The sequence below is a fragment of the Labeo rohita genome, chromosome 2 (genome assembly GCF_022985175.1).
Source record: "Labeo rohita strain BAU-BD-2019 chromosome 2, IGBB_LRoh.1.0, whole genome shotgun sequence".
NCBI lineage: Eukaryota > Metazoa > Chordata > Actinopteri > Cypriniformes > Cyprinidae > Labeo > Labeo rohita.
In genome coordinates, this window is record NC_066870.1 from 7,276,536 (window position 1) to 7,390,771 (window position 114,236).

General features: G+C 38.0%; 2 protein-coding genes across 2 annotated transcripts; one reads left to right on the forward strand and one right to left on the reverse strand.

Annotated features, from left to right (window-relative positions):
- Positions 1-2,271: 2,271 nt before the first annotated feature.
- Positions 2,272-15,176, forward strand: mfsd8l2 (major facilitator superfamily domain containing 8-like 2). Its single transcript, XM_051094646.1, has 12 exons — positions 2,272-2,383; positions 2,635-2,820; positions 2,941-3,003; positions 5,563-5,682; positions 5,765-5,844; positions 7,100-7,397; positions 7,708-7,781; positions 10,039-10,252; positions 11,942-12,064; positions 12,243-12,373; positions 13,233-13,341; positions 15,130-15,176. The coding sequence occupies exons 1-11, from the start codon at positions 2,308-2,310 to the stop codon at positions 13,311-13,313; spliced, it is 1,446 nt and encodes a 481-aa protein (XP_050950603.1). The 5' UTR covers positions 2,272-2,307; the 3' UTR covers positions 13,314-13,341; positions 15,130-15,176.
- Positions 15,177-54,103: 38,927 nt separating this feature from the next.
- ephb3a (eph receptor B3a) lies at positions 54,104-100,068 on the reverse strand. Its single transcript, XM_051138062.1, has 16 exons — positions 99,653-100,068; positions 95,336-95,400; positions 90,868-91,152; positions 88,984-89,371; positions 82,183-82,338; positions 81,026-81,361; positions 79,428-79,552; positions 78,884-79,040; positions 78,387-78,495; positions 74,201-74,253; positions 72,676-72,798; positions 70,841-71,088; positions 64,827-65,042; positions 62,312-62,461; positions 59,880-60,073; positions 54,104-54,759 (listed from the first exon to the last, which is right to left on the reverse strand). The coding sequence occupies exons 1-16, from the start codon at positions 99,714-99,716 to the stop codon at positions 54,651-54,653; spliced, it is 2,778 nt and encodes a 925-aa protein (XP_050994019.1). The 5' UTR covers positions 99,717-100,068; the 3' UTR covers positions 54,104-54,650.
- Positions 100,069-114,236: the final 14,168 nt, after the last annotated feature.

Sequence of the window (114,236 nt, forward strand, 5' to 3'; positions counted from 1 at the left end):
TTGAATCTTATGCACTATGTAATGTATTTACATTAGGGCTGTCAGTTTAACGCATTAAAGGAGAAGACCACTTCCAATAATATAATATACTTACCCCCTTGTCATCCAAGATGTTCATGTCTTTCTTCAGTCGAAAAGAAATTTTGTTTTTTTGTGGAAAAAATTTCAGCATTTTTCTCCATATAATGGACTGATTTAGTGCCCCAATTTTGAACTTAAAAAATGCAGTTTAAATGTGGCTTCAAATGATCCCAAATGCGGTTGTGAACAACCCCAGTTTTTATTTTCATAAAAATAATACAATTTATATACTTTTTAATGTCAAACGCTCGTCTTGTCTTACTCTGCCTGGACTGTTTTTTCCGGTTTATGACAGTTAGGGTATGTCGAAAAACTCCCAACTCATCTTATATTTCATGTAGTTGACTTGACAAATATGATGCAGGGCAACAACAACCAAAATTCAAGATATTGGTGAAAAAAAAACCCTGCATGTGTTTTGTTTTGTATTATATAGCCTATAGCAGGAGCAATATGACATGAGTGCTGATTTTTTCTGGATCTATTACAAGCTTAAATGTGATTTCATACAACAGTTCAGTTCAGTTGATATTATGTTATATTTTAAACACATTATGTTTTTGCTCAATTTTGCAGAGAACATATAACATTTGAAGCCATGGCAGAATTGTTGCTTGTCTTTGTTGCAAATAGTGTGAACCAATGATTCAAAGGCCCATTCATAAAGTGAGCCGTTAACTGAATTCCTGAATAAATCAGCCATTTGAATGAATCAAATGAATGAGTTATAAAGACATTTACTGCCACCTGCTTTTTTTAAATGATAATATAGTTCACAAAAAAAAAAAAAAAAAAATCATTCTGTCATTTACTCACCCTCATGTTGTTTAAAACCTTTCTTTTGTGGAACATAAAAGAAAGTGTTTTGAAGACTTTTGGTAACCAGTTACTTTTATCGTATGAACAAAAAATTTGATGTTTCTTAAATTATCTTCTTTTATGTTCCATAGTTTATATTAGACCGTTGCAGCCTAAATGTTAATGTGTAATAAATTCTATGTTGAATCAAATAAAATATTTCTTTCTAAAGCTACAGTTTATAATGTCAACTTGATACTATCTCAGGTAACACAAATATAGCACTAAATAATCTTTTGTGGGTATTTTCACAGTCAGATTTATTCTGTAATTAATTAGATTTATTAATCGAAACATCATATTTTTTTGACTTGTCAATTGACTTACTTTAATATGTCAACACATAAAAAACAGTCATAAAAGCATTTTAAGTAGCCTTTTATTTCATGAATATTATATTGTTTGTAAGTACAGTTTTTTTTTAAATAAACTTGTAAGAATTGATGTACATTATAAGTGCACATTTAATGCAAGTACACTGCTTTTTCACAAGGGAAGGTACATTAAAATACTAATATATGCATTAAATATATTAATCAAACTATCATTATATTTTAATGTCCTTTGGAAAGATTTACATATGTACATGATATCAGATGGTAAACCCATGGTACTTTGTTATATCACGGTACAGAATAATTACCATATTCCATGGATAATTACACAAAACTCCAAGATCTGTGAAAAAATCATTGTAATGCCATAGTATGTTTTGATAGTCGTACTATAATAAAAACCAGTTATGTTTGTTAATGACTAATTAATGAAGTTATCATGAAGTATCACCCCATGTATGCATAAACATATATCATTGTCAGTTAGGAATTAGCTGAATTTTTGTAATAAACAGCCAAAGAAGTGAAGATACAGCTTTAAGGGAGTAGAATTACAGTCCACTTCACCTGAACCCAATAAATAATAGATACAAGCCCACAGGTAATACTAGATCTCTGGTGCTTGTTCTGTGTACAAAGACTCCTGGAAGTGTCCGAGCCCCGTTTATCTTCAATGCTGCATCAGTGAGGAGGTATATTATGTGGCATTTATTTTCGGCTCATGAGGGCGACCTGAATGATCATATTCAAGGAAAAGGGATCCAATGAACAACAACAGCGTGTTTGTTTAAAATCATCAGATCTGAATTTTCCCTAGCTTTTGCTAAACTTCCCGGAACCACATGGTTTATAGTTTTTCTTTTGCTGAATAATAAATTTACCGTGACCAACAAAGAAGAGATATAGCCTACAGTAAGACGAGGTTACATACCAGAGTCAGTAATGGAGAACATCATCCCTCTCATTACAATAATTGAAGCATGAGGAAGAGGAATGATCAAGTGCAGAGAAAATAACCTACAGAAACACTACGATGGATTACAGACAAAAAAGAAAACTGTCTTTTCTGACTATTGGATTGATATTTCTTTTGAGCGGCGTGGAATATGGTAAGCATATTTGACAAGTTTTCTTTTCTTTTCTTTTCTTTTCTTTTCTTTTCTTTTCTTTTCTTTTCTTTTCTTTTCTTTTCTGTTCTTGTCTTCCTAATACCAGAAAATCCATGCGGCAAGATTGCTTGTTTCAATCGATAGTGCTTAATATCCTCAAGAAAGCCTTAAACTGTATTAATGTGTAAACGGTGAATGTATTGATTCTGTTTTGCACATCCACTGTTTAAATGGTCTTCTCTTTCTCTCAGCTGTCATTCTGCCCACTATATGGAGATATCTGCAGTTATTAGAGGCACCACCTTATTTTCTCGGCTTGGGTCTATCTGCGTTCAGCTTCAGTGGGCTGGTATCTGGTCCAATGTTTGGCCACTGGTCAGACAAGACCAGAACTACGAAGACCATCATCCTCTTCTCCAATGTGTTTGAAATTGTGGGTCAGTACTGACGAATGAAGATGTATAATGCGATGTGGTTTTGAAATAGATCAGATATCCCTTGTTCTTGTGCAGTTATGATCTCTTTAACTTGCTCAGTGCAACACATTTGTCTTATAGGAAACTTCATGTATTTCATGGGATATTCAAAATGGCTTCTTCTGTCTAGCCGTCTTGTTGCAGGTGAGGATATTTTGAAGCTGTATTGTTCTATTAGCCTCAGCAAGTTTTTTGTTTGTTTGTGAACTTCCCTGCTCCTGTGGTGTAAACCATCAACATTAATGTAATTTGAGACATCAAACAGATACTAACAGAGAGATCTGTTGTTTGATTGATGATTCTCATTAGATCGTAATTACTGCAATGCAGTGCTGAATTATCCTGACCAGACAAAAGAACTTGTTTAGATGTATGAATCTATTATGTATAATAAAATATACAACATGTATACTATAAAATATATATAGGCTACGCACACAATTGCAATCAAAAGTATTCAACCCCCAAGAGACTGTAATCATTTACAAATGTAAGAGTATTTTCAGAAATTGCATCTGTAACAGTTTGGTATCTTATTAAAAGTAGTAATGTCAATATACAATGTAATATGTTTGAGTTATAAGATTGTTTTGTAATATTCAACCCACAATCAACACTGGTGTTTCAAGTCACGTATTCGTATGGTAAGGAACAAAATTGTGTTAAAACAAAATAATACCATTGGAAACTCTATAACAAAATTTAATTAGTTTAATTTGTTGCACATACATAAATCTAGCCCATGCATGTGCTGAAGATGAGTAACAGATGTATTCAAGTCAAAAATGCTTTAAAGGGGTCATCGGATGCCCATTTTCCACAAGTTAATATGATTCTTTAGGGTCTTAATGAAAAGTCTATAATATACTTTGGTTAAAAATTCTCAATGGTAGTGTAAAACAACACCCTTTTTACCTTGCCTGAATCAGCTCTGCAAAGATCATCTCATTCTGGTCGAGGCTGCTTTAAATGCAAATGAGCTCTGCTCGCCTCGCCCCTATCTTCTCTCTGTGATGTGACGAGCCTGTTTACTTTAGCCGCGTTTAGCCACTAAACTTACTAACTAGCACATTATTAGGAAAGACGATCGCAAAGATTTCAAAAAAAAAAAAAAAAAACCCTTATACTCACTTCTGCTGTAAATGAAGATGGATCATGAATGATTCACGCGAACATAGACGGATATATGTAGATCGGGAGGTGCATTCCCTTCACAAACAAATGTATTCCACTGCATCTTCAGTGGCTCAGATGTCAATAACGACCACTACGTTCATTATTACATCCAGCGACACAACACCTCAATCGTTCAATCTGAGATATTCTTGTCTAACTTACAAATGCTGCTCCCACGATAGTTGATTGACATGAGCGTCTTACCTCAGATCAGCTGTAACTGTCCAACCTCCATATTTTGATGCCGAAGCAAGGATGTAAGTTAGACAAGAATTGAGGTGTTGTGTTGCTGGATGTAATAATGAACGTAGTGGTCGTCATTTACTCCCGACATCTGAGCTGTTGAAGATGCAGTGGATTACATTTGTTTGTGAAGGGAATGCACCTCCCGATCTACATATATCCGTCTATGTTCGCGCAAATCATTCGTGATCCAGCTTCACTTATAGCAGAAGTGAGTATAAGGGTTTTTTTTTATGAATCGTTGCGATCGCCTTTCCTAATAATGTGCTAGTTAGCAAGTTTAGTGGCTAAACGCGGCTATACGCGGCTAAAGTAAACAGGCTCGTCACTCCACAGAGAGAAGAGAGGGGCGAGGCGATCAAAGCTCATTTGCATTTAAAGCAGCCTCGACCAGAATGGGATGATTTTTGCAGAGCTGATTTTGACATGGTAAAAAGGGTGTTGTTTTACACTACCATTGAGAATTTTTAATTTTAAGTTTATTATAGACTTTCCATTAAGACCCTAAAGAATCATATCAACTTGTGGAAAATGGGCATCTGATGACCCCTTTAAGTAAACGATTAAACAATTTAATTATGCAGTTGAAAACATAAGGTCATTGGTATGACAACTAAAAACAACAATAATGAAATTAATGCCGCGATTTCAATATTCATAAGGATTCATTTTTAGGTGTCGTCAATAGGTCAGTATTGTACGTTTAAATGCTGAAAATACGTAAGTATTTGTACGTTTAGATGCTGTAAATACCTAAGTATTTTACATTTTAGTGTCTGGAAAAACTTAAGTAAATGTATGTTTTGTAGAACCACATTTTACATAAAATACATCAGAATTATCATGAGATCATGTTGGATTGAAAAACCTAAATTCAGCAATTCAGAGGTGTGTCACAATATAATATGCAGATGCTGCATGAATAGTTATACATAATTCCAGTAGCAGAGACAGGTGAAACTGGGGGAGGTTTCACTACACAGGACAGGCTAACATCAAACACTGAACCAGACTATCATTGGCTGTAGGCCTTTCAGCTTTTATATAAATTTATATAACGAATACATTATATAATTTAATATATATGTACATATGCAAAAATAATATGCAATTATGTATTTTCATTTAGTATCAGAATTGGGAGAAAAATGAAATGCAAAATAAATTAATGAATTAAAAAAAGATAAATAAAAAGATACAAAATAAACTAAAAATCTATAAAAAAAATCTATATTTCCAGGAATGCTGAGTACACCTATATAAACTACTATATCCTTCCATCAGGTATTGGAGCAGGAGCTGGTTCTTCCATTTTTGGGTTCCTCACCCGCACTACTCTCCCTGATGAGCGGGCTAGAGTCTTTGCTGCTGTCATGGCATGCCGTCAGGCTGGACTTCTAATCGGTAAGTCAGTGTTCTGCCACATATTAAGTGGCAAAAGTACTTTCTATTTAATATTTAAAACAATGTGCATTTTTGCTTTCAGGTCCTGCTTTCAATATCTTTTTAAGGTTGTGTGATTTTAAACTGGGTCCATTTGTGGTAAATAAGTACACCTCACCTGGGGTAAGTCTGTTTTGGCTAATTTCTTACGATCTCAGAAAAAAGGCAGAACCTTTTCAAAAGGTGCAAATATGTACACTTTAGGTGCTAATATGGACCTTCAAGGTACCTTGAAATGCACCTTTTTAGGGTAAATAAAGCACAAAGGTGTACATTTTAAAAAGGTACTGACCCAGTGACAGCATTTGTACAAATTCTTTTCTTAAAGTTTTGAATCCTTAAACACATTCCCCCGGTTTCACAGACAGGGCTTAAGCCAAGTCTCAGACTAAAATGTAAGTCTAAGCTGCTTCAACTGGAAGAAACTTGCACTGACTGATATGTCAGATTCATTGTTTTTTCTCAAGATGCACACCAGTAATGTTTTTATCTAAGGCATATTTATAAAAACTACTTAAATGTACTAATTGAACTGTGGCCTAATCCTGGCTTTACCTAAACCCTGTCTGTGAAACCAGGCCTTAAAATTGCACATTATGACTGACAAAGCTAAATATCAACTAAAGATCATAAGTAGAGTTAGTATTATTAGATCAAATAACAGAGACATCCAAAATGTAAAGAACATATCTGGCACTCTGGCTGATATTTCACTCCAAAAAGCAACTTTATTTTTTAAAAAAGTGACTTTATTTTTCTGACAATTATACATTCTTATTACTGTGATGCATATAATAAAAAAAAAAATCCTCATTCTAATTTATGCACTGCACAAGAAACACTGATATATAATTTAAGCCGATTACTTTGCTGATTACAAAAATAATTAAATGAAATAAAGTAAAAATATTAATTAAATAAAATGGTAACACATTACAATCAGATTCCATTTAAAATCGAAATTCCATAAAAATACTTTTAAAGCATTTAGTAATCTTAGTTATAATGTTAAATTCAACATTTATTAATACATTATTAAAATCAAAATGTAATATGATTTAATGGACCTTTGCAAACATGACCTAGCAATCAAAAGTTTTTTTGAAATGAAAGTATTTTATTAACTAAGAATGGTAACAAAGATTAATAAATACTGTAACAATGTATTACAATTATTGTGAGTTAAAGCATTGACTAATGTTAATTAATGAGACTTTATAGTAGTGCTACAAATTAAATTAATTAAATTAAATTAAATTTTACATTTATTCGTTTAGAAGAAACTTTTATCCATTTTTGGTTTGCAATTTTTAAGCCCTTTTATGTAAGTTGGCCTGTTTATTTCAAGCTTGCTGGCCTTGTGCTCTTTTTGACCCAGCTCTTCATGTGCGGGATGTGGGTGCTTATGCAGTTTGCAGTAATGACCCTGTACTGGGACATCCCACCACTGGACTCCTTCTCTGAGCAGCACATGCCCCTCAGAGAGTTCAGAGGTGAAGAAGATGAGCCCCTCATGAGTCTGGAAGATGAACACGGGCCTGCCGCAGAGGACTCTTACGGCTCGCTCAGCCCAGAACAGACAGAGACCCAGCTCTCATCCGAACTCCCACCTTCTCCTCCAGATTCCCCCTCTTTAGACACTTCTGACCCCTTTGAAAACTTCAGTGCCAGTCAAGGTGACGCCCAGAGTTTGTTGTCAAATGACAAGTGCTGTGTTTTTTTTTTTTTTGGCAGAGAATTTTGAGTTGGTGTGCCATTGATTCCTTCTTTGTTGTATCTGAGGTGCTAATCTGAGAGAGTAGTGGCCTGAAAAAGCTTTATCGATCAACTCATTCTGTCTTTGCTCTACGATTGCAGTGTGTGTGTGTGTGTGTGTGTGTGTGTGTGTGTGTGTGTGTGTGTGGTAGATATCTCCATTATATTCAATCCTGTCTTGGCAGCTTTGAAATGCCTGAGATCTATAGTGTTTTATCTCTCCCTCTATAGAGTTTCTGAGGGAGGAGGTGGTGGTTCTCCTCACCGCTCAGTTCATCACTCTCTTCAATCAGACAGCACTCGAGGTAAAAGTTGTCAAGAATGTTATGAATCCAGCTTTTTCAAGGTGGCACCAGTCGCAGTGCTAGATCACTTGTTGACCAAACAAAGGCTTAATAAAGCCAACCTGCATTAAAGCATTAAAGCTTTCAAGCCATGACCACCAAACTCAGCACAGACTAACAGAATATTCTGAATGGGTATGCTGTAATGGATCCCACGTATGGAACCAATTAGCAAAGCCTAGCAGCTAGCTTAGGACATGCTAGCAACATACAACATGTTAAAACATGCTAGCAATGTGCAAGCAACCTGCTAACAACATTTTAAAAACATGCTAGCAGTATGTTAGAAATGTGCTAGAAACATCCCTGGTGAAAAACTAGGTCATCAAAATTTTGTGCTTTTGTGAAAATAAAGAAAACAAACAAGATGCGCTTTCTGATGTCTCTGTGTTGAACAGGAGTGCTGCACAAAAATGAAACGAAACTCAGCGAATACTTGCCTTACAGTCAGGATAAATATATCTATAGAAAGCTTTAAATTATTACTTTACTACTTTAAAACTAAAAAATTCAAATTGAAAACAAAAACTCTTTCATTATAAAATCCGTAGAGATGCATTTCGCTCTAAAGGCATGTCCAATGAGCAGATGGCGAGTCAGGGTCGTCATATTTCTGACACTGGCTCAGAAAACACTAGTTTATTAATAATTCATTCAAGTATCTCCTTATTTCCTCCTGACACATTCATGGTAATTACTTTTCCTGGAGCTTTACGAGCTTTATTGTATGCGTTTGAACGCGGATCTCTGCCAGCAGCTACGAAGGCACTTGCACTCGCTGCTGCTGCCGGCGGGGACACTAAACACGGCCACGGCAGAATAATTGTTGCAGAAACACTGTATTTTATGCTTGTTATAGATTGTGTGACGTCACGTGCAGTACTGCCAGTGGAAACCATAGACTTTAAAAAATATGGACGTGTAGTGTCCGTGACGTCACCCGTAGGTTTATAAAAAGCATTTTTGAAGCTCTTAGTGGGCGGGAGTTGGCATCGCCATCTTGGAATCACGTCACTTCACATCACTCCCGGATAATCGAAAATGGGCAGAGAGGCGGGACATGGGTGGAGCTGGTTGCTGAAACCACGCTCGCCTAGCAGTTGTCAGCATCGGCAATCCACCTGTCACTCAAGTGGCCAAGCCCTAAATTATGCAGAACTTTAAGGCTTAATATAAATGAAACGGATGAGTTATAAAAAAATTCACCACCCTCACAGTTGACATGAAGGGCAAAATTAGTTATATAGACCAAAACCACTTTTTGTACCAGGCTGTAAACATTTTTTTTTTCTGCTGTAAAATTGGGCATTTTAACATGGGGAGTCTAGGGGATTGACTCCCTTTTGGAGCCAGTCTCTAGCAGCCAGTCGATGAATTGCAGGGTTGTCATTGCGACCATCACAGCCATAGTGCTTATCAGCACCAGTATGCTAAAAATATGCTAGCAACAAGTCAAAACATTCTACCAGAGTGTTAACTTCATACACAATTTAAAAACATGCAATTTAAAATATGTTAGCTAAAACATGGTAACAGTATGCTGCAATGTGCTAAACACATACGTGCTATGCGCTAAAATATGCTAGCAGCTTGCTAAAATGTGTAAAATATGCAGTTTTATATATGAAGAAAATAATGTTGGTTAATAAGGTTAAAAAATATGTATAATGTATAATGTATAATGTATAATATGTATATATTGGATCCAAACTTGCATTCAAAATGTGCTTTGAATGGGCAAAATGCTTCTGAAAGCTAGTCACCAGACCTCCCACACTGTCCTAAATTCATCTGAGCTACTAAATAATGTCTGTCCAATTATGATTGATTAAGGCTCACAGTAGTAGGAACATCTAAATTTAATTTAATGTAATCTAATCTAAGTTTTGACTTAATAAAATCAGGTATTTGAAATTGACACACATTTGCCTTCCTGGTTGCCTGACCTAGATACATGACAAACTGGTTATAGAGTTCATAATGTTCCTTTTCATTATCTTTTATCCGATATATCATGCCTAGGATTGTTCTTTCTCACTAAATCAAATTTCTATATGAAAAATCACATGCTAGATACATTATAATCTTGCATTTACTTTACACTGCTAGAAGAAAATGTGAGTGACGCTTACTGTTCTGAGTTGTTTTAAGCTTGTTGCTATATATGTGGTTGCTAGGGTGCTCTGAATGGATGATGTCTGTGTTCTCTCATCTGCAGACCATGGTGACCCCTCTGACGCAGAAGTACTTTGGCTTCGGTGAGCTGGGGAACAGTGTGATGTACAGCCTGTGTGGGGTGGAGGTAATTGCAGGTTTCTTCCTGGTGCGCTGGCTGAGCCGTGTGCTGGAGGACCGGGTGGTGCTGGCGGTGGGGCTGCTCATCTGCAGCGGGGCTTGTGTCTGGTGCCTCATCTTCCTGGCCAATCCACAGGGTGTGTGTATGTGTGTGTGTGGCAGACATCCAGAGAAACTGGCATACACCTGGGCATGGACAGACACAATATGCCTGCTCAGTTTGGTGCCAACTCAATGATATGCATTATTAGTTTGGAACTGCTTTAAATACGTCTATCTATCTATCTATCTATCTATCTATCTATCTATCTATCTATCTATCTATCTATCTATCTATCTATCGGTCTATCTATGGTCTCTCTGTCTGTCTTCCCTTCTGTCTCTATCTATCGTATATCCATCCATCCATCCGTCTGTGCATCCGTCCGTCCATCCGATAGTCTCTATATCCATCCATCCATCCGTCCGTCCATCTGATAGTCTTTATTTATCATATATCCTTTCATCCATATGTCTGTCCGATAGTCTCTATCCATCTATCTATCTATCTATCTATCTATCTATCTGTCTCTCTGTCTGTCCTCCCTTCCACCTCTATCGTATATCCATCCATCTGTCCTTCCGTGCATCTGATAGTCTTTATCTATCATATATTCTCTCATCCATATGTCTGTCCGATAGTCTCTATGCATCATATATTCATCCATCCATACGTCCGTCGATCTATTCATCCATCCATCCATCCATCCGTCCATCCAATAGTCTTTATCTTATATCTACCTGTCTGTCCATCTGATAGTCTCTATCTATCGTATATCCATGTGTCTATTTGTCTATCTATCTCTCTAGTTGGGGTACTCGGACTCGTACTCGGACTCGAGTCCGGTCTCGAGTACAATTTTTAGGCGACTCGGACTTGTCACGGACTCGGATGCATTTATACTCGGACTCGACTCGGACTCGACTTAGGTGGACTCGAACCCAACACTATCTGATAGTCTCTATCTATCATATATCCTTTCATCCATATGTCTGTCCGATAGTATCTATCTATCTGTCTGTCTGTCTATATGTCCATCTGTCCGTCCGATAGTGTCTATGCATCGTATGTCCGTCCGTCTGTCCGTCTGTCCGTCTGTCCGTCTGTCCAATAGTCTCTATCTTATATCCGTTCGTCCGTCCATCCATCTGATAGTCTCTATCTATCATATGTCCTTTCATCCATATGTCTGTCCGATAGTATCTATCTATCTGTCTGTCTGTCTGTCAGTCCATCTGTCCGTCCGATAGTCTCTATCTTATATCTATCTGTCCGTCTCTATCTATCGTATATCCGTGCATCTATCTATCTATCTATCTCTCTGTCTGTCCTCCCTTCCTTCTATCAATATTTATCATATATCCATCCATCCGTCCGTCCATCTGATAGTCTCTATCTATCATATATCCTTTCATCCATATGTCTGTCCGATAGTATCTGTCTATCTGTCTGTCTGTCTATCGGTCCATCTGTATCGGTCTCTATCCATCTGTCCTATCGTATCCGATCTAGTCTCTATCTTATATCTATCTATCTCTATCTATCTATCTATCTATCTATCTATCTATCTGCATCTATCTATCTATCTATCTATCTATCTATCTATCTATCTATCTATCTATCTATCTGTCTATCTGTCTATCTATCTATCTAGATAGGTCCATCTCTCCATCTGTCTGCCCATCCCTCTATATATAATTATCTATCATCTACCTGTCTGTCCATCTATTTCTTTGTCCAGAAAGATATTCCTGCTTTCATTCTTGATTTAATGTCTTTTCATCAGGTGGTTTTGCATTTGAGTTGATAGAGTTCATCATCGGCGTGTTCCTGCAGTTACTGGGACTTCCTTTTGTTGCCGTGTCTCAGGTGTCCCTCTTTTCTAAGGTTACAGCTGAGAAAACACAAGGTAAGAAACAAAGAGAAGTCCATTGAGAATACAAAGACACAGAAGAAAAAGATAAATGAGATCTTGCGAAAACATGTAACACTCATGTTTGTATAAGCGTCACATATTGTCACTGTTAAAATATTCAAAACTACATGCTGATTCTAACGACTGTGTGTGTGTGTGTGTGTGTCTGCAGGCTTTAGTCAGGGTGTGCGGCGTTCAGTTGGTGGTCTTGCCACCATTCTCGGTCCCCTGTGGGCTGGAGGTCTAATAGGAAATCTATATGTGATGCTGGGTATGATGATGCTCCTACTGACCCTCATCATGGTGTGTAAACAGACTCATTATGACTGATTCTCTAACATTATCAGAGATTTCCATTAGTATGTCATCATAACCACATTTACTAGCTAAATTATAGTTACATTTATTGCTTTGTGCAAACAGTGACTATTATAGATCCAGTCAACTGAGAAAAGCTCTATTAAAAGAGAGTGTAGAGTCATTAGAGTCCGTAGCCTGTTTCTTTCAAAAAGGTTTTTTTGCAGTAAAAATGTTACATTGTAAACATTTTATCAGACGGGGAATACTTTCAAATGTTAAGGAATTGTATCTCAAGCTACAGTATAATAATATATGTTGGAAAAAAACAAAAACAAAACGAAAACAAACAAAAAGATAGATAGAAAAAAGTAACAAGTTTGGGAGCTATTAATTATACTAGCCTTGTGCTCAAGGTCCTGACACTTCAAGAAATTTAGTATAAAAATTTAATGTTGAAAGTCCCATGAATGTCCATATTGGATTAGTGATTATTTACTATACAAAACCATAGTAACAGGTTTTTTTAAATTGACAATTTTAGATAAGCCTAACAAATACAAAAATTAAGTCAATAAATAAGAAAAAAAGAGGAAATTAACTTGTCAGAGTTAATTTTTGTAGATTTTTTTCATTTTTAAATATATTTTTATAAAAGATTGTTATGATGGCAACAGAGTTAACAACTTAAAGTCATTTTAATAATTTGTAATATGAAAAAAAAATCCATATGTGTACAGTTTATATATTAAGGAAATTAAAAATAAATAAAAGAAAATTACAGAATTTTTAAATAAGTGAAAAATGTCTGTTATTTGTGAAATGGCCATTTAACACCAAGTCTAATAGTGAATGTCCTGCCCAGATCATGATGGTGTTGTCGTATGAGAAGTTGGTGGAGCCGCCCAGAGTGGAGCACGCACAGGACTCAGAGAATGGAGGATAGACACCACCCTTCACTACACAGGATACAGGTCAGGCAGTGCACTTACATTGTTAATAGGGTAATTGTGCAATTTCAGTCAGCAGCATGACTTAATGGAATTGAAAAAAATAACATAGTTGTGCACCGAACTCGCCATTGATTCACCCTTGCAAATCACAGCTTTTTTCTTAAAAACATGAAATGGATTTATATTTTTAACTGCCACCTGCCTTTTATATAATAGTTTAGGATAAGTTTGTGATACAGTCAGCATCATCATGATGATGTAATTTTCCTTTGTCTACAGTGTCATTTATGGCTCATATTATTGCCTCACAAAAACTAGCAGCCAAAGTGTATAAGACTGCAGATTTCTGTGGGTCCTTGCGGATGTTAATAATCTATTATTGAGATTGTATTGTAATGCTAACATTAATGCTAAAAGATCTTTCTCCAGATCATAGAGCTCCTTGATTGAGCTAATGTTGCTGTGTCTTGCTAGTAAGAATGTTTAAATATTCAGAGCAATTAATGTTTTGACAGCATTTACCATCAATGTCTTACTTCTAGTTGTCTCTGCATAGTAATCTTAGAGAACCCTTATGAAAAAGAAGAGCACATAACTGTACTGAATGTGCAGTTGTAGTGCACTTCAAATCTTAAAAGTATACGTATTTCTGAAAACTGTACTTACTGATACTTATATGTGACTCTGGACCACAGAACCAATCATAAGGGTAAATTTTTCCAAATTGAGATTTATAGCTGATAAATAAGCTAATAAATAAGCTTTCCATTAATGTATGGTTTGTTAGGATAGGACAACATTTGGCCAAAATTTGCAATGTGAAGGTGCAAAAATATCTAAATATTGAGAAAATTGCCTTTAAAGTTGTCCAAAAGAAGTTTTTAGCAATGCATATTAGCAATATGAAATAAACTAAGTTCTGATATATTGACGGTAGGAAATGTACAAAATATCTTCATGGAACATGATCTTTACTTAATATCCTAATGATTTTTGGCATCATTTTGACCCATACAATGTTTTGGCTACTGCTACAAATAAACCAGTGCTACTTAAGACTGGTTTTGTGGTCCAGGGTCTCGTATTTCAATTTAATATATTTTGAATGTACTCAAGTGCAACTTCACAATTATAAATGTGTAATTACAAATATTTAAATACATGACATACAAGTTTGACTAGAAATGACATTGCTCATTAGTACGTTCAACAGTACAGTTTAACTATATCATAAAGACAGTAGAAGTAATTATGAAATTACAGTATAAAGATCAAAATTGCATTTATTATACATTTAGACTGTAATACATTTTAATTCTAAATAACATGCAATTAAGTATTGAGTCTCTGTTCACACTGAAGTATATTTTTTCAAAGTATTATTTCCATTTTCCAAGTATGCTGAAGTGTAGTTCTTTGTCACAAGTAAGGAAATTATTTTGACATGGAAACAATACACATTTCATCTTTAAAGAAAAAAAGTGTTTATCTGCAGTTTCACTGTGTACAATTTGTATTAGGGTGGCATCTTGTCGTTTGAGCATGGACGGAAATTCCACTCAGAACTTGTATTTTGTCTAAGGAAACTGAGTTAAACTGACACAGACTCCATCCATTTACACCACAATACAGATACATCTCAGAATGGAAAACAGGACAAAATATGGTGCTAAAAGCAAAGAAGTGGGCTGTTGAATAACAAATGCTATAATCCACTAGCGACAGTCAACATTATAACACAAAATTACACTCTGCAGTATGACAAAAGCTGTCATTGCTAAATGAATCTATGTGATTTTCATATTTCAGCACAGAGCAAGAGCCCCTCTCTCTGCGGTCTGTCTGCCAAAGTTTAGCGCTCGTGTGGGGCTGTACAGAGCAGATGCTGAAACAGTGGGAGATAAGAGGCCCTGCCAGAGCTAGCAGACCGCGAACAGCGAGAAGGGCGCACACACACACACACACACACGCACACACACATACACAAACACAAATATTACATTTGGTATAACATCCTAAATTCTGACATGTTTCCGTTTTATGCTGGATTTTTTATATTCTGTGTTTTGAAGATTTATAATTTACCCCTTATCATTTCTGATTTCATTTTGCATAGATATTGTATATACTGAGTGACTCTTCTAATGTAAAAGTCTTTTATGGTTTGAGGATCTCCTGATATGGAGGAGTGTGGCTATTTGTTTTGAATGAACACATGATGGCGCTATTGTCCCTTAAAGAGACTGACATTGAACAGAACTGCAGGACTCCATGCATGAGTGTGTGTGTGTGTGTGTGTGTGTGTGTGTGTGTGAGAGAGAGTGAGAGGAAAGAAACTGAGTTTCTCAAAAACAAATGATTCATGCAATTATTCTGCACAGATCATTGGTCATTTCTTTGGATATTTACTCATCTTAAGAGGGAAATTGAATATTCATGTGTCCTCTGGTGCGTACGATCTGCCTTTTGTAAATTTTGAAATATTATTACTGTAAACTCATTAAAATCTGTGTTCAACAAATACAGAAGCCTTAAACGAATGAATCAACACTAGCATTATTGTCTCATCCTGTCATTCAATAGTTCTGCTTTTGCTGAGGCGCCCTTATATCTTCCGTTTTCCTCCTTTACATAAATGTTATAAATATACATTATCACTGATATTTTATTTATGTTGTGTAAATATTTCACTACCGTTTTGGATTGTGGAGCATTTCACAGAATTCAGTAATGTATTTCATCTTTAATTTAGCAGAGTAAAGCAAAAATCTTTTTTCTGGCTTAATGGACATTATTATATGTATAGCTATCACTACTTTGTGTCATATTACACTGGCATTAATCTAGTAAACAAGTCAACACTACTGCGATGGAGTTCATGCAAACTGGTTATAGTGTTGCAGGGTTATTGAACGGCTACTAATTTATTTTTTTGACTGATATCTCTTCAGTTATGAGGGTGAATGCACTGTAAAATTTTTCACCAGTTTCAGCTTAAAAACTTTTGCAGCTGCCTTAAAATTTTAAGTTGAATCAAACAAAAAAAGTCATTTCAACTCACAAGTTAATTAAACTTAAAAGTACAAATAATTTTAACTCATTTTATTGTGATGAGTTAAAATTACTTGTACACTGTAAAAAATAAAAAAAAACAATTTGTTAAGTCAGCTTAAAATAATTTGTTACCCTGCTGCTTAAAATTTTAAGTTCAGTCAACTAAAATAAGTTTAGTCAACTTGAAATGTTAAGTTGTACTAAGTAACAACTTAGATATTTGTGTTTGCTAAACTTAACAGATGGGTAAGTTATCCAGCTGCCTTAAAATTTTAAGTTGATTCAACTCAAATATCTAAGTTGTCACTTAGTATAATTTAACATTTCAAGTTGAACAAACTTTTTTTGAGTTGACTAAACTTAAAATTTTAAGGCAGCCAGGTTACAAATTATTTTAAGTTGACTCAACAAATTGTTTTTTACAGTGTAGTTTTAAGTTGATTTAACTTAAAATTTTAAGGCAGCTGCTGAACATAAGATTTGAAGTTGAAGCTGGTGAAAACATTTTACAGTGTGTGTGAGTAGTGTAAATTTAAAGAGATAGCGTACCTCAAAAATGAAAGTTCACCCTTAGGTTGTTCCAAACCTGTATGCGTTTTTTGACTTGACCATCGTGTAAATATAATAGAACTAAGTGGGAACTGAAACTGTTTGGTTACCAGCATCCTTCAGAATATCTTCACAGGAATGAAACAACATGAGGGTGAGTAAATCATTTTTGGGTCTCTTTAATTTTTCATTTGGCTATGGAAACAGAAGCTGCAATATATTTCCTATGCTCTTCCATTTTTATCAAACCCAGGAATATGGAAAAATGGCCAATTCCACTCAATGTATTGCAGGGCATCAGAGAATTAGCATTTAACCGTTCACCCCTCAAATCCACATGATCTCATAATCCTGCAACAGCTCTGTGTGAAAGAAGATTATAATCCCAATCCAACATACGTGTTCTCATCCGTAGAAGTGATGGGCAGAAAGAGCGTGAACACACCGTGAGAAGGCGGCACAGTAATCACTGTAATTGAGAGCAATTGTGACAGCTATAATCATGACACTGTCATAAATCTGTCAGACATCAGACGTCCGTCTCGTTCTGAGTGATGTCCTCTGATAGCCGCCCAGCTCCGTCGACGATATTAAAAAGAAAATTTATTTTCTGATAGCTTTACTGTGTATAAATTGTTTATGAGTGACTTTCCGTCACAATACCGGTCACGCCATCCAGAAAGCATCACATTTTTATGTTAATAAGAAGCATTCCTTGGACATCAGAGTATAATGACATAAATGACAGAGAGAAGCAAAAAAGAGCATTTTTTAGTAAATTAATGCCAGCTTTTTATCCTGCGGGATGTTCGGCATCAGAATAATGGGTTGCCAGTGGGTTGGCATTTGCGTTCAAGAGGCTTACGTGCCATCTCAGCACAGCTCCTCTCTCTTCATTTGAAAATGTCATTTGGAACCAGCAGGTTGTGGCCACGGCAACATCAGAGAATAACATTTCTCAAATCCTATTTGACAAATATGTGTCAGACGTCATAAGCAGCTCGGGATTAAACATGTCGGCCAAACGTGTTTAGCGTAAAGCAGAGGGTAACCCGAAAGAGTTCAGGCCAGCGCTGCAAGAGAATGGGGCCTGGAGAGAAGAGTTGAATTTGTTGCCAAAACCTTAAAGTGAAAAGACAGGAGAAAAGAAGCATTCAGCATATATTGTGCACAGTTTGTCGTACTGAGTGAAGAGCGGTATTTGTGCAAGAGGAAAATCAGGTAAATAATGGTAAGTAATTGGTTTATGATTGGTTTATGAACCACATTTGGAGCAATTATCAGAAATGAAATCACATTTATGCAGCGGGTGGTGGAGCAATTAGCTCTGCGCTAGTGCTGTGCTGTGTACGATACATAAATGTAATGCCAAACACTCTTAACCCCCCATCCAAAACAAGATTGTCCTCCCTTCTCATCTCAAAACAAACACAATCTTTATTCTCCATCCTAAAAGCACAAAAAGATGCTAGCTGTGCAAGAAAATGCAAAAAAACGGTGTGAAAATGGAAGGATTAACTGCTAAACCCATAAAACCAACATATTTTTATGAATAACCAAATGAGGGAGTAACAATAGAATGTGAATAAACTCTTTTTACAGTAACAGATGCTTGCTGTAAAAACAGACTACTGCAGCAGTTTTAGTGTAGTCTGGTTTAGGCTAGATAAAAATTCCAACATGGTTGTAACTGTTTAGATAGGCAGCTTATCATTGCTGAAGACCAGTGTATCAGTGCTAAAACCTGCAGGAAAGTGCTCTAACATACTGGTGGTAGTTTAGTTTCCATGGTAAGAATTCTTGAACTTAGATAAACTTTCCTTGAAACTCATAAAAAAAAGAAAAGAAATATTTCTCCCCAAATGAATCACTGTAAATGCTGGGTAAAAAAACAACAACCCAGTGCTGTGTAAAAAATGGACAAACCCAGCAACTGGGTTGAATGTTTAACCTAACCCTCTGGGTAGTTTTATTAAACTCAGCTATTGTTTAAAATAACTATATTTCTTGATTAACATGAACCCAAAATTACAATTTATTAATACGTTGATACAGATAATCATTTGATTATTGCTGATGCCTCTAGTAATTACGGGTCTTTTTTTAAATTTACAGCCTCTTTTGTGTTTTTTAAGCAAGAAACATAGTCATTTTTAAACAAGAGTTGAGTTAAATAAAACTACCCATTAAGGTTGGGTGAAACATTTAACCCAAACGCTGGGTCAAAACAACCCAAAGCTGCGCTGTATTTACCCCAACATATATTTTTCCAATAAATATTTTACCCTAAATTAAGATAATCTAGCTAGTTTGGGACATATATTGGTTTATATATATAACCTGTATATATATCTATATAGAATTTGTATTTCCCATAAACTGAAGAAAAATAGTTGTTTGGTCTTTTTTTATTTTGTTACAATAAGTTAGGTAACAGGCTTGAACTGTTAAGTTTGACAAATGCATTCAACTTTATTAACTGTGTAAATATTGAATAAATAATGCATGTGCTATTAAATGAAAACGTATTAGTGTATACATTTTTGCTAAATGCAATTAGCTGAACTTAAGTTTTTGGACCCTCTTTAACCCTTTTTTTGGTTAAGTGTACTGATAATTGTACTAACAATGATTCATGGTAAACTAATATATAGTTGATCTATATCTACCTGTCTATCTATCTATAGATATAGTTATAGATATATATGTAATTACACATTTGTAACAAAGTTGCTTTTAAGTTTATTAACTTTAAATATTTTAAATAACTCACTACAGTTGAAATTATAATCAAGTACTTTACTAAAGCAATAAACCCCCAAAAGCCATGGTTTACAGTGAATTTATAACAGTTAAAGTGCGTTGTTTTGGCACGACACCGAGCGGCTGTTATAAATTCACTGTAAACCACGGCTTCATGGGTCTTATCACTTTTTTATAATATGGATAGCTCCAGTCCTCGATTCTGATTGGTTGAGCAGAGTTCGAAGCTGTTGTAAAATATTCTACAAACACACACTTTTGTTTACATCTGTGTGTTGCTCGGCAACCACTTTGTTGCAACCACAACCGTTTTTGAGGAACTACATTGCTTAGCGGAAGAATAATGTTTTTTATCAGTATCATTACACTTTATTTGTTCTATTTTATTTTGTGAAACCTTACTATGTATATATAATAAGCCCCAAGAAGCCGTGGTTTACAGTAAATTTATAATAGTTAAGGGGCGACGTAAACAAAGGTGTATGTTTGTAGAGTTTTTGTAAAGTCATTTTACAACAGCTTCAAATGCGGCTCAACCAATCAGAATCAAGGAACTGAACTATCCGTTTTATAAATGTGCTTTAGTGTCAGTACATCAAAATAAGTGCACTTTATTTCAAATACTTTTAAATGACTTTACATTTAAAGTTTAAGTGCACATTCAGTACAATTAAGTGCACTTCTTTTCCACAAGGGATACCTTAAACCTTCAATGCCTTATACTTTATACTAACAATTTTAGCATGACTTTAACTGGTCATTAAAAATCAACAGTTGGCTTTGCTGTTCTAGGGTGTCTTCTAAGCAAGCATCCTTAATTTTCACGTCCAACTCTGTGGTGTCCTCTCGTTCCTCCAACGGATGAGTCAGCTGGAGTGAAAACCAAGATTTTTGTGTCTAAATTGTCATCAGCATTGTTTTTCTTACTGATTAGCTGTGATTGGTTTCTGTGGGAACTCAGATGGACGTTCCTCTGCTGTGCGTTTCACAGTCAGCCTCTTGATTGCATTAGAAGTGCACATGGAAGTTATTACAAATTGATAAGGACTCCATGGGAGGTCAACAAGAGATCGATGACTAATTGCGTTATGGTCGTCGTCTTGAAGGGCACAGAAGACGTGCATACACACAAGCACCCATAGCTTGAAAAACAAAGGCTGTCCTTCACGAGATTCTAAACCGCATTACCTGTGCTCACATGTGAGAAAAATACCTTTCATTAGCCCACCGATAACAGCAGGGCAAAAGCTATGCAGCGTCAGTTGAAAAACGGTGCAAAAAAAATCAACCTTGAAGTGATGCAGCCGCCTCCATTTGTCTTCATTCTGTTTGGCAGGTAATCTATTAGTTTTAATAATCCCCGCTGCCATATCACGAGCCAAGCAGCCATGTTGCCGGGGCTTGTGCCCAGGACTTCATCCACCCTAGATAAGTCATTATGACAATACGAGCCAGTCATCCAGTAAGATGGTTCCCTTCATCGAATGTTATCATGAAAATAAATCCAGTGGGATGATATTAAAAAGACTGACCAACAGATCCTCCTTGTAACAAACGTTGCCAAACACATTTTACAATATTCAAAAGCCACCAGTTGATGATTTTTTTCATTGCACTGAAACTGCAAAACATTCTTTTTTCTTTTCTTTACTTTTTTTTTTTTCTGAAATAGAAACTTGTTCTACCACTATATTAATTTTGACTCGTCCCTCATTTTCTTTAAAAAAGAAGTGCAAATCAAGGTTACAGTGAGGCACTCACAATGAAAGTAAATGAGGCAAATTTGTGTGGAATTTAAAGGCAGAAATGTGAGGCCTAAAATTTGATACAAATGTATTTTGGTAAACTTAACTTAACAGCTACCTTAGTAACTATTAATAAGCAGACAATTAGGAGTTTATTGAGGCAAAAGTCATAGTTAATGGTTTGTTAATGGTGAGAATTGGACCTTAAAATAAAATAAAGACTAAAATTTGATTCTTCTGTTCTTCTGTATTACTTCCCTGTAAGATGGTTTACGTCTGCATTTGCAGAACCTGATTTTACCAAGTACAACATGTTCCTGGATCAACATCTTTGTTGACCCTGGAACAACTCAGTTTATAGTTTTTGTGAAGTTTAGGCTTACAATCAGTGTTTGGTGCTTGTACATCAGTGTCATTCATCTATCATTTCCTCTGATTTCAGGGATTACTCATAGGTAAGGTTAGGTTTAGGTTTAAGGATGTGGTCAAGATTAAATTTTTGGATTAAAATGTTGTTCCAGGGTCAACAAAATATGTTGACCCAGGAACACATTTAACTCAGCAAAATCAGGACGTGCGTCTGCATTTTTATGGTAATTTTAGGGGTTTAGTGTTTACAGCATCTTGTTGTCATGGCAAGTTTTGAATTGAAAATAAGATTGAATATAATTTCACACCGATGGTTATGATTTTTTCCTCACTAAAATCATGTCAAAATCTGGTGGCCATGCTATTAAATCAGTATTTTAATGTTAATTGATTGGCCCATTTACTTCTATTATACACTGAAAGCATATTTAGAATATTTAATATTTACACAGTTTTAATATGAACTAATAAACTTAATGTGATGCATATTTGTGAATGAAATAAATGAAACAGATTTTTGATTTCTGCACTCAAAAAAAGGCTTAATTTGCGTCTTTTTTTTTTTTTTTTTACTTGATTACTTCTAAATTTTGTAAAAAAACTTGATTACTTTTTTTTTAAACTTCTTAGAATCATACTTAAAATGTAAATGTAAAATGTTAAAATGTATGAGATTGAAAGAATTTGAATTTATTATTTGATTTATTTAATATATAAACCTGGTTATTGTGTTTTAAAAACACATTCAGGTTTATGGTAGTATTATAGAAATCTTGCATTAGAAATATCCATCAGATAAAGTTTAATAGTTTATGTTAAAACTGCTCAATCCAAATGGATGAAAAATACAGAAATCTTAAAGTTGAGTCTATTTTTTTAGTATAATGCCATTCATTGATTCATTGATTCATTGATTTATTCAACTACTACTACTACTACTAGGAAAAGGAGGGACAAGTGCAAACAAATCTTTGTGATTACCAACATTATGCGACAAATGAATAATGATGATCGCGTACTGAACCCAGAATATTCACTTAAAGCAATCCATTTTGTTCCTGTGCATTTGCAAGAGTCCAACTTTGCATAATTCCTCCTCTGCCTTCATCTTAAGTAATACTTCACATGACAAATCCACTTGTTACTTTTAGTTAATGGCTGCGCTGACACCTTCACTAATCACCTCGGCCCCATACAGATAGCAGCACAGCATAAAATATCTCACCGCTGTGTATCAATGTATTATTTAAAAGTCATTTATATTTAATGCCGCAGGTCACTGTGAGGTGTGCAAGCAATAGCTGCACTCACGCAAATTCGCACCTACCCACCAGGAGACTCGGTCAAACCAATCCTGTCGCCTCTAAAAGGACATATATACGGACCGTGTACGTGCTAACCGCAGACGTGAAATCAAATGGATTATGCAGGAGGTTGAACGTTCAGCTTCGTTGTCCTGTGGTGGGGGATTAAAATGCAGTTGATATGTATATCACCCACCAGGGATTAATGGATTAGTCCTGTCCTGCCTGCAACAACACGAATCAACAAGTCTGCCGAAATGAGGTTGTTGGATTGGGTGCAAATCTCGGTGGTGTTTTAGACTTAAACTTGTTGTTTTTGAGGCTGTTTCCCTCTTTGGTTTAATATATGTCTACAATGGGAGCTGGAGGCGCCCACTGATGGTTGGTTGACGAGGTCCAGGTTCCCAACCCAGACTCTGGAGTGTGTAATCCTGTCTAACATGCATGCAAATCCTATCTTTTGCCTTACACAATAGCCAGTCTGTGTGCTACTCGGCAATAACAAAGATAGCAGTTAGCGACTGGCTACGTCTCAGCCCGAAGGGGGTAAACTTCAAAAAAATGTACATAATCTGCTTTTGTCAGCTGTCCAGAAGCTGTTTAAAACAAAGATTCCATTTGTCCACTTCTGAAGTATACAATTGCACCCGATTGAAACAATCAAATGAATGTATCATAGTGTCTTGATGATATTTCTCAATTAACCATACAGTGAAACACTTGGGTTCAGGAAGTAAAAACTCCATTCATTTTCTCAATAGAGAAATAGACATTTTTTTAAACAATGACTTATAAACCTTTTAAGACAGCTCTATTATGAACTCTAAGGTTGTTCATCAATGGTATGCTTTTGTTAAAGTCAGCTACTATTTTAGCTGTCTCTTGTGATGTCTCTTACTGAAATACGTAGTAGAAAACCGATTAAAGATTTACATTATTAAAAAAAAATCCATTTTTTATACATATTTTTATGCATTAATTCGATGATGTGAAATGGTTGCACTTGGTGAGATACTGGTGCTGTCTGTTGCTATTTTTACCACAACACAACTTGGAATACACAACTAAATAAATTACTGATATGTTGCCACATTGTGCAGCTTTTGGTTGTAATTTTCAGTCAAAGGGCAACAAGAGAAGCACAGTAAGTCTTCATTACTTTCCTAGTGATAAGGATAGGAGAAAAGAATGGGAAGATAAAAGATTTATGTTATTTGCAAAATCCACATTTTATACATATTTTGGACTATGGTGGGTACCATCATTTCGATGATGTGAAATGGTTGCACTCCGTGAGCTACTGGCGCTACCTGTTGCTATTTTTACTGCAACACAACTCGGACAATAAAAGACTATTACGATGCCACATTGTGCAGCTTTTGGTTGTAATTTTCAAGAGAAGTGAGAGTATTTTATTGTCCGAGTTGTAAGTCTTAACTGCTTTCCTAGCGATAAGAAGAGGAGAAAAGAATGGGAAGATGCCCTTGGACAAATAAAACTTCCTAAATACCTGCATCTTTGTTCTCTTCACTTTAGCTCTGAGGCCTTTGAGGCTTTAAGTAAACCACAGCTACTGAAAGAGCTTATAAACGGCAGAGACAAGAAACGCTAGATGCCAGTGTATGTCATGACGCTGCAGCCACTGAAGGAGATTCTAAGCGTGTATTTCACTTGATATCCGGGGACGTTTAGACTCCTTGTGGGGAAAAATCAATAGTGTGGCATTTGGTTTATGCTTGTGCTGATATTCATTGGCAACTATATTAAGCCATAAAAGTCTTAATACCTGGGGGTTCCCTTTAAAATACTTGTGTTTAAAGGCAGAATTCTTTGTGAAAAGCGGAATTACCCATGATGCTTTACAGAAAATTCCACCAAAAAGAAAGTTGTGGAAGGTGAAAGAGATTTCAGATGAAACACCATCAATGACAGAATCGAGTTGGCCTCATTGCACTCTCAAAATATTTAGTTCAAGCATGTAGAGCTGAAACCCTATTGTAATTGGGTGAAAGTAATTTTACCAAGTACATGTTCCTGAATCAAAATCCTTGTTGATCCTGGAACAACATTCCAATCAACCATCAGAATTGAGGAAAAACTTTTCAGAAAAAGTGCTTCTACACCCTTGGTAATTAGCTATCATTCCTTGTGATTTTAGAAATAATTTATGGGTGGGGTTAGGTTTATGGGTAGGGATTGGGTTAAGTCTATATTTTTGGACAGTAATGTTGATCCTGGTTCAACAAAACTCCACGTAAAATTGATTGTGCAGACCAAACTGTAAGTCGTAGAGATTTGAAACTTGGAGGGATGGTAGTACTCACACCACCAACAACATCACCAAGACTCGCCCCAATCGGCCTGACGGGGGCGCTACAGTGAACAAAAGTATGGAATCACTCATAACCCATAAACCGTCAGTTGCAGGGTCAAGTTTTGTTGGAATGCTTGGTTCACAATAGACAAAATGCATTCCTCAGATTTAATCGTGAGGCAGGCGAAATTTTCAGGCATTTTGGATTTTTTGAAAAACCTACTTTTGCAAACTAGTCCTAGAATTTTCACCCGATCGGAACCAAACAAGTGCAGAAAGATTCTCTGGACAGTGAATATCAATAATTATCAAAAAAAGTTTGAACTTTCGACTCACTGTCGCAAAGGAACACCAAAATGTTTGAAAGGGACGGGGCCACTTTTAGTAAAATGCCTATAACTTCTGAACAGAATGAGATATCTGAACACAATCTGAGGTCACAGGACAAAAATCACAGAGCTTAAACGATTGTACACTGCGCACTTTTTTGCGCATACATGTGATATTCATATCATCTGACAGAACTCCTCACTCTGGACAACTTTGCCTCTGGAACCACTGCTGTCAATCAAATAGTTTGTTAAATGATTGAGAAGATGAAAAAAAAAAAAAAAAAACTATTTTTGAGAATTAGTCCTGTGTTTTTCCTCATTCTAGAAAAAAACACTGCAGTACAATTCTCTGGTCTCTCTAGGTCAATAATTATCAAAAAAACTTTGAAATTTACTCTTTGGGAAGCTATAACAGGGTCATTTAGAAAAGAAATTTAGAATGTTAAGCAGTGAGCTCATTGGCTACTGATACAGGAGAGAACCAATCAGCTGTGCCATGTGATAAAGATGTCATTAGGTCAGACTGAGTTAGACCTATCAGGATTGTGCCATCTAGAGTTTCATGCCAGAACTCTGTATCTGTCTATGGTAAATTACCTGGTTTTGGCAAAAATGCTTTTTTAAATCATTGATGTAAGTGGTTACAGGCTTGCTAAATAATGTCTTTTTCATATCTGCTTATATGTCTTAAAGAGCTTGAACCCAGGGTATCGCTGCTTGCAGCTATATTAAAAAGATGTGTTTGTAAATGCATATTTTGAAATGAACTTAAAATATTGTTTCTATATAACCAACAACTTTACATTTGACAGCTTTATATTTCACCATTGTTTTTATTCAGTTATGTCATTCGCGCTGCTTTATAGGATCGTACTTCTTTCCCCTCACTAAAGCTATTAGATACACAGTCTTGTACCTTTGTCTTTTTGTGCGTTTTCTAATACATTTTTGCTTTAAATAACAGTTTGTATGTTGTCATTCGCCTGAAGACTGGTTGGTTCTTTTCAAAAACCCATATGGGAAAAATGAATGAAAATATTGAGATGAATACCACTGAAAAAGTGGTCAGGCGCTAATGCACTCTACTGCGGTTATGTAGCTCTTTTTTCAATAGAGAACAGGTTTAGGTTATGGCGCTGAGATGAGGCGGGGTGGATCTGCATGTCTAAGCCTCTGCACGTCTGGTTTTGTGTTGGACTTATTATACGCACACCTCGTTGATCCTCTTTCCGCACGAGCGTGTGCGTACGTTTGTGTGCGCGGGCCATTTTCTCAGGAATCTCTTCCATTCTGCACTCAGTGGGAGACACAATGGCTCAGCTGGGGGGCTTCAGTCCAATTTGCCATTGTGTATCACCATTTTTCCCTTAACACAAACATGGCGGCCCTCCAGCTGTCCTCTTGGCACTAAGACTGAACCTGAAGTGCAGGCGGCTTTGTCGTCCCAGCCACACCGCGCATCAACAATTTAGACATCTATTTGTTTCGGATCCACAAAGATTTTAAGCTTCTCCTTCCTTTTCTTTCTTCACTCCGGTGAGTCGTTTAAATATGCAAGTGTGGAAATTACATTTCTTTAGGGTTGGCGTCTCCGAGACGCTCACACACCTCGAAAATCGAATTTGATGAAAATCTTTCATATCCGTTTTTTTGAAAGCCTTTTATTTTGTTCAAAGGCCTGTATTTTGGCGGTAGACGTTCCAGGTATTGTTGAGAAAACTCATTTATGCGTCGCCGGGATTTTGCACGCATTCCCTCGGAGCTGGGAAACATCTGCGTACGATAGATGTGTCCAGACCTCATCATTAAAGAAACATTACATGCTGATATTAATATCTGGAAAATTTCTCAACTTATTCCAAAATGAACTCATAATAATCCGAATCTCATGCATCCAGCGACGGTTTGTTTGGCGCAGGAACTGTAGAATGTTCTTTCGCTGGGCTACAGATCATCTGATATCACTTACAGTAGGTTAAGGATATTTCCCACTCAATTCAACCCAACTGGAATACATTGTAGAAGAAACAGGCCAGTGGAAGGTCACTGTTGTCCAGGGCTTTGTCTCTAATTGAATCTGCTGTCCCTGTAATGGTAACTTCATTTCCAAAGCCTTGTGTGATTTTTCTCTGTGAAAGGCCAGCTTGTGTGCGCCCTGCCACCACGCATAATACCATGACAGAGACAGCGACCCAAGTATAAGCAATGAATTCAGACTTCCTGAATTGGATTAAAGTCCCCATGGTGCTGAATACTAGTCCTCAGCTGATCCGGAATATAATGTGAGACACGCTGTTTACGCTGGAAACCGGCAAATGCGATCTTTTCCGCACTTGAATCCCGAGCACGTAGGTGAACTTGTAGTTAATGAGCCTCTCCATAAACATCCTGTATATGACAGCAGATTGAGTTCGAAACAGTTCATTATAGCACAAATGCATTTTACTAATACTAATTTACTTAAGCAAACCCAAGCAGTAATTATGCATGTAATAATTACATAAAGGGTAACACAAATGGTAAAGTTCAGTAGTTAACATTAGTTAGCAACATTAGTTAACATGAAGTAAGAATGAACAATACTTCTACAGCATTTATTAATCTTAGTTAATTTCAGCATTTACTAATGCATTATTAAAATCACAAATTGTGTTTGTTAACATTAGTTAATGCACTATGAACTAACATAAACAATGAGTGACTGTATTTTTACTAACTAACATTAAGAAAAATTAAGAAATGTATTCATTGTTCGTTCATGTTAGTTTATACATTGACTAATGTTAACAAATCACACCTTATTTATTGTAAAAATCAATTTTCACAAATTACACAGTACAAAGAAATGGCAAGTAACACGTTGTATTAAATATGAAATTCTGAAGTAGAAAGACTGAAATATTTAAACTCTCTTAAACTCTCTTTGTTTTATTCACAAATTTATGTTTTTTTAGTTCATTCATTTATTCTTTTACTTTAAAATGTGTTTTTAGTATAGTGTAGCTTTTGTGAAGTAATTGTAAAATTATTTATTTATTTATTTATTTATTTTAACTAGTGTTTTTCAGTATAGTGCAGCTTAACTGGAAAGGAAAGTAAATAGTGCATGAATTTCAATTACAATTTCAATATTAAAAACTAAAAATGTTTTCATGTCTACATAACATATATATATTTGTTTAAATTCAGTTTTAATAAACAGGTTAACTCAATCATCTAAATTAATGTCATAATGTATTCATATTAGAAAAAAAGGCATATAAAGAATCTTTACTCAAAAACTGCTAGTAAATTTTACAATGACAAAGAAAGAGCAATAACACATTGAATTAAACATAGTTTTGAAGTAGAAATACTGAAATACAGTATTATTTTTTGTAAAGCATACTACAATAATCATTTTTAGCTTTTAAAGGAAAGTTAATTTAGTGAATGAATTTTATTAACCGCACATAATGTCACAATTTCAGTTATAAAAACTAAAATTGTATTTTACCTAACATCTGCATTTCATTTTAATAAACGGGTGAACTGAATCCTCTAAATGAATTGGAAAAAATGGTATTCATTTAGAAATTGCTAGCAAATTTCACAATTACAAAGAAACAACAAGTAACACATTGACTTAAATGTGTAATTGTGAAGTAGCAATATGTAAATGTCATACAAAATGTACTTCTGTAATCATTTTTTATTTTCAACTTTTGTATTGTACTTACAGTGTATATTTGCTGTAATGACAGCAGCATTTGACCTGTGTGAACTCTACAGGTTTGTGTAAAATCTGATGATCATGTTCTCTATGGTAACTTGAAAACAATCTGAAAAGCATCTTGAGCTTCAGTGGAAGAACATCTGTACTGTCTGTACAAACAATTTACATGATGCTTAGAAATATTATGTAATGTTAAATATTTATTCTGAATTATGCATCATAACCTAAAATGCCGTAAAAGTCTATTCCTCTCTGTTTATTTAAATGCAAAAATGTTAGGACCCTACTGTAAGTCCACATTCTCAAAAACAACTGTCCTTCAGAGGTCTCATGTGAAGTTCTTAGCACCATGTAACTTCTGCATTATGTTTTTAAGCAGTTTTAGATACTGCTGACATGTAGATTCGGTGCTTGAGTGACAGTTGTGCTCCTCAGCAGTCCTCCGGCAGATTCGTCTGGCCCATACAAATGTTAACTTTACAATGAGATGCACCCATTCATTCGTTCCCTCCCCCCCATCCGAATCCAGTCTTTTCTCCAGCTACCCCCCCGCTCCTCTTGTCGAAGCTCTTCCTTTGTTGACACCCACCACGTATCAATGGTGCCTTTGTGCGCAGGAGAGTTTTCACTTTAGCAAATCTGATTAAAGGGACCTCAGTCTTGTCTACATGCCAGAGCTTTGATGACAGTGTCACTGCAGGAGCAAAGGAAAATTCCAGCTAACCTCCGTGTCACCATTAATCATATAATCAATCCAATTTAGCCCCGCCGCAGTGTCACTTTCACAGTCTGTTTTTGCTAACTGTAAGTAAGAGGGCCTCCTTTCTTGGGAAAAACTCTTCAAGGACATGTTTTTATGAAGTCGAGGGGGTTACAACTCCACAGTTGGTCCACAGTAGGTCGCTCTAAATGGTTTGTAATATAATGCTGTTAAACGATAGTACTGACGTTTGAAGGGCGTCAAAGTCCCCCCCGAGGGCCTGCTGACTTCACGCTGTCCCCTCTGATTTGTTTAAAAGAATATGCTGGGTTAAATACATCTCAGTATCTGTGGTATGCTGTCAATTACCATTGAAAATAACTTTGACTCGTTCCTTTATAAAACAAACAAAAAAAATCTTGTTAAAAGTAATGCACTTACAATGGCCAGAGGGTTTAAAAGCAGAAATGCGAAGCCAGTATTTTGATTTAACACACTTACATGAATAATTCAGCAAAATTGCCTAGTATTTGATCTATAACTCGTCCAAATTGTCCTTTTTGTGCTGGAAGTACTTTTCTTGGTGGATAAACATCTGGTTATGCATTACCAAAGAATGCACTGATATTAACATTCTTGCTGATAGAGCTGATGATTATTTCACATTATGGACATTATTAAAAGTCTACTATCTACTATCTAATATACTATTTTGCTAAATAAAACAAAATTAGATTAGGGAACACATATTTGTTTTTGAGTTTTCCCTCAATAAACTCTCCAGCTTATTAATTGTTAGTAAGGTAGTTGTTAAGTAATCTAAATATGGTCATGCAGCATAAGACATTAATATGTGCTAGTTAAGTACTAGTAAATACCCAACATGCTAGTAATATGCATGCTAATAAGCAACTAGTTAATAGTGAGAATTGGTCCTTAAAGGGCATCTCTTATACAAAATTCATTTTTACATGTTGTTTGAACAAAAATGTGTGTATACAACCACCCTATAATGATAAAAATCCATAAGCACTGTCTCAGAACAAGCCATTCGCAGAATCTGTAAAATGTGACATCACATTTTACAGGCCCCGCCCACGACTTTTGATGGACACTGCCGTATTAGCTGAGAGCCCACCCCGAAGTGAGCTGCACACAATCCGCCTTGCTTATCTTCAAGCTAGAGCATTTAAAAGCAATGTTCAAGTAAGAAATGTCTTCTTATTAAAGCTATAGACTTGTCCAGAGCAATCAGTGATTTTCTGCTTTTATTTTATAGTTTTGGGAAATACTAGTAGCATAGGCAGCATATAGTATAGGTACTATAAGTTACATTGCTGTCACTTTATACATAGATCTAATACAAACATGTGAATATATTTCCCAGCTGTTTACCTTCACAGACATAACCGACTGTTTTTGTAACTTATGTTTTTAACATAAACTTGTGTGTATTTGACAGTTTAAGCACAATAAGACATGAAAGAGAACTTCGATTAGTACTCACATGCTGTGTGAAAGATGCTTTCTGTGTGCATGCTCAGAAAACCCTATATCAGAAGTTTAAACTAATATGGCTTTAAAACGCATAATTTCAGCGCAATATACATGGTAATCAAAACCAAACAGATGTTTATTGGCAGAGTATCTGAGTTAGGAGTTGTAAAGTCTCAGCCCTATTCTGGAGTAGGCGGGGAGCAGCGGCTCATTTGCATTTAAAGAGACATACACGAAAACAGCGTGTTTCTGCATCCACTCAAAATAGGCATTTTCAAAATTATACAATGTATGATCTGTGGGGTATGTTGAGCTGAAACTTCACAGACACATTCTGGGGACACCTGAGACTATATTACATCTTGTAAAAAGGGGCATAATAGGTCGCCTTTAAAATAAGATTTATATAATGTACAGTATGTGTATGTTAATACAGAGATTTGCTAAAAAACTTTTAATTTCGAAAGATTCACTGAAAGTGAGTGCTAGAAGACATAAGAGGTAATCAACATGTAAAAATTCTTGAAATTAGCATGTACAATTTGATAATCAATATTGACTGATGATTAAAAAAATCTCCAGTATTGTGCATCTGTACTGTAATTCTGAAACAACTACTGATTGTAATATCCCTCAATAATATTCCAGTGCAAGTGCATAACAGTACACATGATTCATGTTTGCTTTCCAAGCTACAGAATGAATTATTATCATTTTTGAAAATTACTCTGACATTTTGTCAGTTGAATTTAACCTTAACCTGAAATATTTCTTTAAGTGAGTTCTAGGAGGCTGAGACAAACATCTATATCTTCCACTGTCATAACTCCATAAATTTTTCCCTCTGGTGGCGTCTGAGGTTTACCACAATACCGCTACAATAGATGCCACTAAATCCAGCATTTCAAACATCACATGTGTCTTCCCCATCTGATGATTTTTCCCCCTCACACTTTTCTGTTTTGACATTCCTCTTGGCTGTGGTCAGAATAGTATGCTAGCGTAGTTCTATTTCTGTGGTATGCAGTTTATACATGGTATGCAAATTTTCTGTATGAATAACCAAATGACCTATTACATTTAGCAAAATGTGCAGTATGCACAGAAGCACATTGCAGTAGGTTCTGTATCCCACAATGCAATGCACTGGATGAAGCAACAACACAATTATGTAAACAAAAATCCAGTTTCTTTATTCATGGCCATTTAATAGCTCTAATGAATGGGAAATTTACTTTTGTGCTCATGTGATAACAATGCAACATATATTTATTAATTCACAATGCACACTGTCTCACACACTATTTTAATAGTAGACAGTAGAGTGTACATCCTGTGCAGTACAAGGCAGGCTAATATTCCATTCTGATCATATCTCCCTCTCCTTCGCTCTCTCTCCTTTGTTCTCGGCGACACACACAGTTCATGTAATTGGGTGTTATAGCCAGACACAGCTTGTGGACAATAGGAATTCATTTGCAGTCAGTTTATTTGTTGCAATCACGCACCTGGTCCTCGAAAGCAAGTTCATATCTGAATACGTGTACTCAACCTTGTGTGATCAGCCGCCCGAACAGACGCACTTCGTCTGCCAAAAACTAATCTCGGGGCACATCTGTCCCATCGCTTTGAAGACGGCGTTGGCAGTTTCGGGGTGGTAGAAAGCACAGCTGCTGTTTGGGTGGTCGTCCCTGATGGGATTGAAGTACACTTCCCCGCACGCCTTAAAAGCAAGCAAACAAACAAACAGGCAGATACTCTGAATTTACTCGTCCAATTAAGAACAAATAAGGCCAAGTGCTAAAGTGATCGTTCCCACAGTGTTCTTTAAATGCTACGGTACAATTCAAATAATTGGTTTTGATTAGTTCAAGAAAAATATTAGGTAATATGTACACTGACATCTCTGGAGATTTGAGTGCCCTCGTTCCCTGTCATTTTTTTAAAGGTTAACAGCGTCTATAATTGTTTTAAATCTACATACCGCCGTCTGCTTCCGTGTCAGAGCGGTAGACACGTTAATTGACTTTAATGTACTTAGAAGCATGTCAGGGCCGTCATCATTGCATCAACTCAAACATTTTAATTCGTGACTTCAGGTGCGCTGCTATTTTCAGCCCGCGTGAACGCACGTCACTTCCCTGAGAGGTCGATCCGCATTAAACAGACTCGCAAACGGCATGTAAATCCATCTCCGAGAGCTCAGGCGTCTTGCACGATGCATATATCATTCACCACTCACATATGAAAGTTCATTTGTCTTATGAAAACCGTGACTCAGCAGTTGCTGGGGCCGCTTCATGAATCCCATTTTAAAGCGGGTGATTAAAATGCAGTATTCCGCGCAACGGCCTCAAATGGAAGACAAGTTGAAAAGAACAGAGGGTCAATACTCTCCAAAACTGATCTGTCATCCTCTCCCGCTCCTGAAGTCCACCTCCTTCTTTCTGTTGCTATAGCAACCATTCGGCAAGGACAGGGGCATTGTAAAACACGGCCCTCGGAGAACAATCAATCATCGCATTCCTCTCGCATGCTTCTTAATTGCTTTTTGGATCATCCTCAAAAACATTTAACCCTGGGTTAGGGTCGACTCTACTAATTTGTGCCACTGATTCATTTTAACACGTCTTTGCTGTATACCAGAGCCCTCTAAAATATCCAACGGTCTTGATTATATTTTAGTGGAATTTCACTGCAATTTTATAATGACCCGATCTACGTTGCGTGCATGAATCTAGAGAGCATGAGTGCATAATGCTGCCATTAAAGGTGGCCTATTCGGGCCTCATCATAAGATACACATGATAAAACCTAGTGAGCTGCCTATGCACGCAGCATTTTAAAACCCAGAGTATCCACTCTTTCCTGAATGTGAAAGTCTCACCTTATTCTTATCGGAGAATTCTTATCCGGTCTCTGGTGTTTCTCGTCAAAGTGTATTTCCCTAGCTGGTAACGTAAAACCTATGAAAGTGGCTAAAAAAAGCTTATGTTTCATAGCGCCGACACTTTACAATTTTCGCAATGGTCGTCTTTTGGCCTCGCCTGTCAAAGTTTAATGAGTGGGTAGAGGACATAAAGCCTGAGGTTAACTACATAGATAACAGGTGGGCGTTCATATCCTACATACAGCTCTGGATCGCTGTGAAGTTTGGAGGGCTTTTTGTCCACAAAATGATAAGAGCACTTATATACATTCTTTGGGGAGTATTTTAACAAGCGCTACAAGCAATGCTCATTTTCTCTCGACAGTCTTAGAATGGAACAGAATGCAATGCATACAACATGAACATTCTTTTTGGAATTGCTAGGAATTTCTTCAGTTCTTCCGTTTGGTCAGAACGGTCTCTAAGAAAGATCATCTAATCCGTGAAAAGAGGTGCCAAGCTACAGAAAATGATGCAGTGCCACTGAAGCAGTGCACAGAATTGTAATTAGCAATACTTGCTAGAGCAAAATCATTACTGTTATTATTGCTTATAAGTGTATAGATGTTTGTTGTGGAATTCATTCTACACTATTTGCATTAAAGCCATGAATTATACCTCAGTTTGTGTGGTTTTTAAGGGAAGGAGTTACTTTTCTAAGCAATTTTTTTTGGTATTATTGATTATTTTCACCTGATGATAAAATGTGTGAAAAAAAATCCCTTTGACTTTCTTTGAAGGAAGGATCCAAACGATAAGGGAGCAGAATATCCAACGCAATCTCATGGCAATTCATACATTTTTGACAAGGTGGCTAATTCCAAATCGTACATATTTTACAAGGTGGAAAATTAGTAGGAATTCATCCCCTAAAATATAACCATCACAAAAACCATACAAAATCGTACTAGTGAGGACGTACAAATTAGCCACCTCATAACATATGTACAAATTGGCTGTGAGATGGTGTTGGAATATCATGGACACCACCTAGTAACCACCCAAACAAGCCCTTTGCAACAAATTCTCAACACTAAATGTCAACTAAATGTTAGTCGACAAGAAGAGGCTTAGTTAACTAAAATTTTATTAGTCTGAGTTTGAAAGCTGAAAAATATTGCCTTCAGAGGATGCGTTCCAAGGTAGGAAGGCATCAAGGCACGTCCGAATCCAGTGTCAGCTTTTCTTCCTTCATCTGATCGATTTTAAGGCAGCATACATGGATCCTTGGCTGCCTTAGACAGCCCACAATCCTGTCCCAGGATTTAGTTGGGCTAAAAAATCAAGATGGTGTCTGAAAGTTGCGATTGGTTCCTGTGGAGACAAGAATGAAACAACAGTTATCTGAAGTTAGAATCCATCATGGTGAAGTTCACCGGTCGAATACTTTAATTCAGTTTTTATGTGTACACTAGGACATGGGTACTGTGCACGTGACTTGAATTTCGTAATCAGCACAGTACATGAAAAAGACATGAATGTAAATATCATGGCCACAAATTAAGAAATTGTTCCCACAAATATTTATACGCTTATTAGTAGGGGTGCAACGATAAATCGATTCGATTTGATTTTCCAAATGCATCGCAGTTTCTCTGGAATCGATTCTGTGCTTAGTTTTTAACTGCAGATGGTGCTCTAGGCTAACTTCTTAACCGTATTCTCAAATGCTTACGAAGAAGAGTGCTTGTGCTTGTGAGAAATGTAAGTGGTTAAATGTACTTGCATCTTGGTTTTTATGCTGTATGACGCAAGATTCATGTAAACAGCCCACTGTGAACACTCTTTTATTCACTTCAACTTTTTCAAACTTTATGAATGATTATTTTAGGTTCAAGTGGTGTGTGTGTGTGTTTGTGTGTGTGTGTAAGGAACTGGAAGCAAGCCAAGTGCAGCTGTTTTTAAAGGACACAGTGCCATCTGCTGTTAAAAACTAAGCTGAGAATCACGATGCATTCTGAAAATTGCAGATTCAATGTATGAATCGTTTTATCCATTGAAATCAATAGAAGACAGTCCCAGAATACACTTCACTGTTTTACGATTTTACAATTTCGTAAAATTTACGGTAAAAAAAGCAGCTGTGGTTGCCAGAATTTTACTGTAAAAAGTACGGTAGCAACATTTTGGGTTTTATGGTTTAACTTAAATTTATATTTAAATACCATAATTTCATTAATTGATATAATGTTAATGTACCGACCTATTGAAGTACTGAAATCTGTTTTTTGTCTTTGTAATACACTGATAACCACCAAACGCAGGTGGTGATGAGAAAGTCACATGATGAACTAAAGCCCATCACAAGCAGCTTTTAAATATTAACATATATAGAAGGTGCTCAGTGTCATTCACAGAAACACTAAACACCATCATAGTAACACACATGAAACTGAAATAATGCAGTAAAAAATAATTTAACAACATTAGATGCAACATGCAACCCTAATGTACAAAATTGATAAGAAAAAACTAAGAAGAAACAGTTATTTCAACAAAAAAACAAACAAAAAACATCAAATTTAAAAAAGGTAACGCAGGGAATTCTGGGAATGTCAATTTATGGTTATTCACTGTAGATTTTACATTCTTTTTCCACTTCCGAAAACGGTGTACTACCGTAAAATTACATGCAATGTCCAATACAGTTTTTCACTGGATATAGTAGGGGAACTTACTGTTAACCATTTAACAGGTTTTTACTGTAGCATTTTTACAGTCTTTAACTGTTAAATTCATTGTCATTTTTTTTACAGTGTTCAAAAAAACGAGAATAAATAGATGTATATTCTGAAAAGTGTCAATTGAAAGTTACAATTCAATTTTTACTCAATGTTGTATGTATTTTAGCGTCAGCATTAGCTTAGCAACATATGAATGTCAAATTCTATTTAAATCAGTAATCAAATCTTCAGTGTTGACTGCTATTTGTGTGAGTGCCTATAAAATGTTTTCTAAAGGAGTCAGCTATGAGGTTTATGATATTTAGGATGCTGCCTATAAGGGCAGCCCATAGGTTTTGGAATAGAGCCTATGTGCAGCATTCATATATCACAGTGTACTCTATTATAGACCATTCTTGCAACTGCCGGAAAACAAACTAAGGCAGGAGCGGATGCTATTTATATCTCTGCTGAAGGCGAGGATAGGAGCACAAATGGAAGGTGGGGGAGGGACAAGGGTCATTGGCATGACTTCATCGAAAGGGAGTATCTGGTCCATCTCTGTCTGGATGACTCAGGTGGCAAATGTCAGTCGCAATTCGAATGGAAAGAATAAGGAACATGAGAAATGAGGAAGAAAAATGCAGCGGGCGGAGGAGGGAAAACTCGAAGGGATGTGGTGCAGATTTTCTCAGGGTTTTCCACCGACGTCCTAAGGGCCACTTCACTTCCTCAAAGTCGATAGGAATTAAGCAGGGTGGTCTCCTCAGCAGGTCCCTGAGACCTGGTGTGCCTATTAGGCCACTGAAAAGAACCCTCTGTGCTTTCCACAGGCCTATATCCTTACTGTATGTTGACGTCAAGGATAATGTATGAGCTTCCAGCTGGTTCTTTATTCCTGGTTCTCTTTGCCTCACTCCTCTGATTTACAATCTGGCTTTGCTGGCAGGAACACCGTTGGGGGGTCCCGAACCTCCGCAATCCCATTGGCAAACAGAGGGACTCTAATCTGTGCTTTGTGCTTTCCAAAATTCGACTGAGCTGTAGTGTGCTAAGAAAGTCTTTATCTGGCCCCTGGAAGCCCCTTTGCTAGCACTTAAAAGTCCATACTGAGGGATGTCGCCCTTCTAAGGTGAAAGTCACTCAGTCATTCAGGCGGGCAGTGAAAGGCTGCAGAGCTTCACTAGGTGTTTAAGTCAAAGTGCCCTATAAATATAAATGACAGGCATTAAATGTGCCTTTAAAGGCTGGTCTCAGGTCAGCTCCCCCTGTGCCCCGAAGACTCAAACATTGCAGGTTTAGGTGAGCTTGACGTTCACACTAATAGTCAGAGGAGTGTTTGACGAAAGGTTGAGACCTCACGTGAGGCACACACAGGCTGTGCTTCATAAAGACTGTTTATTCTGTCATGAGAAATGTTTTAGAATCATGTGGAATCAAAAAGTATGTGCTGTGCACACATTCCTCGTCTTTTCGTTATGATTCTTTGGTGCATTCCTTTACAGCTGATGTCATCTAGGCAATCTGGCTAAGAAGAAAATAATGTTAACCAGCGGCCAAATTGCTATTGCCAAAAAAGCTATTTAGGAAGTATTTGTGGCTAGTGTTGTAGTTTATGTTGAAATCTTGCATGGTAATTTAATGACTGTTAATGTTAATGCAATTAGGGTAACTGTGATAATATCAAATAATGATTTTAGAAACAATAGTTCTTGATGTTCTCGAGGGCGAATTTGAATAAAAACCAACAAAAACCTTCCTCAAATGTGGCAGCCACTCAATAGGGTTGTCGTCCAGCACAATCAACTATAAACTCACACACTGGTCTGACTGTACATGAGTTTCTACATTTTACGATCCAATAAATTTCTGATGGATAAAAGTTAGTCCCATCCTACATTTTTTTCCCGTTTAGTATCACATTATGGAAATAAATGGGTTGAAAAAGCCATTTCATATTGTCCTAAACTTTGTAAACATTTTTCCAGAGGCTTGGTGGCTAGCTATAAACATGCCAACTTTAAAAAGTCCACAGGTTTTATTGCCATCACTAGGTCCCTGTTTACCCTGGGTATTATAATGTGTTTTCATTAATCCAATGTTTGAGGATGCTTTCAGCTTGTCAAATTTCAATCACCTCCAGAGGTAGTTGAAAACATATTCAAATGGATTGCCTTTATAGTGTGGACGTTCATGTGGTCAAATGTGTTCAAGCCGCAAAAGACTTCAGACTTGCTGGCATTATGAAATGGAACTTTTTTTATTATTCAGATTATCAGTCATCAAAGCTCTGTAAATATTGGCCACAGACATTTTTACTTTAAATTTCACGAAGCTGATTACTCACTAAAAACTCCCACGGATCATGTTTTTGGCCTTTTTAAGTATTATTTTGACGTAATAGTGGTTAAATCTAAAGGCCAAAGTACACTTTGTTTTGGTACGCCGACGCTAGTGTATGCATACTATCGAATGCGTAGCATTTTTGTAATATAGCCTATAATTGTGCAAGAGCTACTAGACCGTTCCCGAATGAACAGCAATTGTCGAATTGAAGGTGTCCACCTTGTTTTTTTTTTTTTTTTATGAATGGGAATTTTAGCTTAGCAGTAGGATTTAAAAACAACTAAAACAAAAGTTGCTAGGCAACAAAGACACGCATTTTCAACTGCGAGAAAAAGTCGAAAAAGTCACTGTCTGTAATGTGAATGGTTAATTTGACCACTTTGGCCATTCAAGGTAGAAATGCTAAGAACTCTTTTATATTTTGTAATTTTAATAAAATAAAAATGTTACTAAAAAAATATACACACATTTAAGAAAAGTCAATGAATTATAGTTATGTGGGTGTTATTTCTTTAAGTTATTACATTGCAAAATTTAAAAACGGTTAAAATGATTGCTGTGGTAGTTCTAGTCTTAAACCAAAGCTGAACATCTATTGTTGTTGTAGTCTCCACTATTTTGTTGTTGTTCCGTCTCTACTGTGAAACAATGACCCAGGACAGTGTTGCCACCTGGAACAATTGATTACAGCAAAATAACTTTAATGCGCATGTGCGATTTGCACGTACAAAGTATACGTTGGGTGGTTAGCTGGGTGGTGTGCGAGAAGTACGTGTACGCGTAAAAAGTGAAGTATACCTTGGCTTTAAGTGTGTGAGTTGTTTACTTACTTTTTAAATTAGTCTTTGAATTAATGCCATTATATTGTTGATTCAGACTGATTCTCGAATGCGGAGTGCACACAAACACAAGAGGTGGGATTTATCGCATGAACCAATCTCATATGACTTTACCCCATTCATTCTCAATTACCCCCCCACCGGTATTTGAGAATGAATGGGTTGAATTGGGTTAAACGGATTGAAGCGACCCCAATAATGTTATATTTAGCCCCAGGAATTCGAACTGTACTAGGGGAACACTGCCAAAAAAATGTGTATTTTACCCCCCAGAATGCAATTTTCACTAGGGCAACCCCTTCTAAATGTGGCTGGGCTAGTTTTGATTAGCAGTTGGGCGGGTTTTGTTGTTAAAACCTGGCAACCCTGCAGCGCATGCTTTAGGGTGTCTGGTAAAATTCAGTGGGCTCAGGAGAGGCAAGAGAGGCGTGGACTCCCACTGTAACTTTACCTGCTGGTGTTGCTGTTGGACAATGTTTCTTTAGAAAAACAAGCGACTTTTTAACAGTGTTGGGGGTAACACATTACAAGTAACACAAGTTACGTAATATTATTACTTTTTCCAAGTAATAAGGGAGTGTGATGTTAGTTCTAGAATAAATATGAACATGCATTAATTCATCTCACTCACAATAAACAGATTCAGTATTCCTCAAAATGAACAAAAACAGTGAAATTTAACGCAAACCTGCAATAATGAAATACGTTAAATAATACAAATATCCTTAATGCATTTAATCCTATTTTATTAACCAATTGTCAGGATTGTGTTCTGTTTTGTCTTGTTTTTCCTAGTGTTTTTCCCTCCTGTTTCTAGTGTTTTTTGCTTTCTTCCTTTTGTTCCCCCTTTTGCCTTTTGAGATTTGGTTTAGTCCGTGTTTCCCCCCCTTAGGTTTTGTTTCTTTTGGTTTAGTCTTGCCTATATTTGTACTTCCCCTCGTTATCTCGTTTGTGACCACTCCCCTGTTTCTGTGTATATAAGGTTTGTTTGTTCCACACGGTCTTGTCGGTGATTAGTTTGTCTTCAGTTTGTTTTGCTCGTCGTTGGTTGCTGGTTCCCGTTGTTTCCCTGAGTCTGTTCCTTTGGATTGTTTATTAAAAGTGCATTGTTTGGATCTCCGCTCTCCTGCGTATCTGTTCCCGCACACGACGTCAAGCGTGACAGAATCACCGACCACATTACAACATGGATGCCGAGAGGAGGATTATGAGTATTCGGCGGGGGATGAGGCCGGTGGAACGTTATGTGGAGGAATTCTTGGATGTTTGTCATCTGGTGAGTTGGAGCGATGCCATGGTTAATACGTGTTTTCTAATGGGGCTAAATGATTCCCAGTTGCTCAGTTCCATACCCTATGAGGATCGCTATAAACCGGTTGCTGAATTTATCAACCAGGTCCTCACCCTCTGTCATTCCGATTTTTACGTGGATGTGAAAGATTCCAATCTTTCCCCCATTTAGAGAACACGTTGCCGCTCCAGCCCACCATCAACCGGCTTCCTCCACATGCCGTCCCAACCGGTCCGCTCCCTCTGGTCTTCCTGCGCTTCCTCCTGTTCATACTCCCTCCTCTCTCATCGTCAGTCCGGAGATCGCGGCCAGCCCTCCAAGGTCATGGCCAACCGTGGTGGCCAGTGTGCTGGACCCCCCGCTAATGTCAGCATGGGCAGCGACGATCCGAGTGTCCACCCCTGCTTGCACCATGGAACCCGCGGCGAGCACTCGGACACCGCCCATGGCACGCAAGATGGCTGCCGCCACGCCAGAGTCTGCAAGATGGCGCCGCCAAGATGGCTGCCGCCACGCCAGAGTCTGCACGCAAGATGGCTGCCGCCACGCCAGAGTCTGCACGTAAGATGGCTGCCACGCCAGAGTCTCCGGCCAAGATGGCTGCCAAGCCTGAATCCCCGGCCAAGATGGCCTCCGTTCCTGAGTTCCCGGCCAAAATGGTCACCAAGCCTGAATCCCGCCAAGATGGCAGCCACGCCAGAGTCTCCGGCCAAGAGCCAAGCCTGCCCCCCGGCCAAGAGGGCCAAGCCGGCCCGGCCAAGATGGCCGCCAAGCCTGCGCCCCGGCCAAGATGGCCGCCAAGCCTGCGCCCCCCAAGATGGCCAAGATGGCCCCGGCCAAGAGCCTGAGCCCCGGCCAAGATGGCCCAAGCCTGAGCCTGCCCCCCGGCCAAGATGGCCGCCAAGCCTGAGCCCCCGGCCAAGATGGCTGCCGCACCCGAGCTCACGGACCCGCCAGAGCGCCCTCAAGCGACCGCTCGTACAGAGCCTGCTCATCCAGTGTCTCCGCTGGAGACGCCCAGCCCTCCAGAGTCTCCGTTGGGGGTCGTCCAGCCGTCCAGAGCCCGCTCCTCAAGAGCGCCGTCCAGAGCCCGCTCCTCAAGAGCTCCCTCCAGAGCCCACGTCTCCTTCGGCACTTCCTGAGTCAAACCAAATCACAGCTGTTCCCCACGAGCCAAGCCAAGACACCGCTCCACTTCCTGAGTCAAGTCACGCCACAGCGGGTCTTCACGAGCCTAATACAGAGATCCTGCCATCCGCAGTTGCTCTTCCCCTAATGGCGGTGGCTATTTGGTGTGTGTGGGCGGCACACTGTGCTCCCGAGGTCACGTCGGCTCACAAGTTCGCCACTGAGAGCCCGTCTGGGCCCAAGGCCCCTTCCGCCAGAGAAGCCGCGCCCATGCCCCCAGAGGTGTCAGCCACGGCTGTAGATCCTCCAAGGGAGGCGGCGTCCCTCAACAACCTTTCTGCTTCTCCCCCTATTCAGTCTTCCTCCTCTATCACTGCTTTCCCCAGGTCCCAGGCCAGAACGCGGTTTCCTGCTCCGCTCCAGCTCCCGCCTGGTCTCAGGCCTGCTCCAGAGTTCCTGTCTGGTCTCAAGTCTGCTCCAGAGGTCCCGTCAGGTCTCAAGTCAGCTCCAGAGCTCCTGTCAGTTAGAGAAGCCGTGCCAATGCCTCCTGACGTGGCTGCTGTGGCTGTGGATCCTCCCTCGGAGTCGGCGCTCCCCCACAGACTCTCTGCTTCTCCCTTCCTTCTGTCCACCTTCTCTATCCCTGCTCTCCCCAGGTCCCAGGCCTTGTCGCAGTTGCCCTGGAACCCTCCAGAGCCTGCGCGCCCTCCTGAGTCGGCTCCTCCGTCAGCGCGCCCTCCTGCGCGCCCTCCTGAGTCGGCTCCTCCGTCAGCGCGCCCCCTCCTGCGCGCCCTCCTGAGTCGGCGCCCTCCGTCTGCGCGCCCTCCTCCTGCGCGTCGGCCCTCCTGAGTGCGCGCCCTCCTCCTCCTGCGCGCCCTCCTGAGTCGCGCGCCCTCCTGAGTCTGCGCGCCCTCCTGAGTCTGCGCGCCCTCCTGAGTCTGCGCGCTCCTCCTGCGCGCCCTCCTGAGTCGGCTCCTCCTGAGTCTGCGCGCCCTCCTGAGTCTGCGCGCCCTCCTGAGTCTGCGCGCCCTCCTGAGTCTGCGCGCCCTCCTGAGTCTGCGCCCTCCTGAGTCTGCGCGCCCTCCCCTCCTCCTGAGCGCGCCCTCCTGAGTCGGCAGCGCGCCCTCCTCGGCTCCTCCGCCCTCCTGAGTCTGCGCTCCTCCTGAGTCGCGCCCTCCTGAGTCGCGCGCCCTCCTCGGCTCCTCTGCGCGCCCTCCTGAGTCGGCTCCTCCTCCAGCCGCCCTCCTGAGTCGGCTCCTCCTCAGCGCGCCCTCCTGAGTCGGCGCCCTCCTCCGTCAGCGCGCCCTCCTGAGTCGCGCCCTCCTCAGCGCGCCCTCCTGAGCGCCCTCCTGCTCCTCCTCAGCGCGCCCTCCTGCGCGCCCTCCTGAGTCGGCTCCTCCGTCAGCGCGCCCTCCTGAGTCGGCTCCTCCGTCGCGCGCGCCCTCCTGCGCGCCCTCCTGAGTCGGCTCCTCCTTTAGCTCGCCCTCCTGAGTCAGCACCTCATCCAGCGCTCCCTATAAATTCCCCCAAGAAAATTTTGGGGGGCTACTCCCCTGTTCAGCCTTGGCCTCCTGAACTGTTTACCCGGCCATGGCTTCCCGAACCTCCGGACCCGCCATGGCCACAAGGACTGTGTGCTCGGCCATGGCTCTCTGAATCCCCAGACCCGCCATGGCCAAATGAACTGTGTGCTCGGCCATGGCTCCCGGAACTCCCAGACCCGCCATGGCCGCCTGGACTATACCCTTGGCCATGGCTCCCGGAACTCCCAGACCCACCATGGCCGCCTGGACTATACCCTTGGCCATGGCTCCCTGAACTCCCAGACCCGCCATGGTCCCTGGACCCACCCTGGAGGCACCACCCTGCTTCCCCCGTGTCCGCCTGGCACAGCCTCCAGGGCGCCCACCCTCCCACCCATTTGTGTATAGTTACGGCGCGAGTCGCCTTAGGGGGGAGGGGGGTAATGTCAGGATTGTGTTCTGTTTTGTCTTGTTTTTCCTAGTGTTTTTCCCTCCTGTTTCTAGTGTTTTTTGCTTTCTTCCTTTTGTTCCCCCTTTTGCCTTTTGAGATTTGGTTTAGTCCGTGTTTCCCCCCTTAGGTTTTGTTTCTTTTGGTTTAGTCTTGCCTATATTTGTACTTCCCCTCGTTATCTCGTTTGTGACCACTCCCCTGTTTCTGTGTATATAAGGTTTGTTTGTTCCACACGGTCTTGTCGGTGATTAGTTTGTCTTCAGTTTGTTTTGCTCGTCGTTGGTTGCTGGTTCCCGTTGTTTCCCTGAGTCTGTTCCTTTGGATTGTTTATTAAAAGTGCATTGTTTGGATCTCCGCTCTCCTGCAATGACTTTATCTGTTCCATACTAATAAGCAAAAATTACTTAAGATAATCTAAGGGGGAGTAACTCAATATTGTAATGCATTATTTTTAAAAGTAACTTTCCCCAACACTGCTTTTTAATGTTATATTTTGTAATACTGGCATTGTTATATTTTCATACTATGAATTTTTTCTCCTTCTCTGAGGAAATACCCCTGTTAATGCCAGATGGAAACAGGGCTTAGGTTGTCATACTTGTCAACCACAGAAAAAGATATAATTGCTTCACTGTTGGTTTTAGGTTTTACAAGAAACACTAAATAGCAATTCTACACAGTGTTCCTGTACATAGTCACCTTTACATTGGCAACAGGTAACAACCATGTAATTCTTGCGTCTGGTTATTAAATAAACAAGTACAAACCAGCAGTGCATTCATATCTACACCTCCGCCTGTTTCTGCACTCTCTTGTCATGTAGACGCTGGATAAACACTTGTGAAGGAGCATGAATGTCAGTAGATGCTGTGATGGTGTCACAGTGTTGCTCCCGTGTGTATGTGGGAGGAAATCAATGGGGCAGAACGGTCTGTAAGAAAGATCATCTAATCCATGAAGAGAGGTGCGATGCTACAGAAAATTACGCAGCGCCACTGCAGCAGTGCAAAGAATTGTAATTAGCAGTGCTGGCTAGGGTAAAATCATTACTTACTTGTTATTATTGCTCATACGTATAGGCATGTTCAAAACGTTCCACACTATTTGTGTTAAAGACATGAATTATATCTCAATTCACATGATGACTCAGAACACCTTACAAAACTGCACAGCAACATTCACACAATCACCCAGAATGCTTTAGAATCATGGCAGCTTGTTTTTTGCACTGGAAGCACCAATCACATTTTCTTCAGAAAATCTAAACATTGTCATCAGTATAAAATCCATGGAAATTGAAAGAGGTCAGCACATCCTCCTACATCTGTAGCGATAACCGTACTACGAGCTGTTTCCCATCCCGTATACATGCCGAATCTGCCATGTCCGTCTAATTGGAATTTCGAGTCTGAGCCGACAGTCAACAAGCACGTCTTGACAGCTTCCACTTACAGACGCACCAAGAGAACGTTAGTTATACGTTCGACGCAACTTCTGCAGCATGCCGTGATGTGTCTCTGACAACCCCCTGAGTCTTCAGCGTGCAGTTACACTCCACCATTCACTCTCGTTTGCTATCTTTCTCTTATACAGCACAGATGCTAACACACTCTCGGGCCGTCTGTCTGCGTCTTCCTTGTCCTCGCACAAACTCGCACGCTGTGTTCCAAAACTATGGAGGCAGCATTCTAAGGCACGCTCCCGACGTGAAGGCTGTTCCAAACCTTAATTCCAATCTTAATTATGCTGCCTCATTAGATATCTAATTCTGGCCAAATTCTAAAGCAGTGTCACATGTATTCTCCACAGAGATACCAATCCCAGAATGCACTTTAACAAGCATAGTGGAATATAAGTCCAATAATATGGATAGAATGAGAAAAAAAATTACTTGTTTTAGTAAATACTGAAAAGCATTTAATAATATTTCAGAGTAATTAAATATTACACACAACATGCAGAAGGTTATGATGAAAAAAAGAGGTGAGGATACGACTTTTAGGGTGTTTAGCTTAGCAACATGCAAACATAAAAACACTAAAATCCTTTGTGGAATACTATTTGTTGCTGCCTTTGTAGAGAATATTGTAGTGGTCAGTTGTGAGGTTATGACTTTTACCCCCTGGTTTCAAAGACAAGGCTTAAGCCTAGTCCCAGAAAATGTAAAGTCTGAGCTGTTTCAACTGAAAGAAACTTGCACTGACTAATCTTAAAATATGCCATATTTAGTGTTTTGTCTCATGATGCACACCAGTTTTTTTTTTTGTTTTTTTTTTTTTCTAAGGCATATTTATAAAAACTACTTAAATGTGACCCTGGACCATAAAACCATTCATAAGGGTCATTTTGAGATTTATACATCATCTGAAAGCTGAATAAATACATTTCCATTGATGTATAGTTTGTTAGAATAGGACAATATTTGTCCAAGATACAACTATTTAAAAATTTGGAATCTGAGTGAAAATAAATAAATAAATTAAAAAATATATATATAAAATAGCATTTAAAGTTGTCCAAACTAAGTTCTTAGCAAGACATATTACTAATCAAAAATTAAGTTTTGATATGTTTATGGTAGAAAATTTACAAAATATCTTCATGAAACATGACCTAACTTAATATCCTACTTTCATAAAAAAGCCTAAGCTGGTTCGCTGATCATAGCTGGTTTACAGGCATTTTGACTAGTTCTTTAGCTGGTCAGACTGGGATTAGCTGTTTACTAGTTCTTTAGCTGGTCAGACTGGGATTACCAACCAGCTAAATACCAGTCTGACCAACTCAGCCAGGCTGGGAGATCAGCTAAAACCTTAGCTTAAACTAAGACTAGCCAACCAGCTTAGGCTACATGTTAGCAGCATGTTAACATGTAACAGAATACTCAGCAACATGCTAACATAAAACCACTAAAATAAGAGAAAAACTGATACTCCTTTGTGGAATGCTATTTATTGCTGCCTATGTGGAGGATATTGGGTGGTAATTTGTGAGGTTACAACATTTTCAGGGTGTTTAGCTTAGCAACATTACAGGCATTTTGACCAGTTCTTTAGCTGGTCAGGCTGGTATTAGCTGACCAACCAGCTAAAACCAGTTGAATACCAGACTGACCAGCTCTGCTAGGCTGGGAGACCAGCTAAAACCAGCTACTTCTATCTTAAACCAGCTAAGACTAGCCAACCAGCTTAGGCTACATGTTAGCAACATGTAAACATGTAATTGAATATCAGCTTAGCAACATGCCCTGGTGAAAAAACCAGCATATGCTGGTAGGTATGTTTTGATGCTGGGATGCTGGTTAGGTAGGTTTTGATGCTGGTTTAAGCTGGTCCTTTGCTGGTTTATGCTGGTCCTTAGCTGGTTTATGCTGGTCCTTTGCTGGTTCATGGTGCTAACATAACACCACTAAAAGCAAAGAAAAACTGATACTCCTTTGTGGAATGCTATTTGTTGCTGGCTGCCTATGTAGAGGATATGTAGTGTTTATTTGTGAGGTCATGACATTTTAAGGGTGTTTAGCTTAGTAACATGCTAACATAAAACTACTAAAATTGAGAAAAACTGATACTCCTTTGTGGAATACTATGTGTTGCTGCTTATGTAGATGACGTAGTGGTCATTTGTGAGGTTATGACATTTTAAGTGTGTTTTACAGGCATATTGACGACTTCTTTAGCTGGTTTGACTGGTGTTAGCTGACCAACCAGCTAAATACCAGTCTGACCAACCCAGCCACACTGGGAGAGCTAATAGAACCTCTTATAGCTTAAACCAGCTAAGACTAGCCAACCAGCTTAGGCTACATGTTATTATGCAACTGAATACTTGGCAACATGCTGACATTAAACCATTAAAATAAGAGACATTGAGACTCCTTATGTGGAATGCTATTTATTTGCACCATATCTGAAGTTGCAACATATGTACAGTGTATTGTAATGTTCACTTGGGAGGTTATGACTTTCAAGGTGTTTAACTTAGCAACTTGCTAACATGTCACCATTAAAATCTGAAGAAGAAAAAAAAAATAAGGCTCTTGTGTGAAATGCTGTTTGCTTGCAGCATAGTTAGATTTTCTGCATATGTAGAATGCACTGTAGTGGTCACTTGTGAGGTTATGACTTTCACTGTATTTGGCTAAACAATATGCTAACATGTAACCATTAAAATCTGAGGTTCCTATGTTTGTTTTGCAGCATATACAGAGTTGCTGCCTAGACATTAATATAAAAATCTCTTGTGAGGTTATGACTTTCAGGGTGTTTAGCTTAGCAACATGCTAACATACAACCATTAAAATCAGAGGAAAACTGAGATTATTGTGTGGAATATGCTATTTGTTTGCAGCATGTCTAGAGCTGCTGCCTATATAGAGTGTATCATAACCGTCACTTGTGAGGCTATGCTTTTCAGGGTTTTTAGCTAAGCAACATGCTAACATACATTTTAAATACCATACCATTAAAATTAGAGGAAAATTGAGGCTTCTGCAAGGTGGGCTATTTGTTTGGAGCAAATATAGACCAGTTTGGAGTTCACAGTTAAGTCACTTGCAGATGCGCGTGCATTTTGGTTGCATAAAAACACTGGTTGCAAGTAGAGGTAAATGGGTAAATTCCATGGAATGAGAGAAAAAAATATTTTTGTGCCTTTTGATGACAAAATGAGAATGCAAATAATTTTCATAGAATACTGTCGTCAAATACGCTATTTGAAGCTTAACGCATACACTTAAACATACATACTATGGATGAAAACTGCTGTACTCTACTACTGTACTCTACTTTTAAAGGATAAATTTTATTTAAACCATAGGTCTACATAATATTCACATATGTTGTTCATAGAGGATGTGTTGTATTAGCCCTACAGTTACAGCATTAAATATTATTCAAACCTATTACTATTAACATTTGTACATAACATATATTTATTTTATCTCCTAATTGGAAATGGATGTAAGACTATCCCACTAATGTCAATTTCGTTAAATAACAGTGCTTATCGCTGGGTGACAAGCTTTTGTAATATGTGGAGAACATTTTGAAAATGACATCTAATCAATATAATCTATAATCTTTTTAAATGTAACTATTTTGTACCGTATCTGTGTAATTCTCCAGCTGCAAAGGCTATCTCTCTGGGGTTTTCTGCAACCATGATGCGCGCGCATCCCGAATGTTTATAAGCCTATAATTGGTCTAAAGAGTTGTTATCTATGTAGCAGCAGCTACTTCTAAGGCTGACTTTCACTGTATTTAACTTAGCAACGTACTAACATGTAACCATTAAAATATGAGAAAAAAATCTAGGCTACTGTGGAATGCTATTTGTTTTTCAGCATATATGGAGTTGCTGTCTATTTAAGAGAGTGTCTTAATCTCTTGTGTGGTTATGACTTTCAAGGTATATAGCTTAGCAACATGCTAACATACAATCATGAAGATCAGGAAAATTGAGGCTCTTGCATGGAAGGTTGTATGTTTGTAGCATAGGCTATAGAGATGCTGCCTTTGTAGAGAGTACTATAAAAATCTCTTGGGAGGTTATGCATTTTTACAGTGTGTAGCTTAGCGACATGCTAACATGCAACCATTAAAACTGGAAAAGGAAAACTGAGATTCTTGTGTGAACTTTTGTTTGTGTACAGCACATCTAGAGTTGCTGTCTATATAGAATGTATTGTAACAGTAAGGCTATGCCTTTCAATGTTTTTAGCTTAGCAACATGCTAACATACAACCCTTATAATCTGAGAAAAATCGAGGCTCCTTTGTGGAATACTGTTTGTTTTTCAGCATATAGAGTTGCTGCCTATGTAGAAAGTATTATAATCTCTTGTGAGGCTATATGCCTTTCAAGGCATTTAGCTTTGCTACAATCTAACATAACCATTAAAATCAAGAAAATTGAGGGTCCTGCATGGAAGGCTATTTTTTGTAGCATATGTAGAGATGCTGCCTATGTAGAGTGTTTTGCAGTAGTCACTTAACAGGTTTCATTAACGTCAGAATGCTTATGTAGGCAGTAGACAGTAAGGCAGCTCACTAGGTTTTGGAACAAAGCTACTGTATTTCCACCACCCACACTAACACTCTCCCTTCCTCTTTCACAGATACACACACATAAACACAAACACACAACCTCCCACACGCACAACCCTCCACCATCTTAATGAGAGTTCACGCGTTGTGATTATTACTGCACTTTTGGCCCAAACAGTCCCTTTCTCTTGATGAGGCAGCAGCAAAGGCAGATCCGTGGATCTGAACCTCTGGGCGAATAACTCCGCCAGTAAAAGAGCCTGATGTGCAACCAATTCTGCTGCCAAGCTGTTCTCTCCGATCTGCAGGCTTGCACAGAGCGGCCAGCGTAATTGGAAAGATCAAACGTGCTTTTGTGCAGCGTGGGGAATGCGGAGCTTCGGCGCAGAGGGAGATCTGACTTGGGAAATCAGGGAGATACACAAGAGATAGAGAAGCTCTGATCAGACTGACAAACCGCCTTCCAAGTCTGCTGGTGAAGAAATAAGCGCTGGCGATTCGGGGGGATTATACTTTATTATATATCAGGCAAACTTGTGGATAATTGGATGTTGGACTTTGAGGCGCACATGAAATTGTGTCATGTTGGCAGTCTTGACGAATCTTGAAATGAACTTGTCAAACTACAAGTGACTCATAATTTAACAGTTAAACCACAGTCAAGCTACTCTTTTAAAAGGACCACTAACAAAAAGTAGGCTTCAGCCAATTTAAGATATTAGTATTGAACATTTCAGTAGTTGAATTTAAAAATATAATTATATATAATTAAATAAAGAAGGAAAATAGAATAAAATCGTAAGGGCTAGTCATACTAGCAACCCTGGTGAAAAAAAACAGCATATGCTGGTAGGTATGTTTTGATGCTGGTTTAAGCTGGTCCTTAGCTGGTTTATGCTGGTCCTTTGCTGGTTTATGCTGGTCTTAGCTGGTCATGTTGCTGGTCAAAGACCAGCATAAACCAGCAAAGGACCAGCATAAACCAGCTAAGGACCAGCATAAACCAGCAAAGGACCAGCTTAAACCAGCATCAAAACATACCCACCAGCATATGCTGTTTTTTTTTTTTTCACCAGGAAACATACAAAAGCATGTTAACAATGTGCTAATCCTGCTAACAGCATGCTAACAATGCTAACAACATGTTAATCATGTTAAAAAAATGATAGCTACATGTTAGTCATGTTAAAAAATGATAGCAACATGCTAATCACGTTAAAACATGATAGCAACATGCTATTAACATGCTAAAACATACTAGTATCATGCTAATAATGCTGGAAACATGCTAACAACATGCTTATAATGTTAGCAACATGTTATAATGCTAAAACATGTTAGCAACATTATAATTATATTAGAAACATGCTAACAACATGCTAATCATGCTCAAAACCTGCTAGCACATGTTAATCATGCTGGAAATATGCTAGCAACATAATCATGTTAAAAACATGCTAATCATGCTAAAACATGATGGCAACATGCTACCAATACTGGAAACATGCTAGCAGCATGCTTATAATGTTAACAAGATACTAACATGCTATTAACATGCTAAAACATACTAGTATCATGCTAATAATGCTGGAAACATGCTAACAACATGCTTATAATGTTAGCAACATGTTAATAATGCTAAAATATGTTAGCAACATACTAATTATGCTAGAAACACACTAGCAACATGGTAAACATGCTGGAAACCTGCTAGCATTGCATTAATAATGCTGGAAACATGCTAGCAACATGCTAATCATACTAGAAACATGCTAGCAACATGTTAACAACATGTTAATCCTGCTAAAAACATGTCAGCAACATGTTAACAAAATATTAATAACACTAAAACATGTTAACAACATGCTACTTATTCCATAAACATGCTATCAACACGTTAATCATGCTGTAAACATGCTAGCAACATAATCACATTAAAAACATGTTAGCAACATGCTAATAATGCTGGAAACATGCTAGCAACATGCTAACAACATGTTAATAATGCTAACAACATTCTAATTATGATAAAAACATGTTAACAACATACTAATAGTAGTAACATGCAAGTCATGTTAGAAACGTACTAACAGCATGGTATATCATGTTAGCAATGTGTTAAATCATGCCAGCAACATGTTATCAACATCTAAACTTTTAAACTTCAGGCTTTTGCAGCTGCTTCAAACGTTCAGACAAGGCTTTTTCAAGCCAACTTCATATTAGCTCATCTAGTTTAATTAAGCATGATTTGAAGTATCAGCATCATTTTATAGAGCTAAAAACATCTGTGCAAGGAGTCATATGATTTGATAAATCATTTTTTGAGTCATATAAATCGCCTGAACAAATGGATTCACTAAAATGAACTTGATTTCCTAATGCTTCATATGAGAGAGGAAATATTTGAAGGAAATTGTAATTTGATTACTGCCTTTTGCTGCATGTGCAATAGAGTGTAAAACAAAAAAGCGATGTAGCGTTTTGTTGAAGTACACACCGAGTAAAGTAGTTTGGAACATTTCATGTGGGTGTCACGGACCTCGTAAATCAGCCATTATAATCATGTCGATGACTCTTCAGTTCTTATGAGGCATTTATTTACACAGTTATGCATATTTGAACAGACTGAATTAAAATAAGTGGAATATTCATCAAACAACAGCTTTTGAGTCAAACTGTCGTCATCTCACCTCTCGGATAGGTTTGAGTTTTGAATATGGCATGCATGTAAAGCTGTAGAGCTCGACTGGCTCTCTCAAGCACACATGAGCATACTGTACACACACACACGCACACGCATACACACACAGAACACAATTCCCCCTTGCTCACAGGCAGGGGAAACAGGAGTTTTTAAATCACAGTCCGAAGTCCTCCAAGTGGAGAAATCTCTCAAGAGCGTTTCATGGAAGACAAAATACAACAGAGGTAAATAAAACACCTTTTGTGAATCGTAACAGTCCGCTTTTTTAAAGTCAGCTCGCCCTTAAAGGACTTTCCATTCTTTGAAAATGTTCCTCTTCTCTTTCTGAAAGTTACAGTTTGAGTCCATCCTGGCTAGTTTGAAACATTCATGTGTTCCACTCTTCTTTTCTTCAATATGAAGAAAAGATCAGAAGAAACAAGTCTTTGAGGGAAAAAGAGCGGCAAAATATCCTCAAGCCAACATCAAATAGTCCGGTCTTACGTTTAATACATTTTTTAAACATTATTACAGTTAGCTTATAATTCTCGAGTCCGTCTCATCGTTTGTGGCCCCGGCAAATGAGAGGAAGAATGGAAGGGATTGGAGTTTTTTGGAAGAGAGTGATCGCTTTTTGCCATTAGAGAAACACATGCACACATGCAAACTGAACCTGAGAAGTAGAAAGGTTGTCAATTAAATCCATGTAATGAAAATTCAGTGTAAACACGAGAAAGTCATGACAAAAGGGAGGGAAAGAACAAAGACGATTGCCTGAGGCGCCATCATACAGAATTCCAATTAACATGTGCTGTGTTTTCCCCAGCACTCCCCAGGTGCCCCATACACAGGCTGCCCGTCAGGCCCATAGAGTTTTCCATTGGACACGCCGTAGTTTTCCACAGGCTCCTTGGGAGGGGTGCGACACTGTCCCAAATTGTATACAGGTTTTCCATTGGCTCTTCAAGCAATAGTCGGCTCCAGTAATTTTCCATTGGCTTTGTATGGATTGTCCCAGTCAGGTTTACTCTTCAAATGGGAATTTGTTGCTAGCCTGGAGGCTCAGCAGGTGTTTTTTTTAATCAGTCAAACCCGTATGGGCAGAGTTTGGCTCATTTGTTGTTTCATGTCTTGTGCATCTCCTATACTCTTCCTCTGATGGCCCGGCAGGGTCCCGCCAACTCGACAGAGATCACTACAGAGAGGAAAATACAAAAATCAGCTTTTGCAGAAAAACTGGCATATGACAGCACTGGCGGTTTTCATTTCAAGGCATAGTTATAGTTAATGTCAAAAAGGCTATCTATTCCTCCGTCTGTCTCCCCATCCCTCTATATATTTATCTCTTCATCCATCTATCCATCCATCCATATATTTATCTCTCCATCCATCCAAATATTTATCTCACCATCCATCAATCTATCCATCCATCATCATCCATCTATACATGTCCATCTGTCCATCCGTCCATCCATCCATCCGACCATGCGTCCATCTATCCATTTGTCTGTCTATCTATCTATCTATCTATCTATCTATCTATCTATCTATCTATCTATCTATCCCTCCGCCCATCTCCCCATACCTCTGTATATTTATCTCTTCATCCACCCATCCATCCACCCATCCATATTTTTATCCACCCATCCATATATTTATCTGTCCATCCATCCATCCATCCATCCATCCATCCATCCATCCAGCCATCATCCATCCATCCCTCCATACATTTATCTCTCCATCCATCCATCCATCCATCCATCTATATGTGTCCATCCATCCATCCATCCATATATTTATCTGTCCATCCATCCATCCATCCATATATTTATCTGTCCATCCATCCATCCATCCATCCATCCATCCATCCAAATATTTATCTCACCATCCATCAATCTATCTATCCATCATCATCCATCTATACATGTCCATCTGTCCATCCATCCATACGACCATGCGTCCATCTATCCATTTGTCTATCTATCTATCTATCTATCTATCTATCTATCTATCTATCTATCTATCTATCTATCTATCTATCTATCTATCTATCCCTCTGCCCATCTCCCCATACCTCTGTATATTTATCTCTTCATCCACCCATCCATATTTTTATCCATCCATCCATATATTTATCTGTCCATCCATCCATCCATCCAGCCATCATCCATCCATCCCTCCATACATTTATCTCTCCATCCATCCATCCATCCATCCATCCATCTATATGTGCCCATCCATCCATCCATCCATATATTTATCTGTCCATCCATCCATCCATCCATCCATCCATCTATATGCGTCCATCCATCTATCCATCCATCCATATATTTATCTGTCCATCCATCCATCCATCCATCCATCCATCCATCCATCCATCCATCCATCCATATATTTATCTCTCCATCCATCCATCCATCCATCCATCCATCCATCCATCTATATGCATCCATCCATCCATCCATCCATATATTTATCTCTCCATCCATCCATCCATCTATATGCGTCCATCCATCTATCCATCCATCCATCCATCCATCCATCATCCATCTATATGCATCCATCCATCCATCCATCCATCCATATATTTATCTGTCCCTCCATCCATCCATCCATCCATCCATCCATCCATCCATCCATCTATATGTGTCCATCCATCCATCCATCTATAAGCGTCCATCCATCCATCCATATATTTTTCTCTCCATCCATCCATAAATCCATCCATATATTTATCTCACCATCCATCCATCTATATGCATCTATCCATCCATCCATTCATCCAACCATCCATCCATCCATCCATCTATCTCAGCATCCATCCATCTATATGCGTCTATCCATCCATCCATCTATCCATCCATCCATCCATCTATATGCGTCCATCCATCCATCCATCCATCCATCCATCCATCCATCCATCCATCTATTTATCTCACCATCCATCCATCTGCCTGTCCCTCCATCCTTCTGTCCATCCCTCTATATATTTATTTCTCTATCCTCCATCCATCCATCCGAGTTGGTCTTGCCTGTACTTTTAAATCAATTTTATTTTAAATAAAATTCAAATGCTATCAAATTCAAATTTCAATTCTGTTTCCTACTTCATTTTAATTTAGAAGCTGAATTGGAGCCATTCTCAGTTCAATTCTGGATGGAATACAACTCAGAAAGAGCTGAGTAAAGATTCTTGAAAAATTCCTCATTTTGATTTACAGTGAAAAAGTAACAGCATATAGATTTGGAACAACATGAGAGGAAATGATGACAGTATTTTCATTTCGGGGTAAACTGTTCCTTCAGTTTTCAATAAAAAAAGGCCAAATGTGTAGACTCTCATTCAAATGAGCACAGTGATCACGCACGTAGACACACAGCTGTCTCTGGAGATTGGATCATGGCATGTCAACAGCCTGGCCAGGGCTGCTCGTGCATACAGATGCAAACATAAATGAATCATACACAGGCCATCAGCATGCAGCGTCACGCGGAGGCATGACGCACCCACATGCGTATCCATACACACTCGACCGTTAGGCATGGGGCTTCACTGCCGGCACATTAAAAAGCTCATTAGCCGACTAATTAAAGTCATTGCTCTCTTTTAGCATCTCCTCCATCTCCCTTATTAAGCTCTCTCGGCCACCTCCACTAGCCCTAGTCTGAACCGAACCAGCTTCCCCAGCGAGCAGACACAGCAGCCAGTGAAGAGGAAAGGGCACTGCACTGTGTGTAAGTCAGCCGTTACACCGTTCCCAAGACTGTGTGGTTCAAAGCACTTGAGGCGAGAGCAACGCGTTTACAAACGCAAGTGAAATGAGCGTGCTTATTTTGACTAAGTCCGACTCAGCAGTGTTATGGATTGCATTTATTTGCTGGATAATTTATGTGGTTCAAACTGCTTATCGTGAGGAGCTGGGTGGGGGAAAAAGCCCTACACGGTAAACAATGATTTACATAGTGAGGAGTGGGGAGGGCTAAGCTTATCGTGATAGGTATTTTGCTGCACGTTCAGTTTAAAAATTCAGCTTGTGCTTTACCCGTAGGAAAGATAGATCTCTTTTTAATATCTCCATTGTTTCTCCTAGACTGCATAAAGAGCAAAGTCTCTTGTTTCTCAGACGTTTCTCCCTAGTAATCTCACATCCCCTTACGCAGAGATCTCAGTAATGTCACAAACTGTTTTTAACAACATCAATCAAATGTCAAACGCACAATATGAACTCGAACATTTCTCATCAAAAATTTCCTCCAAGACTAAATCTGAGTTGTGCTTTCCATGTTCATTTTAAAATAGCCTCACTGCATGCCACTGTTTCTATTCTGTTTCTGCTAGTAAAAACTAAGGTAATTGTGACTTTGTACCACGCTACTGTGACCTTATTTAGAGTAGTTATATTTTAAATCTTTCTTGTAAATTTAATAACACTTTAGAATAGGGAACACATATTCACTATTAACTATGAGTTTTCCCTCCATAAACTCCTAAATTGCTTGCTAATTAATAGTTAGTAAGTTAGTTGTTAAATGTAGGTATGGGTAGGATTAAAGAAGTCATCTGATGCCCATTTTCCACAAGCTGATATGATTCTTTAGGGTCTTAATGAGAAGTATATAACATACTTTGGTTAAAACTTCTCAGTGGTAGTATAAATCACCCTTTTTACCAAGTCAAAATCAGCCCCTCAGAGCGAGCCATTCTGTTGCATGTTCCTTTAAATGCTAATGAGCTCTGCTCACCCCGCCCCTCTCTTCTGTGGCGTGACAAGCCGTAATGTTCACTTCAGCCACATTTAGCCGCATTTAACTGTGAAACTTGCTAACTAGCACATTATTAAGAAAGCCGATTTACAAGATGAATAAAAACCTTTATTCGCACTTTTGCTGTAGGTGAACATAGACACATTTATGTAGACTGCCGGGCGCATTTACTTCAAAAATGAAAGTATCATTAATCCTCTGCATCTTCAGTGGCTCAGATGTTGGAAGTAAATGATGACTGCTATGTTCATTACTACATATAACAACAGAACACCTCAATCGCTCAGTCTGAGACATTCATGTTTTCCCCTTTCACTGGAGTCAACACAATGGCGGTCTGACTGTTCTGAGCTCATTTAGGGCGGGTCTAAGGTAAGTCATGTCAATCAACTATCTTGGGAGCATCCCTGGTCTGTGTGCCGTCACACTAACAAGAAGCTGAGAATGGCCTGATTTGAAAAAAGATGGGTGGATTTTTGTCATTATAAGGTGGTTGTGTACACACACTGCCAACACACATTTATGTTCATACTTGTGAAAGTGAGTTTTGCATCCGATGGCCCCTTCAAGTGATCTAAGCTAATTCATAGTGAGAATTGGTCCTTAAAATAGTGTTACTCGAAATTTAAACCTTATATTGCACAAATATATCTTGCAACTGAGACTTATAATTGCATTTTAAATCTCACAGTGTGACTTTTTTGTGACAATGTGACTTGCGAAATTATTTCTCACATTGTTACATCGCAGTTGCGTTTTTGATTCTCGTAACTGCCATTTGAAATCTTACAATGTGACTTTGTCTTGCCTTTTTTCATAATTGTGACTTTAAATCCCAAAACGTGACCTTACATATCAGTCCCATTGCATCTTTGATTCTTGTAACTGTCATTTTGAATCTTACAATGTGACTTTGTCTAGCAATTTGTCTTGTGATTTTAATTTCAACTTTATACAGTGCAAAGTGACTATAACTCACAATTGTAACCTGTAATTGCCATTTTAAATCCCACAATCTTAAAATCTTCTTGTAACTGACTTTACGTCCCACAATGTGATCACAATTGCGACTTTATTATTGTAATTTAATATTGTTAGCTGCATCTTCTTGAGATTGCAACTTTATGTCTCATAATGTGACTTGCAATGCCACTTTCTGACAAATTATTAATTTCTGACAAATTAGGTTTGTATCTCACAGTGTGGCTTTTTTACGTGACAATTAGAAACAGGCTTTCATACTTCTGAGATGAGTTAGTAATTAGATGACATAAAATTATGTTTCCTGAGTCATCAAAAAAGCAGCCTCTGAGCAGAACTATCTTCTTCTCCGCTGAAGATTTTTATAATAGGGTCTACATTTCAAATTTCAAAATGTCAATATGACATATTTTCATGCTTAACAGTAGAAGAAGCAGTAACGGCGCACTATTTGCCGCATGCTCTGCCAGTTGTGATTTGCCAAACTATATTTCAGTAGGAAGATCCGTCTTCTCCTGTAAGTCAAAGCCATAATTGACCCGTGTCTAATCTGGCCTGTTTTCTGCTCACCCTGAGTGTGTGCTGGTAAGCACTTTGAGGCTCGCGGCGTTGCGGAGGAGCTTGTCAAGTGTGCTGACGATCTGTCCGAAGCGAGGCCTCATGTTCCGCTCCTTCACCCAGCACTCCAGCATGAGCTGGTGCAGCACTGCGGGGCAGTCCATGGGAGGAGGCAGCCTGTAGTCCTGCTCCACTGCGTTCATTACCTACAGCATCAACAGACAGAGCAATTACACTGTCCTTTTGCATTAGGACAAGATAGGCAGTACGAGTTTTATTAGGCATACAGTATACGACTGAAATGTAACAATCGTTAAACCATAATAAAGACTAATAGAGTCGAAAAAAGAGCATCTCAGAATAAAACATATAGCACTGTACTTGCAATATAGACAAAACAGCAGAAGCAATAGCACTGAATAGAGATCATATACATTATGATAAAAGAGATATTCACACTATTAAGTGTGAAAGGATGGATCTCATGAAACCTGCCAAGAATGTCTGGGTCATATTTCACCAAAATAAAAGAATATAATAAATATCATACTGCCAAAGAATGGCTTATTAATAACAGAGCTCATACAGACACTGTAAAGTGAAATTGCACGACTTTCAAGGACTTTTTAAGCACTACTTTTTTGACTTTCAAGGACTTCAATCAGAGAACTCACTGGTCACAATGTTTTCTCTTTCCAGTTAAAACCACGGTTAGTTTTCACAAGGGCTTTGTAACTGTACTGCCTTAATTGTATGATATTTTCTACTGTTTAATAAAAAAAAATTTGAAAAAAATATTTGCGAAACCACTCTGAAATTCTGATCTAAAACAAATGATACGCGCTCTGAAGTCCCAAAATGATTCGCAAACCCGCTCCAAAGTCTTGATCTGAATCAAATGATTTGTGCACCTGCTCCGAAGTTCTGATCTGAATTAAAAGATTTGCGATATGCAAAGTCCCGATCTAAATTAAATGATTTGTGATATGCGATCTTAATTGCCTATTTGAATCAAATTATTTGTGATACGCGATCCAGTTGGAGCGCTTTGAAACAGTGAATCGTTTTGTGACACAGTGGTTTAACTGATTCAGAGTTTCGAAAAACTCAGTTTCACCTATCAATATGTAAATTGTTACAAGCAATGTTGACATTCAAAAATTATTGGCTCTTTTAATTTGATCTTTTTTTTTGCTAGTGGAATATCTTGAAGGGTTTTCCAGGCCTTAAATTTCAAAATCAATTACTTCAAGCACTTTAAGCACCTTGTACGAACCCTGTAATAAATTACCATTAATATTTATTCTTTTTACACACACCCATTTTTATTACCCAAGTTATTCAAAAAAGTCATTATTATATTATATTATATTATTCAAAATTATTCAAAGTATTTAGTGTTTAGTATAGTTGTAGTATAAGCTGTACTACCATTTATTTAATAATTTTTTTTTTTTTTTAAACAGTGATTTTTATTAAAATGCTGTTTGATTAAAATCAGCATATATATGAGAATCACCACTGAAAATAATAGGAATAATGGTAAAAAAATAATAATAATAATAAGATTTCACTGAAAAAAATGTAAAAAAAACAAAAAAACAAAAAACAAAAAGAAAGAAAGGTATTTGTGAGTTTACATCTTGCAATTCTGACTTTTTTCTCAGAACTGTGAGATATAAAGTCAGAATTGTGTTATATATAGTCGCAATTTTACCGAATTAAATTTTTTTTTAAAAATAATCCCTTTTTAAAAGAACTTTAGAACTCAGTTACAAGTTTATGTCACGCAATTCTGATTTAATTTTATTACAATTTCTTGTAATTATGACTTTTTAACTCACAATTGCCAGTTTATATCTCAAATCTAAGAAAAAAAGTTAGAATTTTTAGATAAAATGTCGCGATTACTTTTAAAATATTTTATTGAGTGGAGGAAATGGGATTCCATATATTTCCCTCCTTTTTATTCAATCAAATGTACCTGGCCCTATGGCTAAAGTTGTGCTTTTTACTGGTAATAAATTAAATAGATTAACTGATATTAAGATTAAAGCATTCATTATATTGATATACAATAAATAAAATTATATATTAATATAATTATTTTTAATATATAATGCCATTTTTATTCCTGTAATGCAAACAAATAATATATAATTTAAATAATTAATTTTAAATAATTTGAATAAAAAAATGCTATTACAGTATTTTTGCTAATACTGTAACACATTGATTTTTTTTTTATTTAGTTCTGCATAAATATGAAAACACCATTAAGAATTATGGGAATTATAAAAATGAAAAAGTAAAACATTCAGATACATTACAGCAATCAAAATTTGGGGAGAAATCCAATTTCTTACTTGTCATTGTTTGTTAGAAATGTGACCTAAACATGAGATGTCATGAGATTACTCAAAATATAACATAAGTTGACATACATCTTGATTGCTCATGTCCCAGTACGGCCTCTCCCCGAATGACATAACCTCCCACATGACGATGCCGTAGCTCCACACATCGCTGGCCGAGGTGAACTTTCTGAAGGCGATGGCCTCGGGGGCGGTCCAGCGGATGGGGATCTTCCCCCCCTACATAATTACACACATACACACAGAGAAGCCATTAAATTCAAACACTGACTTTAAAACCGACGACATGGCTTGAGTCTTCAGCTGCCTAATTAGCGCAAAGACTCTGCCCCAACTCACGGCTTCCTCCCCACGGGGTATCTGCGCCGGGTTCATTAATCTGAGATGAAAACCAGTAAAAATAAAATGGCAGGAATCTAACTATAAACACAAGGGTTTGATCTATCCCTCAAACAGACAACGTGAACGGGAAGACTAATCAATACGCTAATCCAAGCAAAGTACGAGCTAAACGAGCATGCTAGTGCTAAATCTTCACTGACTACTTAGCTGGTAATGACACAAATGTTTACTCAACATTTTTGGCCAAACAAGTTGATGTAGATGCTAAAAATAAAATGAAAGGATTTATACGGGATTCTAGTCATTCAATTCCCTTATCCGTAGCTTATCATGTCGGACACACCGAACAAGCCATCATGTACTGTACTGACTACATCCATATGTTTCCAACAGACAGAGATAGAGACAGGCTTCTTCCACATATCAAGTATGCCATCTGTACTCCCGATTCTGATGGTCAAGGCTGTTCTTATCAATTCTTAATGCACACTGTATCTGTAAAGCACAGATATTGCTACATTTCTCTCTGGCACCTGGATTTCGATAAGATGCTCTCTGAAAAATTCCCTCAAAGCTAATGGACATGGACTAAAATCCACAAAAATGATTTCATGGGCTCTTTCAGCTTAATATACTAACAAAAAATACTAAACAGCACCATACTAACTTGGTTTTGGAGATATATCAAGCCCATGAACACCACAGCATATGTAAAGCATCACAGTATTCTTTGAAATACCTTGTACTGTAAATACCATGGTATTTTAATATGGTAATCATGGTGTAAATCAAAGAACCATGGTATTGCCATGGCATAGATTGACATTGTCTATGCCAGCATAAACAGCTAACACAGTTGTAATATAGTAGTAATAACATAGTAATAATAGTACTTAATAAAATGGGCCATGAATATTTCACATTTTTTAATTGCATCCAAAATTAAATTAAAATGAATTCAATTAAATTAAAATGATTTTTTTTTTAATATAATATATATATATATATATATATAATTTTATTATTTACAATTTGTTTTTTTAATTATTCATAAAGGAAAGTCTGTACTAAGTGTACCATCTAAATTGGTTATAAGTGACAGTAAACTAAATATTACAAAAGATTTCTATTTCAAATAAAATAGAAACTTACTATGGTATTGCCAACTGATGTTATGATTGCTTATTAAAATACAAATGATATAGCACATCATCTATGCCAACATAAACAGCTAACACAGTTGTCATATAGTGGTAATAATGTAGTTAAAATAGTAGTTAATAAAATAGACCATGAAAATGTAACATTTTTAATTGCATCCTTTGCATCCTAAATTAAATTAAATTAAATTATTATTATTATTATTTTTTATAATTTATACAATTTATTTTTATATAATATATATTTTATTATTTATAAAGGAAAGAACTGACTGTACTAAGTGTACTGGCTACTAATTTGTACAGACAAAGTACTTAAAGATAAGCTACAATAATGATACAATAAAGCTACAATAATAGTATAATAATATATTAATAATAATAATTGCATCCTTTCATACTTTATAATTTACATGGCCTGCAGTGGCCACAGTTATGTCCTTTTTATTGTTTCAATTAAATTAAATTAAAAATTTAAATTAAATCATTTTTTATATAATTTTATTTTTTGTATAATATATATTTTATAATTTATATATTATTTTGTTTATTATTTATAAAGGAAAAACTTGTCTGTACTAAGTGTACCATCTAAATTGGTCATAAGTGACAGTAAACAAAATATTACAGAAGATTTCTATTTCAAATAAAATAGAAATTTACCATGGTATTGCCAACTGATATTATGATTACTCATTAAATACAAATGATATAGCACATCATATATGCCAACATAAACAGTTAACACAGTTGTAATATAGTAGTAATAATATAGTAATAATAGTAGTTGTAACATTTAATTGCATCCTTTGCATCCTAAATTAAATTAGTATTATTATTATTTTTTTTATGATTTATACAATTATTTTTTTTTATATAATATATATATGTTATTATTTATAAAGGAAAGAACTGACTGTATAAGTGTACTGGCTACTAATTTGTACAGACAAAGTACTTAAAGATAAGCTACAATAATGGCTTAGTGGGGATTGCAGGATTTGTTGGAACAAGGATATTTCATTATTGCTTTTGTATTATTATATAAAAAAGCAAACAAGCATGGCCTTAACCAAACTCACCAATGAGCTGGTGTAGGTGGGGTCCGATGAGTTATCATCCAAGAAGCGAGAGAGGCCAAAATCGGACACTTTGCACACCAGGTTGCTGTTGACGAGCACGTTGCGGGCAGCCAGGTCACGGTGGACGTAGTTCATGTCGGACAGATACTTCATGCCAGCTGCGATCCCCCTCAACATGCCAACCAGCTGCGTTACGGTAAACCTGCCATCGTTCAGCTGAGCGGGAACAGTACAATAGAAGAGGGAGAGTGACATTAACAGATGTAAACACGACACTACAGCAGTTCTACTTGTTCTAATCAGCCTGACTCTGACAGAGCCGGTGGACTAATTCTACTCGCGGCAGCCCGTAATCTTCTTCAGAGTATCAGAATGCCAATGCTATGAAGAAGTGTCTCCACAAAACTCCACAAAAGCTTATCCTTATGGAGGAATTTCCTTTGCAATAGCACTGAATATCTGAACCCGTAATTCAATTACACACTTCACATAGAATATCAAAGCCACATGTTTTCATGTTCATTTTCTGAATAGAGAAACTTTGAAGAAGCGGTGGTTCTCTGCTGGGCTGCAAGTCTGTTCTGATAGGATCACAAACAGCGGGAATAAAACAATACTAAATTCTAATAATAAAATGCAAATGGCCATATTATCGTACATAGTTGGGACAGGAAAATAAATAGGCTTATCAACCACACCATTTCCTCTCATGTCAATGGCCGTGCATGAAATAAAACTCCACTGCATTTTGGCTCCAATTAAAAAATATGATCCAGACAACATTAAACACAGGTTCACATGCAGCAAGGACAGTTTGTGCAGTATAAATAATAATAATAATAATTATTATTATTAGTATTATTATTAAAAAATTGCATAATTTAATATTTTATAATTTACATGGCCTGAGTGACCAAAGTTATGTCTTTTTATTGTTTCAATTAAATTACATTAAATTAAATCATTATTTCTTATATAATTTATAATTTATTTTTTTATATAATATATATTTTATTATTTATAAAGGAAAGACTTGTCTGTACTAAGTGTACCGTCTAAATTGGTCATAAGTGACAGTAAACAACATATTATGAATGATTTCTATTTCAAAAAAATATTTTTTTTTATCAATCAAACAATCCTGAACACACACACACACACACACACACACACACACACACACATAAAATCCACAAAAATGATTTCATGGGGACTTTTAGGTTAACATACTAACAAAAAATACCAAACATTACCATACTAACAAAAAAAAAAAAAAAAAAAAAAAAAAAAAAATATATATATATATATATATCATTTTAAGTAGTAATTAGAACATATTCCAAAAAACATTAATTAGAACTTTTTTCAACACTGATAATAAGAATTTAAGTTTCATACAGTATTAGCCCATTAGAATGATTTCTAAAGGATGACACTGAAGACTGAATTTAATTAAATTTAAATTATTACATTTAATTAAATTACATTTTAAAATATATTCAGATAGAAAATGTTATTGTTATCATTTTGTAATATTACCGTTTTGCCGTTTTCTGGTCAAATAAATGCATCCTTGGAGAGCATAATTGCTTTCCTGTGCAAAAAAACATCTTTTATCAAGGCTTTATGTTCAATATAAAAATGCTAAAGCCCAAGTTCTTGTGTTAAAGAAACCTCTAAGAGGAAATTCACAAGTCTACTGTTCACAAATAGCACATGGTTCATGCTAAGCCTCCAAGCAAAAGGACATCATCACGTCTGCAGCCATTCTCACTTGGTTTGGCTCCAGTGACGATAAACATTCTGGTACGAGATTTTGATGTTGATGCTTTTTTTTTTTCTTCTAAAGTTGAAGATGAATCATGCCAAAGCTTGTTCTTATAGATATTTTTAGAAGCGCGTTTGTGTGTATGCGTGGAAATGAGCGCGCTTGTGTCCCTGGCTGGACTTTGTGTGAGTGCAAGCTGTGCTGTAGGAAGATGTCGGGGGATGAGGGACTTTAAGTTGTGTCATCTTCTTGGAGGTCAGACAGAGCAAGAATATCCCACCTCTGGATGTCTAAGCTCTCAGTTTTCTGCAATGACTGTCTGCAACAATTCTGGAGTGTAAACTGTTTATAAAGAGTTACTGTAGAAACTGGGACTATGCAAGGTCACACAAGAATTTACAGAGATTATTTATGGTATTTTTAAGGTTTTGAAATGCCAGATGTTGACACAAGTTAAAGGTGAAGCAAGGTTCTGCCTAAAGCACCATGAATAACTGTTCAATGCTGAGGGGTTATCAAATTCCCCTGTCAGCGCAAAAGAAGTTCTGGCCGAGGGAAGTTTATGTAAAATAATGTGACGTGCTCAAACTGAAACAGAATATTCATCGAAACTTGATTTTCTCCATCGGGAATTGATTGAACAAGTTTTTACAGTTTGATGAAAGATTCTAAAGCCAAACAGTTTTTTTTTTTTCTTAGCACCAGGCTAAGGAAAGGCGTAACCCTGAATATTTTTCAAAAGCTGCATATGTTATTTTCAAAAATGCTGGGGCTTTTTCTTTCATTCTTTTTAATGTATGCACTGCAGCAATTTTTATTGCAATGGCACTTGATTTAATATGCGATTGATGTATTTTAACACCCCATCTAGACCACAAGCCAGCAATGCAATACGACTCAACAGTTTCTTTCATTATAATGGGAGTGTTCTAGTTCGTCACATTGCGTTGCTGGCAGTATAAATTGGGTGCCATTTTAAACACTCTGAATTCGTGTAGAACAGAGTCTCAAAAACAGATTGTGGAAAGGTTTGAGATAAAAAAAAGAGACAAAGTGCCTCACACAGCTCCAGGGGGTCAATAAAGGCCTCCTGTAGCGAATCGATACGTTTTTGTAAGAAAAATATCCATATTTAAAATGTAAGAGTCACTTTAATCTAACTTTCGCTAACAGGTGTACACGGAACTCGCATGGGACGTGGGGGCGTGGCAGTATTGAAACACCGTCTAAGCTGTTCGCCAATCGCAATACAGTAGGAGAGCTAACCAATCACCACACATTTAGTTTTTCGGAAGGTGGGCCTTCATTTAACCCGGAACTAATCGAGCCATTTGTGCCAGGTTGGGAGAAATGTATTGTAATAATGTAAATTATTACAATAAAAACAAAACAAAGAGCAAAATAGGACCCCTTTAATAAACAGGGGAAATTAGCATTAGAGCGCAATTCCATAAAAGCGAAAATTCTGCATGTGATTTACTGACAACACACACATTAAAAAACATAAATGACCAGTGTAATCTACCAAGAGCAGCGCAAATTACCACCTGCTTTTTGGGTGTTAAATAATTGTGCAAATATCAGTAATTTGACGAGCGCAAGTGTTAGTAAATCACGTTGTGTGATTAATTTGAATACTCTCCTCCCTTAAATTTTGCATCTGAAAGGGACTCCAACAACAGCACATTCAATAATTTCAGTGCTAATTCTTCACTGTACGTCTTTAGTAAATCTGACAGTACTATTTTAACGCCAAAAGATGGTTTGTGCTGGTGCAAGTTGTTAGTTAATCTGGCTCTTAATTTGTAACTGAATGTCATAACTAAAGTGACATGTTTAATACACAGCACTGGACACTTGTGCTTTTCATCTGAAACTGACAAAACTGAGATGCAGGTGTGTATTTAACCTTATATGTGATCCTGGACCACAAAACCAGTCTTAAGTTGCTGGGGTATATTTATAGCCCATAAATATGGGACAAAATGATTGATTTTTGTTTTATGCCAAAAATCATTAGGAAATTAAGTAAAGATCATGTTCCATGAAGATATTTTGTAAAATTCCTACTGTAAATATATCAAAACCTAATTTTGGATTAGTAATATGTATTTTTAAGAACTTCATTTGGACAACTTTAAAGGCGATTTTTTCAATATTTTTATTTTTTTGCACCCTCGGATTCCATATATTGAAATAGTTGTATCTCGGCCAAATATCCTAACAAACCATACTTCAATGGAAAGCTTATTTATTTAGCTTTTAGATGATGTATAAATCTCAATTTAAAAAATTGACACTTATGACATGGTCCAGGGTCACATATTATGTCTCGGGTCAGTTTGACCTGTAACACTTTTTTGAGTTGTCAGAAACACTTGTAAACCTAGGATTTTTTTTTCTTCTTGAAATTGTATATTTCTCATGAATATGCCTGCAAAGTTTCAACACTTTGAGGTGTTGTGGAACATCACCTCAAAAATTTTTTTGGAAAATTTCTATTACATTTGTCATGTTAATGGGTTAGATGGTCCACAAATTTCAGTTAAATTTCATGCACAGACAAAACAAAACAAAACAAAACAGTTTTTTATTACATTTCTTAACTACTAGATCTCAACTATAAAGTTCATGCATGCAAATCTTATACGGTTTTAGCTTCAGGAAACCCACAAATAAATCAAATAAAACACTTAAAATACTTTTAATAAAATTCTTTTTTTTTTAAACAGAGTTGTTAAATGCAGTTTTAAAAATCATGTTTACTTGTGTGAGAACTGTTAATGTTAAAGAGTTTTTGTTTTTATCTGATGATTTTTTCATAGTGTGTTAATTGTACTGAACATAATGATCACACCCAGAATTTTCACATAAGACATGGCTTAAAATGAGCTTTAAAATGTCTTTTTTATGCTCGACTTGAATGTTTTTTTAAAGGTGACATATCACGCAAATGTGTTTAAGTGTTTAAGTGCTATAAACAGGTCCCCGGTGCATCTACAAACCCAGAAAACTCGAAAAAGGACAACCCAGTTTTTGTAGGCTAACCCTTTTTCTGCAGGCATGTGAAAGGCGGCTCAGATTTCGTGACGTTGAAAGGGGTTCTTATTACAATATTTACTCTGAATCTGCACGCTTCCACCCACAGCATCGCCATTCTGTTTCTTCAAGTGACAGCGGTGTACCAGTTCTAACGCCATGGCAAAACTTTGACCAAAGCATGCAGACCGTTTTGTTGTTGGCTGCACAGACCACCACAGACCATTATTTAGAGTCCCAACCTCAGAGGAGACAAGAGAGCAGCGAATTTATTGCTTTATTTACTGAATATTACGCTGCTGTCACACAGATCTAATTTAAACATGCAATTTCTTTCCCAGCTGTTTACTTTCACAGACTGACTGTTTTTGTAACTCATGTGTGTTTTTAACATAAACTTGTGTGTATTTGACAGTTTAAGCGCAATAAGACATGAAAAAGAACTTCAGAAACTCAGAACCTCGCTCAGAAAACCCTATATCAGAAGTTTAAAATAATATAGCTTTAAAACGCATAATTTGAGTGGGATAGGCATGATGATCAAAACCAAAAAGATGTCTTTTGGCAGAGTATCTGAGTTATGAGTTGTAAAGGCACAGCCCTTTTTTGAAAAAGGGGTGGAGAGCAGCAGCTCATTTGCATTTAAAGAGACATGCATGAAAACAGCGTGTTTCTGCTTCCACTCAAAATAACCTTTTTTAAAATGATATAATAAATGATCTGTGAGGTATTTTGAGCTGAAACTTCACAGACACATTCTGGGGACACCTGAGACTATTATAATGTCTTATTTATTTGATTTACTTTTCTTGTTACTATTACCAGTTTAGTATACATGTGCTGGTAAGGCCTCTGGTGAATGAAATCTATATATTCCATACATTTACTTGTGTTTTATCCCATTTTTAGGTATTAGAGCAGTAGTTTTAGATATTAATGCAGCTCCAGAAGAGTGTGTGATATGAATTATATAATAACTGGACAATAATGATATCCTTTTATAAATATTAGGTAATATTTTTGTCAAGTGTACCAGTGGGCAAATTTAACAGCGTTAGAAACATGTTAACCTGGATAACTTATTCGGTTCACAGGAATGATGTCTAAAACGCCCATGGGCTCAGCTCCTGATGCTGTTACTGAGAAAGCAAATATAAAAGGGTAATGCAATAAAGCAGCTCTGCATTCAATATGATCTCAGTCTTACTCTAAGGAATGAGTCGAGCGCTCCGTTCTCCATGAACTCCGTGACAATAAGCACCGGGCAACTTCTGGTCAGAACGCCCTCCAAGTGGATGACATTGGGATGGTCAAACTGGCCCATGATGCTGGCCTCGCTAAGGAAGTCCCGTCTTTGGCGCTCAGTGTAGCCCGCCTTCAGCGTCTTGATGGCCACGGTTGTTTCTTTTCGGCCAGGCTGCTTAAGCCGGCCTCGACACACCTCCCCGAATTCTCCTGAATGAGTGAAACAGAGGAAGAAGGAGAGAGGGAGTGGGGTGGGGGGTGTGAGGGAGAGGGAGGATTATTGGTTTGAGCTCAGGATCAAAAAATCATTCGAGGGAAGAAATGATGTACTGCAGAAAAACCAAGAAAAGAGAGAAAAGAACGGATGGCAGCAGTTTAGAGTTTGAATAGGCAGGGGACAGATGGAGAGAGAGGGTGAGAGAGGAGTTTAGGGACAGGCTGTGGAGAGGGACAAGACAGGAATTTAAGGGTTGTGGGAGTTTTGGGTCTGGACTCTGGATGTGAGAGTTTGAAATGAGGTGGAGGGAAGTGAGTCAGGTCATAAAACATGGGAGTGGCCAAACACAAGCACAGGGATAAATAAATAAGAATAAAAAATAGGTAAAGGCAGCAAGCAGCATGCATACGGTTAGTTATAGAATAAACTCTCTACGTTGTCTCCCATGAATATGGTTTATTGAATTAAAAATTGTTATAATTGAATATTTTTAAATATTTCCTCCAATGCAGTGGTTTTTAACTGGTAGGTTGCAGATCTGCTCTTACAGCCATTATGGACAAAAGGGAAAAACACTGAATGTAAATTATATAATGAAACTAATTATACAATCATCTATAGTTATGACAACAAATAAACCTATTAAAAGGGAGGAGAAAAGGCTTATCAAATTATACAGTATTTTCTTGCAAATTAACTGGTGTATGGATAATAATAATATGATGTTTGGTCCAGTGTTTGTTTCATAAATCTGGCTGGTAAATATCAAATCTGTTGCTAGTTATGCCTTTGTAATATTGTCAGTCTAATGTATAAATTATGTACACCGCTGTTCAAAAACTATGTAAAAAATTGATACTTTTTTTATCAGCAATGATGCCTTAAATTGATCAAATAATGTTACAATGTTATTTATAATGTTACAAGACTTCTAAATAAATTCTTAAATATGTGAACTTTCTATTTATCAAAAAATGCTGGAAAATTCATCACAGTTTCCACAAAAATATTTAGCAGCTGCTTTCAACATTGATAAATATAAAAAAATGTTTTTGAGCACCAAATCAGCATATTAAAACAATCCTTCAGAAATCATCTGATACTGAAAGCTGCTGAAAATTTAGCTTTGTCATCACAGGAATAAATTAAATTTTAAAATATATTAAAACAGAAAACAGTCATTCAAAATTGTAACAGTCTTTCACAATATTACTATTTTTACTTTATTTTTTGATTAAACAAATTCAGTCTTCTTTCAAAAACATTAACAATTGTTATCAACCCCAAAGCTTTGAACATTAGTATATGATTTTTCATATAGTTAGACCTAATATTCATAAATAGCAACATTTTAGTAATTTTGTACGATAAATAATTTAGTACTCTGTCATGTAAGCAAAACCAGCAAAACCAGTTTAAAACCACTGCTCCAAGGCAAGCTGGAAAACACAGTCAGAGAATTCCACCAAATTTTAATATGTTATATGTTTATGCAAAATTAAATATCAAGTGTTAGTATATTCTTCATAATGACCATTAATCAGAAAGGTCTGGTTTTAATACAAAGAAATATGGTTTACCTGCTCCAATGACTTCCTCTATCTTCACACACGAGATGTCAATCTCTCGGGCAAACTCATGAACGGCCTCATTTGGGTCTTCATATGTAAAAGGGTCAATGTAAACTTTTACACCAGGGGATACTAAAACAAAAAGATGAAGAATATTTTTAATTCATTAATTTTATTAATATAGAATCCCAATGTGTAAGGAACACTCCACTTTTTTTTGAAAATAGACTCATTGTCCAACTCCCCTAGAGTTAAACAGTTGAGTTTTACCATTTTCAAACCCATTCAGCCGATCTCCGGGTCTGGCGGTAGCACTTTTAGCATGGATTAGCATAGATCATTGAATCCGATTAGACCAATAGCATCTCTCTCAAAAATGACCATATATAATGATGATATTTTTCCTATTTAAAACTTGACTCTTCTGTAGTTACACTGTGTACTAAGACTGACAGAAAATGAAAAGTTGTGATTTTCTAGGCTGAAATGGCTAGGAAATATACTCTCATTCCGGTGTAATAATCAAGGAACTTTGCTGCCATACCGTGGGTGCAGCAGGCGCAATGATATTACCGGCACTAAGTCTGAAAGTAACCGGCACTAAGTTTGTGTAGATGGAGAGTTGCAGCCGGCAGAGTATCATATCATTGCGCCTGGCTGCACCATGCTATAGCAGCAAAGTTCCTTGATTATTACGCCGGAATGAGAGAACAGTTCCTAGCCATATCGACCTAGAAAATTGCAACTGTTTTTCTTTTGGTGGAGTTGGAAAATTAGCCTATCTTCAGAAAAAGTGGAGTGTTCCTTTAAATCGATATAAGAAATCCTTTGTACCTGTATCAGTGTGTTTATTGAACAAGAGTTTATATTGATTTTATTTTGAGGTTATCTTGTTTTTATGTATTCATTGTATTACTAATTGTTCACTGTATGTTTTCAGCAACATTTAGTCCACAACAAATTTCCTTTTGAGGACAATACAGTATACTACTACTACTAATATTTATTACTTTAAATAGGATAGAATTTTTTCAAACATAATACAGCCCAATGTTCCAATCACAAAAACAGAAAAAATAGAGACTTGCTACTGTTTTTCATTATACATTATAAAGTAACTGTTTTTTTTAACTACCAGAACCTCTATAATTTTCACTGTAAAAATACATATGTTGTTCTTGTCCTGTTGAATACAGACAGACATTAAATTATGCGGTAAAACATGCTTTTTGCGTCTTAAACCATACATTTTTACAGTACAAAAAACATTAAATCCCATTAAATCTCATATTTTATCCAATATATATGATTACATTTAACACATTTACAGGTTTTAATTGTAGCATTTTTGCATTATTTTATTTCTGTATTAAATGTATGAATATTTTTACAGTGTGAAAACTGATCTTTATACTATAGGTTTGCTGCACATATGTTATATCATGTGTGAGCATTTATTTTTTATAAATATGTTATATAACTGCATAATTTTCACAACAATAAATATGCATTGCAAGAATGCAGTTATACTCACCGTACTGCTGCAGTTTTTCAGTATACTCCAGCTCAGAGCCAGTACGCTGCCGCCTGTAACCAGATTATACACACACTGAGAGGCTGGCTTAAGACTGGATTTCCACACTACAGGCACAAAAAAATTTAACTGGGGCATTTTGTGAAAGAGAACATTTGAGTGCTTTAGGTATTTCATATGCTTCAATCATCAATTACGTCCCTCAAATTGCACAAAACGCTAGTTTTATCAACCTAAGCTTTTGCACATGATTCATTTTCGAAATGCCTACGATCGAGGCCGATCTGAGCGATATCTCATCATTCTGCCTAATTGCAATACGGTACATGCAGGATTCAAAGGCCGGGTCACCACAACAAGCAGCACGAAAGATCAACCGTCAAGACTGTCTTGTCGTTGCTTCAAACCAGAACCGCTCCATTACACGGTTCAGAAGAGCCAAAATGTAGGCTACACTCCAAAAACAGTAAGTCAATTAACACCAAATCATAGGTTGAGCCTTAAGCGAGGAACAAATAACCAGGCCCAGAACATACATGCTAATCTGTGCTCGGTTCATGCCTGTATCAAGCATCTGAAGACAGCGAACAGTGTATTTAAATCTCGGCCTTCTCATTAAGATCTCTTTGTTTCGCTAACTCTGCATAAGTAGCGTGTTTGAAAGAGAACGGGAGCAAAGGGGCCTATTGGAATTCACCATCTGTGGGATTCCTTTTGTCTCTTGACCTGTGCTAACAATGACGCCTGCTGCTAATTAGCATCTCATCTCCAATTTAAATGTCAGAAGGAAAAGAATGACGCTTCAGCGCACACACACATACAAAGAACACATTAGGATACTAGCGCAGAGGGCATGAATGAGAGAGAAGAAAGAGCTTGAAGCGGAGAGGAGGAGACGCTTTGGCACAACAAGGCGGTCACAGTCAAGAAGAATGTGTCAAATAGACACAGTGGCAGTCTGCCGTCTCTGGAGTGATTGGCAACGTCCCAGTCTGCGCTCGGATCTGGGCGAAGTGGCCTCAAATGAGCATCTTGTGAGAGTCTCATAAATATCCGAAGTCAGACGCACTTTGAAGTCTGTTTTGCAGTCCCTATCTGATCTCATTTTGCTGTTGGCCTATTGAGTTTGTTTGACACCAAGTACTAAGGCATTCAAATGATAAACAATACAAATAGCTCTTTGCTAAATCAACATGAAATCTAAATGGACCCTGTTTACTTTCTTGCTACAAGTTTCTGGTCTGAAGGCACGGTCACATTAGAGAAATTTTGCAAGCCAAAAAATTCTATTGTTTTTTGTCAATAGTGTAGCAATGTGTGCTCACTTTCAAATCAAGCAGCTTATGTTTGGTAAGTCTGGCGAATTTGTGCGATCAACTTGGATATGTTGCAAAATCACTCCCATGCTAAATTCCTGATCGCATGGATTCCTACTGGTATAAACACTTTTCACACAAGGTTCTCAGAAGGGTGTTTTTGCAGTGATACCATAGATGAACGATTTTTGGTTCTCCAAAGAACGTTTCAGTGAATAGTTCTTAAAAGAAACATTTTGAAGATCATTTAGAACCTTTTCTGCATTTGAAAAGTTCCATGGATGTTTAAGGTTCTTAATGAAACCACCAATGCCAATAAAGAACCATTATTTTTAGGAGTGTTGGGTAAACTTCTATAGAGGTAAACGGAAATTAAGAAATATCATTGTTGCATTCCCATTTGCTCCAACTGCAAACAAACAAACAAACAAAAACTATTTTAACAGTAACTGATAAACATTTAAAGACACCTGTTGTGAGCTCTGAGGCTGTTTAGCGATTATATATATGCTTCTGATGAGGCCATCTGTTTGCATAAATTCAACCTAAATAACTTAAAAAATCTTGTTTAATAGCAGAATTCTTGGTGAAAAAATACATCATCATCAAATAAAAGTTTGTAATGTTGTGATTCACCTCGTTGGCCTGGTTCTTGGCTTATAGCGCTTTAAAGTTTTTAAAAATCCCTGTGGAAAAGATGAATGGGAAAAAAAAGTCTTCTGGAACCAGCACAGCTAAAATGTGGGCAGGCACTAAGGCACTCTTTAGCATTTCTATGGTTTCACAAAAGAGACACAAAATACCAGTAGATTGACTACACTGGGCAGATGAGAGAAAGATGTAAAATTTGCCATCTTTCGCTTATCTATTGTATTAGAAACATTTTTGCAGCAGCATTAACTAATTTTCTGTAATTTAATGCCAAAGTAATATGACACAAAGTAAAGTGTTATAAATGTCATAATTAAAAAAAGTATATGTGACAGCACCTAATTTATACATTTTACATAATTCATTAGTGTACGCAACACCAAAAATAAATGAATAAATAAATCATTGACTTTTTACTTACATACACCTTTTTCTACATGTTCCTAATTTGTTTTTCAGAAATAAGCCACATTATGAAAATAAAATGGATTCATGTTGCCTTAAAGATATTTTGAAGAATTTTTAAACCATAATGGCAAGTCAATGGCCAAAACAACACTGCAAGGACTAAGTAACTAACAAACTAACTAAATAAATTCCAAAAAATAAAATGAAATGTAAAAATCCAAAATATCTTATTTGTGATCCACAAAAGATATTAATTCATACAGTTTTAGACAATGAGTAACATGTTTGCAGTCCCAGCTTGTCACATATTGTCCCTTGGCATCGCTTTTTGACGCTCAAGGTACCCCTTAGCATAATTTTTCGATGCACAGGGATATCCTCTTAGCGTCACTTTTTGACGTGCAAGGTCCTCCACTGTTTTCAGTTATTTGTCTTAATTCTATGGTTTGCATACATTTGTAAAAAATAGAAATAATTTTATATAAATTGATACTTTAATTGGAGCACCTAACCCTAAACCTACCCACTTCTGAACAATCTAAAACACGTAACAGGCAAATATAAGTACAGTCACAGCTATTTATTGCAAAAACTGACCATAAACAAGCAGTATAAAAGCATTACAAACAAGCTGCATTTCAAGTGTTCTGAAGCTATACGATATCTTTATGCGAAGAAGAGAGTGAAACATTTTAATCTTAAAATGCTCCATTAACGCATTCACATCTCATTCAAAAAGATACTCCCGAACATTAACATGATGCAATCTGTCACAAGACACAAGAGCCAATAGCATTTCACAACCGAAGCTGACGTAACACGTTACGCTTCTGGTGTCATTTTTTTAATTTGCGCACAGACTGCAGCACACAGGATGAGCTTTACAGCAGACAGAGATGGCGATCATGTCTATTCCTCTCACAAATCAATCATTTTGCCTCAGAAGACTTGGACTATTAATACTTTTTGAATAAATTAGCACTGTAGTTGTATCTGCCTGCTATATCTTGTGTTTTATTGACAAATTGTGTAAATAGTCTAATATAAATAAAACTGTTGTGACTGTTTACATTGAAAACCCCAACATATATGCAATAATGGCAATATTATTACCCAATAATTTAATCATGACGATAAAATTCCCAGTGCCTTTCGTGTCGGCATATTGACGCCAAGGGTTTCTTATTTAACCCTTTAACTGTCACTCCCATTTTTGAAAACCGACATAAAAATGCACTATCCAAGCTTAATTTTTTATAATTCATGAATGAAAACATTTCATGATTTTGATGTACATTTTCTGTGGTAATGCAATGTCTGATTTTAAAATGATTTTATATAATTGATATATAATTTCTTATGATATTTAAAGAGTGATAGGGAAAAAGGCAACGAAGAAAGTCTTTTGTGACAAAGGTCAGAACTCATGTTATGATGTAGATTTTTTAAGTTGCACTCTTGACATATATTAATTACTTTTCCTACATAATTTCTAACACAAAAATATGGTAAAATATCTATTAAGGAGTCTTAGACCTTTCCAACGATGTATAGTCGTCATGATTAGCTTAGGATTTATTTGTAATATGGTGAAGTAAACTTGACAGTTAAAGGGTTAAAGCAATGGAGGACCCTGCACGTCAAAAAATGACGCTAAATGGGTAACCTGAGCGTCAAGAAGTGACACCAACGAGTCCTGACTAAGCTTCAATATGTGACAAACTGGGAGTGAGAATGTGTTAACATGAGGGTGGGTAAATGATGACAGAACCATTCCTTTAAGTCATGTATGTGTGATTGATAATACTTACCTAAGGCAGACAACAGCGATGACCACCATGGCAAGGATGACCACAAATCCAGCCGAGGCAGAGCCCACAATGAGCGGCAGCAAGTCCTGTACTGACCGCTCTGGGTCATCTGTCAGATGAAATGCATTTCTATTACCAGCAATGGCAAAATACAAAAAAACTACACTTCTTATGAGATGTTATTTTAATCCATCAGAAACAATAAAAATAAATGTATGTGGATGGCATCAGATCATATAGGCTGAATGCAGAATGCTTCAGTTCATACTGAAATCTTTAACTTAGTCACATGCAACATTTCTGGGGGCTTTTTCTCAGGAGAAATATCTTTGTAGCAGGAGATTTAACTTCAGTGCTGCCTAGGATAAACAATTCGTACATTACAGAGATCTCATTTGTGATTATTTTTTCCCATGGGTAGATTTACATGGTTTGGCATATAAAATGCACCTGGCCACTCAACAGATGCAAAAGATGGAAAATGTCTATGTTCTTACCATACAGACTTGTACTGAACTCCACGGGGTTGCTATAGCGTCCGTAACCGGCTACGGTCCGGGCACGTACTTGCACGGCGTACACCGTGCCAGCTTTTAAACCCTCCACTTTGGCAGAAGTGTGCTGTGCAGTGACGGTGTGCGAGAACGACTCTCCCTGAGAAACAGAAACACATACACGCTAAAGACCGAAACTAGACTCTTGAGTCATTGAATGCTTAGAGTGAATGTTTAGTTAACAGTTTTCACTGCAATTAGCGGATCAAAAGTATTTGAAAAGACAATCCTGGGCTAAAAGTGTCATGCAAACGCGCGGCCGCAAGTAAATCCTATAGACGAATTAAGCCCCGCTCTTTTTAGAATTAGCCATTGGGTTTTGACCAGTGGCCATCTGTTGTTTCATTGTACTCCACTTTAAGACGAGCCAGGGTTACTTTGAGCTCAAGCCAGTTAAACCCATGCTGGGTGCCTGGTGTAATGTCATCTGGCTCGGGTTCAAGAGTTCTTCAGTCAGGGGTGATTTAGATGCACAGCAGTTCCTCACCCTCTCCTGGTACTTGATCTCATAATCCAGGATCACGCCATTGGGCCGCTCTGGGGGCAGCCAGGAGAGGCTGAGAGTGCCAGCTGTGGCCCGCATTAAGTGGACGGTGGGGACCGCTGATGGAGCTGGAGGTGTTAAGAGATGGAGAGAGAAAAAGTAGAATAACTTTATTAGAATAACATCAGATTATTTGAGGCCGTGACTCTTTACTGCTGGGTCGGGACCCATAAAGAGTCTCTAGTCTGTTCTGATAGAACAGACAGCTGGGAAATAAAATTCTAAATGCAAATAGTAAAATAAAAACTTAGAACTGAAGAGAAAACAGTTTGCATATCAATCTTTGCAGAATTGTGGCTTAAGGTAAATGAATACAATTATGCAATATAAGAATATTGTATTCTGATTACTGTATGTAAAAAACTGAATAATTAAAAATAAAATATTTATTGATCATTATTTTTTATCATAGCTTATTTCAGATGTGGTTTGACTCTCCAAAAATCATTCCATCAAATAAATAAATAAATTCACTACCAGTCAAAAGTTTTTGAACAGTACGATTTTGAATGTTTTTAAATAAGTCTCTTCTGCTCATCAAGCCTGCATTTATTTGATCCAAAGTACAGCAAAAACATTAAAATTTTGAAATATTTTTTACTATTTAAAATAACTATTCTATCTGAATATATTTTAAAATGCAATAATAATTTAGAATTTTTAGCATCATTACTTCAGTCACACGATCCTTCAGAAATCATTCTAATATTCTGATTTGCTCATCAAAAACATTTCTTATTCTTATAATGTTGAAAACAGCTGAGTAGAATTTTTTTCAGGTTTCTTTGATGAACAGAAAGTTCGGAAGAACGGCATTTATCTGAAATAGAAATCTTTTGTAACATTATAAATGTCTTTATCATTACTTTTGATCAGTATAAAGCATCCTTGCTAAATAAAATTATTCATTTCTATATCTATTTCCAATAAATAAATAAATAAATACTGACGCTAAATAGTGAAGTTTTTGAATGGCATAGTGTGTGATGTTACAAAAGCTTTATTGAAAATACTGATCTTTGGATCTTTCTATTCATCAAAGAATCCTGAACAAAATGTACTCAATTGTCTTAAATATCGATAATAATAATTATAATAATAAAGGCTTCTTGAACAGCAAATCAGCATATCAGAATGATTTCTGAAGGATCATGTGACACTGAAGACTGAAGAGTAATGATGCTGAAAATTTAGCTTTGATCACAGGAATAAATTATATTTTAAAATATATTCAAATAGAAAACAGTTATTTTAAATACATTTTACATCATTACATATAAAAATGTTTTTCAAAACCATATAAAACCAACACGATTTCAAAGAGCACATTTCTTAGAACTTTTAAAAGATGTAGTAGACTGTAGATTTCTCATTTTCTTTATGAGGACGCTGTTATTTGTCATTGACTGTTGTGCCAATATCTTATAAAAACAATAAGCCACTTGAGGCTGTGTTTTATTGTGATTTTACCTGTTTGGTGCAGTTTACACAGTCTCCTGTGGTTTACTGATTTATTACACAATTGAAAATGAATTTCTCACCTGCTTGATTGGTGGTGATATTGACAGTGGCATATTGCGGGGTGGATGGGCTCTTGGGGGACACCCCGTTGACAGCCTGGATCTCAAAGCTGTAATGGGTGTGTGCCTGTAGATTCCTCACCGCCGCCTGCCTCTCGGCCAGACCCAGTCGGCGGGGCGACACTTCCACGTTATCGTCACACCGTGCACAGGACCCGCCATCGTGCAAGCACTTCTTGCACACCACGTTATACACCACGTCACCTCGTCCGCCCAAATCCCGTGGCTCGGACCACTCCAGTGACACCGAAGTCTCGTTCACGCTGGAGATCACGTTTAATGGAGCCGAGGGAACAGCTAGGAAGACAACGGTGAGTGTTATACCGGTGGAACATGTATAATAAATATGATGTCCTGCAGCATTTTCTACACATATCCTACGTTGTATGTTCAGTCAGGGATGAGAAATACCATTTCGTAGATTGTTATCCAGTAATTCAAGACTGATTAAAAAATCTGGAGACTTAAAGTCAGGCTGTCTTTGGTTAAATTATCTAATTATTCTTGCATATTTGTTTCACAAATGTCTAATTTAAAATGCACTCCATAGTTAACTTGTCAGGGTCAAATCTCTAACCAACAAATCTTGCTCAGTGAATCATGATGTAAACTAATTAAATCCAGAGGCTGGATTTTCAAAGCACAACTGCCTAAGGAACTAGAAGCCTTGGTTAAGGATTGAAGAGGAATACATATTTTTGTGTCCTTTTTTTGTGCATACCTCCAGCACAATTCAGTTTTTTTAAATTCATAAATTACAAACAACAACTTCCTGGAAATATTTCAAAAGACCACACAAAAAAAAAAGTTTAGAACCAGGGGATTTTGCAACACATTGCATCAATGTGTGAATTCATGTGATATTTCCAATTAAATCCATGTGTCAAGACTCAACAGCGCTGAAGCTAACTGGCTATAATCGCAAGCTTTATGCACTAGATGCTAAGAACTGACAGGCTTGCATTAGCGTTCATGACCTTTTTATCAACACGCTTTTCTGTGTCATTAGTCGCCACATCAAATGGGCCGAATGCACAGGACAGACCTTTTCAACGTATAATTAGCACAATGTGGGAGCTATGTTAATTTGACAAGTGCTACTGATGATCATCACTTACTAGTGCAGGCTGCATCAGGGGGGTCGCTGTCAGCGCGGTAGTAGCCGCTTTGACAAGGGCAAATGCTGGACGCCCTAGAGCTGGCCCGGCTGTTGGAAGGGCACGGCATACAAGAACCCTCGCCCTGTTTGGATTTGAAGGTGCCTGGGGTGCACGCTAAAGGGTGATAAAGAAAAAGGTGCGTTACAACATGTAAGTTTTTCAAAAATAAACCATACAAAGTGAAATTAATTATATTATTGGCATTTTTTGTACATAATAGTACTAATAGTACACTAACAAATGTTAACCAAAAACATTTCTAAATTATTATTATTATTATTATTTTTGTCAAAAATATTACTTAAAGGGTTAGAAGACCAAAAACTCAACCTCATGTCGTTTCAAACCCGTAACACCTTCTTTCATCTTCGGAACACAAATTAAGATTTTTTGAATGAAATCCAAGAGCTTTCTGACCCTGCATAGACAGCAATGACACTGACCTGTTCAAGGTCCATGTGACATCAGTGGTTCAACTGTAATTTTATGAAGCTACGAAAAAACTTTGTGCACAAAGAAAACAAAAATAACTCAACAATTTCTTCTCTCCTGTGCACGTTCACTAAAGTACCACGACGCATAAAATTTTAATGATGCTCTTACTAGCTTTCTTAGCCATAAAATGTATTAGTTGCATTGCTGTCTGTGCAGGGTCAGAAAGCTCTTGGATTTCATCAAAAATATCTTTGTTTCGAAAGAAGAACAAAGGTCTTATGGGTTTGGAACGACACGAGGATGCATAATTAATTTTTTGGGTGAACTATCCCTTTAACATCACTGAATCAACCTAAATCCGTTTGGTTACATAAACAAACGCAAACAGAAATCGCTCCTTAATGGAATATTACAGGTTCAATACAAGTTAAATCTTGTGAAATCTTGTGAAAAATTTTGTGGCATGTTGGTTATCAAAACACTTTTTTTCTACCCCCTCTTTTTCTGTTAAAAGAGACAGAGAAAGAGAGAAAGAGAGAGAAAAAAGTTGGTTACAGTAAGACTAATCAAAATTAGCTAAACGAAGAACAATCTGAGTGCACACAAATAAATGTAGAGTCTTTACAAACTTCAAAGATGTATTATCTGTATTAACAAAAAATGACTATTTTAAGAGCGAGTGACTGGCGCCGGCGCCTCCATCTGTCATGCAGTGAGCGCGCTACTGTTCAGCTTCCACACTCTGCACAAACACTTTAATAGCACAAATTTTTGTAAGTAAACATTAGATGAAGCTGCCATCAAAATCTGCGATTGTTATGTGTATCTTTCAAGCGGCAACCTCCCGGTCTCCCTCTTGAAGCCAACATGGAGGTCGATGCAATTCATCGACTGGCCGCTAGGTGAGCGTGATTTCAGCAACCAGCTCCACCCATGTCCCGCCTCTTTGCTCATTTTCGATTATCCGGTCATGACTGGCAACGGCCGACTCTTGCCCACTAAGAGCTTCAAAAATGCTCTTCAGAAACCTACGGGTGACGTCACGGACACTACGTCCATATTTTTTACAGTCTGTGGAATCTTTCAGTGAAGCAGCGTTCTGTGATCAGCAATAAATCTCCATCCGAAGGCCAGAGGGCGCTCTTGCGCGGAAACTTCAAATAGCCTAAAGAAGACACCCAGGAAATCACAATGGCTCTACTGAATAAACAGAAGATTTAACTGCTTTCATTAATTAAGCGTGACTAATAAACACACAACTACGACAATGTATGGTTTATCTGTATATTATAGTTTTCCTTATAATACAGTATATAATAAAGCAATGCCTTTATCACTGCTTAGAATACTATGCATACTCTATGTGTGCCTTATTATGTGTAAAAAAAACCACATCATCTTACAGAAGGATTTATTTCAAACACACTGATTTTATTATGTGAGTTTGGAGTAAAAACATGTTATTAAATGTGGTATTTTCACATGCTTTCAGATGTAGCAGAATTTCTACACAGAGATGTAGTTCAAGCTAAGCAAACAGCTGTCATTATCGCAAACAATTTATTTTGATGAAATTGCGTGATTAAATCGTCTGTGATAATGAATGCGATATAGCGTAGCTTTTTAGTGAATTACGGCTCTGTGTACTAAATGCTGCTCCATCTGAAAGCATCTGCTGGAGATTTACAACTGATTACACAACCAGCTTTACTGAAAAAATGTGCATGACAATTGCCTTCGATTAATTGCGCAGCCCTGTGGTTGTGTTGTGTATTTCACAAAGATTTAGAGGATTAAGCTAACCTGTAAATTAATCTGTAAGTAACAACCCAACTTGCTAGGTCAGGTTAGCCCAGCATGTGTTCTGTCTTATATTTATTCAGCTGCTAGGATAAAAACAACCCAAATTGAGTTTTTAGAGCGATATTTCAATCCATTGCCATAATGACGTAATTCCCCAAACCCTAAACCAACCATAAAAATATACAGCTCAAATAATAACTCAAGTTTTAACAGAAGAATTAACCCTTTAACTGTCACCTTCCCCTCTGTGGTACGCCTAAGTTTACTTCACTATATTACAAATAAAATCTAATCTAATCACTCCTAAATAGATATTTTACCATATTTTTGTGTTACAAATTGTCTAGGAAAAGTAATAGATTAATACATGTCAAGAGTGCAACTTAAAAAAATCTGCATCATAACATGATTTCTGACCTTTGACACAAAAGACTTTCTTCGTCGCCTTTTTCCCTATCACGTTTTAGAAATCATAAGTAATTATATATCAGTTCAAAACTTAAAATCTCAAAATTCATCCTTTGAAAGGCATTTTTAAATCTGACATTGCATTACCACGTAAAATGTACATTAAAATCATAATACAAAATGTTTTCATTCATGAATTATAAAAATTTAAGTCTGGATGGTGCATTTTTATGTCTGTGTTCAAATAAAAGTTAACAGTTAAAGGGTTAATGTGTTTATACATTATAAACTTCACATTTCTGCTTTTGAATTCTCCAAAACGGCCCATTCACTTCCACTGCAAGTGCCTTACATAAACTTCATTGCCATGACGACAAAATAACAAGAACAACTTTACAGCTCATAATAATACTCCTGTTTTAACAGAATAATTATTGTGTTTTATATTATAAGCTTCACATTGCTGCTCAAATCAACACTGAACAGACTGGAGCTGAATAATGACACTATTGTCCTTTTAGAGCTGTTTACAGCAGAATTTGGATTTGTCTCATATTTGAAGTTTGTTATTGTTATTTTTCTGTTTATAAAGCTGCTTTGAAACAATCTGTGTTGTATAAATAGATTAAGGTGACTTGCCTCGCTTTCAAAATCCTTGAAAAGCTGGCCCCATTTACAATTGTGAATGTCGAACTGTAACTTTTTTCTTTTTTTAAGGTATTTAAGGGATGAGTCAAAATTATTTCTTGTATAATAAACATTATCAATTCACAGTTCAGCTTGTATTGTACTGAACCTGGAATAGGTTACCACTTTTATCAGTATTGTGTGTCAGCACTTGTAATATCTGGATCACGAACCAGCTGTGAATAAAATATTTTTCCATCACAAAACTGACACACTTAAGAATATAATTCAAAACATTTATAACAAGAATGAATCACCCGAGCTAGTTCGCTAACCGCACCGCTGAGGCCAACTGTGAAATAATAACGCACTAAAGTCAGTCCGTTTCTTTGGGAAGAAAATGGCTGATGTAACAGTCTGGCTGAAGAATCGGCTGCTTTCTGTTTTTCCTGTAAACAATCCACCACACCCGTATCTCCACACAAAACACTGCAGTTAATGGGGACCATGCCGAGAGACGTGTCCCGCATGTGACACCGCAGGTGAATTATAGCAAATACAGAAAAAAAATCATTTTCAGTATTCCTCCCATGACACATATCGCTTCACGTCTAGTGTAATAAGACAGTGGAAAATCTGAGCGAGTGGCCCCTGCTCTCAGCCTTAACACGCGTGGCAATACGCATTCAGACCGAGCACGAGAATGAGACGGGAAGAGCTTTGAGAGAGAGAGAGAGAGAGAGTGAGAACATGCCCAACCTGACAGATAAATGTTAACTGGGCTTGGCTGTATGTGTGTGTGTGTCAGTGGGCCTGCGGATTAAAGCTGGAAGGTGATAAAGGAAATTAGACGCACTCTCCATTGGCCACGGCGCATCTCACGGCTGTATAGCGCGGCCCGGGAGAGTCGTTTATCAGTCCTTTAAGGCAAGCTCTTAACCTTGAACAACCAGATGGAAACAAATGAGCCGCCACATACTGGCAATCTCAAAGGAACTTCCCCTCTGTCCACCAGTTCCTTCCCAGAGAACAGTCCAGGAGGCCCGTCCAATTCACATTTTATTACTCGGAGCCCACCTCATCATTCGTTCGCACTCCCTCTCTCTCCTCCCCCGCTCTCTCTGTAGTCTATCTTTTAATTTTCCCCATTACTCTCCCAGACTCGCGTTCGAGAATTGGTCTCGCCTTCTGCAGAACTATCCGTCTCTGGTATATCGCTCTGTTAGGACCCTATCAGATGTGTCAGTGGAAGCTGTGGGCTGCCGCTGTTGGCAGCTTTGTTCTCTGACACCACTGCAGTCCTCCACCCATTACTGAGACTCTCTCTCTTCTGTGCCGAGCCCAGATAAGGTCTGCGGGGAGACTGTGGATCAGTACGGGCGAATCCTCGCATTGTTCGAGCTGTTCGAGACTCCAGAGTCTGGACTGTTTTGTCTTGTTCAGCTCCTAAATTCTGGCCTTTTCATATTCACCTAAAAATCCTATTAGCAGTTTTGGCCTTTAACCCCAGAATGCAAAGAGAAATTCAATTAGATAATAGTCTTATAACACTTGCGTCAAAGCCATATGACTTTATTTCTTGTGTGGAATTCAGCTAGCGAAATGCTGCAGAATGTTTTGCCAATTCATTTAAGAGAAAAAAAAAAAAAAACACCATAAAAGTCACAAAAGCAATCAATATGACTACTCACAAAAGAATTCCCATTTACTTTATTAAATGGAAAATAGAAAACAAATTTTTATTTTTGGGTAAACTATTGATGTCTTTTGTAATTTGACAAAATCTTCCTTTGGGGGCATTTGAAGGCATACTCAATTGAAAAAATAAAGAAAATAATGTGTTTTTAAATAAAAATGCTGTGTTTTCTTTGCCTATTACTGTTATGGTGTAGATTTTATAAAACATACACTCTATTTCAAAAGTTTGAGGCTGATTTGAGTATAAAAAATATATATATATTCAAAATAAGTCTTATTCTTACCAAGGCTGCATTTATTTGATAAAAACACAGCAAAAATGGTAAAACTGTGAAATATTATTTCAATTTAAGCTGTTTTCTATTTACTATATTTGTGCTGTAATTGATTCCAGTGATGACAAAGTTTAATTACTCCATTACCACAAATAAAATTGAATATGTTTACGATACATAACACTGTCATGTATTTACACATTTACTTACAAAAACATGAAAACCATAGTACAAAAGCAATAGATTTAAAATGCTAATTTTATACGAAGAATAGTTCAAGTCTACCCTAGTGAAAAATAAATATACTAAAATGTATTTAAAATAGATTTATGTCATGCTAAGTATATTACAAATACATTTACATATTATGTACGTCATAAAACACCCTGCAATTGTACTTTTAGTATGCTAATCTGATATATTTAAAGTCTGCTAAATTGGAACAACTAATTTTGTACTTAATGCACTTTAATTGTGCCGAAGCAGTGCTGAAGTCCAACTGAAGTTATACTTAAGTATATTTTATTGTGCTAAAGTGGAACTATTGCAAGTATACTTTAGGTACACTTTAAATATTTTGCATTTAAAGACCGTTAGTATTTAAAGATCATAGAATCCTCATCAATAGTGACATTAAAACATATTTTAGGCTTAATATTAAGAAATGTGCATTGTGCACAAGTAGTACTTCAAATAAAGTTTAATTACAATTTTTATATTAAAAAAGTTCTGAACGATATGTCAGTAATATGTTAATAGACTTACTTGAACTACGTACTTATTATAAAATACATGCATTTTAAATCTATTACTTTTTTCTAGGGTATTAACATAATTACTGACATATCACTCGAGACTTCCTGATAGAAACATTTTAAATGCAACATATTTAAAGTGTACTTGCAATAGTTCCACTTTAGCACAATCAAATATATTAAGTATTTCTTTAGTTGGACTTATTAAAGTGCATTAAGTACAAAATTAGTTGTTCCAATTTAGCAGACTTAAATATACCAGTTTAGTATACTAAAAGTATAATTGCAGGGTATTTTTATTAAGTACATACTATGTGTATGTATTTGTAGTATACCGGCATGAAATATATGTATTTTAAATGAAATACCTTTTAGTATATTTGTTTTTCACAGGGGAAATTTAAATCCATTTGGAGCTACATGTTAATACAAACTCATTTTTAACAATAGCAAACCACTAAATGTGAAATTAGTTCACATTACCAAAAAAACTTCACTGAGAATTTCTTTGAATGTCAAGAAAAAGCTACTTAATGTGAAAAATGTAGTGTTGCTATTCAGTGTGAGGTATGTGTGTGCACAAAATTAGCTTTGCCAGTGACTGCATAAAAATGGATAATAAAATCGCTCTGACCTGCAAGTAACCTTTGCATTGCTTCACACAGATTTTATAATCCTTATTGTCGCATCTGCCAGCAAACACTCAAAAGCTTTAACCAGAATCCGCTTTACTCAGATTTAAAAAGCCAAACACTTACCCTGGCACTGAGTATCTTTCTTGGCCGGCTCAAAGCCCGGCATGCAGGTGCACGCTCCCACGGGAACCATCCATTCTCCGTCTCCGTTACAGTACAGCTTTAGAGGGACCGACTCCTCTATGGCGTTTGGCACACAGGCTCCGGCGGCGATGACCAGAGAGGTGGCCTCGGCACCAGTGGCCGTCTCGGGGAAGACAGCGAAGTTGGCAATGGTAGTGGAGCACTTTTTAAAGAACACCCTGGCTGATATGAGGGACATGCAGGCTCCCAGGTCCTGGAAGGCCACGTAGAAACCAGCTTTGGAAAGGGGACCAAAGCTCCGTACTTTGGTGTTGACGATTCCAGACTCCAACAATGAAAAGCTCTCGTCAGGGGCTATGGTGTCCACCTGGGACAAAAGACAGTAGAGAAGTTAAGACTTTTTTGTCATATCACAGAATTTTAGGATAATCTTTCTGTGGAATGTAAACCTTTTTCTCCATAAATGCTTCTAGAAGAGACCTAAAAAAACATCCTGTCATCATTTACTCACCCAAATCATTCTAAAGGTCACACATTTTTTGTGACTATTGCCAATAGTGTAGCAATGTATGAAATACAGAAGTCATTCTCATACTAAGCAGCTTACCGTTGGTCAACGTAACAAATGCACATTAACCTGTTGTTAAATCTGTGCAAAAACTTTTGTCCTTTTGTGAAATTTCCATTGGTATTATTTCCTATTGAAATTGCTGTTTTTTGCAGCAGCGTTTCATTTATGAAAGAACGTGTGTTTTTAAACTAATCTAATAAGTCAATGATTCAATTTTCAGTTCAAAAAGACAGTCACTTGCTTTATTCCTGAATGAATCAGTCGTTCTAACGAATCAAATGAATGAATAATTAGGTAATTAAATTAGTGACAACTGCCACCTACTGGCAGTTTCAGATGCATTTTGAAAGCATCTTTTCAGTTATTTAAACCATTTAATACTTCTATATTCAAAATTTTATATTTAAAACATTAATCTCAACATGAATTTATGAATTCGATTGCACTCATGCCATCTCTGAGCCTCATTAATCACATGAAAATACACCTAAAAGCCACTTTTGTGTTCTTCTGTTCCACCTCTTTAGTACAAATTAATTTTATTAATACTGATTTAATTTAATAATTTGAATTTATTCTACTCTGTAGTTTTAATTAGAAATTTTAAAAAGCTTGAAATAAAAACTGGCATAAAAGATGGCATACTTTTAATAAAGTTAGAAAAATGCCATTACTAAGGTAAAAACAAAATTCCCCTGTAAATCACTTTAAGGAGTCAAATATCAGCTCGTAACGGGAAGGCTAATTTTTGATCAGATTTTTTTGATTATTGATTAGAAGGCGCTCCTGAAATTTTGACTGTGCTCCTAAATTTTTGAAGATAGGAGCACAAGTGCTGCTAAAAAGAAAAGTAAGCATACAGCCATGTGTATGACTTACTTTCTTAAAAAAAAAGTAATATTGGTCCCCACTGATGTTCATGCAGGTTTAGAATGACGTGAAGTTAATGATGACAATATATGTGACAAAACCAAGTCTTAAGTAGCACGGATATATTTGTAACAATACACTGTATGGACCAAAATTATTGATTTTTCTTTTATGCCAAAAATCATCTCGGCCAAATATTTTCCTAACAAACCATAAATCAATGGAAAGCTTATTTATTCAGCTTTCAGATGATACATCTCAGTTTTTTTTTAAAAAAAAGAAAGACCCTTATGACTGGTTTTGTTGTCCAGGGTCACATATGTGTAATATTCCCAAGCTAAGGCATCATCATTCACCGAAACACTGTAAAATGTATCGTCACTCATAGTCTTAAATTAAAAGAAGTCATCATTCCGGCTGACCTTTACGTAGGGGTTCTCTCTCCATGGCGGGCTGCTTGCTGTGGCCACGTCTCCATCCGATTCATAATAGAACAGATTAAAGGTCTCCTTACAGGATCCCGGAATATTGGGAATACTGCCACAGTCCCGCACAGAGAACTTGAGCTCCACGTAGACTCGAAGGACTCCTCGACGGGGGATGAAGTCTGTCCGGAGCCAGTTGTTCTGATTGGGCTTTAGTACGTTACAGACCTGGTATGTCCTGATGGGGCTCAAGTGGTCATCATATCCACTCACTTCCTCCCACTGAGAAGGGCATAAAATACTGTGACTGACTGCACAATGATTTCTTGAAATGAAATGTTCAATTGAAAAATGTCTTATTGAGTAGTTTTGCTTCCAGTGGAACTAGCAAACCATGGAACCCAGTTATTCTATAACTTGTGACCTTTCTCTCTCTTTATGTAGTGAAATCTTTTTATATATAGTTTCTATTGATTGCAACACTGTGTTCTGACCAAATGGAATTTAATAAAGCGATATATTATAAAAATCTTCAATGTTAACTTGCGTTTTGACTCAGTAAGCTGTGGCCATGACAGGACAGTCAATCACTTGATTTCACTTTCTGTGACACTTTACTTAATAAACTCCGTCCACAGTGAAATCTCATTAGTCCTTGATCTTTTAATCTTTCTTTACATAACTGAATAGATCAGTGATATAACACTTTTTCTGAATCTATGGCTGTCCGATATTTTGACCATATCTGATTTTTTTTCGCCCGCCTGTTTACATTCACTTACCCAACTGGTATCCGATATCTATGTTTACAATAATTCGTGCCCAAAATGATTGTCAGAGATCGCTTTACTATGCACATGGTTTTAAATGGCCATGGTATTAAAATTATTTATATAATTCACGTAGAGTGGCTATTATTATTTCCCAGCGTGGACAACAGCTGTCATGGCTGTTTTACAGCACAAAATATAAAGAAATGGATAAAGACCACAAAAAAACCCGATAATTTTCCTTTATTATTTTACAGTGCACAGCATAAATAGTACACCCCTTCTGAATAAATTCAAAAGATATATTTTCTTAATGATCAATAATATAATTCATGGAAAGATGGCAAAATTGAAATGTATTAAACATATACTTAGTAAAAACTAAAAAAATATATGCTAATATTTTCTGTAAAACAAGTAAATTAGCCAATTTTGTTTGAATGAAGGATTGCAGAAATGAGTACACCCTAGATTTAATTCAGCAAATGTCTAATATTCTAATACTTAGTATGTCTCCAGAACTTTACGTACACTGCGCTGACCCTTCTTGGCACTGAGAGTACAAGTTCATGACAGATTTTCACATCTATCCTGTTTAACTCCTGGACCTCCTTAAATGCCCTGGCTCTAATGGGGAGTTTTGCTTAACTTGCCTCTACAAAAACCCCCACAGCTGCTTAAGAGTGTTAAGAGTGAGTGACATACATGTCCACTGAAGGATTTTCACCTTGGGAGAATGAATATCTTCATTGTCATGTTGAAAAAAATGTCCAACAATGCAGGGAATGAGGGTAGAGTAGCATCTTCTGTTTCAAGTTTTTGTATTACACCACACAGTGGTGTGTAAATTGATGACAGCATTGATAAAGCACAACTCCCTCACACCTTCAGCACTCATACATCCCAATCTAAGAGCTTTACTACCACTGAACGTCAGTGTGAGAACCAGGCACTTCTCACTGTACTCCTCCTCCAGCAACACCAGAACAACACCATGGATGCTTTTGGAGCCGAAATGATTGACTTTGTCTCATGAGACCACAGTATGGATTCCCAGAAGTCTATATTCTGTAAATATGGGCCTTGGAAGAGGTTAAATGAGTTTATTGTGCTTTGGCTGCTTTGGTAATTCTAATGGTGACAACAACCACGCATGTCACTTCTGCAAGCTGTCATGCTCTGTGAGATAAAATGTGACCCTGGACCACAAAACCAGTCTTAAGTCGCTGGGGTATATTTGTAGCAATAGTCAAAAATACATTGTATGGGTCAGAATTAGCGATTTTTCTTTTATGGCAAAAATCATTAGGAAATTAAGTAAAGATCATGTTCCATGAAGATATTTTGTAAAATTCCTACTGTAAATATATGAAAACTTAATTAGAAGTATACATTGTTAAGAACTTCATTTGGACAACTTTAAAGGCAATTTTCTCAATATTTTGATTTGTTTGCACCCTCAGATTCCAGGTTTTAAAATAGTTGTATCTCGACCAAATATTGCCCTATCCTAACACACCACACATCAATGGAAAGCTTATTTATTCAGCTTTCAGATGATGTATAAATCTCAATTTTGAAAAACTGACCATTATGACTGGTTTTGTGATCCAGGGTCACAAATATCACTCTTTTCATAGCTTTTGCCAGCTTTGAGACACTTGCATGGTATTTTCCTGCTCTTTTTCTAGAAAAACTCACTCATCACTAAACGAAAACTTAAAGTGAAGATCTGATTATTTCAGAAGTCTTGTCACAAGTCCATTGTTTCTGAATGTCAGTTGTTCTTTTCACACTTAAAACAATATTTTGGTATTCCTCTTGTACCATTGTCTTCTTTTATGCTAAGAAATAAATCTCCTGGCAGTTTTCTCTCAAGTGGTTCCATTGTTGCCAGCATTAAGTCTGAGTATGATTCATTAGGCTATTCAGTAACTTGTCAAAGGTTTGATTCAATATACTTACCTGTTGATCAAAAATTGCCTTAAACCTACACTTTTTTTAAACCTACACTAACTTTCTGGAGGGTGTACTCATTTTTGCAACACAACATTTTATCACTTTTATAATAAAATCTTATTTTCCTAACATTTTCTTTGGTAATTGATCAGGTTGGCTTGTTGGAACATTATATCTTCAAAGAACGCTAACATGTCTTCTAGGTAAAGAGTAATTGGTGAATATGTTAATTTTTAGAGGGGGTTTACTCATTTATGCTGTGCACAGTATCTACAGCTTGTTAGAGGTAGAATTCTTTAGTGAAATGTTAAATTAAAACACTATCTTTATGGGCAAATGTGCATTGACAGTAATGAGGGGAATCGGAGATGTGTGTTTAGGTTAGATGTCCAGATATCGGATATATGTATCCGATTAAAATCCACATTTGGAATTTTTTTTTTTTTTTTTATTTTGTGCCAGTGTAAATGCAGTCTATTATTTCGTGCAAAAATAAATGCAGTTCATACATATTTTTATTGTGACCATGTTGTATTTTTTGAACTCATTAAAATGAATTCTGTTAGTATAGAGTCAAACATGTCAGAATGATACAACTGTCTTGACGATTTAAATAAATAAAGAAATAAATAAAGGAAAAGAGAACCTTCTTATGTCATTTGACATAATATTTCTGCTTTTTAATATTTGAAAGAAAGGACTCTGATGAATGTGCGTCAGTGTCATTGAGTCCCTTCAAATAGATAATTTGACCTTTTTAAGGGCAAGGTTCTGGCTGTAAAATGTCAATTGGTGTGACTCCCAAAAATGTAGGCCTATGAATGAATCAGTAATTCATGATATTTATATATTTTTCACTATATTTTGCCTTAAACATTTTTTAAATAAAAACAAAATAGAAAATATTATTTTTTACTTGGCACATGCCAATTTTAGAGTCATAACATTTTAAATTTTCTTGAAAATGACATTCTTCATCACTGACCAGCATATTTTCAGAGTGGCTTTGAAATCATGTCATCTTTTCTATGGTTCACTGTGGACTGACGTATTATCATTGGAAATGCGTCGTATCACGTCTGGTTAGGACACAGTGTCACACAAAACCTAAGAATCCTAAAATGATCTAGATCTATGGATCGTTACTAAGACGATACCTTTAAAGATGTGCCTCAAAGCAGCACTAAATGGAAGTAGGAATAATGAACGACTCAAATGCTCAATTAAATTCATGTCGGTGGTTAGGGTAAATAGAAATGCTTTCTCAAAGGTGACATTTGGGTTGCCTGAACTTCTCACAACACAATTAAGAGGCATCGCAGCGAGGGGTAGCATGTGTTTATCTCCAGGTGTGAAGGAACACATTACTTATGATGATGCATGGCTTTTGAGATGCCAGACATCGAGCGCCAGCCTGCGGAAAGGGCTGAGCTGCTTAAGATTGTTGCCATGGCAACCCATCATTTCCATTGACTGACTTCGCATGCACATTCCAAAGACAAATCATACTACGGGAGCGAGTGGATTTGGGTGGGGGGGTGTCGGGCTTAAGGTCAGACTCGCCGTGGTTAATTTCTTCACCAGTCACATGTGTAAAATAAACCGCTGCTTGCAAACAGAGAGGTTGAGAGTGATCGTTCTTGCTAATGGGCCTGTTTCATTTGTCTCGTCAATGCATGGGTTGATTAATAGGCACTCTTTTGGACAATTACAAACAGGAAAACGCCATAACTCACCCCGCTTTCTGGATAGGTGGTCCACGCCAGCTCTGTAGTAGCCCACCTGCTGTCCATGAGAGTCTCTGCAAAACAGGCAATCAATGAGGCTCCGACAAACAGCAGCCTCCGTTCCAAACACAACAGAGCATCAGCGCGCTAAAAACTGTAATTTAAACGGATACATATCAAAGCACTTCACTCATTTGAATTCCCCGCATAGTCTGCGGAAGGCCTAATCACTGTTTTCGCTCCGCACACTAATAATGTGATCCGCATTTATCTACCCACTCCAGCTCTGGCCTGTGGCTGATCTGAGAACAGATCCTGTTGCGTACCACAGGGATGCTCGCAGCACAGTGACATTCTGCATCCCAGGCGCTCGCTGTTCTCTAAATACACTCCGATCAGTGGAGCAAAACTGCATGAGCCAGCTTCTGCAAATTAACCGCACATGCGAATCTTTTATTCACTTTGTAAGCCGACGTTCGATGAAGCCGAGCGCTCGCTTCAAATTAATGTGACACGCACACATCTGCGAGCAAATCCGTGGAATATTTAGAGCAGAACATCAACTTAGCTGATTAAGGCCCCGGCAAATACGCATATGGCAAACGTACACATGCTGTTTATGTGGATTGTACACCTCGTTTTTATAGCGCTGTAAATCACACAGAGAGTTAATTGCGTGATGAAATAGCTGTGAGGGCATCTCGCCGTGTGAAATATTCATAAAATTGGAGGGAAGTTCTTTTGATGCTTTGATCAATTCCTTATGACCGCATTCGGTCTTTCCTTAAGGCCCTTTGCATCTGTGCATTTGGCTGCAATGTGGGAAACAACGTCATGATACTTATTTTTACACAAAGCAGCTCATCGCAGTCTATTTCACACAAATGAGTGTACAGGATGTTCTTTGAAACTTTGTTTTGTACAGTCAGCAGATGTACAAAATGCCTCATTATTCTGGGAAATCTTTTGTTTCTCCACAAGATTATCAGAATGTAAGACTATAAAGAAAAACAAACAAGCTTTAGTTGTAATGAGTAAAATAAAAATGGTGCTTATTTGTTTTATTAAAATAAATACGTTGCATGCAAAATATGCTTTTAGTCGGATTAAAGCAATGGTCATGGAAATGCTTTAAGGAAGTGGAATGATAACTAACACCATAAAGTTTAATCTGAGAATGGGATGTTCACACTACAGTGATAACGACACATATCCTTGGAAACAATTTTTCCCCAGCTGATGATTCAGAAAAACATTGACAGGCAATCAGAATCTTTCTGACTTTAAAGAACTTGAGCATTTAAATTGGCAGACAACATAACTGCAGTGAACAATTAGAATAAACAGAATGTTATCATGAATTGATGTGCACGATAATATAGTTAACATTACAGTTATTATCGTTCTTGGTAGGAATGAGCTTTTAGCTCAAGTAAAATGATACAAATTCAGATTAAGCAAAATTTGACTAAAGGTGTGGTCACCTTTAACGTTGCTTAGCAATTTCAAAATCCAGTAATTTCAACAGAAATCCATGCAATCTGGAATTTTTAATGTGAAGGCAGCTTCTAGTTTCTCACATACTGATTTCATCAGTGTGACTGCATCTTAACAGTCATCGATATGCAACTGTACCTAGGCTTTATCTAGAATGTGTACACATTATTCCGACTGCAATTGGACTCGTTGTTGTATGTTTACAGAAGTGACGTGCAATGCAAGCATGGTATGCTGCTAGTCTGGATCAGTTATTTGTTTATGCATTGTGTTATATACATGTGACCCTGGACCACAAAACCTTAAGTAGCACGGGTATATTTGTAGCAATAGCCAAAAATACACTGTATGGGTCAAAATTATAGATTTTTCTTTTATGCCAAAAATCATTAGAATATTAAGTACAGATCATGATCCATGAAGATATTTTGTCAATTTCCTACCATAAATATAAAACAACTTAATTTTTGATTTGTAATATGCATTGAACTGGACAACTTTAAAGGTGATTTTCTCAATTTTGATTTTTTTTTTGCACCCACAGATTCCAGATTTTCAAATAGTCTTGGCCAAATATTGTCCTATCCTAACAAACCATATATCAATGGAAAGCTTCAGCTTATTCAGCTTTCATGTGATGTAGAAATATCAGTTTCAAAAAACTGCCCGTTATGACTGGTTTTGGGGTGCAGGGTCACATATTCGGAAACACGGATTAAGGGGGCATCCACTCAAAAAGTGTTTTTGGATTTAACAGCGTGAGAGGCAGTGTAGTGGAATGAAAAAAGCAAGGTATAGAAATACATTTTTTCATGCCGTGCGAGACACTGCAAAAGATGCAATACACAGCCGTAAAACGTGTCTGTCTGGTGCATGTTTCCATTGCTATGAAAAACAATGGAAAAGCGATGCAGTGGAACGCAAAAATAAATAAATAAAAAAACTGTAGCTCGATGATTGCGCATGTAAACATAAAAAAGTGTTATTATCATATATAATAATCATATATATAACACTGTAATAACAAAAACTGTCACCCTGTTTTAGATAACCACTAACAGGGCCAAATCACGTATGGTTTGTTTTATATTTAGACACCATAGTGCCTGGAAGGCCTCTGACAGATGGACTGACTTGACACAGGGGACCCTGGATGCAGCTTTACACTTTTCCTCTTGTCATGAGGTGCTCGGCCCACTTGACCTCCACTGGAAGTGTAACTAATGTAGTCTGTTAAGAAACCTGCTCAGAAACTAGGCCTATGAGTCAAACACCTACTCTCTCTCTCTCTCTCACACACACACACACACACTATCGATTGAGATCCTCACACTGAAACTGATGAAGAATCGAGGTAGTCATGGCCAAGGTGAAGGAGTATCTGACTCCACTGTAGTTAAGGATTATTGGGACATGACCAAGGTACATAATGAAGTCGGCTATGCATGTATCAGTACTAATAATGCCAAACAAAATCCTGCCTTGAGACTGTAATTTTGTAACAAGAAACAGGGTTGTTTTTGCCGAGCAGCAATTTGTTTTGAATATGAAATTAATAATTGTGAAGCATTAAATTACAAGGAGAAAGAGAGACTAATTGCTGCATGCATTTTTCTAAATATGCAAACAACAGATGTCACAAATGTAATATATATATATATATATATATATACATGGGCACACAAACCTATACATTAGACTTCTCGACAAAAATGTAGTGTGAAGTCAACAAAGCTCAAAGGTATCAATAGCTTTTCCGAAACCACACCTAGGCTCAATATTGGCACGTTTCACTTCACCACTGTTTTTAAAATAGCAGCCGACTTGGATTTAATTCCAAAATACATTGTTACTTTGAAGCGACTTCGTTTTCTCACCTAGTGTAGTCCTTTGAACAGATGTGATCATGCAAGCCAATTAACATGTGTGGCAATTACACTGAAGTGATGCTGCTATCATCACTATCTGGGTGACTTAAAAGCCTTTAGGGTGAAACGTGTCACACCAGAGCAACAGGGGGCTTTCAGCAGTCATAAACCATGTGTCACAATCAGCACAAAGCACATCTGAAAATCTAACAACTACATGGGATTTTCAATACAGCAACGTTCAAAGCAGAACACTGTCATTATAACCGCACAAGACGCTACAAGCCAAATTAAAGAGATGCTTGGATGCATACAAAAGCAATTGCTACTAGATTTGGTTTAGTCTATGGTTTTACAGTTTGTTGTAATAACAAAGGCACGAAGCATGTGGACAAACAGCATCGTCTGTATCAATATATGGACATGCCATAACACAAACACCTCTCTGGTCTGTGTAAATCTTCCACCACACACACACACGGAATAAAACATTTCTCACAAACAGACATTCGGAAACTAGAATTGGTCAGAATGATGGGAAACAAATGGAATATTGATTCAGAAAACGGACACTTAAACCCTGGTAATGATATGAATGCTAAAATCAGACAGTCGTCCAATAAAGGCTACACCTAAACGGACGCACTTTTCATTTATTCACTTTAAACGACATAAAATATTGTAGATCTGCAGCCGTTTGCATATTCATCCCTGCATCCCTGCCCGACGAATAAAAGGCAAAATCGGACCCAGACTATCTAAGTTTTCGTCAAACGCGAAGTTTCGGAGCCTGAACAGTCCGCGCGGTTTGTAAATCACAAGCTTTAGTTAAGAACAGATTTTTTTTTTTTTTTTGTTATTAAATATTCTGTGGAATTCATAAAAGGAATAGCCAACTGATGACCATGTAACAGCAGCTTGGATATCGAGTAGCCCCGTAACAAAGAGCTTTTACACTTACCCTCAACAGCAAGAATAACGGGCACCCAAAGGCTGTATAATAACAGCGAATAATCCATTGTCATGAAGCTTGAGGTTGCAACATGAATGGCTTTTTCTCTATATGTCACCGGGACAGAAAGTCTCGTTAAATCTCAGCATTCATAGACTGGAGAAGCGAATTCACGCCTTGAGAAATTTCAGCCTGGGGGAAAAAAAAAACCGCACAGCTCCTCTTGCTATGGTTGTCTTCACGTCTTTCATTCACAACTGTTCGCACCACGGAATCCACGGACGATCTCTTTCGTGAGCGCGCTCTATCATGCTCTTCTACATGTGTGGCATCATCCTCATCCTCAGTGTGAAAGAAGCTGTTGATTCTCTGCGACTGCACGGAGGAGTGTCAGTTGCGAGAAAGGATGGGGGGCGAGAGCTCTATTGGTCCCAAGGCAAAACCCTGCGGGATATCGTTGATAACTTACAGACCAAGTACTCCCCCGTGTTCTTTTATTTATGCATTTCATTATTTGTTTTAGAGAAGTGTTAAATCGACGTGTAACTCTTTTTTTTTTTTTTTTTTTTTTTTTTTGTATATGCCACTATAAGGCAAGGCGGCATAAGAATCCCCAGAATCTGAGTTGTGGTGAATTGCTAATGTATGGGTATTCTTTGATACACAGCGCCACTCACTGTTTGTTTACTGCAGGAATTGGTGTACTGTAGTTAAGAAGGGAGTGACTTGGCAAATGGCCACCGCTAGGATATTTGTGTAACAGTCACCCAACACCAATAATAAAATCATCAACCAGCTTTCTGCTGATTAAATAATGGGCTGCATGTTGACAGGAAGGTTATGGGATACTGTAAACAATCTTCAAAGCTGTACTTTAATGATATCATGCACAGTGCTGAATATCACTTCAGAAATGTAATCTGGTACTTATTACACAACAGTTTTTCATCATATAATGTAGCATGGTTACCACTGTCTTAATTTTAATCCTATTTATTTGGCTTCACATGCATGTTGTACTGATTTCAAAAGAGAAACATAGAGGAACACATTCCTTAAACTACACTATCAACACAGTGTCTGTCATTACTTATGTTTTAATGAAAGTCTAATCACTACTTTTGAAGTGTATTTAAATCCCAATTAACACTCAAGTAACAACTAAATCTGACTAGTTCAACAGTGAGGCTAGTAAAAAGAGCCTTTTGTGATGGTAGAAAACAAGAATTGCAACAATGTATAATTTACCATACAACAATGTATAATTTATCCTGAATGATATTTTAGGTAATCACAACCACTTGGGGATGTAGAGAAAGCTATTACAAAAAGCTTTTTAGATGTAATTAGTATATGTTTTGTTTAGATTCTGTCTGTCTCTGAGAAAATATTGCCTAATGAACAGCACTCCATAATGTGTCGGATTCTTCTAGTTGTTGTCATTTTATTGAATGATTCCTAGTGAAAATTACAACTTTTTCTTATATTTTTTAAATATGTTAAAAGACTTCACTTAGTACAAAAATAAATGCATTTAAACGTTTTTTACTATGGATTAAATAGTTGAATTGATTCATTTGAAAATTTAATGATGGAATTATCTATGAAAGTGTCAATTGAGAGTTCACACTTTTGATCGAAACATATTCTTTTTCTCTTGTTGCTGCTAATAAAAGAACTTTTGTTAAGAGACACTTTCAGAACCCATTCCAATTTTCCACCCTCTTTTCTTGCGAAACCCTTTGTTTGGTCTTAACACCTCAGCTTGCTGAGGAGTCCTGTGATTACTTCAGTCTGAAGTAATCACAAGCACAAAGAACATGATATAATCTCTGGGAAAATATATGATTCATACGCTGAAATAAAACTCGGCAGAAGAGCTACAGCATCTTAACCTAATCATTGCATCATGGAACCTGGGAATTCAGGGGAGATCATTCAAGATTTGCCATAAACAGAACGCAACTCAGACTCTTGAGAGAAACGGTTTCGATCTTCGGGTAAGACAATCTTTGATGATGCAAATATTACCTGGTTCCGAGAATGCTCAAATCTCAGGGATTTGGTAACGTCTGATCATCTGATATAGTCGTGATTTCTCCAGCAAATGCTGAAAGACATTGATCAAAGTATCACACTGTGTACAACATAAATTCAACCCTTGTAATACACGTAAGACTTCAAATCCTCTGCCGTCCTCACACCTGTTTCAAGCGACGGATGTCAACAGGAGCTTGTTTTTTAGTGTTTGGACAGTTAGCCACTGGCAGAGGTTGGCTGGGGAACAGAAGACAGGAAGAAGAGAGAAAGATGAAGGAGAACAGAGGGAGGGTGCCGGAGGGCCAGGCGCCGAGTCAATACAGTAAGCTGACAGAGGTGGATAAAGCACTCTCCCTGTGTGGCTCGCTTTCAAGACACTGCTGAAATATAGAGCCACTCGGGCCGCACGGGTGCAATAGACTGGCGTGGCGATGAAAACAGCTTTCAGTTTGTCACCGCTGAGCCTGCGAATCACAGGAATATCGAGCTTTCTCAGAAACCAGGAGGAGAGCTGGTAAATGCGATCGCAAAGGTCACTGCTCTCTTCTCTTCAGCTCTAAACTTGGCGAACTATGACCAGATAATGGCTATTTATTCAGTCGTTTAAGCATCTGATAATTACAGAAGCAACAGACCATAGCTGTGACCTACTTCCTCTCCATTCAAAACACCTCATCACACACTTTGTTTTCCTTTCTTTGTGAACATCATCAAGGCCTCGCTGACCTCAATTATGATTTAAGGGCTAGGCAATGACAAGAACCAAACGTTGACATGCAACACATCATCGGTGCAGCAAATGACAGGCACACAGAAGGTTTAGAGACGTTGCCCTGACCTCAATCCTAAAGATTTTTTCCCCCATTATATCCAGCTTTATCCTTGTATCCTGCATTCCTTTTTTCTTTTTAACTGAACTTAAACATTTGAACTAACTCTAATTATTTTATGTCATTTTTAAGGAGGCAAAATACTAACTGCACCTTTAAAAATATGAAATCAAGCTTAGACATTCAGGGGAGTGATATTTTTGTTGCTTTTCTGCTATTTCATATTTTTAAAGGTGCACTCAGTATATAAACAAATTGCATTAAACATTATTAGAATTAAAATATTTAAATCCTAGTGAAAAATAAATACACTAAAATGTATTTAAAATACATTTATTTCATGCTAGGTATACTACAAATGCATTTACATATTATGTACTATGTAAATAGCCTGTAAGATATACTAAACTGGAATTAGTCTACAACTAATTTTGTACTTTAATTGTACAGAAGTAGTGATAAAGTCCAACTAAAGATATACTTAAGTATATTTGATTGTGCTGGAACTATTGCAAGTGTACTTTAGGTACACTTTAAATATTTTGCATTTAAAGACCAATATTACTTAAAGATCACACAGTCCTCATCAACAGTTACATTAAAACATATTTTAGGCTTAAAGGAGAAGTCCACTTCCAGAACAATTTACAGATAATGTACTCACCCCCTTGTCATTCAAGATGTTCATGTCTTTCTTTCTTCAGTCATAAAGAAATAGTGTTTTTTGAGGAAAACATTTCAGGATTTTTCTCCATATAATGGACTGATATGGTGTCCTGAGTTTGAACTTCCAAAATGCAGTTTAAATGTGGCTCCCAGCCGAGGAAGAAGGGTCTTATCTAGTGAAACGGTCGGTTATTTTCATTTAAAAAAATACAATTTAAATACTTTTTAATGTCAAACGCTCGTCTTGTCTTGCTCTCCCCGAACTCAGTGTATTCTGGCTCAAGACAGTTAGGGTATGTCAAAAAAATCGCATTTTCACAAATCATTTTAAAATCATCCTACATCGCTGCAGAAGTTCCGACCCAGTCTTTGCAAAGTGAACATGCAAAGAAGATCAAACACCCTTAACAAAAAGGTAAAACAGTGATATAGGACAATTTTGAAGTTGAGGGAGAAAATACGATTGGAGTTTTTCGACATACCCTAACTGTCTTGAGCTACAATACACAGAGTTCAGGGAGAGTAAGACAAGACGAGCGTTTGACATTAAAAAGTATGTAAATTGTATTATTTTTATGAAAATAACAGATCGTTTCACTAGATAAGACACTGCTTCCTCGGCTGGGATCTTTACAACCACATTTGGGATCATCTGAAGCCACATTCAAACTGCATTTTGGAAGTTGAAACTCGGGGCACCATATCAGTCCATTATATGGAAAAAAAAATCTTGAAATGTTTTCCTCAAAAAAACACAATCTCTTTACGACTGAAGAAAGAAAGACATGAACATCTCGGATGACAAGGGGGTAACTACATTATCTGTAAATTTTTGTTCTGGAAGTGGACTTCTCCTTTAATATTAAGAAATGTGTATTGTGCACAAGTAGTACTCCAAATAAAGTTGAATTACAACTTTTTTTTAATTTTTACATCAGTAAGTCTCGAGTAATGTGTCAGTAAATATGTTAATAGACTTGAACCATACTTAGTATAAAATAAATGCATTTTAAATCTACTACTTAAGTTGAAATCGCATAACCAGCATGGTAGTATAAGTTTAAAGGAGATGTTCACTTCCAGAACAAAAATGTACAGATAATTTACTCACCCCCCTTGTCATCCAAGATGTTCATGTCTTTCTTTCTTCAGTCGTAAAGAAATTGTGTTTTTTGAGGAAAACACACAGTGGACTTCTGTGGAAGTTTAAACTTCCAAAATGCAGCTTCAAAGGGCTTTAAATGATCCCAACTGAGGAAGAAGTGCCTTATCTAGCGAAACAATCGGTTATTTTTTTCAAAAAAATTACAATGTATATACTTTTTAACCTCAAATGCTTGTCTTGAACTCTGTGCATTCTGGTTCAAGACAGTTAGGGTATGTCGAAAAATCTCATTTTCTCGTCCAACTTCTAAATCGACGTACTTCGCTGCAGAAGTACCAACCCAGTGTTTACAAAGTGAATGTGCAAAGATCAAACGCCCTTTACAAAAAAAGGTAAAACATCGATGTAGGATGATTTTGAAGTTGGAGAAGAAAATGAGATGGGAGTTTTTCAACCAACTCTAACTGTCTTAAACAGGAATACACAGAGTTCACGCAGAGCTAGACAAGACGAGCGTTAAAAAGTATATAAATCGTATATACATTTTTTAGAAACTAACCGATCATTTTGCTAGATTAGACCCTTCTTCCTCGGCTGGGATCATTTAGAGCCCTTTGAAGCTGCATAGAAACTGCATTTTGGAAGTTCAAACTCAGGAGCAAGTCCACTATATGGAGAGAAGTCCTAAAATGTTTTCCTCAAAAACTTAATTTCTTTACAACTGAAGAAAGAAAGACATGAACATCTTGGACGACAGCAGCTTTTTCTCATGATATGGGGTTGAATCCACTTATTGTCATGGTCATGCGATGCTTGTGATGCCTCAGTGCCATTCACTCATTCACTTAACCCCTCACCCATGAACTCATGGGATGGTAAAATGTCTCCATCAGATGTACTTTTTGCCTACTGTAAAATACACTTTTAATCTACTGTTTGACTTACTATATAGTGGAGGCTGTGTTCCACATGGGAATTTTTCAAAGCAGTATTATTAAATTCATTAGAAAATGCAAATTTGTTTGACTGCATCAGTTATATTAATCACTGGGAAGTCACTGAGAAGGTTTCAAGTCTTTTACATTCATTAAACGAATATTCAGTCACGCTTTTCTGCGGTTTCGAGCAGCCTCTGTCATCTGTTCTTAGACGACTGTCATGAGAGCCGCACACCAGTAAACAGTTGTCAGGTTTGAAGGCAGGGGTGGTGATTTTGGATTAGTTTTGGTCCTCTTCTGTGGAATGAGATTTGGCGGATATCTTATATCAGCACTTTTACTTTGAGAAACTTTATACAAATGAGTCCATGGGAGATTATATGAATCTACTCATTGTCCTGTTTTCTACCTTAGGAATGGATTCTTTAACTAGACAACAAAAATGAAGCGAAAACATTTCCATTAGGATTTTTTTTTCAGCTGTACTTTTTCATTGGGAGACAATCTCAATAAGGAATATTGATGATTCAGCACATTTTTTCGTGCTGTTTTTGCTTCATGGTCTTTCTCCATTATTCATTTGCTGCCCGTTTTTAATCTCCAGTGGGCTGACTCAGAATTCATTTTCCATTTGGAGAGTGTTCCCCCTGTCTGCACTTGTCCGTAGCATTGATTAAGTAGGTCCTTGTGGAGAGGAAATTATGTTTGGGTTTTAACACTTTTTTACACTGTATTTCCACTAATCTACCCTGTGCGGGAATTTGAATGAAGTTTTGCTTAGTTCAAGTGGGATTACGGTTTGAGTTTTGTGATCCCTGTGGCTTCTCACAGCAGTCTTCACATTTAAATTAAATTTGCAGGACTTCTCGGGGAATAATCAGGGTTTGTCTAAAACTCCAGTATATGGTGACTGAAAATAAAACATCTGCAGACACATTGCCAATTAATTTATTATCAATCATTAATGTTGTTGAAAGAAAGTCAGAAAGCAGCATTTATTAGTTTATAAAAAGCAGCACAACTGGAAATGTGTCTTATGTTTTAATATATTTTAAAATGTAATTTATTCCTGTGATGGCAAAGCTGAATTTTCAGCATCATTACTCCAGTCTTCAGAGTAACATGATCCTTCAGAAATCATTCATGATATTTTATTATCATTATTATTATTATTATTATTATTATTATTATTATTATTATTAATTTTGAAAACAGTTTTGCTGCTCAGTATTTCTGTGAAAGATTTTTGATGAATAGAAAGTTCAAACGAACAGCATTAAAATAAAATCACCTTTAAAGTTGCACATTACTCATAAAAGTTATAATACTCATAAGTTTTAAGGTATTTAAGGTAGGAAATTGTTTAAAAATATGTTCATGGAACATGATCTTTACTTAATATCCCAATGATTTTTAGCATTTAAAAAATAGAAAATGGACCCATACAATATATTGTTGGCTATTGCTACAAATTTACCTGTGCTACTTTTTGACTGGTTTTATGGTCCAGGATCACACACACATTCACACGCACATGGGTCATTCTATAATTGTGGGTACATCTCATGTCCGTGACGTATATTTTTAATATATTTTCATCAATATAAAGCCCAGATGCTTAATTTTCGAGTACACAATTATATATTTTTTTTCCAATCAGACTACTATATGTTGAAAACGCCATATCTTTTGTTCAAAAATGATGTTCATATCACATACAACCCTGGTATTCAGCTGTCCGATTTTGTAAAGTTGCTCATTCTACTCTGCATTTAAGCATGAAAATTACCTCAAGTATAAATTAATTTGATAGATTTGCCTTCAGTTAGATTAGGTTATCAAAACATTTGGGTGTGCGCTTCAAAAATAATAAGTGTTTATTGTGATATAACTTGTTTTATTTGTGTTCTAAAAACCATTGTCATCTAAGTTACCCACTAGAAAACCCCCACCTCAAAAAGGAATGGTTTGTCCCATTCTCTAAAAGTTATGCTAAAAGTTATATTCTTTTTTTTTTCCCTAATATTGGTTAAGCTAGCAAACCTGTCAAGAGTTTATAAATTGACTGTCAACAGTGTTACACAAGTATTATTGCTGCAAATTTTAACAAGACAATTTAACTGAAACATATGTTTTGTTTATTTAAAAAATATATATATATATTTCTGAACACCATATGCTCAGTAGTTTTAGGCTTCCATGTTGAGTATAGACCCAAACACTAAAAATGTCAAGTTACCTGTCAACTGTGTTACCCAGTAAACATAACATGGTGGAAAGTAGCAAACATAGATGGTATTTCATGCACATATTCGTACAGACCACCTTTATTTATATAGCACTTTATACAATACAGATTGTTTCAAAGCAGCTATGTAAGGTCATTTCTGGGTTTTTGGAAAACAGGAAAACGTTTTTTTTCTAAATGTACCCATAATTATATATATGTAGTACCAAAGTAATAATCTTCACTGTCCCATCTGATCAGTTTAATGCATCCTTACTGAACAATAGTATTAATTTCTTTAAACAATTTTACTGCCCCCAAACGTCTGAATGGTAGAGACACTGCAGAATAAATCATAGTGAATGTACTAGACCAATTACTAAAATGGAAGCAATTGAATCTCTACTGACATTTAAAAGCAGTTTCATGCTTATTGAGATGATTGAATTTCACGTGGCACAAAACCAATTGCTTAATTTTTGATAGATTTGATTTGTTGTTCCAGCTGAGTAAAAAGTTTCTCTGTACATTGTCCAATAACAACATTATAAATTAACCAACCAATATCTTTCTGAACTAATAATTGTCCTTAAGACTGATTAGTTTCTTCTGCTGTTTTGAACAGCAGCTATAAACAGTAAGTACTGAGGCAGCCTTTTCCTTAGAGCATTTTCCTATTGCAGTGCTAAAAGATTTCTCTTTTTCATTCTTCATGGGCTCACAGCTGCCTTTTTTAATTTTAATATCACCCAAAAATGATTTTTACAGAAGATTTCATTATAACCAAATCCCCAAGCACTAGTAACTGGCACAAGCCCTTCTCTTTTTCTTTTTTTTTTTAGACATACAGTCAGTTTATTAAACTAAATCCCAGTACTGAACAGGTGCAACTCAATAACTGACATCACGGTTGGTGCTAAACATAAGATGCGATTCAGTGCTGTTGATCAATCTCCCTGCCTTCTGTGTTCCTATTTGCTGTTTATTCAGTGTGAGACTGCATTGTTTTGAGACATTTTTTTTTTACCGAATTGGCAACAGCTGGTATAAATACTAAATGATCCAAATCCGTGTCATTGAACCTATTTTAACATTGCCTTTGCCTTTCCCTCAAAGGCACCATCATAGTTTTCAATCAATTAAAGCTGTAGATCAAACACTAAGCAGGGTCTGGCATCGCTTGACTGTGTCTCTTCTGGGAGTGGGCTCAGATAACAGGGTGAATGAAAACCAGCTTACCGGGGGGTTGGGCACGGGAATATTTACCGAGGCTGTTCTATATGACTGCCACACACTCGCGAACTATCCGGGGAAATAAAAACTGGCTTCACCATAACACAGACCCCAGCAGAAGCACAAGCCGACATACGATATTTGGACCCTCGCATACAAAAACAAACCATGTAATGGTCTTCATGACTTCCATGTGCATATTTGAAACTCTAGTCCCCTCGACAAAAGGGTGGGCTCCTTCAATTTGCCTGTAATTGTTTACGTGTAAATTGTTTACAGAGTTGTTTCCCATAAAGGCAGCCTGACATCCATTCTGAGCCTGCCAGTGAACCCACATCTGGATAAAACTTCAGAAAAACACTGAAATCGGATCATCTTTCAAAGGTAGAGAGCACAGCGAAAGGTTCCCGCTGCCCACTCCGATTCCTGTCAGTTTCCGCGTCGATTCCCCTTTGCACGTAATACCTGTAGTGGAGTCATTAGATGCTAATTTACGCTTGAGTAAATATTACTAGGTCAGTGCGTTCCCTTGGGCATTAATGAATTATATGTCACCCACTTGGCTGTATGGCCACATCTCGTTCCATTAAGCCTGATATTAATCCGCAGAATGGCTACGGCCCAAATGGAAGCCCTTGTCTGTGGTGCCAGAGGCCGATTCAAAGGCGGTGCCAGGGCTCAGAGACAAGTACAATAAATAAAGCCTTGTAAGTGCGTCGTTGTCACAAACGCGGTCTCTGTGGCTCCCTCCGACCGCCGTCAGCGGGAACCATCCCCGGACTTTTAATACACTACATTTCCCATCACCCCGTACCTGGGACCCCGCCTTCCGGTTCCGGGCCGCCCGGGTCACTTCCGCTCGGTCGGCCATTTTAGGACGCCGCTTCGGCGGCTTCCTCGCGAAGTTTTGTTTGGCCATGCTAGCAATCCTGAGCGTTATTTTCACGGACTGCCTTCTCGTTACCGACTGGACTGTTTATTGTTTATGTGAACCTGTGCTGCCTGCCCTGTACTGTATCTCGCCTGTTATTTGGATTATCCCCTTTGATCGCCGCCTGCCCCGACCTTCCGCCTGGACTATTGTTACCCCGTTGGATTTGCCTGCGCTATACCAGTCTGCTGTTGTCGAACTCTGCCTGTTTAACTCCTCTTTGTATAATAAACGGTTGCATATGGATCCTACGTCTCCGGATTCATTCATGACCACGTTACAGAAAACTTCGCCACCGATGGATTCAGCGACCGCGTCACCACCCACTTCGGAGTTTGCTGCACAGGCTATGCAGTCCGCCGACCCCGCCGCCGTTCGTCAGCTCTCCTCTGAGATTTCGGCTCAAGCCTCCACCCTCCTGGTCCACCAACAACAACTGGACCGCCTCACCGATCTCACCGGACAGCTGGTAAGGGCTATACAGGGATTACAGTTAACACCGCCCGCCGCCGCCACTCCCACGGCGCCACCACCGCAGATCACTCCTCCCGTTGCCGCCAGTCCTCGTCTCGCCTTCCCCGAGAAATTCGACGGCACGGCGGCCAAATGCAAAGGCTTTCTGCTGCAGTGTTCACTCTTCGTTAATCAGCAGCCTCATCTCTACCCAACAGACGAGGGTAAGATCGCTTTTGTATGTTCTCTATTGTGCGGGAGAGCTCTGGAGTGGGCCACAGCTGTTTGGCGGTTGGATCGTCCGACCTTCCCGACTTTTGCCGCATTTCTTCAGAGATTCAAAGAAGTGTTCCAGCCCAGCACCGAGAGCGGTGAGGCAGGGGAGCAGATCGTGGCTTTGCGGCAGGGCAGGAGGACCGCCGCCGATTACGCTCTCAGTTTCCGCACGCTCGCCGCACAAAGCGGGTGGAATGATGAACCGCTCAAGCTCCATTATCGTCGCGGTTTGCATCCCGACCTCCAGGTGGAGCTGGCCTGCCGCGATGAGGATCTCTCGCTGGAACAATATATTGACCTCTCCATTCGGGTGGACAACGTGATGCGGGCCCGCAGATCCAACCGCTCTTCCGTCCCACTGTCTCTGCCTCCGCTCTCCACCGAGGCGGGTCCCGAACCCATGCAGCTGGGGTCAACAAAGCTGACATTGGAGGAGAGAGAGAGACGGCTCCGCTCCAACCTGTGCCTGTATTGTGGTCAGGCGGGCCACATTCGGGCTAATTGCCCCACTCGTCCACCACGTCCATCTTCCTCGGTGAGTAGCGACGAACTGTTCTCTAATCGCTGCGAGTTACCCATAACCATTGTTTTTGGAGAGGTGTCAGTCGCGACTTTCGCTTTGATTGACTCTGGCGCAGCTGGTAACTTCATTGACGCTGACTTTGTCGCTACTAATCATCTTCCTGTTCTCCCTTGTTCTCCGTCTGTCACAGTGGCCGCCCTCGACGGGAGACCGCTAGGCTCAGGAAGAATTCACCACACCACTGATGACCTCACTCTCCGAATTGAACCCTCACATCAAGAAACCATCCGCCTCTTCATAATTTCATCACCTCAGTCACCCGTCATCCTGGGATATCCCTGGTTGCACCTTCACGGCCCCACCATCACCTGGGCTAACCGCACAATCACCCACTGGTCACCACACTGCCACCAGCACTGCCTCCAATCTCCGGCCAGGCTAGACCACCAGCCTCAGATCCAAGCCCCTGCCTACGCCATACCCGCCGAATACCAGGATCTCCTGGAGGCCTTCAGTCGCACCAAGGCCACTCATCTACCTGCTCACCGCCCAGGAGATTGTGCCATCGACCTCGTCCCAGGAGCTGTACCCCCTAGGGGGCGCATCTTCCCCCTGTCCCACGCAGAGTCGGAGGCCATGAACACCTACATTCAGGAGGAGCTGGCTAAGGGCTTCATCCGACCATCCACCTCACCCGCTTCGGCTGGGTTTTTCTTCGTTAAAAAGAAGGACGGCGGACTTCGACCCTGTATCGACTACCGTGGATTGAACGAGGTAACCATAAAATATCGTTACCCGCTCCCACTCGTACCTGCGGCCTTGGAACAACTGCGATCCGCCAAGATCTTCACAAAGCTGGATCTCCGCTCAGCCTACAACCTCATTCGAATTCGTGCAGGGGACGAGTGGAAGACGGCCTTCTCGACCACGTCTGGCCACTACGAGTATCGGGTCATGCCCTTCGGCCTGGCCAACAGTCCTTCCTACTTCCAGGCCTTCATAAATGAGGTATTCCGTGATATGCTCAATCGCTTTGTCATCGTCTACATCGACGACATCTTAATCTTCTCAAACTCCCTCCACGAGCACGTCAATCATGTTAGAGCAGTGCTGCAAAGGCTCATCTCTCACCATTTGTACGCCAAGGAGGAGAAGTGTGAATTCCACCAAGACAAGATTTCCTTCCTCGGGTACATTATTAGCTCGGAGGGAGTAGCTATGGATGAGAAGAAGGTCAACGCCGTTCTCAACTGGCCGCGACCCACCACCCTTAAGGAACTTCAACGATTCCTCGGCTTTGCCAACTTCTACCGCCGATTCATTCGCCATTTCAGCACGGTAGCAGCTCCCCTCTCGGCCATGGTGAAAAAGGGCACCTCCCGCCTTACTTGGACTCAACCAGCTCTTCAGGCCTTCGACGACCTCCGCCACAGGTTCACCACCGCACCCATTCTCCACCACCCTGACCCCGAACGACCTTTCATCGTAGAGGTGGACGCCTCCAGTACAGGTGTTGGTGCGGTTCTCTCCCAGCGGCAGGGAGAGCCTGGCAAGACATTTCCCTGTGCTTACTACTCACACAAGCTGACCCCGGCCGAGCGGAACTATGATGTGGGTAACCGTGAACTGCTGGCAATTAAACTAGCCCTTGAGGAGTGGCGGCACTGGCTCGAGGGCGCTAAACACCCCTTTATGGTTCTAACCGACCATAAGAACCTGGAATACCTCCGCTCAGCAAAACTGTTAAACCATCGCCAGGCCAGATGGTCCTTGTTCTTTACACGCTTTGACTTCCAGGTAACCTATCGTCCAGGTTCACAGAACACCAAGGCGGACGCCCTCTCCCGCATTCACGAATCCGAGACCCCTATCAGCTCCTCGGAAACAATTCTGCCTTCCTCTGTGATTGTGGCACCTGTGGTCTGGGACATCTTGACGGAGATTCGGGAAGCACAAACCCAGGACCCGACACCCGCTGAATGTCCTGACAATCGTACTTATGTGCCACCCGAGTTACGTTCACGAGTCCTGACCGAGATCCACTCTGCTCCCAGCTCAGGTCACCCAGGTATTGAGGCCACCCTTCATCTAGTCAGCAACAGGTTCTGGTGGCCATCTCTGCGCTCGGACACCATCAACCACATCAGGGGCTGCTCGGTGTGCAACACTACCAAGGTTCCCCGTCGTCTGCCCGCCGGCCTTCTCCAGCCCTTACCTGTACCACAACGCCCTTGGTCGCATCTCGCCATCGATTTCATCACCGATCTGCCTCCCTCCAAGGGACACACTACCATCCTCACCATCGTCGATCGGTTCTCCAAGGGTTGCCGACTTATTCCCCTACCGAAACTCCCCACAGCCATGGAGACCGCCGAGCTACTCTGTAACTGGGTCTTTCGAATCTACGGTCTGCCTGAGGACATTGTCTCCGACCGTGGACCCCAGTTTACCTCTCGTCTCTGGGCCAGTTTCTTCCATCTTCTGGGGGTCAACATCAGCCTTACTTCAGGGTACCATCCACAGGCCAACGGCCAGGCCGAACGTCTTAATCAAGAATTGATCCGTTTCCTCCGCTCCTACTGCCAGAATCATCAAGAGGACTGGAGCCGTTACTTATTCTGGGCCGAATACGCTCAGAACTCTCTGCGGAAACCTGCCACTAACTTAACCCCTTTTCAATGCACCTTAGGCTTCCAACCACCCATGTTCCCCTGGTCAGGAGAACCTTCAGAACTCCCGGCTGTCAATTCATGGTTTCAGCGCAGCGAAGAGACCTGGGATCAAGCTCACGTACACCTGCAGAGGGCAGTGCACCGTACCCGGATTCAGGCCGACCGTCGTCGCCGACCCAACCCCCGTATGAGCCCGGCCAATGGGTTTGGCTCTCCACTCGGGACCTCCGGTTACGCTTACCCTGCAAAAAGCTCAGTCCCAGGTACGTGGGTCCCTTCAAAATAATCAAACAGATCACACCTGTCTCTTTTCGTTTGGCTCTCCCCCGCAGAGTACCGTATCTCACCAACTTTTCATGTTTCTCTGTTTAAGCCTGCTGTCGGTCCGGAAGGAGTGGAGAACCTAGACGAGACCGCCGCCCAGGAGCCACCCCCTGCCATTATCGACGGCGAGGAGGTTTACAGGGTCAACACCATCCTGGACTCCCGACGCCGGAGAGGTCGACTTCAATATCTGGTCGACTGGGAGGGCTTCGGCCCTGAAGAAAGATCCTGGGTCGATGTCGAGGACATCTTGGACCCCTCACTCACTACGGACTTCCACTCACTGCACCCAGATCGACCAGCCCCCGCAGGAGGGGTAGACCCCGGCGTCGGGCACCTCCTCGCGCCAGGAGTCGCTCGCAGGGGGGGGGCTCT

Bases quoted from the DNA above. Each gene is read 5' to 3' on its own strand.
- mfsd8l2 (XM_051094646.1), top strand. From the start codon at position 2,308: ATGGATTACAGACAAAAAAGAAAACTGTCTTTTCTGACTATTGGATTG. The intron at 2,384-2,634 runs GTAAGCATATTT...TCTTTCTCTCAG, and splicing joins TTTGAGCGGCGTGGAATATG to CTGTCATTCTGCCCACTATA. The intron at 2,821-2,940 runs GTCAGTACTGAC...TTTGTCTTATAG, and splicing joins CAATGTGTTTGAAATTGTGG to GAAACTTCATGTATTTCATG.
- ephb3a (XM_051138062.1), bottom strand. From the start codon at position 99,716: ATGACAATGGATTATTCGCTGTTATTATACAGCCTTTGGGTGCCCGTT. The intron at 91,153-95,335 runs GTGAGTTATGGC...TGCCCTTCTCAG, and splicing joins CCACCTATCCAGAAAGCGGG to TGGGAGGAAGTGAGTGGATA. The intron at 65,043-70,840 runs GTAAGACTGAGA...GTTCCCGCTCAG, and splicing joins CGCTCGACTCATTCCTTAGA to CTGAACGATGGCAGGTTTAC.